General features: G+C 41.1%; 3 protein-coding genes and 1 long non-coding RNA gene across 8 annotated transcripts; 1 reads left to right on the plus strand and 3 right to left on the minus strand.

Moving 5' to 3' along the window:
- Nucleotides 1-663: 663 nt before the first annotated feature.
- On the minus strand, nucleotides 664-17,361 carry LOC124253384 (galactose-1-phosphate uridylyltransferase-like). Its single transcript, XM_046687136.1, has 10 exons — nucleotides 17,264-17,361; nucleotides 13,863-14,032; nucleotides 12,738-12,813; nucleotides 11,094-11,272; nucleotides 9,997-10,053; nucleotides 8,120-8,242; nucleotides 7,286-7,418; nucleotides 5,784-5,867; nucleotides 4,951-5,105; nucleotides 664-1,763 (listed from the first exon to the last, which is right to left on the minus strand). Exons 1-10 carry the CDS (start codon nucleotides 17,283-17,285, stop codon nucleotides 1,704-1,706), a joined length of 1,059 nt encoding a protein of 352 aa, XP_046543092.1. The 5' UTR covers nucleotides 17,286-17,361; the 3' UTR covers nucleotides 664-1,703.
- LOC124253385 lies at nucleotides 8,249-9,990 on the minus strand. The gene is made up of 3 exons (XR_006892198.1): nucleotides 9,028-9,990; nucleotides 8,853-8,977; nucleotides 8,249-8,667 (listed from the first exon to the last, which is right to left on the minus strand). It is a non-coding gene; the product is annotated as an uncharacterized LOC124253385 (long non-coding RNA).
- A 74-nt stretch (nucleotides 17,362-17,435) lies between the features above and the next one.
- Nucleotides 17,436-80,807, plus strand: LOC124253423 (leucine-rich repeat-containing protein 49-like). Of its 3 annotated transcripts, XM_046687188.1 has the most exons (19): nucleotides 17,436-17,826; nucleotides 22,952-22,975; nucleotides 24,196-24,273; nucleotides 25,447-25,570; nucleotides 39,214-39,390; nucleotides 40,346-40,451; nucleotides 40,992-41,195; nucleotides 41,844-41,910; nucleotides 42,439-42,582; nucleotides 46,375-46,436; nucleotides 69,508-69,655; nucleotides 70,342-70,425; nucleotides 71,428-71,615; nucleotides 71,901-72,047; nucleotides 76,353-76,569; nucleotides 77,121-77,306; nucleotides 78,893-78,987; nucleotides 79,114-79,243; nucleotides 79,384-80,807. In XM_046687188.1, exons 4-19 carry the CDS (start codon nucleotides 25,522-25,524, stop codon nucleotides 79,579-79,581), a joined length of 2,202 nt encoding a protein of 733 aa, XP_046543144.1. In that variant the 5' UTR covers nucleotides 17,436-17,826; nucleotides 22,952-22,975; nucleotides 24,196-24,273; nucleotides 25,447-25,521; the 3' UTR covers nucleotides 79,582-80,807. The 3 variants fall into 3 exon arrangements, with proteins under 3 accessions (XP_046543144.1, XP_046543143.1, XP_046543142.1); XM_046687187.1 differs by lacking the exon at nucleotides 24,196-24,273; XM_046687186.1 differs by lacking the exon at nucleotides 22,952-22,975.
- Nucleotides 80,808-83,959: 3,152 nt separating this feature from the next.
- LOC124253424 (receptor expression-enhancing protein 5-like) lies at nucleotides 83,960-104,889 on the minus strand. Of its 3 annotated transcripts, none has more exons than XM_046687191.1 (6): nucleotides 104,711-104,889; nucleotides 93,807-93,900; nucleotides 92,812-92,950; nucleotides 91,046-91,190; nucleotides 89,239-89,271; nucleotides 83,960-86,141 (listed from the first exon to the last, which is right to left on the minus strand). In XM_046687191.1, exons 1-5 carry the CDS (start codon nucleotides 104,844-104,846, stop codon nucleotides 89,240-89,242), a joined length of 546 nt encoding a protein of 181 aa, XP_046543147.1. In that variant the 5' UTR covers nucleotides 104,847-104,889; the 3' UTR covers nucleotides 83,960-86,141; nucleotide 89,239. The 3 variants fall into 3 exon arrangements, with proteins under 3 accessions (XP_046543147.1, XP_046543145.1, XP_046543146.1); XM_046687189.1 differs by lacking the exon at nucleotides 89,239-89,271 and adding an exon at nucleotides 89,414-89,446; XM_046687190.1 differs by lacking the exon at nucleotides 89,239-89,271 and having other exon boundaries at nucleotides 104,711-104,888.
- Between the last annotated feature and the right edge of the window lie 23,250 nt (nucleotides 104,890-128,139).

Genomic DNA, 128,139 nt, shown 5'->3' on the forward strand with positions numbered 1-128,139 from the left:
CTGGTGATCCTATAAAACTGGAACTTTGATTCGTCTGTAAAATTCACATTTGAAAAGCCTTTACCCTGCATGTCTGTGCACCATTGGAGCTTTTCCTCCATATGCGCTGCTGTCATTAATGTGATTTGGGGGCCTGGCAAACCAGCTGTGTCAGCAGTATTCATGCTAAATCATGTGGACTGTAAATATACAGATTTGGGCCTGGCAAACCAGTTGTGTCAGCAGTATTTATGCTAAATCATGTGGACTGTAAATATACAGATTTGGGCCTGGCAATCCAGTTGTGTCAGCAGTATTTATACTAAATCACATGGACTGTCAATATACAGATTTGGGCCTGGCAATCCAGCTGTGTCAGCAGTATTTATGCCATATCACGTGGACTGTAAATATACAGATTTGGGGGCCTGGCAAACCAGCTGTGTCAGCAGTACTTATGCTAAATGACGTGGACTGTAAATATGCAGATTTGGGCCTGGCAAGCCAGCTGTGTCAGCAGGAGCAAGGATTCATGCAGTCAAGTAGGGAAGCCACACAAGGTCACACACTGTGACCATTCTCAGAGTAAGTCATCTTCCCTTACAAGCATGGGGTGTTGGGCATCTATTCGTACCACACACCCAGACACTCCTTCAAACCTTGTACTGAATAACAAACCAGCCATCAGCTAATATATTCTTTATTGTGTGTAGAGAATGTAAAATACATAAATCGGTCTTGATAAATATTTTGGCATGAATATTTCCCTGACTGAGTTAGTCAATAAGGACATGAATGTTATAGACAACAATCTCGTAAACCCATCCCTCTTGTTCTCAAGTTATCGCTCTGTGAGATTACACTGTCAAGCTTTCTGCAAGGAGATTCAAATCTCAGAGTATGATATACAAAACACACATCTCAGAGTATATGAGTAACTATATATACAGCTATATATATATAATGAATATTAAAGCTTTGAAAACAGATCTTCATTCCGTGAATGAGACGTTGTCACAATGCGAGCGAACAAAGTAAGTAACTTGGGGTCTGTACTGCTTTGAACAATATTTCAGTTGTAAGGTTGTCTTAAATGTTTACCCCTTTTGTGAAACCCATCTGCTGGTATAGCACTGACAATCCTTGGAATATGATCAGAGCAATTCTGAGATTCAAAGCATGATACTTGTTTTCTGGCATTCAAGAGATCAGTACAACTGTTATTAATATTAAACACATCCTTCAGCAATATCTCCTGTCTCATTACAATCGTGATCTTTGTGCTCACTACACATAGCATGAAGACACCTATGACAGGTCAGAACCACCTTTCATGCAATAAGCAGGCAGTGAAAGTAACAGTCTGAGTGTAATTTAAAATCATGCAACCTCAAAATGGTTAACAAGAAGGTTGGAGACTTTCACAGTCATCGACCTTCCCTCAGGTAAACAAAGGTTAATCTCAGTATTACACTAAAGTTTGATTGCCACCTGATACCTGACTTGCTAATTACTACACACATTAGCATAGATCCACTTTCATAAAACATAACAATAACACTTCACGCCAGACAAAAGTGTATGATTAGTGAGGCCAATATTAACATCCCTTGGCAGTGTTTTCAGGACTGTAACACAAACAATGGGTTCACACCACTACAAGACATCTACACAAGGCACAGCACCTTCCTCCTACAGTCAGCAACAACCTACACACTGCGTCATCATGACTGTTCTGTCAGCTTATAGTGAACTTCAGATAATGCCCGTAGTTTCTCAGCAGCCTGTGAATGAAACATTGTACATACTAAAGTTTGAACATTTACGATATGAGGCTTGATGACATTCTGTAGCTCATAGGGCTGTAACGATGCATCGAAATATTGATGGATTGCAATTGTTGAGTCTCCGATAGCAATTAATCGATTGTAGAAACGAATTGACTTCCATTGATAAATGCACAGCGCAAAATTGTTATCAAATATTTATGTTGTTTTGTATTTTTTTATTGTTTGGTTGCAGACTTGCAGCTACATTGAGTTTATGTTTTAACTGTTTACTTGATCTGGGTTTTAAGTTTCTTGTCAGTTATCAAAAGAGACTGAAACTACTTCATTTTGTTTATATTACATATAAACTATACATTCATTTGGGAAATGACTTCGAATGAAACAATTCAAAGAGAAAAAACCTATTGCAATAGTTGGTCGCAATAGACTATCACTATCGCAATAGTACGCTACTATATTCTATCGCTATCGCAATAGTACGCTACTATAGACTATCGCTATCGCAATAGTACGCTACTATAGACTATCGCTATCGCAATAGTACGCTACTATAGACTATCACTATCGCAATAGTACGCTACTATAGACTATCACTATCGCAATAGTACGCTACTATAGACTATCACTATCGCAATAGTACGCTACTATAGACTATCACTATCGCAATAGTATAGCTACTATAGACTACTATAGACTATCACTATCGCAATAGTACACTACTATACTATCACTACTATAGTACACTATCTATCACAATCGCAATAGTACACTACTATAGACTATCACTATCGCAATAGTACGCTACTATAGACTATCACTATCGCAATAGTACGCTACTATAGACTATCACTATCGCAATAGTACGCTACTATAGACTATCACTATCGCAATAGTTGTTTCCCCTCAATAGTCACCCATGTAGCTCACCTCCATTATTACAACATTATAGATCAAGTCCTGATATTTTGCAAATCTAAATAATACATGAATACACAATTCCTTTTAGAAAATGGTCAAATGGTAACACGTTCTATATGGGATTACACTTTCTCAGTAAAGTAAAGATTTTAAAGTCACATCTGGACTTCGAGGGTGTTATCACAAGTACCACATGTTTCTGTCCACAAGTACACAAGAGACACTTTATGCCACAGAACACAGTTAATGGATGAGTCTTAAAAATGATAGCAATATCTAAAATCAACCCACCTGTTCTGCTGTAAGATTCCCAACTACAGTTTAACCCACCTGTTCTGCTGTAAGATTCCCAACTACAGTTTAACTCACCTGTTCTGCTGTAAGATTCCCAACTACAGTCAAACTCACCTGTTCTGCTGTAAGATTCCCAACTACAGTTTAACCCACCTGTTCTGCTGTAAGATTCCCAACTACAGTTTAACCCACCTGTTCTGCTGTGAGATTCCCAACTACAGTTTAACTCACCTGTTCTGCTGTAAGATTCCCAACTACAGTCCAACTCACCTGTTCTGCTGTAAGATTCCCAACTACAGTCCAACTCACCTGTTCTGCTGTAAGATTCCCAAATACAGTTTAACTCCACCTGTTCTGCTGTAAGATTCCCAACTACAGTCCAACTCACCTGTTCTGATGTAAGATTCCCAACTACAGTCCAACTCACCTGTTCTGCTGTAAGATTCCCAACTACAGTTTAACTCACCTGTTCTGCTGTAAGATTCCCAACTACAGTCCAACTCACCTGTTCTGCTGTAAGATTCCCAACTACAGTCCAACTCACCTGTTCTGCTGTAAGATTCCCAACTACAGTCCAACCCACCTGTTCTGCTGTAAGATTCCCAACTACAGTTTAACCCACCTGTTCTGCTGTAAGATTCCCAACTACAGTCCAACTCACCTGTTCTGCTGTAAGATTCCCAACTACAGTTTAACTCACCTGTTCTGCTGTAAGATTCCCAACTACAGTCCAACTCACCTGTTCTGCTGTAAGATTCCCAACTACAGTCCAACTCACCTGTTCTGCTGTAAGATTCCCAACTACAGTCCAACCCACCTGTTCTGCTGTAAGATTCCCAACTACAGTTTAACTCACCTGTTCTGCTGTAAGATTCCCAACTACAGTTTAACCCACCTGTTCTGCTGTAAGATTCCCAACTACAGTCCAACTCACCTGTTCTGCTGTAAGATTCCCAACTACAGTCCAACTCACCTGTTCTGCTGTAAGATTCCAACTAACTACAGTTTAACCCACCTGTTCACCTGTTCTTGCTGTAAGATTCCCAACTACAGTCCAACTCACCTGTTCTGCTGTAAGATTCCCAACTACAGTCCAACTCACCTGTTCTGCTGTAAGATTCCCAACTACAGTTTAACCCATCTGTTCTGCTGTGAGATTCCCAACTACAGTTTAACCCACCTGTTCTGCTGTAAGATTCCCAACTACAGTCCAACCCACCTGTTCTGCTGTAAGATTCCCAACTCACAGTTCCTGTAAGAACTCACCTGTTCTGCTGTGAGATTCCCAACTACAGTTTAACCCATCTGTTCTGCTGTAAGATTCCCAACTACAGTCCAACCCACCTGTTCTGCTGTAAGATTCCCAACTACAGTCCAACTCACCTGTTCTGCTGTAAGATTCCCAACTACAGTTCAACTCACCTGTTCTGCTGTAAGATTCCCAACTACAGTTTAACCCACCTGTTTCTGCTGTAAGATTCCCAACTACAGTCCAACCCACCTGTTCTGCTGTAAGATTCCCAACTACAGTCCAACTCACCTGTTCTGCTGTGAGATTCCCAACTACAGTTTAACCCATCTGTTCTGCTGTGAGATTCCCAACTACAGTCCAACCCACCTGTTCTGCTGTAAGATTCCCAACTACAGTCCAACTCACCTGTTCTGATGTAAGATTCCCAACTACAGTTCAACCCACCTGTTCTGCTGTAAGATTCCCAACTACAGTCAAACTCACCTGTTCTGCTGTAAGATTCCCAACTACAGTCCAACCCACCTGTTCTGCTGTAAGATTCCCAACTACAGTTTAACCCACCTGTTCTGCTGTGAGATTCCCAACTACAGTTCAACTCACCTGTTCTGCTGTAAGATTTCCAACTACAGTTCAACTCACCTGTTCTGCTGCAAGATTCCCAACTACAGTTCAACCCACCTGTTCTGCTGTAAGATTCCCAACTTCAGTCCAACTCACCTGTTCTGCTGTAATATCTCTCTGTGACTGGGCCAGCATCTCATACCCAACCATGAACTTTTTCACTGTTGCTGACCTCAACAAGGGTGGATAATACAGTGCATGAAGTTGCCAGTGCTGGTTGTCTCCCTTTAGACGCTCTCCAGTGGGTGCACCTGAGACGAAACATGAAATTTGTGGAATCATTATCAAGCAATCAGTAGTGACAGGATCAGATGCAGGCAGCCTAAACCTTCTTGTCCAGTGAGAAACAGGCTGTCTGCTTATAACACTGAAATATCCTAAACATAGATTCCATTCAATATCAGCAATATCCATGTTTCCAGTATTCTAACCAGTGTATGAAATAAGCCAAAAACACAGCCAGACATCCAGGCTGGTAACTTCAAAATGTTACCAGCAATGGTAACTTCAAAATGTTACCAGCCCAAAATGGATTTAAACAGACCAGGCAATACAAAGATAATAATAATTTTTAGTTACAATGAATAATTTACTTAATTTAAGACATATATTTACTCCGCGCATCGATAGGTGTCTCTGTTTGACTTTGAGTATGTCAACACAGTGCTTTGAGCTTGCGATACAATAGTTCAATGTTCAAACAGTAATTGTCAAGTCTAAATGTAACGCTCAGTTTCAAAAATAGATTTTAAGATATGGTGAATTTACTCAGATGTATGAAACATGTTATCTAAATTTTTTACCACACCATCGCGCTGGCTAGCTGTATATTTAGACCGTCCGTCAGCAATTCTAGCACATCTTGGGAGGTCGGACAGGCCTTATTTCATACACTGTTATAACGCCTGACAATGTCTGGTAATACTCACCATGCCAACCCATGGAGTAGGGAAACGACACATCAAACATGTTGTCGTACTTGGACAGCAGTTTCTTCATGATATCAGCTAACGCTGTAAACCAAGACAGTATACGTGAGTGGACTTATCACAATAGTCCAGCTATGGTGGCCTGGAAATGGTCAAATCTTGATCAGGTAAACAAGTAACTGTTATCTGAATGTGCTACAGCACCTGATGAAACAGAATGAACTATATCACACATTGTGATCAGATGAAACAGAATGAACTATATCACACATTGTGATCAGATGAAACAGAATGAATATATCACACATTGTGATCAGATGAAACAGAATGAACTATATCACACATTGTGATCAGATGAAACAGAATGAACTATATCACACATTGTGATCAGATGAAACACAATGAACTATATCACACACTTGGAATGCGGGGAATCGAACCCGGGTCTTTGGCATGACGAGCGAATGTTTTGACCACTAGGGTACCCTATTGCCCCATATCACACACTGATATTCTATAGGGCAGTCATCACCAACAGCAGACTTACTTAAGGGATCCCTTCTGTCTAGGATTCCCCATGGGGATCAACACACTGGTGATTACACTGTCAGGCTTTTCTCAGGCTATATCTGAACTATACTCAAGAAAATACACAAATAAAGAAAGATTTCAGCTGTCAGTATAAGAAGATTGGTACCTTGTTGCCAATTATACTGTTGCCCATGGTATCAATGCCTGAAAGACTTACACACCAGCCTGTTGTCATAAGGCAACAATTAATGAAACTAACTTTTGTTTCATAGTTATTTCCAGCCGCAGCAATATTCTAGCTATATGATGGCTGCCTGTCGACATATACTGGACCAGTTAAGAAGGTTATGATTATGAGTCTGCTCAACCATGTTGTTTATTCTTGAAACATGTGAGGTGAGCTACTGTACCCTAGTGTCCCTACAGGGTAGTCATATTATAAGTTGTTCACTGGTCTCGAGGGGGCTGATGTACCCTCGATGTTTGTTTATGTTCCCTGAGCCCGAAGGACCACTGAACAACATATTCATCTTACCAAACACCTCAATGGTAATTTTGAACTGTTTGAAGCACGGGTATCGGACCATAGTATGGAGTACCAGACGATAAGACGACAAGAAAAACAAATTTAGATTCATCTCCCTTCCATGGATTTGCATTCGCAAAACCTCGGTAATTGCCGTACATAATACGTGATTCACTGTTATTCGAATTAATAATTACTACTACGAAGTACCAAATGAGTTCGGCATTCACAGCAGGGTACATAGAAAATGTTACTCGCTTGTAAGCAGGGTACATTGAAAATAGTAGAAGAGCGCTCAGCCAATCAGAAAACGACATTTGTGTGAGGCAACATAAATAGAAATGTGCCATTATTGATGTGACTGTACAGCAATATTCTGCTTGGGTATGCTGGTGGATTGGACAATACACTCTGAGGAAAGACACTTTGTTCAGCCACAACTCACAGTCTCTCTCAGTGTCTGTGAGGTCTTCGATTCGCAGGACGTGACGTTTGGGCAGCAGCATTGTCTCATATGGCCAGACAGCCCAGTAAGGGACAAGCCACACCCAGTGGTCATTCTCCAGCACAACACGCTCCTGAAACAATACAAACACTAGAAAACAAAAGTTTGGTTTTCACAGCGGCATCATGCACAACATTAGCAATGAAATAACAGGAAGACTGGAAACAGCATATTGAGCATAAGCTATAACAACATTCTCAAACAGCAATGAGGTAACAGAAATACACACCCTCAAATCAGAACATACCACAGAAACAACATTCTCCAGCACATCATCCATGAGGTTACAGAAATACATGCCATCAAATCACACATGCCTTAAACAACAGAACAACATCACATCACATGTTACAGAAATATACACCCTCCAAATCAACCGCGTCTTAAACAACAGAAACAACATTTCTCCAGCAGAAATACATCATCCATGAGGTCAAGCACAGCATCCATGGGGTAACAGAAATACACACCCTCCAAATCAGAACATACCTTAAACAGAAACAACATTCTCCAGCACAAATACATACCCTCCAAATCAACACATGTCTTAAACAACAGAAACAACAGTCCTAATCTGTCTCTGCAAGAGCCAACCAACAGCAGGTGAGTAGAGTGTTCCACCATACAAGCATAAGCATAGCTCAACCAAAAACTGTCCAAGTCACTCACAGGCCATTTTGTGGATTCTGCCAACTGTTGCTTAGGCACATTGCCTGTCTACAAGTTACAACATAAATCCCAAACACAGTAAGTCGGGCAGAGGTGACCACTTACCTTCTTACTGAGTTCCTTTTCTGTATAATCCACCAGCATGGGTTTGTTGTACTTGTCGTAGAATTCCTTCTGTGTCTTGTCCTTCACAGACAGTTCATTGGGCAGGAAGGAGCTGCACCACACCTGCAACAGGGCTGATTACTGACACCTGCAATAGGGCTGATTACTGACACCTGCAATACAGCTGATTACTGACACCTGCAATACAGCTGATTACTGACACCTGCAACAGGGCTGATTACTGACACCTGCAATAGGGCTGATTACTGACACCTGCAATAGGGCTGATTACCGACACCTGCAATACAGCTGATTACCGACACCTGCAATAGGGCTGATTACTGACACCTGCAATAGGGCTGATTACTGACACCTGCAATACAGCTGATTACCGACACCTGCAATACAGCTGATTACTGACACCTGCAATAGGGCTGATTACTGACACCTGCAATACAGCTGATTACCGACACCTGCAATACAGCTGATTACTGACACCTGCAATAGGGCTGATTACTGACACCTGCAATAGGGCTGATTACTGACACCTGAGGGCTGACCAACACCTGCAATAGGGCTGATAACTGACACCTGCAATAGGGCTGATTACTGACACCTGCAATAGGGCTGATTACTGACACCTGCATACAGCTTATTACTGACACCAATACCTGCAAATAGGGCTGATTACTGACACCTGCAATAGGGCTATTAGACACCTGATTACTGACACCTGCAATACAGCTGATTACTGACACCTGCAATAGGGCTGATTACTGACACCTGCAATAGGGCTGATTACTGACACCTGCAATACAGCTGATTACTGACACCTGCAATAGGGCTGATTACTGACACCTGCAATAGGGCTGATTACTGACACCTGCAATAGGGCTGATTACCGACACCTGCAATACAGCTGATTACTGAACATGCTGCTTGTGCTTGTTGTTTTATACCACACTCACTCCTTTTACAGATATTGAACAATTCACCAAACAATCCAGTGACTCATATCGTTAGCCATGGATGTAAGGATGACACACAATCACCTAGGTGATGTAGCCTGACCACCCCATCCATTTTGTTTCCTCTTGTCATCAGTATTCCTAACAAGGCAGTGGTGAGCTGCATCAGGTTTCACCCTATAACTATACATCATCCTAATGGAGGCCCAAACTAATGAAGATCACAGATGTTTAACATATAGTCGGCACTGGAACGATGCTAACAGACCAGGGCCCGTTCCTCAAAGCGATCGTAGCGCTATGCCAATCATAACACTATGTTAAAGTATGGGGGTTACGATCGTCTTAGCAATACGCTCGCTTTGAGGAATGGGGCCTAGGAATCATAAATTTGGATAGAAACCCATGCAGATCCTGATGCAGATTAGGGATGTAACTCTACACAGAGTGATGCAGTGCCTCAGACCACTGTGCCACCCTGCTCCCTACCTGTGACAAGGAGTCTTGGATTTCCCCAGATATGTAAGTTCACAAGATATACAGTCCAAATCAGAACATAGATCATGAATTACCCGCCAAACAAAAATGACAGTGCATTTGCTTCATTCTTTTTAAGTAACACAGTGAAGATATCAGGTCATGCAATACACTAATTTAGTCCCTCCAAAGCAGCTCTGTATGCTTACACATTAGTCACCTGTTGCAGGGAGTTTAAGCATTTGGCATAACTATAATACTACCATAATCCATAAACAACTGGGTAAAGATATGCTTATAATGTATGACACAAATTTCTTCAAACTTTATCATTAATATTAAACACTTGTTAATCATGACAGGAATCAATGATCTCTTGAACCACGGCCTATGTCATTCTGTTCCCTGGTAACCTCAGGTTACTATGGTTACCTGGCAGTGAGGGTGAGGGTTGGAACATCCCATCATTGCTCCCTTGTTCTCAAACAACTGAAAACCAAATGATATCAGTTAGTGTAGGTTCGTAAAGCCCCTTCCCACTTTGTGTTATGCAGGTGAGAGAATGCTGTTTGATGGCACTCATCATGCAACATGCATAGAATCCACATCGGACAACATCAGCAATCTAGAAATAACTTTAAAATGCTAAACAGTGGCAATGTAAAAGGCCCTGATCATTTTTTCCACTATACCGGGCCAGCTTATTTATTTTTAAATAACAGCATTATTAAACTGGAAAATCAACTGGGGATACATGATATACAAATTTGCTGCCCGACAGAAAAAGCACTGGACACGGGCAATGGGTTATTTCCACCTCTGTGACTGGGGATGTTAGGATGCTGGGAAGCCACCAAGCTTGACGCTACCATCTGTCACTCCCCTGGCTTCATCACCACTATCGGGGCGGTGGGGTAGCCTAGTGGTTAAAGCGTTGGCTTGTCACGACGAAGACCCGGGTTCGATTCCCCACATGGGCACAATGTGTGAAGCCCATTTCTGGTGTACCCCGCCGTGATATTGCTGGAATATTGCTAAAAGCAGCGTAAAACCATACTCACTCACTCACTCATCACCACTATCAGTGGGGACAAGGACAGTGCTATTATAAGAATCATGGAAACATGACCTCAAACCCAGAATAGCATGGCATGTTATAAAACTGTCTATGGGAATACCATTACTGTAAATACTCGAATTCATTACTACTGATTCACTATTCTTTTTATTTCCAAGACAAATTAAGTCTTGCTTGTTTCATCTGATAGGGTCTTGACTACATATGGAATAGCACCACACTTTCTCCATACATTCTACCTATACAAAGTACAAGGGAGAGTATTAGAGAAGGGTCTTGACAGGTATCACAGTCATCACTTGTAGACAGAATGGTCAATCAGTTGCATCATGCATGGTTGTAAAGCTTCAAGCAGAGTGTTGAGCTGTAAGGAGCTTGCTATCCTGTCCTGGAGACAACGTCTATGACAGAGTACCCTGCAACTAATTTAGTGGTATGTAGATGTTGTCACCTGCACCCACAGGAACTTCTTGCCCAGGTCCACATTCAGCTCCGCCCAGGCGTCGATGACCTTGCGCACCTCGGTGTGAGACATGATGGGGAGGGTGAGATCAGACCAGGGGTGGAAACACATCACCTTGCAGGTGCCATACGCTGGTGCAGCCTGGAACAGTGGGTCATCACTCGGGGCTGTGGACAAAATACAGAACATACTTCTCAAGTGATAACCTTTAACAACTGGTATGGACAGACAATATTAGTTAACACAGTTACCATTGGGATCGGTAGAAACAAAATATTGCAATGTCTGGCCAGGGTCTTACTGATGAAGGTGATAAAGGACAATAGTTAATGAGTGTTTCTTGATTCGTGAAACTGCATCGAGTTTGTTAAACTATTAATTCTGATAAACATGCAACATTTCCTACCCCATAAGGGAAAACAACCTAAATACATATGACATATTCAAGATATAGCACACTCTTGAACTTGTGACCAGTATAAAATCTTTACCTTGAGTGGAGCAAGGGAGACAACCCAACTTAGCATTTCAAAGTGAAATTGGGTGCCTATGGGCCACCTGTTGGCCAGCACATGAACAATAACACCACAACCACCATGGAACTGAAGCACTGTCATTGTTAAATGTTGTAAGTAATTAATTCCCACAAATCCCTCTTTCTTCCTTGTCAGTTGAGAGAAGAAACACACTTTATGTTGATTGATGTTGTAAACATCACTGGAAGTATAAGAAGTTGTGTGGGTGAAAAGTACTTAAAATTTTTAGATTTAGTTCAAATAACAAATAACAGTATTAATAATAATATTTAAGTGTCTGGGACCCCCATTTTGTTGTCCAGGACCCCTGAAAATTAAGAGTATGAGTCCCAGGGACCCTCCAATACAGGACTCCATGTAAATCCCTGTGTTACTTCCCTTGATCAAACATCACAACTGTTACAATTGTTTTGTCATTCATGAGATTCTGCCCATATATGTATGGTCTTACAATGATTTGATAGAATTTGTAGCAATTTAAAGAACTACCTTGCTCAACTCGATCTACTGATTAACTGATAACCAGACTGATCTAGGTATCACAGCCGGGAGTTATAGTGTTCATAGCAAGCAAGGATACTCAAGGCTTACCCTACAGCCTTTGAAGCTAGACACCCTAAGGCCAAAAACAAAGTTGCGGTTCCGATTACACCTCTTTAAAATTTAGGGTAGGTAGGTAGGTAGGAAGGAATATTTGTTTTTACATTTATTTTTAGAAGTAAAGTATGAACTAATAACACATTTATCAATGTGTAATTGTTTATTCAATCAAGCTTGCGGCCATCATGTCGACATGCTCTATCAGAATGACCGATGTCCACTGGTGCTGGGAAAACAAAGGTATCTGAATGCTTATTTTATTCATACCTCGTAAAACAAACTAGGGTCGGCACCAGAATTGAGGGTCGGTCAGGTAATCAGAATAACAACACTTTTTTTTAGGCCTAAATATTACATGGCAAATGGCACCACTGTGTCATCCATGTCCTAAAACCTTGAAGAATCTTCTGGTTCCTGTTAATTATATGTGCAGCTGATATGGTAAAAATAAGAGCTTGTATAATCAATCTTAAATAAACTAAATAAGTGAACTTACGAGGAGCAGGACCCTCTTCAAGCATGGCTGGGAAGTCATTCTTAAACACGTAGGTACTTTCATAATCTGCGTTCACCTAGAATAAAGAGACAGAGAGACCAGGTGCTGATTAAAATATCAGTGTGAACAATGTAATGTAATGGTGTGTAATGATATACATCACTGTTCCTCAGAGTACTGACTGACTGAGTTTGGTTTTACGCTGCTTTTAGCAATATTCTAGCAACATCACGGCGGGGAACACCAGAAATGGGCATCACAAATTGTACCCTTGTGGGGATTCAAACCCGGGTCTTCGGCGTGACGAGCTAACGCTTTAACCACTAGGCTACCCCACCGCCCCGTTCCTCAGGGTAACAGGTGATGGAGATAGTAGTAGTAGTACCATGTGAATCACACAGAACAAAACTGATTGTACCACATCTGTGAGATGTTTAGTTTTACGCCACACTCAGCAATATTCCAGCTATATGGTAAATCAGTCACAGAACAATCCAGTGAAACAGCATGAGCATTCTGCTTAAACCCGATGACATGTGTCAACCAAGTCAGCGAGCCTGACCACCCGATCCCATTAGTCGCCTCTTACGACAAGCATGGGTTACTGAAGATCAATATTCTAACCCGGACCTTCACGGGTATCATCTGGATCAGTGAAGGGAGGATTACAGGAAGTGGTGGCACGCAGGAGTAGGGCTACTGGGCCACTGATGCTGAAAATAGCTATAACCATGAAGACTAATAATCAGTACATGAAGGAGAAAGATTTCTTATCTGTGACTGAATAGTATGTGCTGAGCAGGACATATTGTGACGTATCAGTCGTTGTTTGATCAGGAATCTTAAACTTGGGGAGTAAATAATGCAGTATACAATTTCATGGATAACAACTTCTTTAATGCATAGAGTGACATTTCAATGTAGAATCCTATTCTGTTATCAAGCTACAAGTGTTATCCATAAAGCCATATACTTCGTTATGTATCAGTCATGACTTTCTGACAACCTGGGCACAAGCCATTTACCTGCTATCCTAGAAACAGTGACATGAATTATCATTACATACTAACGAAAGGCATGAAAGACACATGCCCTTATGAATTCTATACAGTGTAGATAACCTACCTCTCCATTAGACCGAGTTGCCCCTGGGCACAGTGGGTTCTTTGGGTCATGTCTTGGCACCTTCTCCGCTTCCAGTTTTTCAACCTGTCCTTTCCATGGTCGCTTGGCGCGATGTGGGGACACCAGTACCCAGTCTCCACGGAGAGGGTTGAACCGTATATGCTGATGTTCTGAAAGAAGAGCATTGAGTTTTAAGTTAGTAGACTCAAAAATGATGTAATATCATTGTCCAGACAAAACATATCAATGTATATCAAATGTGTAAGATCGCTGTGAGGTTAAATCCAGGAAAACATCATATAATTATTACTGTCATCAAAAATATACTTGACAGACACTTAAGAAAGATGCTAGAATAGAAGAGATCTGTATTCATCTCCAGTAGAAATCACATCACACTAAGCACTGAGAATAGTCTTCTGTAAACATGGTAAAAGTACATGTTATGTAATGTATATAATTAATTTCTTTCAGGGGCCGTGAGGTAGCTTAATGGTTGAGCATCCACTCGTCATGCTGAAGACCTGGGTTCGATTCCACACATGGGTACAATGTGTGAAGCCCATTTCTGGTGTTCGTCGTGGTGATATTGCTGGAATATTGCTAAAAGCGTCGTAAAACCAAACTCACCCACTCACTTTTTTTCAGACTTGGCATGTAGATGCATATGCACCTACCCATGTCTTTAGTAATGGTATCTCAGCGATTGGGGATAATGGAACATGAAATGTTTGTATCTTTGATATGTGTGAGTGAGTGAGTGAGTTTAGTTTTACGCAGCACTCAGCAATATTCCAGCTCTATGGCGTCGGTCTGTAAATAATCGAATCTGGACCAGATAATCCAGTGATCAACTCTTTGATATGTAGCATGTGTATGACGTCCATCATGTGTATTCACTATGTAGTAATGCCATTGTATTTTGTGATAATAATGCTGGGTACATGTACCCATACATTTATTATTTATATTAAAATAACGATTCACGTTTATTCATAATACCTTGGTTGAGTTGATGTGCATAACTACTGCTGTCAGGGAACCAAAATTCGCACTTTGCAGATTATAGACTATCATCTTGACTAGTGTGACCTGAGTTTGGCACCATTCTCACTCCGTTGTGTGAAGTGACACCTATCAGGTGATTGAAGAATAAGGAATAATAATACAAGTTTAAACAATAACAAGCTGCAAGAAGTGTTTATATTGTTAGTTAATGCATTGGTGTTGCATTGGTGAACATCATATCACAGCAAACACATTATAACCCTTCAGAGAATTCTGGAGAAGGAATGGGTGATAACATATTTAGTCAATAAAATGTGAAGCTAGAGATACATCATTACTAGACAAGATGATTTACCTTTGAAATCGCAAGTTAACATTTGTCCTTTGAACAAAGTACATGATTTTTACAGAGGAATCTTCATGTCAAGATGTGGGTGTATTCTGTCTGCTTTAGTAAACCTACATAACGAGACTTACTTTTGACAACTATACTAATTGTCAGTTAATCCTTTGATCTATGCTTTTGCCTACTTCTCTTTCTACGCTTCATGTGCACTTTACATAACATGTAATTCATTCACCCCTCAATCTTAAATTGAATAATTATGACCAGACACAAGAGTGGAGTGAGTGGGTTTAGTTTTACGCTGCACTCAGCAATATTCCAGCTATATGGCGGCGGTCTGTAAACAATCGAGCCTGGACCAGACAATCCAGGGATCAACATCATGAACATCGATCTACGCATTTTGGACACGATGACGTGTCAACCCAGTCAGAAAGCCTGACCACCCCATCCCGTTAGTCGCCTTTTACGAGAAGCATGGGTTACTGAAGATCAATTCGAACGCAGACCTTCACGGGAGACAGTACCATGAATGAGTGCAATATTTCAGCCATATCATGACAACATTACACTACCATGACACCCTCAGGGACAGGGTTGAACATTATTCAAGTGAATGACAACAATTACACAGAGGTAAGGTTTACTGAAGAGAGTAGTACCGTTGCTGTATGAAATTTGCTTGCAAAACTGTTTGTTGCTGATTTGAGTACATAAACTGAATTTCATTATTACAACAATGAAAGAAATTAGGTTCACGTCTATGTTGTATTCTAAACTACATAACTGCATATACACATTTACACAAACAAATTTGCAAAGTTTTCATAAAGCTTCGTCAAGTCCTGTATACATGACATTTTTTATGGATAACAACTTTTTCTATTCTTTTATCCCAACATATTAGAGCTACTTCTGACTCCTTCATCAGGTGAATGCTGAGTAAGTGCAAAGAGTTCATGTATAATATATAAATGACAACACATGGTGGGATTAATGTACAAAGATAACAAAAAAATTATTATTATTTGCAAGTTAGTTACCGTAACAATTAATGTGAGGATTATGATACACAATACAGTAACAGTATTAATAATAATATTTAAGTGTCAGGGACCCCAAATGTGTTGCCCAGGACCCCTGAAAATTAAGAGCATGAGTCCCAGGGACCCTCAAATACATGACTCCATGTAAATCCCTGCAGGATTAATGTACAAGGCTATCAATATAATAACAAAAAAGATTATCAGGAGGGGGTTCAATTAAGTGTGCTGATATAGTGATGACGAGGAGTTGGCTTGTGACACAACCAATACGGCAATCAACAAGTGCATTGTGGTAGACGACATGATTATAGCACAGTGGAGTACACACTGCATAGGTAGATGCCTTGGTCTCTGTTGATGTGGTTAGCATCTTACTTCAGATTTCATTGCTCTCTTGATGTTTCCTCTTTTATCAATGATAGATGTCATCCAATCAAATGTGAAGAGATAAGGGGATTTCCCCTTTTGTCAACAAGGCCATCCTCTACTAGTTTGAAGCCCAGTCTTCTTGGGTCGTTGGAGCTAATTAGCATCATGGGATAATTAAAAAGCACCAGTGAGAAAATTGAAAGTTGGGTGTTGTTTTCCCTTAAGGAAATTATTAATCTTTCCCATAAGTCAATCCAATAAATTCGGTTTCCGTCACCTAGATGCAGCTCAGATATCAGAATGATGTATACTAGCCTTCAAAACTATGAAGGCAATCACACCATCTCACTATGTGATTGAATAACGGTAATTCATAACACTGCAAAAGCAAACATTATGCTGCCAAAATGAAACAGATTACAATAAATCTCATGCCCAGGTGGCATCAGATTATTATCATCTGGACTTGACTGATGACGAATACTACGTGAACATCGGTGGCATAACACGATGACGTTTGACTTACTTCTATTCAATCATGTTTCATCATCTCAATATTGACATATAAGTAAATACACGCTATGCTTCATTCACTGGGAGGCGCAAATCAGTTTTGTAATTATTAAACTAACCTATTGGATCAAAAGCAGACATTGTCTACCAGTATATTAAAATACACAGAATATGTCTTCGGGTGTGAATGCGAGAGAAGAGCCGGTGAGACTTCAAGGTCGGGTCAAAGGTAAATGTCGCGCACCTGTTCCGCTTCCTTTGCGCATGCTCTCTCAGAAAGCTTCCTAAGTTTCAAGATGGCGGCAATGTTTGTGGAATGTGTTTGATAGCATGGGTATCTAACGCGTTGGTGCGCAGCCATGGGATGAAACAACACAGGCAAACGTTTCTTCTGTTTTCCTTGAAATGAACAGAAAGGCATGTTTTGAAAAATGAAAATCACTCCCAGTGCATGATGTTTGATTACACACACGAGTGTTGAACTGCAAACAGTTGTTGAGTGCGACAGATCAGTTGCTCTGATTGACAGGAGATTATCCGAGATAATGAAAACATGCATATCATGTTGTGTGACATTAGGCAGCCTTTTACTCGTAGTGTCAACTTTGGTAGCATAGTGCAGATTCACTGAAGTATGTACAACTACAGTAAACCGAGAAGCAGATTTACAGTTGCAAAAGAGGTATGCGAATAATAAATGTCATGTCATATAATTTTAATGTTTCAATTCGAAGTATGTCTTGATTTGTGTTGTTGAGTTATCAGTTTCAATTTCTGACAGTGTACAAATGACTGTAATTAATAATAATAGATAATTGTCATTTCACAAATAACACGCCACATTTATATAAATGAATTGAAAGATAATCCCAAATACCAATATAACGGAAGCTGTAGGCTGTTATGACAACAAATGCTTGTGAGATGTAAATCATCATTATTGCAAATGTCTCATGTAGTTTCATCTTCTGATGTGTAAATATATATATATATTTTTAGGAGGCATGTGTTAGGATTGTTTAATTTGTAATTCACAAGAACCTTTTATCTCATGAAAATGAAATATCTGTGAATATACTATTATCATTTTTTTAAATTAGTGTGATTCTCATAAATCTTTAAGTTTGACAATCACTGATAGTCTTTAAATACCTATATCTATAGCAAAATGAGTGGAAATATTCATATTTTTAAATTTTTCTAGTCCTACATCATATTAATAATATTTCATTTCTCTTTTTTAATGTACCAGTACTATTTATACAGGAAATTATTTCACCAAATCAAAAGGTAAAAATATTTATCATCACATATTTAGAGTGACATGGCAAAAATCATCCATCTAACCCTGTACACTGACTTCACACCTGCATGGAGGCATTGTGGGAACGTCATGGCTTCAACACTGGCTTGGTTACACAATTATTGGCCAGTCAGTTCAAATAATGATAATGGCAATGAATATCATTGTTTTTATATGATTGTGTAGTTCTGCAAAATGTCAAAATTCTTTACCAAGTGCCAGCATGCCACTAAGGAGGTATGTTTCCCCACTAAGTGGTTGTCACAAAAAGCAGTATAAAATTAGGTCTTCACACTCTTATTATAGAGTCTTAATCACCCTAAACCTTTAACACTGTTTTTCAAAATATTATCCGTAATTAGTCCACTGTCATATGACTTTATCAATTCTGACACTAAGGTATGGTAAAGTCCACAATATGCACACAGTGCCCTGACAAGCTGGAAATCAACAAACAATATACACTTAAGGTTTCAAATTATAATCTTCAGCTTCAGCATACACACTGGAGTTATGAAATATTATTGACAATTTGTAAGAGCAGTCTCTTCAGTGTAAGACTGCCAAGTTTCAGATCCATGTAGTGCCTAACAATGTCTTAATTCATCATTTTTGAAACAACCTTCTGCTGAAAATGTAAGCATTTCTAGCTATTGAGCAATGTTGCTGACCAGCTAACTGACAGCATTTAACTGAGGTCACATCAACTAAATGTCTAATAATATCACATTGATCACAAGACTGCTGTTGTTCCCCTTCTCAAGTTTCACCTGATGCAGTAATACTCAGTAAATCATGTAAATACCATTGCCTGTGTTTTAGAATGTCACATAATCTTTAACTCTAAACAGTACATATTCCATTCAAGGAATAGGATAGTGCCCATTGCTTCACAAAATAATTCATGCTCTGAAATTCTCTGTAAAAATGATATACATGTATCTCAGCATTACAGGCTGACTGGAAGTCCTGACTATGCAGGTAGTGCACACAGATTGAGGTGAAAAAAAACCTAACAGAATTAATTTTCTTTGCAGTGACTTATTTTCAGTACTCATAATCAATTTAAGTTTATTTCTCAAAGTAAACAGTCTCTAACTAGTCTTTACCAGTGGTAAATAAGGTTTGAAGAATTGATCAACTGTTAAGCAAATCAAATAGGAAGAACTTCCATTGTATACTTAACAAACATTACCAGTCATTAAGGATTTGCCGCAATAGCTTTTGATAGCCCTGAACAATATTTAGCTGTCTTGGGCTACCTGACTATTGTAAATGTCAAGAATGTGTTAAGTAATGAAAGAATGTTATTTAAGACTTTTTTAAAAATGCAATCATTCACATAGCAACAGACATATGTAATGCCTGATATGGTTGCATAAAGCACAGTCATTAATGTTATGATCACAAAATAAGTATTGAGAACTGCTGTAAAAGTATATCATATTAACCCTTTTTATGATGTTGAGTATATACATGCCTTTTACATAGCCTGCTGTGTCCATGACTATAATGATAGCATCTCAGTTTATGGCAGATAATGGAACATGGATCTGTATTATGTGTATCTTGTACAAGATGTACAACTTATGTATTTTCAATATGTAGCAGGGCTCAATTTAAGAGATGTTCACCTACTTGCACCAGGTGCAACCTGAGATGAAAACCTAGTTGCACCGACCAAATTCCAATTGCACGGCTTTTATTGTGATATGTAATGAAAGAAATATGCTATTGAATTATCTAGATGTTTTATTCAGAGGTTTACCCACTCAAAAATTGGCTTGCACCTGGTGCCAGTTAGACTAATAACTAGTTTGCACTTTGCAATATTGGATTGCACCAGTGCAAGTAACAAAGCACTAAATCGAGCCCTGTGTAGGGATGTCATCGTTCATCGTGATATGAACGTATCGCTACACTTTTACTGTCAATATTTTATCAGTACAAATTAAGGAGTATCAGTACTAAATCAACTTAACTCACTGCCAGTGAAAAGTTTACTCATGTCAAAATAACCATGTTGAAGATAGACAGTGAGAAGGCTGAAAAGTTTAGACATTTTAGTGGAATCAGCATAGTTAGTATCATTTACATTAAATAGTGTAGAGGCAGATCTTCTTGTAAATTTGTATTTTTATCTGTACACATTGCAGAATAGCTAATTTAGTATTAATCAGTATACTAATATTTCTTGATGTATTTTTGTTTTGCTGATAATGTTGAAGTGGATGTATAAATGCTAAAATTCACAATCAATGAATCCCCAAGGTAAAGAATATTGGGCATTTGATAAATGTGGATATTAAACAGGTTAGTGGTGTGACTTTATGTGGTTGAAATAGCACAAGCATGCAAGTTTGATCTGATTGTTTCTTAAATCACACTAGAGTTCAAGTATGATCTATTTGCCATATAATCCTGATGATGAAAGGGGTTTAGGTATGATTTCAGTCCTTTTCGAGCTGGTGTTAAACATAAAATTCTTTTCATACATTTAAGTTGTGTCAGTATTGAGGCTTGTACAAAGTCCAGCTGTATTTCTACAATGCTTTGAACAATTATAAGTCAATTTAGAGTAGTGCCAAGTATTTATTTGAGGTAAATATTGACAGTATTATAGCATATGTTTGCTGTAATTCAATAGCATGAGATTGACAGAATGTTATGTTTTCATCTTACTGTACCAAGTATTTTCAGTTAAGGATTTTCAATTCCAGTCCATAGAAATAACTTGTTTGGATTAAGTTCTGCTTGAAATGACAGAACCCACTTCTTTGACAGGGTAATAAATAATGTAAGCACCTGCTAGACATGGGGGCATGTAAGCTGATATGACAGTTATAGTGTCACCAGCACACAGGACCATACACCACCTACTGGGGCAGACTGTAATCAGGCTCAGCCCAGATTGACAGCAGTTGGATTAGGACCTTACCTCAGTGTTAGGATCTAGTTATGTATAGAATAGTTACAGTAACTGAAAATGTCATGAATATGTTAATACCCAGATATCAAAAGTATAAACCTAAATTCTACAAGACATTTTTTTCTAATATCATTTATTTGTGGCATACAATCCCCTACTGTCAAAGACTCCAAGCATGTTGAGGGAGGTAATAACTGATACAGATATTAATAATAATAATAATAATAATTGGCTTGTATAGCGCGCCTAGTTTCCATCATAGATGCTCAACGGCGCTGCATACATCGTTAAAAACACAAAAAGTGTGAAAAGAGTCCTTTGTAAGGACTAGGAAACTTCAAATCACTCTGCAGAGTTACTATCCTGTGCTTTACAAGGATTTGCTTTACATGGGTTCAGATGAAATTCAAATCATGGTGGCTCGTCAGCTTCCATCCCAGTGATTGTTTGAAAGCATGGTAACAGTAACACCATTTATGTTTTTTCCAAAGCTAACCAGCAGTGCTCTCTTCCAGGCCTGATATCTGGAATACTGGTCAAAGCAACATGATAAGGAAAATGATTTCTAAGTATACATCAGAAGCTCTGTTAGCCTTGCTGTAATGAGTTTACCATTGGCATACCTTCATGTCTAAAACAGAATTGTCTTATGTAAGGCTGGGACAGGTTCAGATTTTCTAACCCCCACCTTCTATTACCCAACCCTACCCTGATACCCGTTATGTTAATTCCTGACATCAAGTTTGTTAGAAATGGCAATATATTCCTCAGCTCTGAGGCTAAAATTTCAAGTTTTTCAATATCTTAGCTATGTATTATATTCAAAACAGTTGACTGTAAATTATGTCTAAATCTTGACAGACATGATACAACCTTTTAATCATGATTGAGTGAGTGAGTTTAGTTTTACGCCGCACTCAGCAATATTCCAGCTATATGGCAGCGGTCTGTAAATAATTCAAGTGAAAGACAACGTTACAATGTTTAATCTGTTAGTCATATGATGGTAACGGGTCCGGGTACTGAGACGGACATCCGGGTCCAACTCATTATCCGGGTTACCCGTCCCAGCCCTAGATTTTTATGTCTAGATAATCGAGTTTGGGTGAACAAGGTTCCATGTCTACCCAAACTTCTAGTTTGACAAGAACGTTGCTGATGTGTATTTCGACCTGATTAAAGATGCCATCAGTGACGTGGTTATTTCTTGTGACCAAGAGTGGTCAATGATCCGATCCCTGGCTGCATTATCCCAACAGAAACATGGTACTTGATGTTACCTTGCCTGGCGCTCAGCATTAAGGGGATGATATAAAGACTTGTTCTCTTCTACATCTGTATCAAGTACTGAGTGTGGTAGCCATGTTATACTGTGACATGGTATCTCTATGGCAGAAGATACAACGTCCATACAAGTACAAGCAGGCACACATACATACTTGTACATGTACAATAATCTCAAATGTGGTATTAACCCCTATTTCACCTTTATCCTCATCAACTTTGGAATTTGTATTGTTATTATTATTGTCAATTTTAGGAGGTTTATTTGATTTGTATTTGTTTGTGTTTCAGTGATTACATCTGTGAAAGTGTCAGGTTAATGTGAATCTTTACTTTGTTCTCTACCTTGTTATACATTTCCATATTTCTATTATGCATGCATTCATTATCATGAGTATGCTTTGCCAGCTATGTTACATCTTTGTACGCCATTTTCACACACCTTAGACCTTACTGCTTTCCTCTCTCAGTGACAAATAATTACTGAGTCAGTCAGTTGCAGATCCTGAAAGACTGTTTACATGTTTGGCCTTTTCATCAATATTTACTTTTTACGTCTTTCTGTCCTCAGTCATGCCCATTGATCAAATAGTGGGAGTTGTTTCTATCATATATATATATATATATAGTTAACTTCAAACATGTGAAAGCGTTAATGTCAAATTATTAAAATTATGATACCATAGTGATTATCATTTTATTAAATAACTATTAAAATCAATATTCAACCTTTTTAGCTCAACAGAAAAAAAATTATTTATGTGTTCAACTGTTGAAAGGTAATGATGAAAATACCAATTATATTTCAATAAAACTGCCACTAAGTAATCAGAGCTTGTCTGTGCATTATACTTGTAGTTTCTACACTCAGACTAACTGGACACTGCTTGTACTTGATGCAGTTACATTGGCAGGAGACAGTCAATGGTTGACCCTGGAATATTGATTTGGTATATACCTATGTGCTATGTAGAGTATCGATAACTGATATTATCAAATACAAGAATGTGATGTGAAGAATGAAGTAGGAATCGTATGTCCTTGATGAACACTTATAGCAGGCAGATGCTGTCTGTAATAATATGAATGTGGTTGTATGGAGTTAAAAGGAGTAGTATAGTCACTTTTATATGTTTTTGAATCATTTTCTTGCAGTCTTTGAATTTGGATTTTGAAAAGACCAACTCATGTGTTGGATGTTTGTTGAAATGAATGTTAAACATTACTTTTTAGGAAATTATCTCAAATAATCTTTCACAACATTTTATATTTTGCTTGCTGCCTAGGCTTAGTGTTAGTAGAAACAGAAATGCAGGGCACTGACCAATTTTAGATTTGGCTATATTTTAGTTTTCTTTCTAGACCAAAATCTAGAATCCTGAATCCCTGTGTCTCTTTGATATATATATTCTTTACTGTCAAAGGCTGCTGTTTTAGGGTCAACACCTGTCTCTCCTCCTCCTCCTGCTCCGCTCTATTAACCCCACCCTGCTGTCTGTGCAGTACTAACTGTGTATAACATGCATGTGTTACAGACCCAGGTAATATCCTCTACTCTCTCACTCCAAGTACTCCCTACTAGCACCTCTTTCACCAGAGAACCCCGCCTCCAGGTGAGTGACACACCTGCATTAATTACCTCACTCACCTGCACAAAGACTTTCTTTCCAGGGACTGTGACATATAGACAAGATGTAACTTGTTAATGGTGTCTTCTCAATTCTTTTGAAACCTCGTTTTAAAAAACTTATTTTGCTGTATTTTCAGCTCTCCTGTGATGAAATTTGTGAGCTTAAGTCATGGCCTCATGTAAATATCTTCTTTTGAGGATCCACCTGAAGATGAAAACTTCAGATGCTTGTTCCCACTAATGATAACACCTGACTAAATTTGTCAAAATATTCCAGTATGATTTTCAAAATGGCCACTGTGGCTACCATGTTGAAAAATCTATTAATAGACACTATTCTTTTCTTTCTAAATGTAAGGAAATTGGCATGGTATGTAGTTAAAAGTTTGGTACAAGCATGTTATATATTTCATGATGGTTTAAATCTTGACCTTGATTTGATATTTTCAAATTGGTCACCACTGCATTCTTAAAGCTGTTTATAGCCACTCTTCAGCTATTATAGCTAAGCTGCTCAGCATTCGCTCTCGATCTCGCCAAAGGCCCGAGTTTGATCCCCAAATGGGTTAATAAAACTAAACTCACTCACCATAGCTGCTCTGATGTACTGTTATTCTCTGAAGTACTGTTATTCTCTGAAGTACTGTTATTCTCTGAAGTACTGTTATTCTCTGAAGTACTGTTATTCTCTGAAGTACTGTTATCCACCAAACAAACATGATAGTGATTCATTTTGGAAACTGCTCTGTAACTAAACAAATCAATTAGAACAATTTATATTTTGAAGGCTGTAGACTTCTATCCTCTAATTATCCAGGGATCATGGTAGAAATAACCTGAAGTTTTCTCCTTGGGATTAAGAATAGTTTCTTAGATTTGTAGACTGTTGATACTGATAATACTATCTGTAGGAGAGAAACAGACAATATTTCAGCAGTGGAGTACTGATTAATTTTAGACTCAAACATGTAACTGTAATGAAGTAATAGCATCATCTGTCTGTAGTAAATGTAGTAAAACTTTCCTGATCATTTTGATTTTGAGGTAGTTAGCTCAGAATGTTCTTGTGGTCAAAGTCATTTACATTGCTGTATGAAGATGAGCAGGTGGTGTGTTTCTGGGAGATGCTGCTTCACTGTCCCTGTGTTTGTTTCAGCACCTCGCCGGTCCCGGGGGTCACCCCGACCCCACCACAGTTGTGTTCCGACAGACCCACTCCAACGACATTGCGATGAGACGCTACAACCAGCCAGCTGACTTCACCCTCAATAACTTTGCAGGTGAGACATACTGCCAGCTACTTGCCGAGTCCTTGAGGCCATAAGGAATTGGGAGATTGGTATAGAATTCTGTCTTGTCAGCAAAAGTGGGGGTGGCATGTTGCTGTTTGAAAACATTTGTTTCTTTTTAAAAGAAGATGCTGAACAAGACTGGATTATTGGTTGAGTGGTTTGAAATTTGTCCTCCCTCAAGAACTTGTTGCTTTAACGAGTTCAAGAAGAGGTGATACTTGTATTTATACTGTGTTAGCAGGCCATGGCCCAACATGTAACCCTTAGATCCCTGTCATCAGTACTGACGAGGTAAACTAACTATCAGTATTATGATACCAAGGGTTGGATATAGGTATGATATTAACATTTAGGGTGGAAACATGCCATTAGGACACAAAATGAATGAATTACTAGATTATATTTATTTTTATTTTTAAAATGTGAGGCGGGAAGTATACAAACTGGTCAACGTGTGTTCAAGATGTGTGTGTCATCAGATGTGATTCACATGAAACATGAATGTTGTTTCTCATCAGGTAACCATGGTAATGAAACATGAATGTTGTTTCTCATCAGGTAACCATGGTAATGAAACATGAATGTTGTTTCTCATCAGGTAACCATGGTAATGAAACATGAATGTTGTTTCTCATCAGGTAACCATGGTAATGAAACATGGTGACACACATATTGATTCTATTTGTACGTGTAGGGGGACAATACTGTGAATGAATGAGTGAGTGAGTTGGGTTTGATGCTGATTTGAACAGTATTTCAGTTCTACACGGCATGTCAGCTTGAAGAGTGTGGAAGGTCCAAAGTGATGCGTGTTTTCAGCTCGACCATCCACCCATGAATACTTATAAACCTTAAAACATAGGTTTGTTCTAGTAGTGAAGTAGGTGAGAATTAACATGTTATAATCAGTTATATAATGATATTACACCTCTGTTCATCTGATTGTCAGTGCTGTAGACAGTGTTCATAACAATTCTTCGAACACGGGAGTTAACCATTACCTATTCTTCAATATCTGTGATCGTTATAAACTTTACCTCTTACATGTGTGAACACAAGAGTGTACTAGACAGTCTAGTTTGTTTTCTGAAAATGTAAAATGTGTTCCAGAAAATCAGAGAAATGATGCTAATTCATTATCAAAGATGAAACGTAAGTATATTTGAGTGACACACGCATCCTCACGTCTCTTGTGTGGTTCCTGGTTATTAAACACAAAAACCAATACAATTTATGACAGCTGTGACACCATTTATCAGTTACAGGTAGATATGTCCTGACAACAACTTTTGACAGGATTTGTAGCATTGGTAGTTGATGTCTGGTTGAGACAAGGCAGCATATCAGTTTTCAAACTTAGGGCAGTCTTGGGTTCTTGCAGATTGCTCTTATAATATTTGTATCTAGGACCCCCTGAAATCTCTAAATGATAATGTTAGAGTTATGACAAGGACCCTTTCAAACACTGTCTGTAAATAACGGTGATTCTCATCACCAATATAACAATGCTGGAGGACAGATGCAACATCTCTTGTTGACATGAATTAGTGTTGTTAAGTATTGTACACATGGTATATATGCTATAATGTTTTCAGACAAAATCCTGGCTGCTAATAGCTTCAGTGTTTGCAAATAATAATAAAAAATTCACTCACTCACCCTGGTTGGCGTGATCACTAGTTGGTGAATATTGCCGTAATTCTGGATTAGGCAACATATGTGCATGAACAACCCCTCAGATATGAGGTGTTAGTTGATGGCCTTATATTTTTTTGTATTATCATATAGCCATTGCTTTTGATAATAAAACTGACATGAGCTTCATGGTGTTTACATTCTGCTTCAGCCGTATACCTGCATGTTGTAGTGGTGTTGTATAACTATATGACTGTATACACCACTACCATGACTACCTGTAATTAAACATTACCTGAAGTATATAGATGTTGTTTCTCTTTTATCACATACTTATATTTGTTACACTAATATTTGACACATGTAATAACATCAATATAATATATATAATATAATGTCACAGCCAAATATACAGCAGGTGATTGGCTCCTGATAAGTTTTTTAAAAAACATAGGTGTCATGCAATGCATATACATGGGACTTGTGATGTGACAACATTCAACAACAGATGTAATGATGATGATCACATCAGTGTTGAGTACATTGAGGACAGACTACCCCACTGTAGACGGTTCAAGCCCGGGAAGTCGACAAATGAAGATTTACCACCCAAAATTAGTGTCGACTCTGCGGGCATCGCGGACTATTGTTGCGCTTGGCTGGTTTCACCAACTCAACTGAGGAGCATTACCGATGGCGTCTACCCAAACGTCTTCAACTTTGTCCTCGGGCACGAGGGGAAGTGCAGCCACTCGTCTCACAAGCTTGGTTACATCCTCAACGTGTTTGTATTCAGTTGCTAGTCCGATATTTTGGACTAGCTTCTTCTTATCCATTGTGAAGTGACTTCTGGATATGTGATCTATACCATTCAGGTGGAACCTGTGTCGCCCAGTGCTGTGAGAGATTACCAGCCTGCCACAAAATTTCATTTGTCGACTTCCCGGGCGGACACCCTGTAGACAATATACCCCCATCCCTTAGAGCTTCCTGCCACAGAGGGATTGGTAGCATTAACACTGACATGGTTTTGAATGTATTGTTGAGGTGTGGATTTGTTACATGGCTGAATCTCAGCAAGTGTGTAGTGACATTTAGTGAGTATGTTTGCACATGTTGTTGTTTGAATGCACCCACATGCATGTGTTCTATACTCAAGGTTGAGCATGTCAAACAACTGACCCTCAATACACCCAAACCACTCCTTAATACCCTCAAACCTACCCTTAGTACACTCGGTCCGACTCGTAATACACACAATTCTACCCTAATACACACCGTCCTGCCATTGATACACACAGTCCTGCCATTGATACACACAGTCCTGCCATTGATACACACCGTCCTGCCATTGATACACACAGTCCTACCATTGATACACACAGTCCTGCCATTGATACACAGTCCTGCCATTGATACACACCGTCCTGCCATTGATACACACCATCCTGCCATTGATACACACCGTCCTGCCATTGATACACACCGTCCTACCATTGATACACACCATCCTGCCATTGATACACACAGTACTGCCATTGATACACACCGTCCTACCATTGATACACACTGTCCTGCCATTGATACACAGTCCTGCCATTGATACACCCAGTACTGCCATTGATACACACCGTCCTGCCATTGATACACACTGTCCTGCCATTGATACACACTGTCCTGCCATTGATACACAGTCCTGCCATTGATACACCAAGTACGGCCATTGATACACACCGTCCTGCCATTGTTACACACCGTCCTACCATTGACACACAGTCCTGCCATTGATATCCACACCGTCCTGCCATTGATACACAGTCCTGCCATTGATACACACAGTCCTGCCATTGATACACACCGTCCTGCCATTGATACACACAGTCCTGCCATTGATACACACTGTCCTGCCATTGATACACACCGTCCTGCCATTGATACACACCGTCCTGCCATTGATACACACCATCCTGCCATTGATACACACCGTCCTGCCATTGATACACCCAGTCCTCCCATTGATACACACCATCCTGCCATTGATACACACCGTCCTACCATTGACACACCGTCCTACCATTGATGCACACAGTCCTGCCATTGATACAAACAGTCCTGCCATTGATACACACAGTCCTGCCATTGATACACACAGTCCTGCCATTGATACACACCGTCCTACCATTGATACACACTGTCCTGCCATTGATACACAGTCCTGCCATTGATACACCCAGTACTGCCATTGATACACACCGTCCTGCCATTGATACACACTGTGCTGCCATTGATACACAGTCCTGCCATTGATACACCAAGTACGGCCATTGATACACACCGTCCTGCCATTGTTACACACCGTCCTACCATTGACACACAGTCCTGCCATTGATGCACACAGTCCTGCCATTGATACAAACAGTCCTGCCATTGATACACACCGTCCTGCCATTGGTACACACAGTCCTGCCATTGATACACCGTCCTGCCATTGATACACACAGTCCTGCCATTGATACACACCGTCCTGCCATTGATACACACAGTCCTGCCATTGATACACACTGTCCTGCCATTGATACACACAGTCCTGCCATTGATATACACCGTCCTGCCATTGATACACACCATCCTGCCATTGATACACACCGTCCTGCCATTGATACACCCAGTCCTCCCATTGATACACACCATCCTGCCATTGATACACACCGTCCTACCATTGACACACCATCCTACCATTGATGCACACAGTCCTGCCATTGATACAAACAGTCCTGCCATTGATACACACCGTCCTGCCATTGGTGCACACAGTCCTGCCATTGATACACACCATCCTGCCATTGATACACACCGGCCTGCCATTGATACACACCGTCCTGTCATTATCCGTCCTGCCATTGATACACACAGTCCTGCTATTGATACACACAGTCCTACCATTGATACACACCGTCCTGCCATTGATACACACCGTCCTGCCATTGATACACACCGTCCTGCCATTGATACACACCATCCTGCCATCGATACCCACCGTACTGCCACTGATACACACAGTCCTCCCATTGATACACACCATCCTGCCATTGATACACACCGTCCTGCCATTGATACATACCTTCCTGCCATTGATACACACCATCCTGCCATTGATACACAGTCCTGCCATTGATGCACACCGTCCTGCCATTGATACACACCGTCCTGCCATTGATACGCACCATCCTGCCATCGATACCCACCGTACTGCCACTGATACACACAGTCCTCCCATTGATACACACCATCCTGCCATTGATACATACCTTCCTGCCATTGATACACACCATCCTGCCATTGATACACAGTCCTGCCATTGATACACACCGGCCTGCCATTGATACACACCGTCCTGTCATTATCCGTCCTGCCATTGATACACACAGTCCTGCTATTGATACACACAGTCCTGCCATTGATACACACCATCCTGCCATTGATACACACCGTCCTGCCATTGATACACACCATCCTGCCATTGATACACACCATCCTGCCATTGATACACACAGTCCTGCCATTGATACACACCGTCCTGCCATTGATACACACCGTCCTGCCATTGATACGCACCGTCCTGCCATTATCCGTCCTGCCATTGATACACACAGTCCTGCCATTGATACACACCGTCCTGCCATTGATACACACCATCCTGCCATTGATACACACCATCCTGCCATTGATACACACAGTCCTGCTATTGATACACACTGTCCTGCCATTGATACACACCGTCCTGCCATGAAACAAGGAAATCTGCCACAAGTACCTCAAAACCTGCAGGGATTTGGAAAGGCAGGAACCATTGGCCATTTTGCACTTTAGAATAAAAAATGGCCCATTAAAATTGTGAAGTTTACTATTGATACAAGGGCAGTGGCCCATTCTAAATTCAGAAAATGGTTAATAATCCTTAAAATGTCAAAGTTCTCTATCCCAGTCCCTGAACCTGCCACAAATACACCAAAACCTATCCTTAGTACACCCAAAACTACCAAAAATACACCCAGTCCAAACGCAAACTCAAAACTGTTCTCATGAATATCACTGGTTGTACTTGCCATTGAATGAAACTATTGTTTCTGTAGGCACTAAAACTTCAGCTGAAGATTGCAGGCTGAAGTTTCGTTTAAGTGTTTCAAGCATCCAATGTTATACAATCGAAGACAAGAATTGAGACTTTTTGATCATGGATGATGGGACTGGAACCCCATCCTCATGATTTATAGTCAGGCACTTACCATTTGACCTGAGGACTGGTTCATAGTAGATGGGTCCTGGGATGTTGCCATGTTTAGCATATATTTCCCAGCCAGATATATTTAACAAGTGTTTCTTTAGACTGTCATAATGTACTTTTACACATAAAATTCAAAAGATGTTAGTAAATGTTGTTTCAGCAGTAAATATGTCTGTAGACAACAGCAACTTGGCATGGTCATGAGGGAAACATATTACAGTTGAAGCTCTCAAAACCGTCAGCCCTCCAATCTGGCATGGTCTCAATATCGGCACTAGAATTCACGGCAGAAGGTAGATAATTGATCATTCACACGCCCTCTAATCGGCACAACAAAGAACGCCCAATTGACTGTTTGTATATTAATTAACGCTCTCTAAACCAGCATCCGGTATCTCTGCTCTCCTGTTGATTGGCTGATTGGCTGAACGTGTATTAACAACACAGTGGATTACCATCAGCATTGAGCTCATTGATGTTGCCTGAGTGAATGACACATGTCACTTGTATTATAAATTAATTGTCGTGTCAATTGCTCACCGTGTAACAACCGTGCTGTTCAGTCGTATTTTACGGCACACGGAAGATCATTCTCAGGTTGAAAAGGGAAAATTTCTCTAAACGCACGCCCTCTATTTTTTGCCAGTCCCAACGAATGCCGGTTTAGAGGGCTTCCACTGTACATGTTTATGTTAGGTAAGATGTTTGGAACTGAGTTTGATAGTAAAACATGTGGTTGGTAGGTATGAAACACTTATATTGTTCTGTACAGATTTTTTAATCATTTTAAAGTTTTATATGAATAGGAAAGGTGAGAAATAAATTGATGATTAATTTGGAAAAAGACCCGTGAAGTTCCGGGGTAGAATAGATCTTCAGCAACCCATGCTTGCCACAAAAGGCGACAATGCTTGTCGTAAGAGGCGGGTCAAGGATCGGGCGGTAAAGCTCTCTGACTTGGTTGACACATGTCATCGGTTCCCAATTGCACAGATCGATGCTTATGCTGTTGATCACTGGATTGTCTGGTCCAGACTCAACTATTTACAGACCGCCGCCATATAGTTGGAATATTGCTGACTGCGGCCTAAAACTAAACTCACTCACTCACTCACTAATTTGGAAAAAAGTCTGTTTCCGTATATCATGTATATCGTCATGTCATTCTGTTTGTTTTTTCTCAATTTACAGAATTGTCCAAATACACTCATGGTAAAAAGAAACTATACCAAATCAGTATTATTTCGAAATTTAAATCCAATTTCTTTTTAAATTGTAATTTACAGATTTAGTTTATTTTTAATTTGAAAGTGACACTTCATCTAATTCATCTAAGGAAGTAAAAACAAAGCTGACATAATCCAATAACCCCAGCTTCTCCATGTTAGATCACTGACCTCAGACTGATGCCAGTACATGAAGACATGCTAGATAGAGCTTACTTGACACATAATTCAAGTGTTGATAAATCATAAATATTACAGTTTATTGGCACTAATATGGTTGTAATATGGTTGTGCAGTATGTACATAGACTGGTTTCTATTTGCTGTAGTTACAAGCTGGCCATACAGTCGGGCTCAATGTGTTGACTTTAGTAATGAGCATGAACAAGCCAAGGTGTAGATTCTCCACTCATCCACGCCTTGCACTGAGTGCATACATACATTTCTCTGGAGATATCACGTGTCGGGTTACTCAACCGGGTTACTGACTGGCAACAAGTTGTAATCATGCATCCTTCCAACTGCTACTGGTTTCAAGGAGTATTTAGAATGAAGCGGACGAAGCCTCCGAATGTTAAGAGGGCCAAGATAGTTGCCAAGCTGATCCAGCTGTTAGATGCTCAGGGTGAGTGGTTACAGGCGCAGCTGCTGCCAAGCAAGTGAGAGTCTTGGCTCTTGGCATCTTGAAGATTTAGGATCATTATTGTGACTAAGTTTAGATGAATTTTCTGGACTTAAAAGTTACTAGACTCGGGTTTCACTGGTCCATGGGTAAGCCGAGTAGTGATGTTGTGGATGATGTCTTTCACAGAGTGTTCAAAATATACTCTAGGTGTATGAACGAAGGGGACAATTGATGGTCTAGTAGTTCATGTGGTTTCCAGTCATGTACTTCACCTGGGTTTGAATCCCTAATGGAGATAAAATGTACTTTACTGATGTGCTGATAATAATCAATGACTGATTGAAGACCCAATAGAAATGATTGGTTGTGTTGGCTATAATGGTGAAATGTATGTAGGAATTTTTGAGAGAGAGAATGCATGGAAATTCAAAGTAGATTTGAGTTGATTCAGTTGGTTCTTTGTCTTGTTGATGCTTATCTTTCATTAGTTTACAGTATTCATGTTTGTTCTTTTTGTTACGGTATCTCATTATCCCTATTGGTTTCATTGTCATTTCAAAAAGTTTAAATAAAAAGAAGATGTAACCCAGAAAAAATCTCTATGTTCATCAAATATCATCTTCTAAAATGCCAATCAAGCATCTAAGTTTAAACATGGCTGACTGTTTCTCGTGGGTATAGCAGACTGCAGGACTTGACATTTGACATCCCACTGGCCCAGGTCTAGTAAAATGTTGACTGGACCAGTGCAACTTTTGCTTTTCCAACGGTCTAGTAGATATGTAAGGCTGTCAATAAGAGTCCCTTAGCAGGACCAGTAAGAATCTGTAAGGACCAGTGATTTTTAAAAGTTACTGGTCCTGTGGTCTTGTTCGGGAATTTGGGTGAATGTCAAGCCCTAAGACTGTGATCTCAGTGAGCCTTATCGCTGGGTAGAGTCAGTATCTGTGAAGCTGATGAACACAATCTGAACTGTTGTAATCATGATACCTAAACATGGCATGACTTAGAGAGTCTGTGAGGTGTGACGTGTGGGAGACACAGATTGTGTGTCACTTGTCCTCTTACCTCCATTGTGTGTATGCACCCACTGCCAGCTAATGCTGTGCGTCGTGGCAGGTTGGTAATCTCTCACAGCACTGGGCGACACAGGTTCCACCTGAATGGTATAGACCACATATCCAGAAGTCACTTCACAATGGATAAGAAGAAGATGTGTAAAGAATGCTATGTGCATGGAAAGTTACACACATTTTTGCAAGCTATACTGAGTGTGAAAGAACATCAGGAACATGGTAAGTAATACACCCTGGTTCTACATCTGTGTTCAGGGGGTGGTGGGGTAGCCTAATGGTTAAAGCGTCGGCTCGTCACGCTGACGACCCGGGTTCGAATCCCCACATGGGCACAATGTGTGAAGCCCATTTATGGTGTCTCCCATTTATGGTGTCCCCCGTGATATTGCTGGAATATTGCTAAAAACGGCATAAAACCCAACTCACTCACTCACTCTGTGTTCAGTGTTAGATGCGGAAGCACCAGGTTGGACATGGTGAGTGGAAACTACCAAGAATGTTATAGTTAACAACCACCAAGGAATAACAACAATTGGTATTTTGGAGAAACTTACAATATGGTATGTAGGAGCCAGTTTGGATGAGATATTTGGGTCTGCCTACAAGCTGACATTTAGAAGTAACTTAGAATATGGTATTTAAGAGACTCATAGGATATGGTATTAGGAGCCACCATCAATGAGGTATTTTGAGGCCACCTTTTATAGTGAGTTTTTGAAAAGCCACTTTTCGTGACTGGAATAAGGTATTTTGGAACCACCAGGGACATTGAATTAAAAGGAGCCACCTAGGCTATTGAACCCAAAGGAACCACCTAGGCTATTAAATCCAAAGGAACCACAAAGGGCATTGAACCTAACGGAGCCAGCTAGGCTATTAAATCCAAAGGCACTGCCAGGGATATTGAAACTAAAGGAGCCAGCTAGGCTATTGAATCCAAAGGAGCCACCTAGGCTATTAAACCCAAAGGAACCATCAAGGGCATTGAACCTAAAGGAGCCAGCTAGGCTATTGAACCTAAAGGAACTACCGAGGCTACTGATCCCAAAGGAGCCATCTAGGCTATGGAACCCAAAGAAGCCACCTAGGCTATGGATCCCAGATTGAACCCAAAGGAGCCACCAGGGACATTTGAACCTTAAGGAGCCAGCTAGGCTATTGAACCCAAAGGAGCTTCCAAGGCAACTGATCCCAAAGGAGCCACGAGGCTACTGATCCCAAAAGGACCTAGGCTATCTAGGCTGTGGAACCCAAAGGAGCTTCCAAGGACAGCTGAACCCAAAGGAGCCAGCTAGGCTATTGAACCCAAAGGAGCTTCCAAGGCTACTGATTCCAAAGGAGCCATCTAGGCTGTGGAACCCAAAGGAACCACCAAGACATTAGTACCTGATGGAACCACCTTGGATACAGTATTCAAGAACCACCAAGGATATATCGTAGTCAGGAGTAATATAGGATATGATATTTGGAAGCCACATAGGATAGGATATTTAAGAGCCACATATTCAGAAAACTCATAGGATATGGTTTTTAGGAGCCACTTAATGAGTGGTGTTTAGGAACTATCTAGAGTATAATGTTTAGGACCAACTTTGAAAACGACTTAACAACTGAATTGGCAACCATTGTAAACCCTGCTGTTAAGTAGATGTTACAGCCAGAAGTATTCTGTAATGATTCGTGGTGACATGTTGAAAAGTGTCAGTTCCTAACACATCAGCAATGAATAATATTGAAACAATTGCATTTGTGATGACATGTTGATCACTTTTGTGTTGTAGCTTTGAAGTCTGTGATCCTTGCCTTGAATTGACTTATAGAAGGACCTTTGAATTTAGTGGCTAAAGTGTGCACCATGGTGCAGTTGTAACTAAAATAGTGCAGGTTTTCTGGGACATTGTTTTGTAGGGGGACCAAAACAAATGAATTTTATCACTGTCTAAACTGACTCACCTCCTGGAAAATTCCCTCACTCAGCCATTCACTTAACTCGGGTTGTATCTGTTGCTGGGGTAGTCCTCATGACTGCTGGAAGGATTGTGATCGATGAAATTCTGGGTTTGAACCCATTCCCTGCTGACCCTTGGCTATGGGACACTGTACCACACAGCAAACTGATGGATATTGGTCATGTTGTCGAGGGAGGAGCTCTTACTGACATGCTGTAGTGTGGCTACCAGACTGTCAGCAGATCTACTTCTCTCAGGAGTTGTTTCAATGATTTGGTAATGAAATATATCAATGATTGATTACTATTTGATTGAGATTGTTTCTTTCATATCAAAATCTGTGTGTATCTTGTAACATGTTCATGAATTCCTTTCTCTCTAAAGGATTTATGGAGATAAGTTTGAATCGTACCAAATTTGACGTTGATTCAAGTTGTCAGGTATCTGATTACTTTCTGTATAAATGTCCACCCCACAGGAACACTATCAGCTTAGCATTCTCATGTCAATGACATCTTATCCCGAATCAGTTCAATGCTTACATTATCAGGCAGGTATCAGAGCTCTAGGAGACTTAATCTCACGGTTGATATTACAACCCTGCAGGGCTAGGGAGCAGCAAGGCTGAGGACCAGCTAGAGACCAGCTAGAGACCAACTCCACACACATTGCTATGTTGTAGTAGATACTGTTGACATTCCTGTGGGGAGTGGATGTTTATGTGGATGTCAAGCTGTGGGAAGTCTGTAGTGGGTGATGATTCCTGATGGAGATTCTGTATTGATACATGGGAATGTGGACATGCCATCTACCCAGTGGAAGAATCATGTACTCAATGGAAGCAGTGGACATGGAACTCGTTTATCACTCATGGTGCTCAAGGACTCAAACTGTGTATCACAAGACATTTGAAGCAGATGCTTACAGATGTTAATTGGGAGCTAACCTCGGACATACTGGCAGTCCTTGTCTATATCTCAGATACACTGTGGTTGTGGGGGTGTACTATTACTAGTTTTGTTCCTGGAAATGTATAACAGCAGGCATTTGATGGCACAGGTTTTATTGAACACAAGTTAGGGTTTCCTACAAGCTGTTCAATCACAAATTGCTTGTCTGGTATCTCAAATGTTGTAATGTATATCAGTATAGCAGCTCTTGGTTACTCTGTTTACATCTGGACATTGCCTCAATTTCACACAAGGCATAAACTAGAATGCACAGACATTGGAAATATATGGGCACCAGACCATGAAGACATCGCCGTTCTTTCAACATTAATGTGATCAAGCTGTTAGCGCACAATGACATTTATGGACTTGACAGCCTGGTGTATATATCTAGCTCACAATGGAATGTTCTGTACCGTGAACTGAGGCAAATCTGAGACATGTTTCTGCTGAAGGGTGTGTCACCATCTACTCTGAGTGGGGGTAAGACTTGGGTGTAGGGGTGTCACCATCAACTGTGAGTAGGGGTAAGACTTGGGGGTAGGGGTGTCACCATCAACTCTGAGTAGTCTGAGTTTGGGTAAGACTTGGGGTAGGGGTGTCACCATCAAATCTAAGTGGGGTAAGACTTGGGAAGAGGGGTGTCACCATCAACAGTGAGTGGGGTAAGACTTGGGGTAGGGGTGTCACCACCATCAACTCTGAGACTGGGGGGTAAGGGGTAAGACTTGTTGGGGGTAGGGTGGGTGTGACCATCAACTCTGAGTCTGAGTGGGGGTAAGACTTGGGGGTAGGGGTGTCACCATCAACTCTGAAGGGTGGGGGTAAGACTTGGGGGTAGGGGGTGTCAACCATCAACTCTGAGTGAGTGGGGTAAGACTTGGGGGTAGGGGGTGTCAACCATCAACTCTGAGTGGGGGTGGGTATGACTTGAATGGGGGTAGAGGTGTCACCATCAACTCTGAGTGGGGGTAAGACTTCAGGATAAGGGTGTCACCATCAACTCTGAATGGGGGTAAGACTTGGGGGTAGGTGTGTCACCATCAACTCTGATGGGGTAAGTGGGGGTAAGACTTGGGGACAGGTGGTGTCACCATCAACTCTAGACTTTGGGGGTAAGACTTCAGGATAAGGGTGTCACCATCAACTCTATTTGGGGTAAGTCAGGATAAGGGGTAAGACTCTTGGGGTACTTGGGGGTAGGGATGCTACCATCAACTCTGAATGGGGGTAAGACTTGGGGATAGGGGTGTCACCATCAACTCTATTTGGGGTAAGACTTCAGGATAAGGGTGCCACCATCAACTCTGAGTGGGGTAAGACTTGGAGTAGAGGTAAGGGCATTTTCTCAAGCGAGGGAATATTTGTTACAATACTGTCTGCATGCTGTGTGTATGACAAAATTGTGATGGAGAAAGTTTGCTGTGGAATTGATTGCACAGATATGTTAAGATTACTTTGAACTGAAAACACTGTTATCTTTTTCACCTCAATTTATTCACCTGTTCTGTTTGTTTTACGTTTGCACAACTACATATAAGTTAGAATTGATGAGCAGGTGATACAATGTTTTGATATTTGGTATTTGAAATTAAGCATATTAGTCTAGGGGTGCAAGTATCTCAGACTTGAGGAGCCACTTATTGTTCCATCAGCATGGAAGATGTATGTCAGCAGGAACAACATCATCATCAACAGGATTAATCTTGGCTATCAGCACAGACATGTTAGTTAATCCAAGACAACTGGAAGTCTCTCCCCAAATCTGGTTATTTGGCAAAAAAGCCTCTAGTCTTGATGGTGTTGACCCCTGATGGACATGTGGTGGGTGATGTTGTTGTCTGTGATGCTGTAGTTGCTGTTGCAGTGGCTGTTGGCTGTTTCAGAGAAGATCCCGATCCACTACCGTGGCAGCAAGAGGCCGATAGTTCCAGCTGCAGCATGTGCACATGACCTGAGTCGGCCAGATGTGGTCAGTCCGGATGATGATGAAAGTGTTGGTTCACACCCACACAGTGCGCAGTTTGCCCCTAAAGCTCAGAGAGCAGCTGCATTCCTACCAGGTACACTACTTTGTTTATGCCGAGAATTGTATTTTGATGTGAGAACCTGACAAATAAACTTAACATAAATCTGAAAAAAATCTTCTAGGTTACCCAGCAGGAAGTGTTTTCAATAAACTCGAACATAGATTCTTGATCTATGAACTATTGCCTAAAGTTTGCAATATAGTTAAGATTGGGGTTCTCATGTGTGAGTATTTCTGAAAACATAAATAAAAGCATTGTTGATTTGTTGTATTTTGGAAATGATAAATGATTCTTGTTGCATACAAGTGTACAATTAGTAGACTACAAATTGCAAATTACAGGTAATTGCAGGACATGGTTCTCAATCTTACTCATGTTCCCAGAGTCACAGGAAGAATATAAAGTTTTGATGATCCAGTAAGAAATGGTATTTAAGGAACCGTAATCACTCATTATGTGACTTCAGTGAAACTAGGATCTACTAAATTATATACTCTTGTGTTTGGAAGACAGGGTTTATGCATAGAATGGAATTACTGAATACATAGAGAATCTCACCTGAGTGTCTTTTGATATCAAATATGTCACCACAAGTTGATAAAGTTGCAAATATCCCAGGATATTTTCACTTTTATCAACGAGTGTTGATATATTTGATATCAAAAGACACGAGGGTGAGATTCTATTTATCATCAAAAATCATTCTTCTTTCAATAAAAAAATGCACATCTCTGAACACAGTACAGTCATCAGCCACTAGATCTTCGCGTTTGATTCCCAGGACAGAATAGGTCCCCAGCAGCCCATGCTTGAAGGCAGGATTGGATGGCTGCATGGCCTCACACCCCAACATGTAGGGCTCATAATGTCAATCACTGGCTCATCCGGTCTAGACCTGATTAGTTTTGGACCACTCCATATATCTGGAATATTGATGAGTGCATCATTACACATTTACTGAATCATTGCATAACTATGTCTTTCACAGGTGACCGTGTCATATTTGCTGAGAGTCCATCGGCACCTGGCATCCCAGTTGTTTACAGGGCCCCAGAGGAACGGGCATCCAACCCAGACAGACTCAACTTGGACAGGTGAGATCTCAGGCTAATAGGGCAGCATATGGTGATCAGGTTAAAGGGCATTGTTTATAGGCCATGTCAAATATAGTATCATATAGCTGGAATATTGCTGAGTGTAGCGTACAACTAAACTCACTCACTCACTCATTAAAAGAAAATTTGCAATAAAAACCCTGGTTATATAATTTACCTAAGCCATAGCACCCTAACATGGTTACAGAGTACTGTGTGTTTCTGTTGTTTTTCTCATTGCTGTACATAACTGAAAACACTGAAATCTTTCCACATGAGGACTTTCATGTCAAAGAAGTGGTTTGGTCTCTGTAGAAGTGGCATGCATTGTGGCACTTCTTCTGTGTAATAATGTCTGTATATGGAAGCATGGGAGGCATATTGATTTGGAGATGGAGGCCAATGCCTGGAGAAGGATGAATTAAGTATGTAAGACTTATCTCCCTTTGTGTCTGTGTGTCTTGATGTTTGTGGCCTGGCATTGTGGAGAGTGTGTCTGACGTTCAGAAAGATCATGGATGTTTTCTTCCCTACTTCAAGACGGAAACTCACAGTATGTCCGATCCTGGAGGGCGAAGAACAGCTCCGGCTCCTCAACTACCAACACAACTTCATCACCAAGATTCAACACCTCAGCTCACTCAAACGCCTCATATTTCTAGATCTCTATGACAACCAGATAGAAGAGATAAATGGACTGAGTGCACTCAAGTCCCTCAGGGTGCTCATGCTGGGGAAAAACAAGTAAGTGCACACTGAGTCCTTGTTATTACGTTTTGGATCAAGATGGATGAGACCCACGGTGAAATCATGCCCCCTAAACCCTCATCCACAGAGCAGACGTAGCCCTACAGCTGTCCAAGTCTAGGATGAAGTATTGGAGCTGTGATCACATCAGTGCTAAGATCCTTAACTGGAGCAGGGCCCTTGACTATAATGGTTTGTTTCTGTAACATATATCAGGGCTCGATTTAGTGCTTTGTTACTTGCACTGATGCTAGCCAATATTACAAAGTGCAACGTAGTTATTAGTCTAACTTGCACCAGGTGCAGGTCAATTTTTGAGTGGGTAAACTTCTGAATAAAACATATAAATAATTCAATAGCATATTCCATTCATTACATATTACCATAAAAGCAGTGCAACTGGAATTTGGCTTGTGCAACTAGGTTTTTATCTCAGGTTGCACCTGGTGCAAGTAGGTTAACATATCTTAAATCGAGCCCTGTATATTGTAACTTGTTCATACATACCAATGCTATACTCCAGAACGGTCTTAATCCTATATGATGTTATTGGAACTGTCTGGATCCACAGAATAAGATGGATATATGGTGTGTTGAAAACCTGTTTACTGACATCATTCATATTGATCTCACTTTCATTTGCAGGCTTAAGAAAATAGAAAATCTTGAGAATCTGGTCAAACTGGATGTTTTGGACTTGCATGGCAATCAAGTATGTCCCTCTGGGTTGTTTTAGTTATGGTGGTCTGGATTGTACTCTGCTGTTGAGTTTTCGGCTATAAGTTATAATAGCGCCCTACCCATGGGGATTGTGGGTTGGAATTGATCTCCAGAAATATATGTATTTATTTAATTGGGTGGTCAGTGACTTGTTGGATGATGTGTCAGCACACCCTAAGGTTGTGGGTTGTTGCTGACACAGTCACTGGATTGTCTGGTCCAGACTCAGATATTTACAGGTCTCCTTAATGGTGACATGGTTCAGAATGATTGACAGCGTGCCTTAGGAAGTAGTGTTTTCTATTGTCATATTCAGAAAGTGTGTCGGATTCATATAGTGTGCCATGTGTGGATTCAAATAGACCCAGTCACATTTATTTAACTTTGGCTTGATTACTATGTTGTTAAGATGATGCTAGATTTACTTCAATAAAGATTCATACACTTTAGAAACTGAGTTGATTTGCAATGCAAGAATGAAATGGTTACATCTTCTGCACATGTCATTGTCCGCCTGCAGATCAAAGTCATAGAGAACCTGAGCCACCTGGGAGAGCTGAGGGTCCTCAATCTGGCCGGCAACCAGATCCGACACGTGGACAACTTGATGGGGATGGATGCATTAGCGGAACTCAACCTACGGAGGAACAGGATACGGACTATAGTGAGTTTGAAAATGTTTTGGTCAATTCTACTGTTTCATCCATTGTCAGAAATTGTAGACCATGTGCCCTGTTCCACTGGCAGGATAGGCCACATGAACTACAATCAACATCCACTGACAGTGAATGGCGGTCATATAAAGAGATCCCTGCTGTAGGTGTGACCGGCATATTGCAGGTTGTCAAAGTGGATCATAGGGTCACTATCAACACTTTGTCACAGTGAGTCACAGGGCACTGTTAACAGGCTGACACAGTAAGCCAAGAGTCACTGTTAACAGGTTGACACAGTAAGCCAAGAGTCACTGTTAACAGGCTGACACAGTAAGCCAAGGGTCACTGTTAACAGGCTGACACACTAAGCCAAGAGTCACTGTTAACAGGTTGACACAGTAAGCCAAGGGTCACTGTTAACAGGTTGACACAGTAAGCCAAGAGTCACTGTTAACAGGTTGACACAGTAAGCCAAGGGTCACTGTTAACAGGTTGACACAGTAAGCCAAGAGTCACTGTTAACAGGTTGACACAGTAAGCCAAGGGTCACTGTTAACAGGTTGTCACAGTAAGCCAAGGGTCACTGTTAACAGGTTGACACAGTGAGTTACAGGTCACTGTTAACAGGTTGACACAGTGAGTTACAGGTCACTGTTAACAGGTTGACACAGTAATCCAAGAGTCACTGTTAACAGGTTGACACAGTTAGCCAAGGGTCACTGTTAACAGGTTAACAGAGTTAGCCAAAGGGTCACTGTTAACAGGTTGACACAGTAAGCCAAGGGTCACTGTTAACAGGTTGACACAGTAAGCCAAGAGTCGCTGTTAACTGGTTGTCACAGTAAGCCAGAGTCACTGTTAACAGGTTGTCACAGTAGAAGCCAAAGGGTCACTGTTAACAGGTTGTCACAGTAAGCCAAGGGTCACTGTTAACAGGTTGTCACAGTAAGCCAAGGGTCACTGTTAACAGGATGACACAGTAAGCCAAGGGTCACTGTTAACAGGTTAACACAGTTAGCCAAGGGTCACTGTTGACATGTTGACACAGTTATCCAAGAGTCACTGTTAACAGGTTGACACAGTAAGCCAAGAATCACTGTTAACAGGTTGACACAGTTAGCCAAGGGTCACTGTTAACAGGTTGACACAGTAAGCCAAGAGTCACTGTTAACAGTTTGACACAACAGGAGTCACAGTAAGTTACTGTTAACTGGTTGACACAGTTAGCCAAGGGTCACTGTTAACAGGTTGACACAGTAAGCCAAGGGTCACTGTTAACAGGTTGACACAGTAAGCCAAGGGTCACTGTTAACAGGTTGACACAGTAAGCCAAGAATCACTGTTAACATGTTGACACAGTAAGCCAAGGGTCACTGTTAACAGGTTGACACAGTAATCCAAGAATCACTGTTAACAGGTTGACACAGTTAGCCAAGGGTCACTGTTAACAGGTTGACACAGTTAGCCAAGGGTCACTGTTAACAGGTTGACACAGTAATCCAAGAGTCACTGTTAACAGGTTGACACAGTTAAGCCAAGGGTCACTGTTAACAGGTTGACACAGTAAGCCAAGAGTCACTGTTAACAGGTTGACACAGTGAGTCACAGGTCACTGTTAACAGGTTGACACAGTAAGCCAAGGGTCACTGTTAACAGGTTGACACAGTAAGCCAAGGGTCACTGTTAACAGGTTGACACAGTAAGCCAAGGGTCACTGTTAACAGGTTGACACAGTAAGCCAAGGGTCACTGTTAACAGGTTGACACAGTAAGCCAAGGGTCACTGTTAACAGGTTGACACAGTAAGCCAAGGGTCACTGTTAACAGGTTGACACAGTAAGCCAAGGGTCACTGTTAACAGGTTGACACAGTAAGCCAAGGGTCACTGTTAACAGGTTGACACAGTAAGCCAAGGGTCACTGTTAACAGGTTGACACAGTAAGCCAAGAATCACTGTTAACAGGTTGACACAGTAAGCCAAGGGTCACTGTTAACAGGTTGACACAGTAAGCCACAGAGTCACTGTTAACAGTTTGACACAGTGAGTCACAGGTCACTGTTAACTGGTTGACACAGTTAGCCAAGGGTCACTGTTAACAGGTTGACACAGTAAGTCACTGTTAAAGGGTCACTGTTAACAGGTTGACACAGTAAGCCAAGGGTCACTGTTAACAGGTTGACACAGTAAAGCCAAGGGTCACTGTTAACAGGTTGACACAGTAAGCCAAGAGTCACTGTTAACAGGTTGACACAGTAACAGAATCACTGTTAACAGGTTGACACAGTAAGCCAAGGGTCACTGTTAACAGGTTGACACATGATGAAGCCAAGAGTCACTGTTAACAGGTTGACACAGTTAGCCAAGGGTCACTGTTAACAGGTTGACACAGTAATCAAGAATCACTGTTAACAGGTTGACACAGTTAGCCAAGGGTCACTGTTAACAGGTTGACACAGAATCACTGTTAACAGGTTGACACAGTTATCCAAGAATCACTGTTAACCACAGTTAAAGCCAGTCACTGTTAACAGGTTGACACAGTAAGCCAAGAAGTTCACTGTTACAGGTTGACAGGTTGACACAGTTACAAGGGTCACTGTTAACAGGTTGACACAAGTGTAAAGAGTCACTGTTAACAGGTTGACACAGTAAATAAGGGTCACTGTTAACAGGTTGACACAGTAAGCCAAGAATCACTGTTAACAGGGTTGTAATCCAAGAATCACACAGTAAGTTAGAATCACTGTTAACAGGTTGACACAGCCAAGCCAAGGGTCACTGTTTAACAGGTTGACTGTTAACAGTAAAGTCAAGAATCACTGTTAACAGGTTGACACAGTTAGCCAGGGTCACTGTTAACAGGTTGACACAGTAAGAATCACTGTTAACAGGTTGACACAGTTAGCCAAGAGTCACTGTTAACAGGTTGACAGTGAGTTACAGGTCACTGTTAACAGGCCCTAACACAGTAAGTCAAGGGTCACTGTTAACAGGTTGACACAGTAAGCCAAGAATCACTGTTAACAGGTTGACACAGTTAGCCAAGGGTCACTGTTAACAGGTTGACACAGTAATGCCAAAGAGTCACTGTTAACAGGTTGACACAGTAAGCCAAAGGTCACTGTTAACAGGATGACACAGTAAAGTCAAGAGTCACTGTTAACAGGCTGACACAATAAGTCAGGGGTCACTGTTAACAGGCTGACACACTAAGCCAAGAGTCACTGTTAACAGGTTGTCACAGTAAGTCACACGGTTACTGTTACCATTTTGACACACAGAAACTATTAACCCTGCAGTCACTTTGAACACAGAGGGTCAATATTAACAGGTCTACACAAGGAGACGTCATAGGACCACCTTAATAGGCTATCATATTGAGACATACAGTCACTATCAACAGGCTTTGACATTGAGAGTCACACAGTCACTATTAATGCTGTCACATTGAGGACATACAGTCACTATTAATGCTGTCAAAGTGAATCTGCGTCACTATCAACTGGCTTTCACAGTGAATCACAGGGTCACTATTAACAGGTTGTTACAGTGAGTTACACTGCTACTATTAACGATGTCAACACAGTCAGACAGGACCACTATAACAAACTGTCACATTGAGTCACAGTCCCTTAGGGCCACTTTAATGCTGTCACTGTGAGTCACAAAGTCACTATTGAAGCCTGTCACAGTGAGTCACACAGTCACTATTAACCCTGTCACAGTGAGTCACACAGTCACTATTAACCCTATCATAGTGAATCACAGGGTCACTATAACAGATACTGTTCCTCTCCCAGGTGGATGTAGACAGTCTCCCCAACCTGCAGCGACTCTTCCTCAGCTTCAATGACATCTGCAGGTAAGAAGCTGTCAGTAGTGTAGACTTTTTTAGTAGTGTACAGTGTTACTCCGTGTAGACAATCAACTCTGGCTTCTGCCTACGTTCCAACTCCAGGAACTGCAGGAAACTGTTACAGGATTTGGTAACAAACATGACTGAGATTATTTCTAAAAAATGATTCAAATATGCCCTATTATCCATACAATTCTATCATCTGTACAATGCGTCATAAAGCCAGCTGGTTTCAGTAAGGTTGTCAAGGCTTCTGTCCATGTTTGTGACACCCAGTCCAGTGTTCGGTGGCAAGTCCTAACATTGGTGATATTTGAATGGCAGCATACAGTGATCGAAATAATTTTCAAGCTGAACCAGACCATTGGACAGGTGATCAATAAATGTTGCCTGCCCATCTTGAAAGTTGCCTGCCCGCACTTTTGACTCATAAATTGCATTTTTTTACAAAAACAAACAAGTATCATTGTTTCAAATGTGAATTAACTCAGCAAATTAAAAACAACAAGCATGAAATACTCACAGTCACCTCCCCAGCCTGTGACACTTGAAAAGAACCTGTTAAACTTGCAATTCCCCTTATCGGTTTACATCATCAAAATGATATATTGCGAAAATTTAGAGCGATACAACCTCAAATATATCTTCTCGCATGTTATACATACAAAGCTTCCAAAGGGAGGTATTTAAAATATCAATAAATATAATATCAGTCAGACAATCGGGCTGGTGGAGATTTTTTCAGGCAGCCCGACATGAAAGTTGCCCGCTTCAGTCAGGCGGGCAGGCCGTTATTTCAATCACTGGCGGCATATAGTCTGTGCACAGATCATAGTTGGATGGCAAACTGGCCATGTCGACTCGTGAGAGTTTCGGTCCTGCCCCACACTGACGCCCATGTAGCACATGTGGTGTCTTCTTGAACAAGTGTCTTTGCCTTTGTTCACCCGGAATTGTGATGGGTACCTGGTAGGATGAGATGATAATGTGACTGATTCATTCACCAAATGATAGTGCTTTCAGTATGCATAAAGTGTCTACAGGCAAGCACAATATAAATACACACTTTAGTAGTAGTATTATAATATTTTCATCACTCACTTATTATCCCCTGCGCTCGTTTATTACAACAGAAGGCGGGGGATATAGTATTAGGCTCCGTCTGTCCGTGCGTCACAATTGAAATATCTTAAGAACCGTTGACTGGATTCTTTTCATATTTGGTACCTAGGTTCATCACAGTAAAAGAAAGGTCCCAGTCAGGTTTGGTGACCTTGACCTTCATTTCAAGGTCACAAGGGGACTTTAACGTTTTACCCTTGTCAGCGAGATATCTCATGAACCGTTCACTGGATTTTCTTCATATTCAACACCAAGCTTTATCTAGGGAAGGCGCAGGGCCCAGTCAATTTTGGTGACCTTCACCTAATTTTCAAGGTCATGGTGACACTTTAAAGATTTCAGCCTGTTAACCTGCATGTAAAGATTGTCAGCGAGATATCTCAAGAACCATTCACTGGACTTTCTTCATATTTGACACCAAGCTTCATCTGGGAAGGTGCAAGGCCCAGTCGATTTTGGTGACCTTCACATAATTTTCAAGGTCACGGCGACACTTTGAAGACTTCAGCATGTTAACCTGCATGTTAAGATTGTCAGCGAGATATCTCAAGAACCATAAACTGGACTTTCTTCATATTTGACACCAAGCTTCATCTGGGGAAGGTGCAAGGCCCAGTCGATTTTGGTGAGCTTCACATAATTTTCAAGGTCACGGCGACACTTTGAAGATTTCAGCATGTTAACCTGCATGTAAAGATTGTCAGCAAGATATCTCATAGAACAGTTCACTTGATTTTCTTCATAGACTTTCAAGACTTCCCTTGAATGTTTTTCAATAAGCAATTTCTTTATTACTATTTTTGCATATTTCATACACTAAGACATTCATGTCAAGGTCAAAGTGAGTCTTGAAAATATTTGTGCGTTTGAACAACTACAGAGCAAGATATCAAGAGAGGTTGACTGGTCATGTTTTTGTTGACATTTAACTTCATCTTAAATTACGACCTTCACTTTCATTACTTTTTAAGTTTGATTTGATAATTTACAGGCGGGGATTATGTCACCTTAGTGACAATGCTTGTTTGTACAAATATACCTGTGTATCAATCATGTATCCTGATGTAACCTGTGTTTATCAAATACTGTCATTTCTGACTGGCAAAGGGATGTGTGCATGCTCGGTAGGAGTGATTCTTCCCAACACTCACCTAAAACACATTCCTTATTGCCATATACCTCACAATACACACACATCGCCTCCGTGGTGTAGTGGTAGAAGCGTCCGCCCAGAGGCGGAAGGTCGCGGAGTTGATCCCGACAGCGTCATACCAAAAAGGCGTTAAAATATGCTACTTGTTGGTCCCTGCCTGGCGCTCGGCATTAATGGGTACAACAAGGACTGGTCGGCTCGGAGTCAGTATAATGTGTCTGAGTGGGGTATTCATGCTTCACTGCGGCATGGTATCTCAGTGGGCTAGCACTATAAAACCAGCTTCAGTCCGGGCTAGTACAAGCAGCAGCACATACACATACACACGCATGCACATATGAGCGAAATATTCTCAAGCACGACGTAAAACCCAATTTCACCTCACCTCACCTGAAATCACTGCATCTCTAAGGCCTGTCAGAATCCTATGGAACCTAGATTTGCTCTGATTATGTGCTTCTGTGTTTCATCAGACTGACACAGTGTTCAAAATGGCTTTAAGCCCAACTCACTCACATACACTCAGTGAGCTGATAATGTACATCCAGAGTACACTTGAGTAATGATTTCACATGTGTCAACGCATCGCTAACATACGTGAAACATCATGGACATGATATCAGACCGAGCAGAAACAGACATGCATTTTCTCTTCACTATGTTGTAGATATTATATGTTGTCACTTCAACCATTACATAACTGGGAGTGATCAAGCATACTAGCAACCTAAAGTTGGTCATTCTATCAACCATCTGGAGCTTTGGTAGGGAATCATAGACTAAAACTCAAACTGTCAAATATGTTCAAACACCCTTGCATCAAAGTCTGATGTGTCAAACTTAAAAAAGTAAAAGTTTGGTTCCTTTTCATTCTCTTCTAATCATTTTGTGTCGGGGCGTTGGGGTAGCCTAGTGGTTAAAGCGTTATGGCTAGCGATGGTGGTGGCGAGCTTGAATATTTCCCTCAAGACGGCGTGCATGGTTGTGTAATCCCCTGTAACATGGGCACAAGCTGGTGTGAAGCCCATTTCTGGTGTACCCCCCACATGATGTTGCTGGAATATTGCTAAAAGCAGCGTAAAACCAAAACTCAGTCAGTCAGTCAGTATGTGTCACACCTCACATAACTCGGTAGTCTTTACGTGGGTCCCTTCAACTTGGACACAACTGTGTATGACTATATCTATCATTACAGTACCTGTAACCAATGAGGGAATTAATTCCTACATTGTGTCATATCATATTGTGTATGACAGAGAAGAGTGTTAACTCTTTCCATTGTTGTTGTCTTGTCATTTGGACAGACTGATTATATGATATAGATTTCATCTTCTAAAGAGTGAAATACCACTGGATATCCTTCAGTAATTATTACTGGGACGTGTGTTAATGGTGGTACGATTAATTGAAATAATCAAAGATTGGTTGCAGTGAATAAACGACCAAGCAATCGATCATGTTTTCTCATAATCGAACACAAACAATTCTGGAACTTTTTGCAATAATATTTTTCACAAGGTTGGTTTTGTCTGTTACATTTCATGAGCACTAAAAGCTCGTTCCAAGTCATGACTGAATTTATCTTAAAGACCCCAAGAAATTTATGTCCCTAACATACTAGTCATCCTTTAAAGATGTGCAATTTGCTAAAAAAAACACCAAAGAACTACATGTTTTTTTCTTTATGTTTTTGTGCAAACAAAAATAACCAGGATATTTCATAAATGACACTAACCAATTATTTTCGATGACTGATCGGTTGTAATGAACCATCAATTATGAGATTTTAACCAATTCCCAACACTAACGTGTGTGCCAGTAGATGGAGGCACTAGGTTGATATGTTGACTTGTGACCATGACCCAAGCTTGTCATAGGTTTGAATCCCAGATTAACAATAATCAATGGTCTGTCAGCACCACAATACTGTGAATGCCAGTAATGTTTTATTGTTCCCACATTCAGTGACATCTTCGTACATCAGGCTGACATGTTGTGATGGGACTCAAATGGTGTTCAAAGCTGCCTCAATCCAAACTCACTCACAGACTCTTTGTAAATATGTCTTCAATTAACACATTGCATTCTGTAAGTGAGCATATAAACACCTGAGTGAATCGACAGATTTACAACAGAACAGGCTTGTATTCAAGAAACTTACTGATGCATGAGGCCATTCATTTCACTAAGGGATATACCATTCATCACTGGAGCTTTACACTGTATTGTCAAATCATACAGCTTTGTAGTGGGTTCATAGGGAACCCATTCCTCAGTCTGTTCAAGGCCTCAATAAGATTGACAGTTACTGCCTGATGCAGGCCGCTTGTCAAGGGTTGTCGGTAAGGGTAACTCTGGAGTTGTCGGCAGAAGCGCTAGTTGGATTGTTAGAATGTGGACATCAGTCGACTAAATGGTGAGTGTATTGGTGCTTGTAACAGTGTTTGTGAAATAATGACTGATGTAGGCATTTGTGTGAGCTTTGATATTAATAACAGTGTTTATGATCAGTGAACATCTTATCAAATGAAACTGAAATGGTGATACAACTGAAAAACTGGGTGGTTACAAATGTGACTCCTGTGCAGATTCCAGGTGAGAATTGGTCCTCAGCTGGCACAGAGTTCAGTCATTCTCTGTCTTGTCAAACTGACGGTTATCACAGTTTGCGCAAAGAGCATGCCCTTGAGGTGTGGAGTTACTACTGCGCTCTACAAATGTCCATATTATTATTATTATTATTATTATTATTATTATCATGATGAAGGTTCAGCTTTAGCTGGACAAGCGAATGAGTGAGTTTAGTTTTATGCTGCTTTTAGCAATATTCCAGCAATATCATAGCAGGGAACACCAGAAATGGGCTTCAAACATTGTATTAAAGTGAAGAATCTAACGCGGGTCTTTGGCGTGATGAGGGAACACTTTCACCATTATGCTCTCCCACCACCCCGGACAACAAAGGTTCAAGATGGGTGTTATGCCACTCATTGTCACAATGCTAAAAAACTTTGAGAGATTACAGAATGAGTAATAACTGTGAATAGATCTGTTATTTTAACACATGGATCATTGTGGCTTCCCTCTGAGCTGACACTATTACTCTAACTGTTATTCCTGCTGAGCTCAGACATATTAGCCGCTTTGTACTTAGGAACTGATAGAAGAGTCATAAAATATGCATTTCATTGCTGCAGAGGTTAATGGTCATTAACCTATTATTGGCCTTAACCTGTTATTGGTCTTAACCTATTATTGGCCTTAACCTGTTATTGGCATTAACCTATTATTGGCCTTAACCTGTTATGGGCCTGTGACAAATAAACATGAGACATTCTGTCAGCAGTGTGGATATGCATTGTGTGTGTATAGACTTGACCTGTTGCTTTCCTTCACTGGAACAAATTCTTTTTGTAATCTTTATGGAAAGCTATTTGAGTTTCATGGATTAAGAGATACTATGTTTTAGATTGTACTGGTGAAGCCTAAATCCTATTTTGGTGTCTTTATGTCCCAGATTTGCACTGTTCAGTGAGACGTATTAATATGTCAGTCTCTTACAGACTTGACTGTCTGTAGGCCATTCTGACAGTCTGGTCTTACAAGTACCCTGCTGTATAGATTTACTAGTTGTAACACCAGTACAACACGCCGCTGTTTGTGGCAGTGAATAAACATACAAAGTGCACCTGCATTCTTCCTACTTGGTCCTATTCAGTTGTTTAGAATCAGCAGATACGAACAATGCTGGCATGGACAAGGACTATTCATGGTATGTGCTGCAATATTGACAGCAGGAATTATGCGGTGGTGTAACACAGAAACAACCCTTGGGATTAGCATTACATGTGCTGACTTCCAGCTATTTTCTCCTTTCGTATGTCTGGATAGGTTCGCACATGATCAATATTGGGATCATGGCTGGCATGTAGGGTACTGTCTAACTTTGTGTCCTTTAATGATTGTGTGTTTAAAATCAGGATTCATCTTGATTAGGTATTTAGCTTTGTCAGCACTCTTTCCATGATTTAGTGTTCAGTGCACTATTAGACTAAACTCACTCACTCACTCACTCTCGTAATTCTTGACACAAACTGATGTATCAGTATTGAGATAGTACCTGTGGCTGCTTCTTTCTCTTACAATTTACATGAAGTACTGCTTCTATCTCTTACATGAAGTAAGCTCAGATGAAGAGTCAATGCAAGTTGCAAATCAGAATGTATGCTGTGAACTTATATCACAAACTAAACTGACATCCCATGATATAAATGCGTCCATATCTTCCTGCAGGACTTGAGATTTTATATGTCTAGCAGCATGTAATACCTCTTAGACTGAAGCTGGTTTCAATTTGAAAAGTCAGACACAAACTTATATACACTTTCCCTGCCTTTAAAGGATGTATCTGTATCTAAGAATCACTTTAAAGCTGTATTAGGGTAAATTTAATTGTTTCCATGAAGTAGAAATGTCTTCAAATATGTTGTGTAATTGATTTGAAATAGGTCAACAACATGTTGTTAAAGTTGCTGTATGATATGACAGGTAACACAGATTGAGTGAGTGAGTGAGTTTAGGTTTACACCGCAGTCAGCAATATTCCAGCTATATGGCAGCGATCTGTAAATAGTCATGTCTGGACCATACAATCCAGGGATCAACAGCATGAGCATCGATCTATGCAATTGGGATACGATGACATGTGTCAACCAAGTCAGCGAGCCTGACCACCTGATCTCGTTAGTAACACAGATTGAACAGAAACTCAGTCAATATTACTGAACTGTAATCTATGGGTATTTTCTAAGGTAGGGTTAATGTGACACGTTCAGGATTTAAATCCATTCATTGATCCCAAGTTGACTTTGTACTGTGTGATTAATGACCAACACCTATTTGCAGTGGGAACATTATTGACTGTTTGATGTCAGTTCTTCAAGCAATATATGCATGTAAGTTAATCCCTATTACTAATAATCATATACAGGCATACAGAAGGTTTGTGCTTTCCTTAGTTTTTGCTAAACACACTAACTCATAACCAGATAAGATCCAGGTTAGAATTGGTCTTCAGTAACCCATGCTTGTCATAAGAGGCAACTAATGGGATCAGGTGGTCATGCTCGCTGACTTGGTTGACACATATCATTGTATCCCAACTGTGGAGATCTTTTACAGACGCCGCCATATCACTGGAATATCGCTGAGTGCGGCATCAAACAACAAAGAAACAAACAATCATAACCAGATGTCAGTACATTGAGGGGCCTCTGTTAGAGCCGCACTGTGATGTCAGTACATTGAGGGGCCTCTGTTAGAGCCGCACTGTGATGTCAGTACATTGAGGGGCCTCTGTTAGAGCCGCATTGTGATGTCAGTACATTGAGGGGCCTCTGTTAGAGCTGCACTGTGATGTCAGTACATTGAGGGGCCTCTGTTAGAGCCGCACTGTGATGTCAGTACATTGAGGGGCCTCTGTTAGAGCTGCACTGTGATGTCAGTACATTGAGGGGCCTCTGTTAGAGCCACACTGTGATGTCAGTACATTGAGGGGCCTCTGTTAGAGCCGCACTGTGATGTCAGTACATTGAGGGGCCTCTGTTAGAGCTGCACTGTGATGTCAGTACATTGAGGGGCCTCTGTTAGAGCTGCACTGTGATGTCAGTACATTGAGGGGCCTCTGTTAGAGCTGCACTGTGATGTCAGTACATTGAGGGGCCTCTGTTAGAGCTGCACTGTGATGTCAGTACATTGAGGGGCCTCTGTTAGAGCTGCACTGTGATGTCAGTACATTGAGGGGCCTCTGTTATGTCTGTACTGCACTGCCCCCACTGATGTCAGTACATTGAGGGGCCTCTGTTAGAGCCTGCACTGTGATGTCAGTTACATTGATGTGGGCCTCTGTTAGAGCTGCACTGTGATGTCAGTACATTGAGGGGCCTCTGTTAGAGCTGCACTGTGATGTCAGTACATTGAGGGGCCTCTGTTAGAGCCGCCGCATGTGATGTCAGTACATTGAGGGGCCTCGGTTATAGCCGCACTGTGATGTGCCCCACTGATGTCTGTAGAGCTAAACTGTGCATAGGTGCACCAAGTGATGTCAACAGCGTTGCATTGTGCATAGGTGCCACCTGTGAAGTCTGTAGAGTTGCATTGTACTTATGTGCCCCCACTGATGTCTGTAGAGTTGCATTGTACTTATGTGCCCCCACTGATGTCTGTAGAGTTGCATTGTACTTATGTGCCCCCACTGATGTCTGTAGAGTTGCATTGTACTTATGTGCCCCCACTGATGTCTGTAGAGTTGCATTGTACTTATGTGCCCCCACTGATGTCTGTAGAGTTGCATTGTACTTATGTGCCCCCACTGATGTCTGTAGAGTTGCATTGTACTTATGTGTCCCCACTGATGTCTGTAGAGTTGCATTGTTCTTATGTGCCCCCACTGATGTCTGTAGAGTTGCATTGTACTTATGTGCCCCCACTGATGTCTGTAGAGTTGCATTGTACTTATGTGCCCCCACTGATGTCTGTAGAGTTGCATTGTACTTATGTGCCCCCACTGATGTCTGTAGAGTTGCATTGTACTTATGTGCCCCCACTGATGTCTGTAGAGTTGCATTGTACTTATGTGCCCCCACTGATGTCTGTAGAGTTGCATTGTACTTATGTGCCCCCACTGATGTCTGTAGAGTTGCATTGTTCTTATGTGCCCCCACTGATGTCTGTAGAGTTGCATTGTACTTATGTGCCCAGACTGATGTCTGTAGAGTTGCATTGTACTTATGTGCCCCCACTGATGTCTGTAGATTTGCATTGTACTTATGTGCCCCCACTGATGTCTGTAGAGTTGCATTGTACTTATGTGCCCAGACTGATGTCTGTAGCGTTGCATTGTACTTATGTGCCCCCACTGATGTCTGTAGAGTTGCATTGTACTTATGTGCCCCCACTGATGTCTGTAGAGAGTTGCATTGTACTTATGTGCCAAGACTGATGTCTGTAGCGTTGCATTGTACTTATGTGCCCCCACTGATGTCTGTAGAGTTGCATTGTACTTATGTGCCCAGACTGATGTCTGTAGCGTTGCATTGTACTTATGTGCCCCCACTGATGTCTGTAGAGTTGCATTGTACTTATGTGCCCCCTCTGATGTCTGTAGAGTTTCATTGTACTTATGTGCCCCCACTGATGTCTGTAGAGTTGCATTGTTCTTCTGTGCCCCCACTGATGTCTGTAGAGTTGCATTGTACTTCTGTTCCCAGACTGATGTCTGTAGCGTTGCATTGTACTTATGTGCCCCGACTGATGTCTGTAGAGTTGCATTGTACTTATGTGCCCCCACTGATGTCTGTAGCGTTGCATTGTACTTCTGTTCCCAGACTGATGTCTGTAGCATTTCATTGTACTTATGTGCCACCACTGATGTCTGTAGAGTTGCATTGTACTTATGTGCCCCCACTGATGTCTGTAGAGTTGCATTGTACTTATGTGCCCCCACTGATGTCTGTAGAGTTGCATTGTACTTATGTGCCCCCACTGATGTCTGTAGAGTTGCATTGTACTTATGTGCCCAGACTGATGTCTGTAGAGTTGCATTGTACTTATGTGCCCCCACTGATGTCTGTAGAGTTGCATTGTTCTTATGTGCCCCCCACTGATGTCTGTAGAGTTGCATTGTACTTATGTGCCCCCACTGATGTCTGTAGAGTTGCATTGTACTTATGTGCCCCCACTGATGTCTGTAGAGTTGCATTGTGTACTTATGTGCCCCCACTGATGTCTGTAGAGTTGCATTGTACTTATGTGCCCCCACTGATGTCTGTAGAGTTGCATTGTACTTATGTGCCCCCACTGATGTCTGTAGAGTTGCATTGTACTTATGTGCCCCCACTGATGTCTGTAGAGTTGCATTGTTCTTCTGTGCCCCCACTGATGTCTGTAGAGTTGCATTGTACTTATGTGCCCAGACTGATGTCTGTAGAGTTGCATTGTACTTATGTGCCCCCACTGATGTCTGTAGAGTTGCATTGTACTTATGTGCCCCCACTGATGTCTGTAGAGTTGCATTGTACTTATGTGCCCCCACTGATGTCTGTAGAGTTGCATTGTACTTATGTGCCCCCACTGATGTCTGTAGAGTGTGTATGTAGGTTGACCAAGACATCTCTGTAGAGTAGGATTGTAAGTAGGTGGACTAAGAGATCTCTGTAGAGCAGCATTGTAAGGAGGTGGGCCAAGAGATCTCTGTAGAACAGCATTGTAAGTAGGTGGACCAAAAGAACTCTGTAGAGCAGGAATGTAAGGAGGTGGACCAAGAGATCTCTGTAGAGCAGGATTGTAAGGAGGTGGACCAAGAGATCTCTGTAGAACAGCATTGTATGTAGGTGGACCAAGAGATCTCTGTAGAGCAGGAATGTAAGGAGGTGGACCAAGAGATCTCTGTAGAGCAGCATTGTAAGGAGGTGGACCAAGAGATCTCTGTAGAACAGCATTGTATGTAGGTGGACCGAGAGATCTCTGTAGAGCAGGATTGTAAGGAAGTGGACCAAGAGATCTCTGTAGAACAGCATTGTAAGTAGGTGGACCAAGAGATCTCTGTAGAACAGCATTGTAAGTAGGTGGACCAAGAGATCTCTGTAGAGAAGGATTGTAAGGAAGTGGACCAAGAGATCTCTGTAGAAAAGCACTGTAAGTAGGTGGCCCAAAAGATCTCTGTAGAACAGCATTGTAAGTATTTGAACCAACAGATCTCTATAGAGCAGCACTGTAAGTTGGTGGCCCAAGAGATCTCTGTAGAGCAGCATTGTAAGTATTTGGACCAAGAGATCTGTCTAGAGCAGCACTGTAAGTAGGTGGCCCCAGGAAGGAATATGATTCAAAGACAGGACAAGATTGGACTGCATTTGTCAACAAGTTATTGGTTGTGGAGTAACAGGAGATTAGCATTCCCCAACTGAAAAGAGGTAACAAGCTAAGACCAATGTCCTAATTGCTGTAGACCCTAATGGTGTGTGACAACTGGATTGTCCCTGATTGCTCTGAGAGCTACAAGCAACACAATGTAGCAGCAGATTACCCACAGATACGGCTTCCTGTGTTGTTCCATTGTATGGGGTCTTATGCAGACAAGACTTCAGACAGCATATTACTCTCTTCCCACATATGTGGGGCAACAATGGGCTGCATAATCTTTACCCATGTTGGAATTTAAACCATTAGCGAGTTAAAACTACAAGACTAGGAAATGGAAGAAAGATCTCACAATGTAGAGGGACATTGTGGGCCAATACGTTTTGAAGGCCTAGTTCAGATTGGTGCCATATCAGCCACACACGGGCAGGTCATGACCCAGACCCAGGTAACATGGGAAGGTAATATGGCAACTGAGGAGGGTGCCACTTGACTTTTGACTCTGATCTGTTCCTAAACAAGAGCAATTTGAATGAGCATAGCTGAAGCAAATGGATTTGAAGTGACTGGTTGTATGGAGTTTCAAGTACTTTGTGCACCTGGCAATACTGCGCAACACTGTGTTGATCGCTTACTGCTACAGGACTACTGGCTCTCTGAAATATAGAGCTCACTTACATTCTCTCATGCTGGATGTCTGATCAGAGACCATATACTAGATATATGATGTGGTCTCTGGTCTGATGTAGATTTATTGTGGATGGTTTTATTTTGGCAAATATGGTAGTCAAGATACTGTTATTCCCAGGATGCTACAAGCTGCTCTATATGTCCTTGATCTACCACCGTCACCATGAAGTTGAATAAAACTGACACTACAGATGGGAGAGTTTCCCACTGATTTCACCAACGTGAATTGTTTACATGCATGTATTTTCACAGCCACATTAGACAAAGTGAAATGATTCTGAACACCCTCTGAAAATTATGTACACCATCATTATCAAATATTTACATAAAGGCTGAATATCATGTACACCACCATTATCGGATATTTACTAAAAGTTGCTGAAAAATCATGTATTTCTTATTTATCATAGGTAAATTAGGTGATTGTAGGAAAAAAGAATCAGGAAAAAAAGAATCAGCTCTTAAAAAAACTTACAGTCAGTATATTGTTAAGGTATTAACTGGCTTCCAATCATGTATAATTGGTATATGGTTACATTAGTTTTGATAGTGGTACCAATAGATCTATATAAGAGTAAAGCATGTTAGTTTGAGGTAAGACATTATGGAGGTGATAGAGAGCAACAAGGGTGGCAAGAAGCTTTGCTGGAATGGGTACATGTACACCAGAAACTGTACAAGAAAGAACAAGGTCTGGTGGAAGTGCTCAAAGAAGTCTAGGCTTAACTGCTGTGAACTGATTTTTTTCCTGTTTCTCTTTTTCCTCGCAAAAATTGATGCTTTTTTTCCGATTACCAAATAAGGTTTGGTTGATATGTGGAAGAACAATCCTAGTCACCAAAGAGACATCTAGTAATACTGGCTAGTGTTTATAAGGTTGTTTTATGCTAGCTTTCAGATGCCCATACATCAAATATATAGTCAGTTTGCAATGAAAATGTACCGATGAATTTCACTTTTATTATTGAACCAAAAAAGTAAATCAAATACAGTGAAATTAAGATTGCTAATCCTCATAATTTTACCTTGCCAATTGAACATTTAAATCTCAGAATTGTATTCAACTTAGGATAAACTTGTTTAACAAAGATCATAGTTTCAAATCACTATTATTGGTGTGTATTACAAGGGGGGTAAGCGCAGTAGTTGGAACAGTGAAACAAATGCACGTGTGGTACATGAGAAGTGTTAACTTAGACCAACTCTACTTGTTCTCGGTGTTTCATTTAATGTGCATACACCCTTGTAATACAAACCAATAATAGTTACTTGAAACTATGATCGTTTGTTAAACAACTTTTATCCTAAGTTGAATAAAATTCTGAGATTTAAATGTTCAATTGGCAAGGTAAAATTATGAGGATTCGCTGTCTTAATTTCACTTTATTTGATTTACTTTTTTGTTTAAAGTGAAATTCATTGGTACGTTTTCACTGCAAACAGACTATAGTTCACACTTACCTTACATCCCTGTATTATCTATATCACAAATACACATGGGGTAGGCATTAGCAAGCAATATAAACCTGGTGTGTAAACAAACGCTGTGCTCTGAATTTACATTATGCAGCACTTCACCCTGTTTTGAGAGATCTGTTGATTATTTACATGTGCGGTGTAGCTTTATTTCACAATATGCATGGGAACATTGTTTTAGCAAGAATAGGGAGTTTAATATGTATACATTACAAAGAATATGTTAAGTTATAACATAAACATTCCCTCTGGATTATGGTAGCCTTTATTGAGAAATGTGCTGATTGCATACATGTGCTGTGTAGCTCTATTTCACAATATGCATGGGAACATTGGTTTAGCAAGAATAGGGAGTTAAAAATATATACATTACAAAGAATATGTTTTTGTTGTAAAGGTTCAAAGTTTCAGCATCAATCTGTTGCTGATACAAACTAACACAATGACAAATGTATTTATCTAATCCTTTAGTTAAAACTGAAAATATAAAAATAAAATATGCAGATCATCAGATTGTTTCTGATTGCACACCTGCCCTATGTACAATTCTGAATCAAATTTATCAAGATTATGCCATACACATTTGTGAAACAAATTTACTGCATTCATTATTCATACAAGTAATAGCATGATAAGGTGAAGCAAGCACATAATAACGACACATGCATGTCCAGTCTTTGTATGTTTAGAAATATATTTGTATGTATTTGATTTATTGCAAATTAATGCATAGAGTGCATATCTGTCAATTTAAGATAAACCACTCATTTAATGTTTTCAATATATTTGAGATTGTTTCATGATTACAAAAAAAAGCTAGTAATTTAAAAAAAAGCTCATTTAATTAAAAAAAAGCTAGTAATTTTTAAAAAAAAGTCATTTAATTGTTTCATAAATCAATTTTATTCAGACCATGAATGAAAATCAGGTGTGATATATATTAATGGATGTAGCAATGTCATCCAAGGATTTTCAAAGACATAAAACAAAGCCTTGAAGTTGAACACAAAGGATCTTACTTTCAGTAATTCATTAAGTTTGATGATAAGACAAGTGCTTAGTTAATAATAGGGCACTTACTTCGCACTCCAATTTAATGCCTCAAAAAGGTTAATGTTCTTTCTTGCTCACTCCATTTAAGTTAGACTGGTGAGTTTGTCTCATTTTTATTTTTATGTTTAATGTTACAGATTTTTGTACTTTGTATACATAGATTTAAATAGTGCTGACTGTGTTGTACCATGTCTGGGTTATACTGGGTGTCTTGATCTGATAACGGTAACGTATTAACAAGCTGATATTGATATCCTGTATCTAAAGTAGATCTCAGGATGGTCCTGTCGTTGTTCTGGGAAGATAACCATGCAATGTAACCAAACTTGTGATCTGTCAACATCTGTGATGTGTTTAAGAACACTAAGTTATGTCACGCAACTTGTTCATCAGGATAGTCACAGTTTTATCTGAAAACACAAAAGTTTAGTAAAACTTGTGTTTTGTAACTATTCCAGTAATTGTGTTTTCTAAGAACACTACAAAATGTAATCAAACTTGTTACTTGAAAATCTAGTTTATATCTAGTTTTCTAGGGCAAGATGTCGACTAAACAGAGGGTGTACAGGAGTAGAATATGAAATACACAATGCCATTTTAGAAAGTGGTCAAATGTAACATATGTTATATTTGGGATTACACTTTCTTAGTAAAGTACAGATTCTAGTACTTTTTGGGGTTGAGTCCCATTCAGGATTCGAACCTGCACCCTCAGAGTCAGGCACCTAATTGCCAACACACAAAGTCAGACGCCTAGACCACTCAGCCACCGTGGCTTCCACAAAAATGGAAGTCGGACAACTGGTAGTCTAGACTGCAGACTTTGTGTACCCCTCTGATAAGTGTTAATCAGTACAGCTCCCACGTCCGAAAGCTATGAAATACACAATGCCATTTTAGAAAGTGGTCAAATGTAACATATGTTATATTTGGGATTACACTTTCTTAGTAAAGTACAGATTCTAGTACTTTTTTGGGTTGAGTCCCATCCAGGATTCGAACCCGCACTAGAATCTGTACTTTACTAAGAAAGTGTAATCCCAAATATAACATATGTTACAGTAGAATATGATATATGTTTCTGACAAGTTGCCCACTGACTGATCAAATGGCCTAGCGTATATACGTTATGAAGGAAGACCTGTTACTGGAGGGTTTACGGTAGTTGAGTTAGGTGCGTGTTTCTCACCAGATTAAGTTGCTCACACCTCAGTGATTGTGATTAAGACAGCCTGCTAAATGTCTCCTACACAGACAATCAACACTCAACTCTGTGAGGAGCCTCTCTCATTAATACAATTACATTGTGCCTCAGGTAGAGCGGCCATGTGACTGAGAGAATTGACTACTGGCACCGTGTCAGACTGGGGTTTGCTTGGCAGCGTATCACACAAACATGTGTTAAAACTTCCAATCTTGATATATACAGGGATTACACTGGTGGATTAGGATTTTCTATACCATCAAGGGTCTCCAGCTTTCATAAGCTTCTTGTAATATTATCGATGGCTTGATGAACTTATACATTTCTATTGTACAAGCATAAACATTTATAAGTTCATTTATCAGTTGATCTGATTTTCTTTCTTGTTGAAAAATCCTTGATGTTTTGTGGATTTTAAAAATTATTTCTTGTTTAAGGTCACATAGATAAGAAGCTATTGAGTTTCAAGGTGTGAGTGAGCATTACCTGTTTGTAACCTTTAACATGTTGTGCAAACACATTTTGATTTTGTATTATTGAACATGGTCAAATTGATTCTCTGTCTGTAGGAAACTATGACTCAGTATTTGATCTAGATGTTGAAATGGATTAAAGGGATCAATATTCTTCAATAGCAACTGAGGATAAGAACGGATTTTAATCCATATTATTTGATACAATAAATTTAAACACCTGTAAGTCTTTGTAACTTGTTTAAAACAGAGAGAGGACAGAGAGTTAGGAGATATCTGTTTTAAATATTTACCATTTCAGGAAGTTTATTTTTAAAGGTTAGATGAGGTTTAAAGAATGGGATTTGCTTGATCGTGACCAGAGTATTTTGTCAAGCAGGAGCAGTCTCTACTACTATCACTGCTGTGTTACAAGCTATCTGGAGTTCTATCTTCCATATACATGTCACTTGTATTTGTTGTGGACACTACTGTAGAGTAGGACCACTTAGCAGTCTATGGTTAACGGGTTCAGGTACAGCGGTAGTGTGGGCAGGTGGAGTGTGGAGTTGTTGTCACTGCCGTGTCTTATCACCACAACGTGCTACTGCAGGCACCATTACTACTACAGCCAGTAGTGGACTGGGTGTACCGTGTTTGCTGGTCTGGTTGCGATGAAGAACAGATACTGAGAGGCCTGGATAGGAGCTGTCAAGTATTGTCCATAGTGACTGTGTTGCCTGAACTGCCTGTTCATTGACAAGTCAGGTGGAAGTTATGTCCTGTTCTTTAGAGGATGAATGGCACACCTTGTTGCAGGTGTATGTGGAGAGTGACCTGGAGGCTATTAACTCCGTAGCTTGGTGTTCTGTTCTGTTGGTCATCGGTGATTATTGTTGAATCGGAGCTGGTGGTTGTGTGTTTAACCTGTATCAGATGCTATTCACATGGCTGGGAAGTGTCATACAGTGTGATGAAGTCAGATGTGTAGTATAGCTGTAGGGTTGGACTGTTAACGAACTGTAGGCAACTGGGGATCTATCAGGTAGGCACATGAGGATCTGACAGGTAGGCAACCAAGGATCTGATAGTTAGGCAACTGAGGATCCATCAGATATAAAAGCAAGGATCTGTCAGGTAGGCAAGCAAGGATCTATCAGGTTAACAACTGTAGGTCTGACAGGTAGGCAACTGAGGATCTGACAGGTAGGCAACTGAAGATTTGTCAGGTAGGCAACTGAGGATCTGTCAGATAGGCAAGCAAGCAAGGATCTGTCAGGTTAACATCTGAGGACTGACAGGTAGGCAACTGAGGATCTGACAGGTAGGCAACTGAGGATCTGACAGGTAGGCAACTGGAGATCTGTCAGGTAGGCAACTGATCTGTCAGGGGATCTGTCTGGTAGGCAATGGACAAGTCGGGTGGCAACTAGAGATCTGTCAGGTAGGCAAGCAGGGATCTGTCTGGCAGGCAATCAAAGATCTGTCAGGTTAACAACTAAGGATCTGACAGGTAGGCAACTGAGGATCTGACAGGTAGGCAATTAGAGTACTAGTATACATGAATTCTACATGTCATAGGATGGATATTTGTAGGCAGTCCGTATAGTCTTGTAGTCATTAGAATGTAGATTGTGACATCAGTGGAATGGAGGATTAAGGGTCAGGCCAGGTGTGAGGAGCTGACTGTGTTGGTGGGCTACAATCTGAAACAGCTTATGGAGGGACTGATTTCTGTGTACATTTGTCCAACATGAGGAACTTAGACATTGCAGTGTATGTTGTCATATGCATGTCTCTGGAGTTTTTAGTCAGTTCTTTTTTACATTGTGTTGGCTTTCAAACAACAAAATAATTTGTATCACATTGATATCTCCAAAATGGCTTAAACCATGTAAAATGTGGATTTGATACAAAGTTCATTTCAATTCATTTTAGAATATGAAGTATCTTCTGTTAAAAGGATAGAAGTTTATACTGGCAGTTAAAGGATTCTGCTTTCAATGCATATTTATAGCATTTTATTTGAATTTATAATAATGCATGAAGCACTGAATTATTCCAAAGGGATTTCTGATATCTCTAAACTATGTTGTGTTAGGTCTTAATCAGTGGCTGGAATTACACAAGGAGAAGTCACAATGGAGGGTTAGAGACATGTCTAAATCATCCCTACAGCTTACTGATCAGCAATCTTTTTCTGAAATATATTAAATATGGTCTGCTGTTACTTGAGGCTGAGGGTTTATTAATCATTGTTGTTGACAAAAAGTAGACATATAGCTACACTGACAAGATCTGGTAGCCTGGGCCCCGGTTCACAAAGCTCTCGTAGGCCTAAGATCTCGTAACTTTTCTCGTAGCATTCGTACTCCCTATGTTACAGTATAGGAGGTACGAATGCTACGGGAAAAGTTACGAGAACTTAGGCCTACGAGAGCTTTGTGAAACGGGGCCCTGGTGTTTGCCGTAGACTTGATGGGGACATGTCACCTTGGGGCGATATTGATTGTAGGGATCCTAGGTATTGATTATCTCTTGATGGGATTAGTAGGGGCTTGGACTTTCAATCAAATGTTGCTCATTTTGGCCTCCTTAAGGAGTTGTGAGAGCAGCAGGATTCCACAGGATATGATTGATTGGTCGGGCAGTGTCTCAATGGGTAAGATGTGGCATTAGCTCTTGTTTATTGATGTAACAGGAGCTAATGGTTTAATCATTATTTCAGCTTCAAGTTGGGAATTGTATGGAATGTTTAGTTCCAGTGTGGGGAAACTTGAGTTGCGGAGTGGAGAATGGATGATGTAGTGCCCAGGTCAACCAGTATATTGGAGGTGACATTTCTGAACGTGGTCCCCACGTGTGTACAGTTGCTGCAACTTTGGTTTGCTGATGCAATCGATGATGTGATTGAGAAGGAAATTTATGATGCATTCAGCCCAGTGCTGGAGAACATCTTTAGGATTAACGGAACTTTAGTGACAGACAATATGAATATCCAGGATCACTGTCCTTAGTGGACACGTGGAGACAGTGCGTGTGTCCGGGGAGCAGTCCTGTATCCGTGGCTGAGAGTGGTCATTGCCATAAGAGAATTTCAGTCCGGGTGTCCAGGGGTGGGCCCTGTACTTCTGGGAGAGCTTGTAAAATGAACAGTGCCTGCGTGTGTATTGAGGATTACAGTGCATGTGTACGTGGGTCGCAATGACAATCATGTGGAGGTACAAGCAACAAAGAGTGTGGAAGCGTGTGACCAGCCTCCCCTCCAGACAGCCACAATCATCCAAACAGTAAGTCAGACAGGGAACAACACTCTGTCACAGTGGCCACAACATCTGGTACATAACCTAGGCAGACAGTGATTTATACACAATACAGACTACGGTTAGCTGAAGGCTAGTACAACTTCAGTGTTTGTAGGCAGGGATGATGATTAGGCCGCTGTAATGATGCATCAAACTATCGATGGATTGCAATTGTTGAGTTTCCGATAGCAATGAATCGATGGTAACAACGAAAAACTGTCGATGTATCGATAGTATGTTTGACTATCGATAGTTTAGTAATTGACTTCTGTTGATAAATGCGCAGCACAAAATACAGGAAGGACCAGATTCCTTCACTTTGATTTAGAGTTACCTGCCCCTGTTACCTCTTAAACAAACTTGATCTGGGTTTCAAGTTTCTTGTCAGTTATTAAAAGAGACTGAAACTACTTTAGCTTGTTTTCATTTCATATAAACTATACATTCATTTGGGAAATGACTTCAAATGAGACAATTCAAGGAGAGAAAAACTATTGCAATATTATTGCAATATTATTGCAATAGTTGGTCGCAATAGACTATCGCTATCACAATAGTATGATGCAATCGACTATCGCTATCACAATAGTTGTTTCCCCACTCAATAGTCACCCCTAATGATGATACTGATACCATTGTTTGGTTCAGTAAATGTTTCTGTGTCAGTTGCGCCTACAGTAGTCCCTGTCATTGTCCTATAATATGTAAGGTTTAAGGGGTCACGAGAAACAAATACTGCGGTAGAAAATTCAAGGGCCCTTCAATCAAATGACCCCTCTACTTTCCAAAACTGGGTAAAAGAGTTCTTCCACAACAATTTCGAAGCCTTTATGTTGATTAATCAGTCATGGGTATCAAATCTATGTGAGACCATGAGACATTATGTTGAACAAAAAGATTTATTGAGAAGCATTTCTGTTTGCAACCCTGTCAGTTTCAAATGTAGGTTTTCATTCATTATAATTGCTAAATAACATATTGCATGCATGATTAACATTGTGGAAGAAAACTAGACAAGCATATATAAAGAATTGTATAAGGTAACTTAGTGATGTCAAAATAATGGAGCTTAATTTTGAACATAAAATTGCAAAGGTTGCACTAACACTTGAATTTTAACACAGTAACATTGCTTTACGTCAAAATTTCTTAGATAATGATATATTTGAAACTTTTACCCAGATTTGTGACTGGTGTAACTCTGTATACAATGACAACTGGTGCAACTCTGTATACAATGACAACTGGTGCAACTCTGTATACAATGACAACTGGTGGACCTCTCTAACAATGACAACTGGTGTAACTCTGTATACAATGACAACTGGTGCAACTCTGTATACAATGACAACTGGTGTAACTCTGTATACAATGACAACTGGTGCAACTCTGTATACAGTGACAACTGGTGTAACTCTGTATACAATGACAACTGGTGTAACTCTGTATACAATGACAACTGGTGCAACTCTGTATACAATGACAACTGGTGTAACTCTGTATACAATGACAACTCTGACAACAACTGGTGTAACTCTGTATACAATGACAACTGGTGCAACTGTATACAATGATAACTGGTGCAACTCTGTATACAATGACAACTGGTGTAACTCTGTATACAATGACAACTGGTGTAACTGTATACAATGACAACTGGTGCAACTCTGTATACACTGACAACTGGTGCAACTCTGTATACACTGACAACTGGTGTAACTCTGTATACAATGACAACTGGTGCAACTCTGTATACAATGACAACTGATGTAACTCTGTATACAATGACAATTGGTGTAACTCTGTATACAATGACAACTGGTGCAACTCTGTATACAATGACAACTGGTGCAACTCTGTATACAATGACAACTGGTGTAACTCTGTATACAATGACAACTGGTGCAACTCTGTATACAATGACAACTGGTGCAACTCTGTATACAATGACAACTGGTGTAACTCTGTATACAATGACAACTGGTGCAACTCTGTATACAATGACAACTGGTGCAACTCTGTATACAATGACAACTGGTGTAACTCTGTATACAATGACAACTGGTGCAACTCTGTATACAATGACAACTGGTGTAACTCTGTATACAATGACAACTGGTGTAACTCTGTATACAATGACAACTGGTGTAACTCTGTATACAATGACAACTGGTGCAACTCTGTATACAATGACAACTGGTGCAAAACTGTATACAATGACAACTGGTGCAACTCTGTATACAATGACAACTGGTGTAACTCTGTATACAGTGACAACTGGTATAACTCTGTATACAATGACAACTGGTGCAACTCTGTATACAATGACAACTGGTGTAACTCTGTATACAATGACAACTGGTGCAACTCTGTATACAATGACAACTGGTGTAACTCTGTATACAATGACAACTGGTGCAACTCAAATGAAATTAAAGTATTCTGTATACAATGACAACTGGTGCAAAACTTTATACACTGACAACTGGTGTAACTCTGTATACAATGACAACTGGTGCAACTCTGTATACAATGACAACTGGTGCAACTCTGTATACAATGACAACTGGTGCAACTCTGTATACAGTCCCAGGCCTACCTAATGAGAGCAAGGCTACATTTTCATTACCTGTTCTGAAATATTGAAGAGGTGTGATGAGTGGTAAAGGACAGACCACTTGCATATTTCAAGACAGGTAATTAGCCTCTGTCCTAATTTCCCAGTCTGCTGAATGTCTTGTGATGCTGGCAAACTGGAACTTAGACTTACACTATAAGTTGTATGCTTCTCCTTCGGGTAATACGGCCTGATGTATCACTCTTTGTAGCAGTGTCACCCTAAGCGGTACCGATGGCTGTTGATCAGGATCACACTGCTACAAAAAGGCTCACTCACTCACTCATTCACTCACTCCTACTTCAGAGACTTCATGAGTCCCACATGACACAAGATGTGTCCTGTATTTGAGTGAGTGAGTGAGTTTAGTTTACGCCGCACTCAGCAATATTCCAGCTATATGGTGGCGGTCTGTAAATAATCAAGTCTGGACCAGACAATCCAGTGATCAACAGCATGAGCATCGATCTGCGTTAGTGGGAACCGATGACATGTGTCAGCCAAGCCATTAGTCGCCTCTTACGACAAGCATGGGTTACTGAAGGTACATTCTAACCCGGACCTTCACAGGTTCCTGTATTTGAGACTGGATGAGTGTTTTTATATGCCACAAGATGAGTTCCCTCAGTCTATGGATCCACCATAGATATTATACATCCTGCATTATTCACTGTATCGCATTATCTTTCAAGGGTAATGTTCAAACCACTACATTATCATTACCCATGTCAGTAGCTTGGTGTGTCTAACTTTTCATTCTCAGCTCCATGGGGAGTATACAATCCATGCTGAAAGACACATTACCATCCCGTCCACTGCTGGGTGAATAAAACAAGCTCATATGTGTTTCAGTGTTACATTTGTCAAGACTGCCTGACTGAGTTTGGTTTTACGCCGCATTTAGCAATATTCCAGCAACATCACGGCTGGGGACACCAGAAATGGGGATCACACATTGGACCCATGTGGGGATTCGAACCCGGGTCTTCGGCATGGCGAGCCAACGCTTTAACCATTAGGCTATCCACCCCCCCCATTTGACAAGATGTTTATTGAACTGTACTGTATGGGAAGTGGTGTGTGTTTCAGCTTTGAGGACATATCATGTCTGGGGGAGTCCACCAGCCTGTCCGAGATCTCCCTGGATGGAAACCCCATTGCCCAGGAGCAGTACTACAAGCAGGCCGTCCTCCGACACATGCAGCAGATCAAACAGCTGGACATGAAGAGAGTCAGTGTAAGTAAAGACCAGCTGGACACACAGAGTTTGTATCAAATGTCTCAGTATAGCACATGTCCCAGTATTACACATTATCCCATATAGAATATAGAATGATGATAAGTTTATGGATATACAACTTCTTTTATTCTGTGAAAGGGGACGTTTAGACTAGTGGTGGTGCGATTGATTGAAATAATCGAAGATTGGTCACTGTGACTAAACGACCAAGCAATCGATCTTGTTTTCTCATAATCGAACACAAACCATTTTGGAACACTTGTTTGCATGAACAATAATTTTCACAAGGTTGCATTGGTCTGTGTCATTGAATATACATTTCAAAAGCAATACAAGCCTGTTCCAAGTCATGATTGAATTTATCTTAAAGACTCCAGGAAATTTATGTTCCTAACATACTAGTAATCCTTTAAAGATGTGAAACTTGCCAATGCATTTTGTGTAATTTGCAAAAAAAACAAAACAAATACTTTTGTGAATTAACAACATAACTGGAAAATCTGATAAATAACACTAACCAATTATTTTCAATGATTGATCGGTTGTAATGATCCGATCATAAATTATGAGATTTTAACCAATTCCCAACACTAGTTTCGACACAGATTCTAATGTCGTTATGAAGCAAGTGATACGTAAGAACAAATTTGCTAATTATTACATATATATCCCTGTACCCCCAGGAGGAAGAGCGGCGGATCGCCCTGGTGATGGCGAGGAAGGAGGAGGAGAAGAAGAGGGAGGTCAACAAGATATCAGTGATGAAGGTGAGGCAGTCGTCAACTTACTAGGAGCTGTACATAGTGTGTCTTCAACCTGGATAGTATTTGTTTGTCACAGTGTTCCAGCTACATGAGGGGCGGTGGGGTAGCCTAGTGGTTAAAGCATTGGCTCGTCACACCGAAGACCCGGGTTCGAATCCCCACATGGGTACAATGTGTGAAGCCCATTTCTGGTGTCCCCCGCCGTGATGTTGCTGGAATATTGCTGAAAGCGGCGTAAGACCAAACTCAGTCAGTCAGTGAGTCCAGCTACATGACGACAGTCTGTAAATATCCCAGACCGGAAAATCATGTGATTGATATTTTGCTCAAGATCCACGCAGTCAGGTTATTCTGACACGCCAGCAACCAAGTCACTACCAAGTAACAATCAAGCATAGGTGTCTGGGTACCAGTTGGAACTGTGAATCTCCTTGTTTCACTTCATCAAGAATATAAATAAACTTTACTGGAGAGACTGACTTCAAGTCTCCGAATTACCCCAAATCCCATGGAGATTCCTGGCAGAACAGCGTTTTCCATCTTAGGTTCTAAAAGCCAGCTGTACTGTGTATCCAGTGGTTACAATGGGCTTTGAGTAGGAGTGATACAATGTGAAGACTGTCAGCCATAACCACAGTAGTAATATGGTGGCAACACACCCCAACTCATAATAATTATCATACAATTCTTGGTCCAGTTTTAAAAAAATGTCGGACATTCATCTGTGATATTCCAGGGGTGAAACACTACAGATATTCAGTATTCAGTATGATTCTAGTCTGTCGTACAGACCCTGAAGCAAATATATCCAAGAAAGTCCGCACAAGTCTAGAAAATGTGGCATGTCTAGATTTCCTCAGCTTCTGAAAATGAAGAAAGTCTCAGGGGCTCCTTTATATTATATTTTATTGTTTTTTACTATGAACTTATTTCAGTAAAATATGTTCATTTCAGAGACTAGTTGTTAGTCTAGTATGATTCCAGTTCACTTGCTATGTTGTGTAGGAGAAGAGGCGGATTGCCATCAACAATGCCAAGCGCCAGTGGGAGACAATGCAGGGGTCATTAATGTCACGGACGGGGAGGCTAGTGTCGGGACAGCCAGAACTCTACGCCAACCACATCGGCACCATCAACAACTCCGACTTCATGTCTCAAAGTCCTGATGGAGATGACAATGACTCCATTACAAGGTGAGCAAGACTGACAAATGGAATGATTCTACATACAGCGTCAGATATGCGGAGAGTTATATCAAGGGTATGTATGTATGGTTAACATTGCTAACAAATTTCACTTGCTGGCTTGATGAGATCTATCCATAGCAGGAAATCCCAAACGAGGTACATTCAAATGTTCTCAGACAACAACAACAACTATCATTGTTCCACAAATGTAAGTGGGCAATCTTACCTATACATCACTGGTGTTGCTGCTACAAGGAGCTTCACAAATGGCATCTCATTTGTTGTTGTCAGTGACAAGAGGTTGACAAGTCGGCCGGGCAGTGCACGAAGTAACACCACCACAGAGTTCTCCGGGGACGGGTCACGTGATCGGCCTCGTACCGGCAGCAGAAGGGGAGAGAAGACACAGGGAGTTCATAAGGAAACCATGCTGTTCGGGTGGGTGGAGTATTCTTTGAAGTAGACGCAACAGATCCAGGGGTCAAGGCTGCCTCATGGCTATGCAAAGTTGTGTCAGTTAGCCATTACAAGATTGTATTTGGGATTTGCATCGCTGAATTATCCAGATTTTTCTCCCTGGCTTTTTTGTTTTGTGGGGATTGGTGGGGGGGCCATGTTTTTATTCACTTCAGTAAGATGTTACATTTCTACATGTTCAGGCACAGTTGTTTTCATGTACGTTGTCAGGAAGAGTATGTACAAGGCAGATTGAAATAGAAGACCTTTTCAAGACCATTTAGTTGCTTGGTGTAGGAATATACAGTACAACCAGAAATTATTGAGAATTTAAAGATTGTACATTTTTTTCACTCATTACTCACGTATTAAATGTGAATATTAGCAGAACATAACTCCAGATTCAAAGACAGGTGAATAGTTAGTATTTTGTCAAGTCACCATGGGCAGCAATGCAGGCTTCAATGCGGCGGGGCATACTACTGATGCTGTCCCAATATCGGACCACCTCTTCTTTCATTTCAGCAATATGTCAGATTTTTCTTATTGACACTTTCCTTCATAAGTCCCCAAACATTTTCTGTTGGATTTAAGTCAGGGCTACAGCTTGGCCAATCTAATAATGTCATATTTTGGGTCCGAAACCAGGCCTGTGAATGCTTCGAACGATGTTTTGGGTCGTTGGCCTGCTGGAAAATCAAAACTTTCCATAGAACATGTGAGCAGATGGTAGTAAATGTCCCTTGAGAATATCTGTGTACCGCTCACTGTTCATATTCCCTTCAAATACACAGAGGGGCGTTGCCCCTAACACAGATATGCCACCCTACACGTTAAATTTCAGACTGTACTTTGGGCGCTGATACAAAGTTTTTCAGTTTGTTTGGTCCAGAATTTCAGTGTATTAGGAAACAGCCACACAGAACTTTCATCTGAGAAAATCACATTGTCCCAGTTAAAATTTCTATGCTGTAAGCACCAGTTCAACCTTCGCTCCTTTTGTTCAGGTTTCATGATCGGTGATGCAACCCATTGCAGACTTAAGTTTTCTAAACTCCTTCGTTTGTTTCTAGAAACAAGAATACCAAGCCGCCTCCTGTCACCGACAGTCAATTTTCTGGGCCTACCTGCGCCTCCCTGGTGCTCAATGCCATATCCATTTGCAATATTTTTTAAAACACAATAAACAGTGGACAAAGGGCTGCCTGTTCTACTTGAAATCATTTTAGCTGATCTGATGTCCTTGTTATAATACTCTAAAATTAACTTCCTCTTCTCTAAATGATCCATACTGAGGATCACTGAAAATGTCGTCTGCTAGCAAGTAAACAAAGGGGGATAACTTTTCACAAACTAATGAAAAAGGATTAACGGAGTTGTCTCTCTTGAATGAAACCAAGCACTTGATAGCTGGTCATGGTTGTTTAAACTAGAAATCCAATTAAACATATTCCTAAAATACTCAATAATTTCTGGTCACACTATAATACACCAACGATTTAGTTGCTTGGTGTATATAATTATATATATGCACCAAGCAACTAAATGGTCTTGAAAAGGTCTTCTATTTCAATCTGCCATGTAAAGTGCCTTGAATTTCTCAATCATTGTTAAGTGTGCTGATAAAATAGATCAACTACAAATATATTTCTGTCTGTGTATTTGGATGTTGAGCTATTCTGATATTTTAATAAAGTAAGAATATTCTGAGAAATCTGTTTGAAAGCATGCTTGGGTCTTACCTTTTTAGTCTTTAACCCTTATCCCACCAAGTGGGTCATTTAAGGCCCGAAGTGCACTTTGATGGTATGCCAAAACTTCATTTCTTTATATAAATGTTCAGTATTCAATGTATTCCTGAAAATCCCAATACTGATTGCTGTGAAAAAGTTTCAGTTTAAGTATTTTGAAATAATTACCATTAATTTTAAAAAGCAAATATTATTGCATTAACTGCTTTGCCGGGCCTCTGAGGCCCGGTCACCCTCAGCTTCCAGTCAACACCACTTGATAAAGCTTCCTTATGAATACATTGCATAGTAACTGCCAGTCAAAGATGAATCGTCGAACAAGTTTGAGAAGAGGAACACTTTTTATGAATAGACAAATTCTTTACTACAGTGGATGCGACGTTTCTGCGTAGATCCTAACACTGTTATCAAGCAAATGATACACAACATAAGCACAAGGAGAAATACTTGAAGGGTATTTGGGTTTATATGTACGAGTCTCCATATTTGCATTGAATGTAGCAGACAACACCTGAAGGGTCTTCTTTGTTGCTTGTAGCTGGTTTACTGTTGGCTTGTAGGATATGCTGAATTGATGTTCCTCTCTGGAATGCAGCATCTATGTTGGCTTGCTTCTTTAGTAATCTGCGGATATGGTGGCTGGTTGTATCGACATATGGTATACTGGTGATGAACGGGGATGATTGTTGACGTGGTGGTTTGTCTTTTGGGTTGAGGGTGGTCTTGATGGTTCTGTTGACTAGATTAGCTGGGTACTGATTAAGGCTTATGAAGACATGGCGAAGGTGTTCTAACTCGACTTCAAGGCCTTGGGTTGTGGAGCTGATGTTCTTTGCTCTTCTGGCTAGGGTGGCGATTATACCTCTCTTGACTTGCAGTGGGTGATTAGATGAGAAGTGAAGATATTGGTCTGTGTGGGTTGGTTTCCTGTAGACAGTTGTTTGGAGTTTGTTGTTGTCTTTTTCTACTTGGACGTCGAATTTCATGCGTGGGTGTTGGGCATTAAGGTGTTTGAGAAGGCAGATGGGATCATCGGTGGGGTTGATTATGATAAAAGTGTCGTCTTCTTTCCGGAACCAGCATATTGGTGTGGCGGGTAAGGTGAGGAGGGTCTTGTCTTCGGGTTCTGTCATGTAGATCTTGGTGATGATGGGGGAGAGAGGTGATCACATAGGTAGACCATGGGTTTGTTGGTAGATTTTATCAGACCGGGTGAAGTATGTTGAACTTATACAGGAATGGATGAGGCGGATGATGCTTTCTACTGTGAGATGGGTGTTTAGGTTTAGCGCGGATGTCTTCAACTTTTCTTCTAATGATGGCTAGGGCTTCGTCTCTTGGTACATTGGTGAATAGATCAATCACATCATAACTCATTATTTTGCCTGGCTGGGTGATGGTGCTGATCTTGTTGCAGAATTCGTTGGAGTCCGAGATAAAGGATTTAGGTAATTTACCTGGAGGGGCGAGAAGGCGGTCGAGATGCTTGGTGGTATTGTAATGGACTGTGTTTCTGGAACAGACTAGGAGACGGGCTTTGATGGGGTCTTTGTGGACCTCGGGCGTAGGGTAGTCTAGGATGGGGAACTGTGAGCTGCTTGTGTAGAGTCAGACCTATGTCGTTTTGTCCCTAAGTCCTTACAGAAGGGTTTTGTGGTCTCGTGGAAGCAAGGTGGTGGGGTCTTTCTGTGTCATCTACTTTCCAGAAACAGCATACTGGTGTGACGGGTGAGGTGAGGAGGGCCTTGTCTTCTAGTTCTGTCATGTAGATCTCGCTGATGATTGGGGAGAGATGTGATCCCATAGGTAGGCCATGGGATAAGAGAACTCTTAGAGGCAATCAACATCAAACGGCTCAACCCGACAATCAACAGAGATCAATGTTATTACATCCCTACAGCTTACAATCAACTAATCAAGAATAACCCACCCTTTGTCTACTGGCGTCAATCATTTATTATCACAACAAGTCTCATGTCAACACACATCAACCTCTTCTATTGTATAAACCCAAATACCCTTCATGTATATATTTCTCCTTGTGCAGATGCTGTGTATCATTTGCTAGATAACGGTGCTAGGATCTACACTGAAACGTCGCATCCACTGCAATAAAGAAGTTGTCTATCCATAAAAAGTGTTCCTCTTCATCATACCAGCTTCTAAATGCCACTTAAGGAAGTTTGAGAAGCAATATTCGCGATGTTTTGCTCCAACCTGCTGCTGCAGATGATGATGGTAGTGGTGCTGATGCAGTACCTTCTGACAGTGGATCAGATTCTGAGTTCGAACCTCCCTTTGAAGAAAGTGTTAGTGACAGCAGTGACTGTTCTAATAGTGAAGAAGAACGTAATATCCTGTCAGGTCCTTTGATATAAATCAAAGGGGTGACCGGGCCTCACAGGCCCACTTGACGGTAATGGATATGAAGAAATCTTGGTGGGATAAGGGTTAAGAGTGTGATCATTAACTCAATAAGAACTGTCTGAAGGTTTGAAACATGCAGGCTACAGTTTGCGTGGGGTGTATGTTTCAGGAAGTCAAACACAACCAATGGCAAGGAGCTGAGTAACCTGGCTGACCTTGAGGGCGACACTCTCACCTTGTACGGTCCGCAGTCTCTGGAGGCACTCGACAAGAACTGGGGCATCCAGGCGGCCGGCACTGTCATGTGCATGGTGTTTAAGTTTGTTGACTTTGAGGAAATTGCCAAGCACCTGCACAAAGTTCGGACACGGTTTCCAAGCACACAGGTAATCTGTAGGAGTGACTGGGGCACTTCAGTTTGATGACAGTTAGTCCATTTAGGTTGGAATAGTAATTCAACTACAGAAATGATAGTCACAATACCAGTACACAGACATCCTGGCTTTTGTTGATGTCTCAGCAGGTCCTCTGCTTGATAGATTCAGGGGCAGTGGAGTAGCCTAATGGTTAAAGTAGTGGCTCATCACACCAGGTTCCAAGTTTCCCCGGGAGTAAATTATTCAAAGCCCCAATTTTGGTGTCCCTTGTCATGATATTGCTCAAGTATTGCTCAAAGCAGCATAAATTCTCATTCACCCACTCATGGATTCAGTGAATTGTCGTCATAAAGATTTTGGATGAATCATTCATTGTGGGGTACTGGTGTCCATTTTTTCTAATTGTATTCTTGTTTGGTATCAATGTCAGTTATTGATATTTAAAATTGCATTACATTGATAGTTGGATGATTTATGACATCTTGAGTTGATAGAGGATATATATGTAGGCACATACATATCAGGCATGTAGATGTAACCCCCTCACCTGCCCTTCACAGACCCTAGTCTTCAGCTCCACCAACATCAACAGCCTGCAGCAGATCAACGCCCTCGCCAACATCCGCCGCATTGACAACCTCACCATTGACCTTGACGGCAACCCAGTCACCAAGTTCACGCTATGGAGGATGTACACCATCTTCCGTCTGGCTCACTTCTCCCTGAAGAAGATCAACGACATTGAGGTAGTGTTTCCTGTCTTTATCAGCTGTTACAGATCACTGGTGAGAGTGTACACAGGTGATGAAGGTGATAAATTGTGATATATTGAATGGAGGGTTTCTGCCCAAGTGCGTAAATCATAAATTCATAATGACTCTCTGTGTGCGACATCATCTTCTTAGTTGCTGTTACACCATACTTTCAGGGTCCCAGTCCCCATTGTCTATGGGTGTATGCCATGTTTATACCCTATAGAATCATTTTACACGTGAATTGGATGCAAATACTGCTTGAATATTGCTACTTTTTGGCGATTGATATTGCTATGTTTAAACAGAAAATGGAAAAATGTTTCTTTGCAAGCAAAAATGTTAACAAAGATAATATTAGTTTTTTTCACAATATCAAAGACACGTTTTACTTGTTTTCACTAATGCATATCAGCAGAAAATGTTTTAAAAGACTGAAATCATAGGCATGATTCTTTTACAATTTACACACTCTACAACAGTTGTTTCTTGTTTAAATAGTTGAAAAATGGTGACTTTAAATGGTTTATCTTCACTCAAAGCAGAATTTTAATTCAGCCATACTTTTGTCACCCGTTTTGTCCTGCGGAGCTGTGGGGGGGAGTACACACCTACTTTGGGGGGGAGAGAGCAAGTTTGTATACAGCAATATGTTTAAAATTATGCTAAGAAATTATGTGAAGGGGATGGTGGGGTCATTGACTTTGTACATGACATGTAGGGGGTGTCACTTATTTTGTACATAAATTTTAGGAGAGGGGTTGGGGGTCATTCACATTGTACATGCTTCTCCATAAAAATCATCATCACCCCCCCAAGCCATAAATTATGAACAGCCCCTTAATTTCTTCAAAATGTCACATATGAAACCATTCAAACCCACAAAACGTAAAGCATTTGGTAGAATATTTGGCACTTTTGGAGCCACTTATAAAGATACTCCCACTTGTAAACTTTTACAAGAAACCAACAGAAATAAAAGTATATTTGGCACTTTTAGAGCAGATTTTTTTGCTTTGGAAACCAGGGGCAGATAATGCAAAGGGAGCTAACTCTGGATGACCCAATATATTGTAGAATCTGAACCATATCGCGATAATCGTCATCGCGGGATACTGTACCGGTATATACCGGTTTACCGGTAATATTGCACAGCCCTAGTCTACAGTAACTAGCAAAATAAAATGAGGCAAGTACTTATTCATGGACAACAGAACAAATGTACCAGTGGCAGTGTATGAAATAAGCCAAAAATCCAGCCAGACATCAGGGCAGGTAACTTCAAAATGTTACCAGCCCAAAATGGATTTAACTAGACCAAATATGGTGAATTTACTCAGATGTATGAAACATCTAAAATTGTTACCAGACCATCGGGCAGGCTAGCTGTAAATTTAGACCGTCCATCAGAAATCTAGACCGTCTCGGGCGGTCAGACGGGCCTTACTTCATACACTGCTAGTGGAATGGTGTTCCAATTGAGAAAAAGACGTGTCTGTTACAGGAAACCTGTATACTTGAAGGACATTCATGAAGGTGGGTAGCTGCTGTTGTATTGGTTACCTCGCATGTGTTTTCAGGTCTCACCAACAGACATAGTAAATGCAGAGAAGCTGTTTGGTCCACTGTCCTTTATCATCGGCTACAAGACTCCCCAGCTGAGGTCAGAACTAAGGTGAGAAAATGATACTTAACATCAATGGGTGGATGGGCTGATGGTCAAACAGCGAGTTATGGTGGGGGACAAACAGTCTAAATTTGTGATCTTTATTTGCCTGAAAGTTCTTGTTTTCATGCTTAGGAAAAAGGGGAGTATGTCCTTTGAAGACAAGCCTCGCAAGTCTGGAGACAGCAAGCAGGCTCAGATAGAGCTGGAGGGACGATCTCGCCTCGTGTACCTGGTACCTGGAGAGGCGGCAACAGCCAATAAGGTAGGACACTGGAATGTTTTCAAGTAGTCTTGATGTACACACAATCTTAGGTGTGACACCAACACTACAGGTGACTTAAAGTGAAAAGTGTCTCATGAGCTTACCATGTTATTAAACTGTGTATTGTTTTGTATTTTCAGGATAGTTCCAAGATACAGTTTGCCCGGAGTTATATTAATGAACTTACAAAAGAAGCAATTTTTGCGGATAAGAAACGGGCTGAGTTGCAGCGTCTGTGGCCCCAGATGTTCTATGAGATGGTCCAGAGCACGCTGTCTGACATGCAGGACATGAAGGCCTACATGAAGAAGTGTACTGAAGACCTGGACAGGTCCTAACACAGCCATGTGCACGGTCTGCTGTCACCTGGATCACGGTCTTTCGCTAACAGAGGCATGGTCTGCTGTCACCTGGAGATCTGTCTCTCTGGACCAGGGGATGGTCTGTCCCCACGAGCACGGTCTTTCGCTACCAGAGGCATGGTCTGCTGTCACCTGGAGATCTGTCTCACTGGACCAGAGGATGGTCTGTCCCCATGAGCACGGTCTTTCGCTACCAGAGGCATGGTCTGCTGTCACCTGGAGATCTGTCTCTCTGGACTAGGGTATGGTCTGTCTCCACGAGCACAGTCTTTCGCTACCAGAGGCATGGTCTGCTGTCACCTGGAGATCTGTCTCACTGGACCAGGGGATGGTCTGTCCCCATGAGCACAGTCTTTCGCTACCAGAGGCATGGTCTGCTGTCACCTGGAGATCTGTCTCACTGGACCAGGGTATGGTCTGTCCCCATGAGCATGGTCTTTCGCTACCAGAGGCTTGGTCTGCTGTCACCTGGAGATCTGTCTCTCTGGACCAGGGGATGGTCTGTCTCCATGAGCATGGTCTTTCGCCACCAGAGGCATGGTCTGCTGTCACCTGGATCACGATCTTTCGCTACCGGAGGAATACTCTTCTGTCTGGAGATCTGTCTGGACCAGGGGATGGTCTGTCTCCACGAGCACAGTCTTTCCCAACACCGGTGTATATCTTTCACCTTCCAGGGGCATCTTCTGTTGCCATTCCTGGGCATGGTCTAAAACCACCTAGGGGGCACATTATTATAACAGTAAAAGGCAGGAAAACTTTAACATAAGAAGAAATGACAGTGAAACAAACCCCACACCTCCCTGATGGTCTACCCTACTGTACTGCACCCAACCACCCCTTCCCTCTCCATATAGCCCTCTTGCTATTTCACTGCTTTACTCAAGCCTGTACCATGCCTAACCCTATTCCACTGTGTCCTACCCTATCTCTCCTAGACTGTCTCCCTCTTGTAAAGTCCCCTTACATACAATCCACCCCACCTCCCCTCCTACCAATCTCCTAGATTGTCTCCCTCTTGTAAAGTCCCCTTACATACAATCCACCACCACCCCCCACACACACACTCCCCCTCCTACCAATCTCCTAGACTGTCTCCCCTCTTGTAAAGTCACCCTTACATACAATCCACCCTCCTCCTCCCCCTCCTACCAATCTCCTGGGCTTTGAAGTCACCTGCCCCTTCCCTACTGCTCCCCATCCCTCTTAGACTGTCTCCCTTCTTGTAAAGTCCCCTTTACCTAACAATCCCCCTCCTGCATCCCCCTCCAGGTAAGAGCATCTCCCTCTGCTCCCTGTAGTCATATTTTGATCTCATCACCACATCTGTATACACAACTCTATGTACATAGTCATGTCACCTTGTGAAACTGACGGAAAGAACTGTGTGCTTGTTTCTCAGGTAATCTATGCTACTGTATGTTTGAATTAAACTTAAGTCTTTCTCCTTGTCCAAGGCAAGATATGTAAATGGAAGTGTGTGTGTGTGTATATTGTTCACATATTGTTATATTTCATGACAGAAGACTTGTATTCATTTGTTTGTTTACATAAACATGAACTAAACTATGACGAGCATCAGTTTATCTGTAGAGTTCAAAATGTAGATATACATTCCTACAGTGCAACTGATAGAAGTAACAGTGCCAAAATACCAGTTTAACATGGTTTTAACAGTTGTGTTAGTCAGCCAGTTGCAAAAGGTCTTGTTACTGTTATAGCCCTTGTGATACGCTTCATCTCAGTTACCCGGGCATGTGGAAGGAGCGTTGGTTGATCTGGCAGAAAGTCAAACTTTCATGTCCTCCCGATTGGTTCCAGACCCATGTTTGCCTCCAATGGGGACTTCTGGGTAGAGTTGATCCCCAGAACCCAGTCCCCCAAAACAGATTAAGGGGTAAAGTAGGTCCCAGGATTCTGAGTCAGCAAATTTGGAGATGAAGCAGTGAGGCCTGGAAATGATTGTTGGTATGGATGACTGGCCCTGACAAGAAGCACATGTTAAACACAATCACTCACTGTGATGTGTGGACCTCAGTCAACATAAGCGAGTCATGAGCCAGGGCTAACAAAGATTGATAAAAAACAGCAATCTGCAGAGATCATTTACCCACCATCTTCAGCCTTCTGTGACCAACATTATGTGTCTAGTCCAGGTAATCAGTCACACATATGTACGTCCTCATTAAACAGATAGACTGATGGACCTGTCCCCTTTAACTTAACGTTGTCCTATTGTGAATAATTGGCCAGTGTATGCAGTCCAAGGCCACTGGGGCGGTTGTCTCGATGTATCACTACACCATGTGAATATGTATTATTTTACAAAATGGCTGTATAATTTGTGAATATTATAGCTATGTAAATACAAGGAATTTATTATTTATTTAAAATGAACATTTTATGTTCCTTGTGTATGTGTATGATAAGTCATGAAAATACTGTTACTGATTGTATGAAAAATTCACAAGATTGTTTTGTATTTTTAAGGTTCACCTTTAAGAGCATTATCTGTTATTCCTTGCATCATGCTTTGATGGGACCTTTTTCTGTGCCCTGCATGATTCCAACACCACATAATGTTGAATATGTCAATGTTGAGATAAATCTCGGGACTGATCTTTCTGCTGTGTCAGCATGCTGTCAACAGTCCAAATTAAAGACCTACTGTCTTACAACTGAATGATATATTTCCTTTCATTTCTGTACAGATCATTCAAATTACCTTGTAGGAAATTAACTTATACAACCATTGACAGATTCAAACCAACTCTGGTTCAGGTGTACTGGTTATGTCACTGTCAAAACAAGGATTTGGTTAATACATTCTGGAGAATTGGTGGTGTTAGTATATTGGAGACTACCATTACTAATTTCGTTTTCATGTGATTCTTGTTAAAAATCAAAACAACATTTTCAATGCATTTGTTTGTTAAGCTTGTAGACAACATATAGTGCTCAAAAGAAGTTAAAGAATTTTTTCATATGTACATCATGTTCTTTCACTTCTTTTGAGTAGTATATGTGGCACATAAAACTTTGACTAGGCCAGACCAATTTCATTTTTTGTATTACGGATTCGCCGGTTGTATTTTTTCAAGAATAAGAAAAAATAATTAATTTTCCCCGCTCAAAAAATAAAATCCTCATGTTTTTATTGGCCCAAAATGTAAACTTACAAAAACAATTTTTGGGGATTGTTTTTTGCCCCATATAAATAAATATAATATAAATATAAATTGCCAAAAATAAAATATGTTTAGTATTTAAAAGGAAAATTATTTTGACTAGTGATTTTTATTTTTTCTCTCCTGCCTTGTTTTCTGAGGACAAAAATGTGTCAAACAAGAAATAAAATTGGTCTGGCCTAATAACTTAAGAAAATATATTTCCCAAGGGAGCAAACAACCCCACTTCATCCCTCACATAAGAGTTTAAATTTGGTTTCATGTTTTGCTGATGCATTTGTTCTCTGTACCACTTAACACTTTCATCACCCTTCTTTGTACTGCTGAAGATATGAAGTAATATTCGACTGACAAATAAAACATTTCTCACATTAACATATTGTTTCACAGCTTAAATGTGTAAGAGGATATCATGTGATGAATGTCACTGTCAGTTAACTGTGAGGAGCGAGACAAGTATCACTGAAAATATATACCCTGATACACTGATGAGGGCCAAGAATCAGTCTTGCTGTACCTGTGTTGGTGACCCTAGTTACAAGAGCGCATTGGCAACTAAAGGAACAGCGCGAAAAGTGAGATGCACGTGCGTTAACGGGTTCTCAACAAACTTTTGAGCTGGCGAGATGACACGAACCCCAGCTGCACAGATAGTGCGCTGTATGTACTTAGTAATTGCATACTTGGGTCACTCCATCATTTTCATCCTTGAAAAAAATCATAGACTTTGTAAATCAGCAGTAATCACGTCACTAATGCACGTGCATCTCGCGCTGTTCCTTTAGTTGCCAATGCGCCCTTGTAACAAACTGGGAAAACGCACAAATAAATGATGACAGTTTCTTAAACAACTTTTTTATTTTTGTGACACAAATTATGCAAAAAAATTCTAGAGTTGGTCTGTTTTTAGTGTAGTCCGCGTTGGTTTGATTCTTTTATGTTTATTTGTTTTTGTGTTAGATTGCAATTCATCGGTATCACTTTGTCTCAAACGGACTGTAGTAGATTCTGGCTGCCAGGGGACATAACTCTCCACACCTTACACCAAACAAGGGATCTGGCGTTGAGGAATAATGGTCTCAGCTTTTGATGAATATCTATCTTCATGAGCACTCTGTCAGCACCACCATGAACTAGAATAGCCAAAAAAATATACTACACTGCTATCTCAGATCAAAATTTATTCGGAAGATCAAAAATCTATTACAGCCCTTTTTTCCAAAACATGATGAAAAAACATCCATACAGACAAATGACGATGTTAGTATTTACAGACTTTCTAATGCAACACCGACCCGAGGCAGCTGAAAGCTCCACTCGGCCATTGAGGAGGCACACAGGACAGAAATTGTACAACTTAAGAGTATTTCACAAATAGTGAAAATATATAAATACAGTATCAAGAATATGATCCAACTTGTTCAAATGTCAGGACACAAGTCACTAAAGCAATTAATATAATTTACAATAGATTTATTACTAACTGATAAAAGGTTCTAGAAGAAACTTAAACTGTTTTATTGAAAATCTTTTGAAGCATTATTTACTTTTACGATTGAAAGCTTGAGAGAAGTCCCTACACGTTAGTACTAAGTTATTCTGGTACATGATCTACCTACATAACAGTATAAGAATAGAATATGGAGGAGCATAAACAACACTGACCAGATAACAAGGAGCTGATCCCAGTGACGGAGGAGGGAAAGCATCATGTACCCAATGAATGGTTATACAACATGTACAATAAATAACAGTCCATGGTCTGCCCTACTAAAACATTACCAAGGCAATAACACTGGGAAAGCTTTCTCACGCCACAATATACTTGTACATATTCAGGGTTTGAAATTAACATAATTCGACTCGTGTTAGACTAGTTCAGGACATAAGCCTGGCATGTCATTTGTTCCGGACAAGTAAAACCAAATTAATTTCTGACCCTGCTATTTTGATGTTTAACAATGTACAGTATCTTGTAAGTTAAGATTCTTTGAATTACATCTCATTATGATCATTTCTGAAAATCTTTTCCAACTGTTCATCTGCAATGAGCACTGAAACACCATCCAAATTCTTCAATTCAAGTACTCGACATATATGTCTGGATGAATATCCTACTATCCCTCACAGACATAGACAATGTCATTTAATCAAAAATATGAACAGTGTCACATCATTTTTACCAGATACCATGTCATGATAGTTGATCTTCCACATCACGGCCAATTCATTCCAAACTGTTAATCAGGATATGCAAGTATCACACTTCACAATTGTGCTGTTACCACGGTTACCTAACATTGCAGCGAGTACACAGCAATTGCACAAACATCCCTGACAAATAATCGACTACAGCAACTACATGACTACGACTACACATGTCAAGCATATCAATGTTACTTCAAATGTTGATATAAATTACAATGCAGGAAAGTTGGAAACAGTAAGTTTGTTATTGATCAAAATGTTCTAATTATGCATGCAATAGTAAATATGGATAAGATATGACTGGTAAATGTTCCAAAATAATAAATTTGGCTCAACAAAAAATAAATAGAAATATAACTTTACAAGAACTGCCAATAAAATCCAGAAAATACTGAATTAAAGTCGACAAGCAATGGGTTTGCAAAATCAACATAGAGGAATTTACTTGAAGTATAGATTTACCAATGTTACATAAACAACCTCATGAAAAAATTAAAAATGTCTTGAAAATATGAAATGTATAGAAATGACTTTCTTGCAACAAAATACTACCAACATCAACGTGACGTCTTTGTACCACTGAAACTGAAAATAGGGTTACTACAATGCCGACCATACGAAATCCTCAACCAACCAGCTGCTGCGGTTAGCAACATCCCTACCAGCTGCTGCGGCTAGCAACATCCCCTACCAGCTACTGCTTATTCTCAACATCTGTTATTCACTGCACACTCTACTACACTTCAAACTTAGAGAACAACAGTTGCAAAAACCTCAGTTTGAAACTTCTATTTAGTTAACATGATTAAAAAGACGTTTATCTACTTGACTTCATTTCCAAATGTTCAGTTTTCAGTCGAATAAAGAAATCAGTTTTGTACAAATACTTTACAGATCAATACAACAGGTTCTGCCCAATAGGGAGACAAGAACAGAGTGTTGAGCAAACAAAAACGTTGGTCCGGAACTCAGGGTACAACAACATGGTGGCAGCAGCAGCGGCGACGGCAGCAGCAGCAGCATGAAGACTCTCCCGACATGGTGTTGGGCGTGTCATGGAGGATCATTAGTCCAGCTTTGCTGAGTCGACAACACGGCGGACAGCTTCATCCTGAAGTGCATCTTCAGCCACGTCCTTTGCTGGAAGAGAGAATGGGGATTAAATAGATGGCACAAGACACACACTGGATTCACTAGGGTTAAGATTCATTCTCCTGGTAAGTTGAAAACTGAACTGGATGAACTTAATGACAATCAGTGCTCATAGCAGTTAGGATTCTTTCAAGTATTTCTGAACCTTTGACTCAAATTCATTAAAAGAACTGAAATACCAGATGACCAGATGATCCATTACTATACTTACAACAAACAGGTTACTTTGTGGGGGTGGTGTGGGGTTGTAACTAGTTGATTGGTTACTTTACATATAACAAACAGGTTACTTTGTGGGTGTGGGGTTGTAACTAGTTGATTGGTTACTTTATTTATAACAAACAGGTTACTTTGTGGGGGTTGGGTGGGGTGGGGGTTGTGACCAGGGTTACTTTACTTACAACAAACAGGTTACTTTGAGGGGGTTGGGTGGGGTGGGGGTTGTGACCAGGGTTACTTTACTTGCAACAAGCGGGTCACTTTGTGGGTGGGATTGGGGAAAAAGAAAGGGAGGGGAGAGAAAGAAGGGGTGACTAGTTACTAGGGGATCAGTTACTACACTTACAACAACCAGGTTACTTAAAGGTCACATGCAACCAAAAAATCAAACATAATTAAAACACAATTATCACTTATTCATGATTTTACAAGAACTAAACCTCCCTCAAAATATATCTTATGTGAGACGGCTGGTTCATTAAGTGATTTTGACATTTTTGTTGTGTCGTTCAAGTATCACAGTCTGTGTAATTACATAATGTGACAGAGAGGAGCCGAACTCGGGCCATAAATCAAAAATGTTGTTTGATCAGTGATCAGAAGTCTGGCACAAAGACACAGGTGGAATTTACATTCTTTTCACGCTGATTTTCCCCAGAAAAAACTTGAATTTGCATTTTGGCGGCTTTGTTTCGTAAGTCCATACCGAAAGGTATCAGAATCTGGAAAGTTGGTGTTTTTGCATGTAACCTTTAAGATTTACAAGAACTAATATATCTTATGTGAGACAGTGAACACTTGAAAATGTTGTTTGATCTCAGAGGCACAAAGAGGAATTTACATTCTTTTCTGAAACTATTCAGTTCCGTCAAATGGTGTATTTAATGAGGTTCTTTGATTGTTGAAGTAACAGAAGCAGACCTCTTGAAAACCATTATCACCAACATGTTTCCCTAGGTTCTTTTCAAAAATACCAAGCAAATTAGTGAAACACCATATCAAAAGTTTCCCTCCTCGCTGAAAGCTACCAGACAAAGTTTGAAAACACTCAAATGATTGAGTTTGAAAACACTCAAAATGTTGGCCCAATAAAAAACAATTGTTTTTCAACAACAGTTTGTCAAACTTGACCCCCCCAAATACCTGTATTGATAATATTCATGCTTGTAAACAAAAAGAAGAATACTGTTGAGTGAATTTAAATTAAGGACCTCCCAACCTGACTTCACCTGACCTGTCCTGACCGAAGATTGGTAGTCATTTTATTTCATTCTCATAAGGACCTTTCTACCAATGTTAAATATTACCATATAGTCACACTTAATACGGCTCACAGCCAGATGCAAAATAATGTTGGAGGTGGCAGCTCTGACACAACCCTACAAACAATGGGCCACTCATTCCTTGGGTCAGAATGCAGGCCTCAACAAATCTTGTGTATGTACCATTAAACATGGCAAGTCGGATAAATTTATACAAATAGCTGTCTCTACAAACCTACACCATTTTATTTAATGACATCATAAACAAATTACTTGACATATATATGCTATGTTTGATGTTACTCTTTACTCTGAAGACAGTAAGCCCTCCTGTATATATATGTTGATTTAGTAAAATCATAAAACAAATCAAACGAGAAAAAAAGAAAAAGCAAAAGTGTGCAAATAAGTGAAACACGGCAAGCTTGTGAAAAACAAAAAAAATACTGTAACATCATGAAAACAGAATGCTCCTGTAACAAACTTCCACTGTCATGCAGACTCCATAGTATTCCTCATTCAGTGCTATATACATTTATGAAAGACAGGTGAGTTTATTGATGTATCTTAAAATCTGCAGAGGTACCATATTACATGAGCATATTCCAGTTACAGCATGAGTTCCTCCACTGTATGCAACCCACCATGGATACTGCAAACACCCCTACCATGAATCTCACTGCTGCATGAAAGGCAGACAAGCAAGAGAGTTTCACAGACAAAGTCAAGCTCATATCAGAGTTCATTGTGAAGAACACCAACCATGGCTTCACAGATGGTGTTTAGTGAAAGAAACATAGTCATCTGTGCAATGAGTGAATTCACTGAGTTGCCCAGAAAAGCAAGACAGTATGTCATATGAAGGACATAACACATCAGGGGTGGAAATAACCCATTGCCCGACGCCCGAGTCCAGTGTTTTTATCTGTTGGGCAAGCAAATTTGTATATCACACTGTACCGGTATCCAGTTGACTTTCCAATATTAATTTGTTTATTTCCACCCCTGCACATGTCAGCAAGGAACATTCTGCTACAGTAACCCCCCCAACACACCTCCCAGCCACCCTGTGGATGTTGCACTGTCAACATCATCCCCCATAATATTGCACCAACATGAACAATAAATTCTGTTCAATGTTGCTGCTCATTAACCTTCCATATATTGAAGCTAAAATTTAGCTTGAAAACACAGTGTAAGTATCTACTCCAAAATGTAACTCTATGCAATAAACAAGAAGTTGTTATCCATAAAGTCATAATTATTATGCTATAATATTGGCTCACCAACATCTAGATCAATTACCTTTCAAATACTTAGTTAGTATGGCAACATTATTAGAAACTCAAAAATAAAAATGTCTTCACAATAGAAACAGGAAACAATGGAAACAATACTGGATGAAAATTATTAATCCAAACTGTCAAATCTACAAAAGTTACTTCACCATTACATCAGCTGGTAATCTATTGCTCTGGCAATTATTTCCAAGAAGATATTAAAAGTAAACTTAGTTTTTAACACAATTATTAGTAAACAAATCTTTTCTAACTGAACTAAACATCTGTGACAGAATCAAAGTGCCTTAACTGAAACTCACTTACGTTAGTTTATTTTCTTGTAGCCAAACCTAGAGACTGTAACATCACATGGGTTCAGATATAGAATGGGAGATAATGATGGTGATAAAGAACACAAGATATTTGGGGGTGAACCTGATCCTGCCACCAGCTGGGACCCTACACCATCAGGATGCCGGGGGGTCATTAGGCAACTTACCTCTCTTAGCAGACTCTTTGGCAAGTCCAAACACTAGTGTTAATGAAACAAGTTATGTTAAAGTGACACCATCAACCTCAAGCTTTAGTGTTATTAAAGCCAGGACAAGCAAATCATCCCATTGTCATGGTAACATCACACACACCGGGTAATAATGATCCTACAGTCTCCTCCCTGAGCTCCAGATAAACTGAGAATCTGCATAAACATGTGGTAAAACACCCAGAATAAACCACAATTGCCCAAATAATTTGAATTGCCTGCAAACAAACACTCATCAAACGATTAAAAAACAGCAGTGAGCAGTTACCCAATGCTGATGTTTGAGCTTGAATACCTGCATATCTTTCAGCAGGTTTTAAGCAGAAACATATTCAGAACAACGGAACCTAGAGGGTAACGCTATTGAATGTCCAAAGTGAATACTATGTGAAGCATTACTCAGTAGATTAAAAACCCATCTGGAGTCTTGTCCTGTAGGACAAACACATGCACACCACACACATCCACAATCTGGTCAACTTTCCTCGGTTACTCCCACAGTATGAAGAATGCTACTCGTCTAGGGTTATCCTGAACTTGTGGGAACACTGGCCAAGAGATATTTCCTGTCCAAATTTAGCAATTTTGTTATTATACTATTACAGACGACAAAAATTTAAAAAGTTATTCATTTGTATTGTGCTTATATCCAATGTAGCACTGCACAAAAAGTGCTGTTGTCCATGAGTTGTAGTGGGCACAAAACAAATGAGTCTTTAGTTTTGATTTGACGACATCAAGTGTCTGACTTGTTCTGATCTCTTTTGGCAAATTGTTCCACAGCAATGGTCCAGCAAGTGTAAAAGATTTGTCACCATAACTCTTCGTTCTGGATTTGTGCACTTTAAGCAGATGTTGAGTGGTAGTATGTATGCATTAATGTCATTATTTCTACCCCTGAGTCCCCCTGTAGTGACTTCTATAAGAACTTACAAACAATGCATACGTATCAACACATGGATGGTGCACATGCATGCACATGATACAAGTCATCCAACTACACATGGATGAGTGCATGCATACATGGGACCTTCACATGCATGTGTGTACATGACCTACATCAGTACAGGTAGGTCCTTACCTAGGTCTGTACATCTACACTGGTGTAGGTTTTACACACTGACAAATTTACTTCTGTACAAACAAGGGAGAAACACAAGGAATTGCACTCGCCCAAATATTGTTGACATGAAGACAAACAATCAAAAAGGACATTTCACTGGCCTGAAATGAAACCAATAACAGCACAGACTGCTTCAACCATTGGGCAACATGCTGGCTGACTCTGCAGATCTGACTGTAGTACTTCATCCAAACTCACTGCACAACATCTCACACTCATTCGGATGACTTAGATACTTGTTCAGAAAAACTAACCAAAAAACATGTTTCTCCCATTTTACCAAAATAACTCTTTTTTATCTTGTAATTGTTGAATTTATGTATATATTTAGGAAATGGGAATATCCGGTCCAAAACTAGTGAAATCTATCAGAAACAATGACAAAGAGGAGAAAAGAACAGGTCCACATATACACTGATACTGAATACAAGATTGAAGATAAGGCAGGGCAGGCCAACACCACCCACCTTCGTTGAGAGTGTCCTTGGCATCAGCGAGAGCTGTATCTATCCTGTCCTGATGGCGCAGAATGAATGGTCTGATGAACTTGTAGTACAGCATGGTGGAGCCATTACACTGAGCCGGGATGAAGCACCAGACCAGGAAGATGCACTGGAACAAACACAAGCACATGAGACATCTTCAACAGCTGGATGTTAAATAACAGGCATATCAATAGACAGTTTCAGCTGTGATAACAATAGCAATATTCCAGCTGTACCATGTCATGTACTGTACTTCACTTAGTTGTTTGATACTGTACCCTTCAATATTCCAGCTCTATCATGTCATGTACTACTTTACTTCAGATACTGTTGTTTGATACTGTACCCAGCAATATTCCAGCTGTATCATGTCATGTACTATACTTCAGATACTGTTGTTTGATACTGTACCCAGCTGTACCCAGATGTACTATCACTTCAGATACTGTTGTTTGATACTGTATGTCCAGCTGTATCATGTTATGTACTATACTTCAGATACTGTTGTTTGATACTGTACCCAGCAATATTCAGCTGTATCAGCTGATACTGTTGCTGTATCATGTTATGTACTATACTTCAGATACTGTTGTTTGATACTGTACCCAGCAATATTCCAGCTGTATCATGTTATGTACTATACTTCAGATACTGTTGTTTGATACTGTACCCAGCAATATTCCAGCTGTATCATGTTATGTACTATACTTCAGATACTGTTGTTTGATACTGTACCCAGCAATATTCCAGCTGTATCATGTTATGTACCATACTTCAGATATGTACTAGCTGTACTTCAGCTGTCAATATCAGCTGTATCATGTCATGTACTATACTTCAGATACTGTACCCAGCAATATTCCAGCTGTATCGTGTCATGTACTGTACTATCAGATACTGTTGTCTGATACTGTACCCAGCAATATTCCAGCCACATCAAACAGACAATCACATGATTTACATGACAACTTTGATGTGTCATATTGGGAAATGGCAACATGTGTTCCACAAATCCACCGAGCCTTACATCCCACTTCATTTAGTCAACTTCTACGACAAGCACATGTATGGGCTGCACCCACAGTAACCATGGGTGAGTGAGTTTAGTTTACACCGCACTCAGCAATTTTCCAGCTATATGGCAGCAGTCTGTAAACAAGACAATCCAGTGATCAACAGCATGAGCATCGATCTGCGTAACTGGGAGCAATGACATGTGTCAACCAAGCCAGCGACCCTGACCACCCGATCCCGTTAGTCGCCTCTTACAACAAGCATGGGCTACTGAAGGTTCATTTTAACCCGGACCTTCACGGGTCAGTAACCATGGCACTTGTGTCAGTGACATCAACCCCTACACATTGGACTACACATTGGACTGCACCACCTACAATACCTACACTAATACACCAGAAACACTGCCACAGTCTTAACAGGCTTTGACACATAAACTGAATTTGATTCAGAGCCTTGTTCCCCAAAGGTAACATAACACTACAACAACCGTAAACCTGATAAAATATGGGGTCACAAGTACTCTCGACATCATTTTGTGCAAGAGGGAGCAGACCAGCTTCTACACTAAGCTTCTATACTAAGTGGTATTATGTTTAAGGCTGCTGACATCACCCACTGTTAAAGCATCATTGTTTATAGTTAATGTTGCATCTCGCATATATCAACTCAACCAACACATGCTCAATACACAAATGGCTGCGACACAGTCTCCACTTCACTAGATGTCTCACCTTCAGCAGCCAGTAGAATGGGATCCAGAAGAGAAAGATGTCTGCGAAAAACTCCACGAGACTGAAGACACTGTACACCACCCAGTATGTCAGCCACTTGGTGTCGTCGTCCTTCTCACGACTCTCGATCGCCTTGATCCTGCAGTCATACACAGGACAGATTACTATTGCTGCATTGTCAAATAATTTTACATTTACAGCTTACAGCTGCAAAAATCATGCATGTGTTCTAGGACTGATTCCCTGTAGTATATTTTGGGTCACTAAATAAATCATTAAATTAAAGAATTCAGTTACTTTATCCATTACTATGTATTTCACTACAAATGATTCAATAATAATACAGTAAATATACAAACAAATACAGTACTAAATTATCTATTATATCAACATAATACTCAGGTGTTGTCGACCGCCTCCGTGGGGTAGTGGTTAGAGCATCCACCCGGAGAGCGGAAGGTCGCGGGTTCGATCCCCGACCGCGTAATACCAAAAGACGTTAAAATATGGTACTTGTTGGTCCCTGCCTGGTGCTCGGCATTAATGGGTACAACAAGGACTGGTCGGCTCGGAGTCAGTATACTGTGTCTGAGTGGGTTATTGATGCTTAACTGCGGCATGGTATCTCAGTGAGCTAGCACTATAAAACCAGCTTCAGTCTGGGCTAGTACAAGCAGCCGCACATACACATACACACGCATGCACGTCGTCATATGAGCGAAATATTCTCAAGCACGACGTTAAACCCAATTTCACCTCACCTCACGTGTTGTCAGAACTGTCTTGATGGTCATGGAACACTGAAGACTGTTACGCCAACCATCAAGTCACAATATAGCATGAAGCCAATACTTTTTATGGATTCTTATTAACTTGATCATATTTATAATAAACAATATCAGCCTTACATACTTTAATGTAGAAATAGAGAGCGTCTTTGAACTAGACTTAAAAATTATATCAGCATGTTACATCGGAGTCCTGACAATACTTACGAGGCATAAGCAGGATAGAGAAATCCAATGAAGTTACACAGGAACTGCGCTCCATAACCAACCATCAAGTAGAGGGCTAGCAAGGCCACAACACCTGCAAAGACAAACACACACTCAATCATTACTACACAGATACGGGTTCAATGTTCAACCAGCCTAACAGTGACAAACATGGTTCAGTGTTCACACCTACAGGTAATACCTTAGGCTTGGACTTGATGACAGGTGTCTCGTTCTGCTGAACAGATACATCCAGCATCAGGAACCTGAGCCATATTCATCACAAACATCTATAATGTGACACATGCTGGGTTTTATAGGTAATATTCAACAACTAGTGGCTCTGTTTAACACATACTATTCCCTATGTAGATTGATATGAGGCATTTCAATCACTGAGTCTCCAGCTTCCTTTGTTGTAAGAAGTAAACAAATTGATTGGGAGGTCACTTTCAGTGCATTATTACAAGTCATCAGATGTTAACTCATTGGATCATTCTTCATGACATTTATCACTGGCATTAAGGGCTGGTCTTGATCATTACCAAACCAGTGTCACGTAGGTGCAATATTACTGAATACAGGGTTAAAGATATAAAAAGTATAACTACAGGCAGAGGCCCAGATAAGCTACGTATCCGGGTAAAATACACATAGAAAATTTCCAATTACGCATTGAAAATAATTGTTGCGTACCAATTACGCATTTAAAATGTTAGATACGCATAAAGTTTAAAACAAATGTGTGCGGAATATATTAATAAAAATCACATGCCTTATGAAAAAGACATCGATTGCTATCAATGTTGTACTGTTGGTATAGGACTAGTGTTGTACTGTCAGTATAGGATAAGTGATTTTTTTATGAAATCATTTCCATTATATTTAAGTTGGTTTTGATTAGGTATGATATAAGGCAGGACATACCTGCTTAGTAAACTTACTCAATGACATAATACTTAGGTGAGTAAAATGACTGAAATACACACGTTTGAAAGCAGTGGGTAACGGAAAATGAAATACCCACTCAACATTCATAATACCCACTCCAAAAAAATACAGTGGGTACAGTACCCACGAGCTAAATGGTATCTGGAGCTCTGAACAGGGTATTTTATCCTGCTGGACAACTTTAACCATGTGAACTGCAATATCAATATATCATAATAATTCTTATATCAAGTATACTGTTTTCAGAAACATGTATTATATCTCGGCTGCAACAAGAGCCTACACATTAGTTTCGATTAGGGATTGGCTACATCTGGCCTCACAATCATTTAATGAGGATCACCTCCTGCTGACAGAACAAACGTCAGAGTATCTTACTTCCTGTTATTCAGTCAGAGTCCAATAACATCCTAACAACACTGAGCTACCGCCCCACGTAACACAAGTATGAAGGACTTTGGACTACAGCCACCCAAATAATACCAAACAACACACTGTCTCAACATGTTGTGTCATGTGGACAAATCAACAATATGTCATTGTCACTATGTCAGTCACTCACGCTCTGTCTCAACAGAGGTACAGATAAGCTGCGTATCTGCGTAAATTATGCAAAATATTTATGTGAAAACTCAATTTCTATTCAGTCTATTACGTACAAGTACTCTTTAATTTTTGTAAATACTCAATAAATGTGATCTTACATGCGTACACACAAAAATGTCAATCTTAGCTTGGGTACCGGTGGATAGATAAAATAACTGAGGTATACTGAGAGGTTCTATTTCAGGACATGAACTTGACAACTTGCAGTCTTTCTTATCGTTTCTCATATTACAGATCAAATATAAATAACAAACATTAACATTTAAACTTTACTATATTTTCAAATTTAATGGAAAATGGCAAAATACCCAATTGAGTTTGAGTGAGGTGAGTACAATTTATTTGGTTACTCAAAGGAAAATTAGGATACCCAACTGAGATGAACACAAGTGAGTACATAACTCAATGACCCAAAAGGTTATCTGTAGCTCTGTCTCAATCAACCTTAGCAGCCTTTCACATCGTATAGATTTGCATAACCTGAAATGGGAGCAACCTGGGTCCAAGAACTCAGAAGGATTTTGCACTCGGCATCAGGACACATTCATGACATAATAAACTTCCAAAGGGACATTCCTTTCTTACCTTCACCAAATTAGAAAAATATTCTAAGTACAAAATATAATGGCAACCAGTGAATGCCCTAGAAAATGAACCAATCAGAAGTTGTCAGGATGTACCTCAGAAAACTAGGAAAAATGTCTAATAACACATCATCAAAAATGCCATAATTATCAAATCAAATTTGAAAAGAAATGACTCAGTGGTACAGTTGGTAAACTGAGGTAAAAATGTGTCATAAAAAGTACAACTGTACCATTAACACTGCATACAACTTCAGTACTAGATGCTACCTGTCACAGACAGTAACCTTGTTGTACACCATAACAGTGAGTGAGTGAGTATGGTTTTACGCTGCTTTTAGCAATATTCCAGCAATATCATGGCGGGCAACACCAGAAATAGGCTTCACACATTGTACCCATGTGCAGAATCGAAACCGGGCCTTCGGAGTGATGAGCGAACGCTTTAACTACACTAGGCTACCCCCTCCCCTCCACCATAACAGGGTCTGTTAAATTTCCCTGTGAACAGAGATATTACCCATAATGACAACACCTGTTACATGATAAATACACAGGCTGTATGAGGGCATCGATAGTTCCTGTATCCTTGTAATGACTAATGTAGCATCTAACCAGGCTAACAGCTGTATCCAACCACATGATGAATCAAACGTAAATCAATTCACTCATGTACTCTGCATACAGATGGATCCCAAGGTAACACCCAACATATCTCATACAAGTGCCTGCTGTCATAATCTCACTATGGTAAAAACAGAGGGCTGAACTACGGATAAAAAGTGCCTGCTGATCAATTAGAAAACGTAGCAAAATGCGCACCACAAATGGTCTTGGAATCATTTATGGTAAAACAGTATTGGGCTCCAGATAAGGGTACATATATGAAACTAAACACAAGATTACTGATACCCCAATAATTTCCTTCAGATGTACTCCTACAGTTTTCCAGTACTCCTATATTGTAGCAAGGAGTGTACTCCTGATGTTGAAAAAATATCTGGAGCCCTGGTAAAAAATGTCAGCTACAGTATTTTCAAACTGAACATAGAATAATGATATAAATTTAGCAAAACCTGTGGAGGTTTCCAATTCTTTGAAGAGAATCGTCCTTGGGGTACATATATGCATTTTCTGCGGCTGAAAATGTCATGTGACAGTTGTATCAATGTTTTAATAAAAATATTGTACAATAAATAAAAATATTTTTTATCAATTATACAGCCCCCACCACGTGGAGTTACCTCCCTGCTACGCATGCGCAGCCAACCAGGTAAGCACCTAGGCCCATATCACCATTCCTTCGACCAAAACGTGCACGATCACGTAAATGTGTATCGAGCTGATAGTGCCTGATAAAAGTGCTAGGCCTGCTCCAAATAGCGGCAGAGCATATCTCTTCAATGGGCAGTGCCGATGCAAAGCCTTTGACGTGGCCACTGCCCTGACCGAGTGAGCCTTCAACCCCTCAGGGGGAGGCTTGCCCTTAGCCTGATATGCAGCACAAATGACCGATACAAGCCAGCGTGATAGGGTCTGTTTGCTAGCCAGCATGCCAGCCTTCCCGCCACCGTAACAGCAGAACAGATGGGTACCCGTATGGATCCCTTGTGTTCGTTTGATATCCAACGGGTGAGTGCTCGCTGCAGAGGTCCCCGATGTGGAAGGCTGGGTAAGAGTAGGAAGTTCGATAGGAGCTGTCACATGGAAAGCGTGATAGATCTTTGGACGGTAAGTATCCGGGAGGCGAATACTGACACGATCTGGATGGAACACAGTCAGCGCTGGGTCTGCGGACATAGCATGTAAGTCACCGACCCTTCACCCAGATGTTACCGCCACCAGAAATACGGCCTTCCATGTTAACAGCTGAATGGAAATAGCCGATAGACGTGAGAACGTAGGACCGGACAGCCAATCTAGCACGATTGACAAATCCCAAGGTGGGCTGGTTCACCTGACAGCAGGTCGAACCCGATCCACGCCAGCTAAAAAGCGCTGCATAAGAGGGTGCTGCCCCAGAAGACCACCATCGACAGGGGTGTGGAAAGTGGAAATAGCTGTGGAGTAGCCACGAATGGTCGAAGCCGCCAAGCCTTCTTCCAAACGAGCTTGCAAAAACTCCAATACTCGGACTAAATGTGCAGAAATGGGATCTGCAATCCCCCTATCTGAACACCAGCGCGCATAGCGGGACCACCTATCCTCATATCCTATTGAACTTTTGTCGAAACCAGAATTGTGTCTGCAACTGCTGCAGGAATTCTGTGTGCTTCGAGGCTAGACCTGACAAAGGCCAAGCCACGCACTGACTCCTTGGATTTGGGTGTGGCGTGCCGTTCTGAGTGAGAATGTCCGGTCGCAAAGGTAATAGAACAGGAGGCTGAGCCAGAAACCTGAGAATTACCGAAACCAGCTGTGTGACGGCCATAGCAGTGCCAGTAGCACAAGTAGCCGAGCTGGCTGGGTGGACAGCTGGGAGAGGACCCGGGGAATGAGTGGTAGAGGCGGAAACGCCCACAACACCTTGCCCGTCCAATCCAGCAGGAAGGCGTCGGAAGCCAACGCCCTCTGGTACTCCGGTACTCGAAAGCAGAACACGGGTATCTGATTTGTCCCGCCGGACGCAAACAGATCCACCTGGAACGATCCGTACAACTGGGAGATAACTCCGAATATCTGCCGGTCGAGCATCCACTCGTGCGGGGCCAGGATCCGGCGAGAGAGAGCGTCTGCTCGCATGTTCTACAGCCCCGGGAGATAAACAGGAAGCACCAGAGGAGAAATTCCCACGTCTCCCGAAGGAGCGCTAGGGACACCGTGCCGCTTTGCTTCAGGATGTATGTCATGGCTGTACGGTTGTCCAACTGAAGATGAACCACCTGGCCCTGAACATGCTCCCGGAAATGCTCGAAACCAACCGGACAGCTCTCAGTTCTAATACGTTGATGTGAAGGCGGGCTCCGGCTTTGGACCAGAGTCCAGACACCGACAGACTGCCCAGAACACCCCCCAGCCCATGAGGGATGCATCGGTTTGAACAGTAAGAGCTGGAATCGGGATTTCCAAAGGGATCTCCTTGGAGAGATTCCCGACATTGGTACACCACTGAAGGTGAGGAGACAACCGCCCGGGACCCTGAGACACTGCTCCAGATCCTCCGAGTGAGCCCACAGACTCGCCAAAGCTTGCTGTATAGGGCGCATCCTCAACCGCGCCCGCCACACTACAGAGAAAGTTGCCGCCATATGACCCAGTAGACGGAGCCAAGTTCTCACTGGTGCCTGGGGCTGGGAGAGGAACAAAGACACCATCTCCCGTACTCTGGTGACGCGGTCGGGTGACAAAGAGACAAGACCCTTGTGACCCAAGAAAAACCAAATCCTGGATGGGTACCAGATTGGATTTCTTGAGGTTGATGATCCACCCCAGACGAACTAGAATGTCTATCACCATGTGGGTAGAATCTAGGCTCGCTGGCTGAGTTAGAGTGCTGAGCAACCAGTCGTCTAGGTAAGGGTAACAAGCCTTCCTTACGACCTTGCGAGGGCAGCCGGCACTAACATGAGCTTTGTGAACACCCTGGGGGTAGTGGATATGCCGAAGGGGAGCACCGTGAATTGGTAATACATCCCGTCGTAAGAGAACCGGAGGTACTGCTTGAACGATGGATGAATTGGCACATGTAGATACGCATCCTTTAGGTCGATCGACGTAAGCCAATCGCCGACTGAACAGAGGAGATCACCGAGCGAAGTGTCTCCATCTTGAAGGATGGAACCTCTAGCATGCGATTCAACCCTTTGAGGTTGAGAATGGGACGGAACAAGCCGTCCTTCTTCAGAATGAGGAAGTACGTAGAATAAAACCCTGCCTGTTCCCCGCCCGGTGGTATGCGCTCTATTGCGGACTTGTCCAGCAAAGTCTGAACTTCGTCTCACAGTATATCCGCCTTGACTGGACATGACAGCACCGGAGTGCGACGTATGCCTTGAACTCTGGCGGGCCTCGCTTCCACAGTGGTAGATGGCCGACACTGACGGTGGATAGCACCCAAGTGTTGCTGGTAGCCTTCTCCCACTCCGGCAGGAATAGAGAGAGGCAGCCCCCCACTGGGAGGTGTGGTAAGCTTGAGTGGTCCCCTGCAGATGAACTGACTGGGATGGACCCACGGCGACAGCCTGCTGGTTTAACGGGAGGTCGGGGCAGACCCCCCGCGACCACGAAAAGGCTGCTGGGAGCCAGACGAAGAGGACTGCTCCTTGCCCTTACCTTTGGCGGGACGGCTCCTCCTCCTACCTCTGCCAAGCGGCCGAAGCCAGCCGGCAGACTCGGGCGTAGGCTGTGCCCCGGAGGAAGAACCCGCTACGGGAGCGAGAAGCCCGCGGTTGCTCCAACAGAGCCTTAGAGTCCTGCTGCAGCAGCCTCCCGAATGACCTGCTGTGCCCCCGGAATCGTCGCTCCCAGCCGAAACGGAACGGCCAGCAAGGTCTGCTGTGTCGCTGCCGAATAACGGGATGTAGACAGCCACAGCTTGCGCATCCCCATGACTGCGCACATCACCGTAGACGCGGCAGACCGCAACGAGTCTTGCGTCAGGTGGACCTGCACTTTGGATAATTGGCGAAGCAGAAAAACATTCGGGGAAACGTCCCCAGTGCTCCCTTCCGCCTCCAGAGCAGACCTTTGGATAGGGGAAAGGTAAGCCTCGTGGACCAGCAGCCGCACCTGTTGCATGGCATTCCGGTAGACTTCCTCGTAAGTCTGGTATGCCTGCTGCAGCAGCTGTAGGTCGCCATACACAAACAATGGTGATTAGGAGATTCACCACAAACATATATTATCTGTGTGTACATGGTGAATGTACTCGGAATGAAAGGCCTAGATACATTCCTAAATCAACACATTATCAATATTATCCCTCCCCCTTCGGGGTAGCCAAGGCACCTGGACCCGAAGCCAAAGGCAAAGGATCAACAGTCGCCTCCAGGCTAAGGGATCGAGCCGGGCTCGGCGATCCCATCCCCTGTTCAGAGTGGGCGAGGAACTCCTGGCGGAGACCTCCTACGGACTCATGAACAAGGGACTTCACGGAGTCCATGTGCTGCTGAAACAATTGAGTGATTATTGACATATCAAAACCACTAGATTGGGATTGAGATTGGGAATGCGATTTATGCGAAGACTTAGGTTTAGCTGGTTTAGCCTTTTTGGCTTTGGACGGGGAGACCTTCTGGGTCAGTTCCCCTCCCGCCTCTCGCAATTCCTTATAAAAAAGGACATCAGCGGCCCGTCTCTTCTGGGCCCGGGGGGAAAAGGTCAGACACAGTTCGCAGATTTCAGAGTTATGCCCTGCTTTCTCTAACAGCACAAGCATTTGTCATGCCTATCAGCTCTCGGGATATTCTGCCCGCAGACAGTACACCCAGTAAACGTCTAAAAGCAAACACGCAAGCATGTAGCTAACGGCTGAACACAGCAGCATAAATATACACGTACAAAACATTGAAAATTACGTGAATGCGACCACGCGACATGAAATACTTGGTAAATACTGCAATATTTCAACCACGTGGCACGCTAAACTTCCTTTGGGTCATTGGCTCAACTGGGTACCCTCATTTTCCTTTCAGTAACCAAATAAATTGTACTCACCTCACTCAAACTCAATTGGGCATTTTGCCATTTGCCATTAATTTTAAAAATATAATAAACTTCATCCGACATGATCCCAGCGAGTGTGATTAAAGCATCCTATAAAATCACCCATGCAACATGGTTATCGCCAGTCGTAAATATACACTGACAGGTTTCTCAATCACAGATTAAGCAGTTTTGACATTTGCTCTAAGGTGAGTGAGTTTAGTTTTATGCCGCACTCAGCAACATTCCAGCTATATGGCAGCGGTCTGTAAATAATTAAGTCTGGATCAGGACAATCCAGTGATCAACAGCATGAGCATCGATCTGCGCAAATGGGAACCGATGTCATGTGTCAACCAAGCCAGCAAGCCTGACCACCCGATCCCGTTAGTCGCCTCTTACGACAAGCATGTTTGCTCTAAGGAGATTAAGAAGGATGAACTTCTATTCAGCAAGACATAAAGTTAATGCCTTAATTTTGTCTAACAATATATTTACTCGATTGATCTTATATCAGACAAATATAGAAAACCATCCTCTAGTATAACACCAGCCCTCAATATCAACTGACAACAGAAATATAATCACAAACAGATGTTGAGAGAACAGTACTCCATTCATGGCATGACAGTTTTAATGCAAGACAAAAGCTAAAGTGGTGCAGGTCTAAGCTGTTTACCACTTTGGAAAAAGCTGTAAAACGGAGATTTGAACTGAACCTGCAAATCACAGATTTCTGGCATGTCTAAGTTATGCAAATCCACAAAGTAAAGACAAAACAGACACTCAAGAAAACAGACATACAGACAAACCCCCTACAAACACTGGTCAGACCATTTGATTACACCCATTATGTACACAGGAACCATGGCAACTACTCCATTAGAAGTTACTGTAACTTGAAATATGTTGGTCAGTTACAGCTCTCCCCAATCACATAAGACAACTGAAACCAACTGTTTTGATGATTCAGTTGAACCTGTCACATAAAATAAGCACACAATATGATGAATACGAAGTAGCTGTGGCCTACATGTGTTGTTCTATATGCTCCAATTTTCGGATGTCAATAACCAATAATGACTCAGCTAACAATGAAGAGAAACAACAGTCACATCAGCTTCAAGTGCCTTCACAAGCAGCGATTCCATATAACACCACCTGTTGCAGCCAGCCAAGTGTGTCCAGTCTTCATTATAACAGTAATCATATTTTACCAAAAGTTCATTATCACTGTGTTGCTCCGGACACCATCTATCCTGGCACATGTCAGATGCAGCAATGAATGACAATTTTAGTCGGTGTTAGAATGAGTGAATCACTGAATGATGTCATGCTACCTTGACATGCTGCAGTAGATGAGTGATCATACAGGGTGTTATGGACTAAATCAAAACTAGTTTGAATGCCTCTTCTAGGTTAGAAAACTGAAATCTGTGTTTGTCATTAGGGGTGATTAAATATCTGATAATTTGGTCATCTAGTTCCTATGTCCTGACACAGGTTACAATATTAATCACAGGGTCTGTCTGGTCTTTCTCTCTGAGAAATGATTATATATGGGCCAACATGTAAAGGTTTTGATGAGGTGTCACAAGTCTGTAGACAAGATAATTTTGGGCCGTACTCAGGAGTCTACGTTTCAGGCTTAGTGAAAACAAGCATTCAATTAACAAGACCAGCTGTGAAGATGAATCTAAATTGCAAAACCATCATGTGGATGCTGATCGTTGTTTGCAGGGAAATATTGAGCAGCTTTTTCTGCTTAGGATTCATTTACTGCAATTACTGGATGGTTTTCTTGTGACGGAAAGTTCTAGTTATATATACAAGTTATCTATTAGAGTTAAGACAACGAAGATAAACAATAATTTAAGAAGTTTTTCTGGTCATTTTACGCAATAGTTGGTTAAAATAATATGACATCAGAGCTCCAGATAAGATTAGCTCATGTGGGTACCGTACCCACTGTATTGTTTTGGAGTGGGTATTATGAATGTTGAGTGGGTATTTCATTTTCCGTTACCCACTGCTTTCAAATATATAAATATAAATATAATGGAAATGATTTCATAAAAAATCACTCATCCTATACTGGCAGTCCAACACTAGACATATACTAACAGTACATTGAACATGTTGAATGGTGAATTGCTGTATTACAACAAACAGCATGCCCTGATCACGACCCTTGAACGTAGGCTGCCTGTGGTATGAGGTCATGTGTCTACAGGTGACAGTATCGGATTATATGCAATTTGCATTATTCACAAGATGTGTGGATGATATACATTAAAGTTATATTTAGTTGGTGTTTTTCAAATGAAACACTGTTTACCAGGACACTGTTAATTGGGCTTTACATCCTGGTTTTCTTTTTTTTAAATGATGAAAACAACTAGTTCCAATATTTAGAAACAAATTGGTTGCGGACTCATTTCTGGAAACATAAAATTATTTGTACAAATATTTCGAAAAACATTACAAGAAAGTTTTCCAATAAACGCCTTAAACAAATGCTTTGAGAAAACATTACCATAATATTTCTGAACCACACCAATTAGGATGAATAAAATCTTTATAAAAATCTGCTGGATATTTCATGAAATGAATTAGGCTAGTTTTTATAACATGTCTGTGTCAGCATGGGGTAATCCCAATGGCTTTGGCAGCATGATGAACAAAATGTTAACTTAGGACATGCAAAAAAGACATAGAAAATATATTGGTGCATTTATCTCAAACCCCTTCCATATTACATGAAAATTGGAAATATATTAAATATTAGGAGCCTGCATGGTTAGGATGCTTGCATGACCATTTTTGGATTGAGCCTTCCTATGATGTGTGCTTTCATCAACTGGGGATCCAATCAACAGCTGTGCAATGTTGCAGTTTTAATTTCCGTCTCGTGCTAATCATCTAGCCGTCTAAACCATGCTACAACCACAACCAACCACAAATACAACATCGGACTCATGTATCGTAATTAGCGTGCATATACGGAATATTTAAAGTATTATCGTATGAAGGCGTGCTAGGAGGATTTAGTTTCCAGTTTAGGGATGTGTTTCTGACATTGTCAACAACTGGCCTTTAATAACGAAAAGCATCACACACCTAGAGCGATGTAAAGTCGCCGGACGCCCGTCTTCACTTCAATCTTCTCCAAAAGGTCTGTGAAGCCATTCTTCTCGTGTAGAACCTTGTCTAGTCTGGCTTTCCACGTCTCAACGTTCTGCTTTACAGCCGCCATTTCGGTTTCAGTGAATTCCGCACTTCCGCTAAACTGTCAGAGTGTCGGGCAGGTGGCGCTGTTATCAAAGAATGACGGCGACAAGTGCGCGCGCGTTTTAAATTGACATTTCCGCGGTGTTTTTCTAACAAAGACGGGAGTTACCACTAAATATTGCTTGACTTGCGTACCACGCACCAGAGACTACAACAGCAGCTGTCGGTCGCCATACACAAACAATGGTGATCAGGAGATTCACCACAAAGATATATTATCTGTGTGTACATGGTGAATGTACTCGGAATGAAAGGCCTAGATACATTCCTAAATCAACACATTATCAATATTATCTCTTACGTTTAAGATTGTATAGTTTATTTGCTTTGTCACAGTTTGTTTGATATGTATTTTATTTAACACATACATTAGTGATTGATAAAAGATATAGATATTCAGTTTATATATAGTCTTTGCGTGGACTTTTAATCCACCAAGATCTGTTTTACACAATGTCAATGTGTAAATCGGTCAGTGTGTAAAATGACTAAAATTGCCACAAAGGCAGTCAATTTGTAAAAAGCCTTAGTATTTATTCATTTTACAAACTGACTGAAAACATCTGCCCCATTATTTTTATATGATAGCAAATTCAAAACTTTTAAAAATATAGATGTTCTCACCCATGCAGTGACTGAAGACGAGTAAAAAAACTAAATCAATATATATTATTTCATTATTCTGTAATCCCTTTAAACTTTGCATGATTAATCCATGGTGATGTATTCAGCCAGTTTTAACATAAAAACATTTTTACTTAATCTGTCAATAAATCGGCAGATGTTTCAGTTAGTTTGTATAAAATGACTTCGACATTTGTGCATTTTGTAAATTCTTCATTTACACATTGATTCTAACAACATACATTAGCCTATTACTGATATCTTTAGCATGGAAGTAAATAAGTTAGATCTAACATGACTTTGCGCGTTTTCCCTCAATGGAGCAGGTATCACAGCGTTTAAAGGGAGGCTATACAGGCTTGATCTTTAGGTGCAATATGCAGTGTGAATAAATGATGGAATATTGCTACAAGTGGCGTAAAATCCAACTCATTCACTGAGGTAGTATTACATACAAAGATTAATTTGTCAGCTAAGTCCAGTTTTAGGTTGTTTATATGTATCCCTCTGCGTTTAATGGTGACCCTGACCTAACATGACCGTGTGGCATGACACGACACTAGAATACATGTAGACAGAGACTGTAGACTGGCATCAAGCAACACGGCTGGTTCCCCACGTACTGCCACCCCTGCCCCAACTGGTATAGTGACTATCACGAGTTTGGACATGATGGGCATTTGAAAACAAAAGCCCCGCAATTTTAAAGTGGGTTAATTGTTTGGTGTGAGTATAAAAAAATATTTAGTATCAATATGTAAATATGTAAAGTCGAATTAGTTGTAGCAATATTTTCATGTCGTGACATCAATATGGAATCAATAGTAAAACGACGCCAACTGCCAACTGCCTACATGTGTGGATGGAAGAACGATGAAAGACACAGTATCAACACCTTTCGCTAAAGTTAATAACCAAAACTCGTGTATTAGACAAGCACAAGCCATCACACAATTTCGGTTTCATGTTCAGTTTAGTTGCTCGAAACTGCAGGTAACATCTCCTGGGTGTATTTTTGTGGATTGTTTCTATTTATTTTAATTTATTTAAATTTATTTATTAAGATATATTTTTTGACATGTCATCCGGTGAGTCACTTACCGGTATGGTAATGTATATGAATACATGTTTACTGTCATGACTATATTGTATCAAGAGATGCATTAGATACATGTTCTTGTTGACCCCATGGCTAACCTAAGCCTGATATTGTGATTGTGCATGACCGAGAATACTGTACAAAACACGTTTACGTGTGTGTTAATATATAGAGCCAGTCAAGCTTTAATCAAACACCTGTACACCAGCTGACATCTGCCGTAGCTCATTCATAAACCAGCGCACGAAATGCTCCTGTAGAAATGTATGTCATCGATTCATACTTTCCATATATCATTTTATCATCTTCAGTATATCGGGGTAAAGCTGCCCCACACTTGCTGTGCATCAGTCTGTTAACAGCTGCACTGCAGTTTGTGTATGGTGAAAAGTGCTATACAGACAGGCTGTATGCTCATGTATTGTTTTAACATATTTGCTGGATCAGTAAATGTAATGTCAAGTAGGGGTCTGAAGCCTGTGCAAAGACTTCATGTGTCTGTGTTTGCTCAACTTGAGATATTCCAGCTATATGAGGTAAATAATCCAGTCTGGACCACACAAACCGGTGATCACTGACTTGTGAGGAACGTCCGACCCGTCTGGGTAAAATGTTCACGTGACCAAGTCAGTGAGCCTGATCACCCGATCCACTAAGTCGCATAGGCCTATCTTCGATCAGTGTATGATGGTGAGGGCTGTTCCACCCAGAATCCCCACAGCATAAGAGGCCCATGCACTCAGTGTGGTTGTATATATTTATGCATGCAAGTGTTTCATTAATGCATGATAAACTCACGGAGAAAAGGAAGCAGAAACTTTAGATTTGAATTTGACCCAAACATTATAAAACGTTGCAGTAGGTTGAAAACCGTCTCCGGGAACAAGTATCACAGAAGTATTTCCAGTAAGCAGAACACATTATAATACATTATTCACCTGATAGCACAGCTGTGTCAATAGTCTGTCTCACAGTCCCTGAACCATATTATTTTCCCCAATGCTTAGCCCTCCCTAAAGCTCTAAATGAAGCAAGTCTAGATTTCCTCAGGTTGAATATCTGGTCTCACTTGGGCTCCTTTTCAATTTAAATGGGTTTATTTGCTACTATCACAATTATATGTATTCAGGGACTAAACGTTAGTCTACTGTGTCAAGTACACTCGTCGTCATCGCTTGGCATTTATTGACAGAAGCTCACGTACAATGCCTTCTATACACGCCATTCAGACAATGCAGATTGATGTTTGTTTGTTAAAGCACAACACTGAGATAGTTATATTTCTAAAAAACTAACAAATGGTTTGGTTTGGTTGTTTGACGCCGTCATCAGCAATATTCCATCTGTATGGCGGCGGTCTGTAATCGAGTCTGGACCAGACAATCCTGTTATAAACAGCATGAACACTGATCTACGCAAATGGGTAACACGACACACTTGATATGGATGTGCAGATTCTTTATTATTTACACAAACGTCGTGTGTAAATAATAAAGAAGTTGCACATCCATATCAAGTGTGTTGTATTACCCTACCAACTTCTAAATGCCTATCAAACATCTGATACGCAAATGGGATCTGATGACATATGTCAACTAAGTCAGCGAGCCTGACCGCCCGATCCCGTTAATCGCCTCTTACTACATGCATGGGTTACTGAAGACCAATTCTAACCCGGATCTTCACGTGTTAAACAATGCAGATTGAACTGTTGCTCGCAGTGATCTGCTTAGCCTGAAGCGCACCCTATATCACAACTCTGCGGCCAAAGGATCGGTGTGCTGTCGATATAATTCTTTGGTGACTGTATACACCCCAACCTGCCCATGAAGCGCTGGACGGTTTACTGTCACATTACATATGATCCCACCGGGTACCCATTCACAGATGGGCGAACAGAGACACATTTCGACCACAGCCTAAGAAACGCCATTTGTTTGGGGCAGGAACACAGAAACCACCGGGTGGCGAACAGGGTTATCTAAAATGCCCATCAAAGAAGTATATCAGGGAGAATAGAACACGTGCTGTAGATTATCCCTGCCTATATCCAGCCACTCTTCGTCACCAGTGTTGTTCAGCCTTGCCTTATTTGTGTAATCAATCAATCGTCCATTCAGTAGTATGGCCACATGGCATAGAGTACAGTTATTTGAGAGTATATATATAATCACGTGATAGATCTTAAACGATAAACATGTTTCAGGAATATTGCAACGGATTTAAGGGTATTTACAATTATTTAGTTTAACAGGTTTGTCATTGTACGTACATATTCTTGATTTGATATGGACATGGCAACTTCATTCGTAAATTGGAATAGTTTGGACAAGCGAACAAGACATGAAATTCATCCTCGATGCTGTGAGTGTGATCATTACAATTTGTACAAATAATATTAACATTGTCAACATTTTTACTCCTCCTTGCAATATTTCCTTTAAAATCGTAAGGACATATTACAAATTTGCATAGTATTCGTCGGAGGTTTTTATCTTCAACATGATTTATATAGAATTCTGGCTGTAGAGGGGATATATCCAAAGTCTTGAAATGAGCTAGATATGTTGTGTTTGAAATTTCATCATGCCATGTTTGACAGTTAACTGTTGCTTCAGTTGATGAATATAATTATTTCATTTCCGACGTCCTGGCAAAACCATACATGTGAGAATCCACAAGAAAATAGCAGACTCCTTATTTCCTATGTTGCCTTATGTGGCCCTTCGTGCTGTAATGCAAGGTCCACACACCGCTACGACAGGCCAGTTGTTTCGGAAACCAGAAAGCTATGGTTGTAGGTTTTATCAATGTGATGAACCTTTAAGACAGATTTTTCACCTACATCATTCTGACGCGCTGAGTGCACATCAAGAGTTGCCTCATTTTGATCCGCTGCAAGGTGGCATTGAGGGACACTGCTTATTCCGGAAACTCTTCTGGCGCGAGGAACATCCACAAATGCCACAATAAAACCCGTGTGTTAATCTGAACACGTGTTAACCCGGACGATATCACTCGGATTAACGGAGTATGACCAGCTTGTAGATACAGAGTTATACCACACGGCACTGACTGGTGTCTATATAGATGACCAGCTTGTAGATACAGAGTTATACCACACGGCACTGACTGGTGGTATATAGATGACTCACCATCAGTGTTGCATCAATTACTCTAGGGACTCGGGCAGACGTGACCACATGTATTGAACATTGCTGATGCTTGTCAACCTCTGTGTGTAGCTGTATCCCGGATCCATGACCAGCTTGTAGATACAGAGTTATACCACACGGCACTGACTGGAGTCCAGCTTGTAGATACAGAGTTATACCACACGGCACTGAATGGTGTCTATATAGATGACCAGCTTGTAGATACAGAGTTTACTTACTCGGGCAGATAGTGACCACATGTATTGAACATGGTGTCTGATGCTTGTCAACAGAGTTATACCACACGGCACTGACTGGTGTCTATAGATGATACAGAGTTATGCTTGTAGATACAGAGTTATACCACACGGCACTGACTGGTGTCTATATAGATGACCAGCTTGTAGATACAGAGTTATACCACACGGCACTGACTGGTGTCCATATAGATGACCAGCTTGTAGATACAGAGTTATACCACACGGCACTGACTGGTGTCCATATATATGACCAGCTTGTACATACAGAGTTATACCACACGGCACTGACTGGTGTCCATATAGATGACCAGCTTGTACATACAGAGTTATACCACACGGCACTGACTGGTGTCCATATAGATGACCAGCTTGTAGATACAGAGTTATACCACACGGCACTGACTGGTGTCTATATAGATGACCAGCTTGTACATACAGAGTTATACCACACGGCACTGACTATATGATGACTGGCTTGTCATACAGATACCACACGGCACTGACTGGTGTCTATATAGATGACCAGCGGATACAGCACTGACTGGTGTCCATATAGATGACCAGCTTGTACATACAGAGTTATACCACACGGCACTGACTGGTGTCTATATAGATGACCAGCTTGTAGATACAGAGTTATACCACACGGCACTGACTGGTGTCTATATAGATGTAGATACAGAGTTATACCAGCTTGACTGGTGTCTATATAGATGAGCTTATACCACACAGGCACACGGCACTGACTGGTGTCTATATAGATGACCAGCTTGTAGATACAGAGTTATACCACACGGCACTGACTGGTGTCCTATATAGATGACCAGCTTGTACATACAGAGTTATACCACACGGCACTGACTGGTGTCCATATAGATGACCAGCTTGTACATACAGAGTTATACCACACGGCACTGACTGGAGTCCAGCTTGTAGATACAGAGTTATACCACACGGCACTGACTGGTGTCTATATAGATGACCAGCTTGTAGATACAGAGTTATACCACACGGCACTGACTGGTGTCCATATAGATGACCAGCTTGTACATACAGAGTTATACCACACGGCACTGACTGGTGTCTATATAGATGACCAGCTTGTAGATACAGAGTTATACCACACGGCACTGACTGGTGTCCATATAGATGACCAGCTTGTACATACAGAGTTATACCACACGGCACTGACTGGTGTCCATATAGATGACCAGCTTGTACATACAGAGTTATACCACACGGCACTGACTGTATTGGAACAAGCCCCCGATCAAGTGGAACACAGTACCTCCACGTCAAATTCCACGTCTGAATCAGTAAATGAGGAGGAGGGTCAGGGATGTTTACACCGGGTACTGACATTGTGTTGGGTTATTGATACTTGGGTGATTTCTTGAGGATTGTATGCCAAAATCTTGAAAGTGACCGCAATTGTTAACTTCATACGACTACTATTATCAGCACGACGAAAAGAGTCAATTTTTTGCCATGTTTGCCATTCCATGTATGGATATGCGACGGTTTCTTTATGCGTTTAGATTAGCCTTTCAGTTATTCCGTGAGGGTCAATTTGGTGCAGATAGTAACTTGAGGTCTACGTTCCTTTGCGATGGTTAATGGTAGCATGCTGATACTATGAAAAATATGATGTGTTGTGATACTTTTTCCCATGTGTATAGATTCAGATTCCTGATCAGCTTGGACCTGCTACTATAAGTAGTAAAAACTGTATTATAGTAAGTTTGAAACAAACAGTCCGAAAGGAAACCGATTTGGCCATGAATACTCAGTTTCAGATTGAACACTACCTGAGGCAGCTACCACAAGGTGGAATTGTTCCAGTACGAAGCAAACCTATCTCGGATCGATACGCGCGCGGACATAACTCTACGTTAGGAAGACGGTTTTGTTAGATGTACACCTGGGGACGTGAGCTGATCTTTTTCTATTAATCAAACGTGTAGCTGCCTGTGGGTAATATGTGTTTGCAGACACTCAGGGCATGTAATGACGTTGTACTCTGGTTGCGTTGCTGCAACTCGTCCCGTCTGCATACCACGGAATCAGTGTCCGGCCGTGTGTGTCACTGGGCAACAGGCGCCCAAGTACAGCAATTATGTCTGCAGAGAGGACCCTGAAGGACAACAATCACCGCCGCTGTTGGTTAATCGTGGACAACAAATACCTAAGCATGCTCATGTTGTTATTCACCCTCCAAAATAGCAACCCTAGATAACAACTGGCGATGTGCTCACCTCCCTCGCAAGCGCTCTCATGTAACCCGCGTGGGTTAACTAAGTACTTATACACGGTGCTTCGTGCACGAGTTTTAAAAATATTGTTGTCGCGATCTCCAAGCAATGACAGTGATTGAGTTCAGCCTTGATGTTGGTGAATAACGAACCACAGTGCCATCTGTCACAGACAGCCAAAGGTCGTGGAGAAACCAATCCATGATCGAAGTGTAATAAACATACATCATTGTAATTTTATCCTCATTCCATCAGTTGCAATTTTATTGATCAATATATAAATGTTTTATCCAGGTATATATAACATTGGGATATATCAATAAGCGTCGATAAATTATGAACCTGGATGTTCATTAAAGTCGATTGTTTCTTTAGGTAGCTTCATTGTCAGCCCCCGTACCATGTGTAGCTAATGGATGAAGTCAGTGTGAACACACATTGACATATAGCTTGGCAGAACCATTCAGATATACACAGGACCGGAGTCCTAACAATACTGACAGCTGTGTGGACTGACCAATTCGGCGGCCAGTCATGTCTTTGGGTCATCTATGCAGAGTCCAATCTGTCCGCCTCCGTCCCTCATACAGGTAACGTTGACCATGTTTGACCAATACCCGCTTCATCCTCGATTATCAAATGTATTTGATCACCATTTTATATGGATAATTACCCTGGACCCTTTACAACCACAGCTTCGGGTTGAGCCCGATTCCAATGACACGTCGGCACAAAGTGCCACCCAGTTAAATTGTCCACATAGAAGAGATGAATTGTGCAATAAGTTTGTGATACCAGCAATGGGATTGTGCCACGACTGGTTCTATGATTTTAACCAGCACAGTCCTTACATCGACCGACAAGGTCAAACCTACTGATAGTTTGACACAGATGCCGGTGTAACTACCTGTGTGAACACTGTGCTCCTCAGTACCCTGTGCTAGATCTACAAGCGCCTCCCGTGCAAACGCATATCGCGAGGTCTGTATCAGGATATGAACTTCAACCTCAGCTAAATCTTGCATTACGTAATCTCATGTCTAACTGTACCCGAAGTCAGGGTTGCTGATTGCTGGATGGTGGTGTCGTGTTTGTTGTGGTCCATTATGTCGTCAAAGTCTGATTTCATAGACCTGAGGACGAATATAGAATACATCCCTATTGTAATGGGGAGTTGAAACTTACCTCCAGTTAGTTTCCGTGTTCCCATTCCGTGTGTACATAAAGAGTGACATATTGAGTTAATTGCTGTACTATCTATTGTCAAGAAGAATACAGCGTCTCATACAGCTACTGATGCTGGCAACAGACGGCAGCAGACGTTTCATCAGACGTTTTCACTGGGCATGTTGTAGATGGTAGCCACCTGTGGGACTCGCTTATATTTGACTAAAATCTGGTATTAACACTATTTGATATTGATTCATTAACAACTGCTTATGATATACGCGGAAACGAACAGTTCAGCTGGCATTACGTATAGTTAAGGAAATATTTTCTCACTTGTATTGTGACATATGGCTGTATGCACAGAAAACAGTCCTCGCTTTTTGTGTTTCGAGTGTTTGTTTGTGAAAGAAAACAGTCCTCGCAATATTTTGTGTTTCTCAGTGAGTGTTTGTTTGTGAACGTAGGCTACCCACCGAGAGAGAGAGAGAGAGAGAGAGAGAAATTGTTTATTGTATTTTCACCCAACACATATATATAAACAATATATATATATATATAAACAATGCTGCCTTAGTAAAATGCATTGGCCACCATAGAAAGGTTATGAGAGAATTTTAAAACATAGAAGGCCATATTAAAATATCATATAAAACATTTTTACACTTTTACCCCATAAGTAATATTTTTGTTTCAATCATTCAAATACTTTCATCCGGTTAATATAAAGATATAACTTATTTTTTAGCCTAATCAAACGTTCCATCGTAAAAGCATCTTGCGTAAGTGTATTCTTTTTTTCTTTCTTTTTCTTGGCAGTATATGATTTTCCGGCGTGAAGAGTTAATGCTTTAAGGACAGCCTTGAAAGAAGGAATCATCTTATAACCTATGTAGAAAGACAGAAAACAGACAGAGAAAGGGGCCAAAGTAAAATTTACGTATTTGTTAAATTCATTTTAGGAAAATATTAAACCAGGCTTAGTGACACGGTAATTACGGGAAACCAAATAATGTATTCGCGGGAAAACAAATACTACATTTGACAAAGAGTTTCTGCCCCTAGGTATAATGACACCCACTGTTCAACACTCGGAAGTCAGGATCTAGTGGGATGCGTGGGATGAGGCGACATGTATATCTTAACCCTGGTCAGTGGAAGATCTTATCTCACGTTATTTACATGATAGGTTATGGGGTTCGTGTATGTCCGTGTGCCTTTGTAGACTATAAGGTTCAAGGTAAATACTGACAGATGACTGACATCTAGTCTCTGAAATGAAAATATATTACAGAAAAAAAACTCGTACATTATATTCATAGAGTATAGTCAAAAAGGATACTTTCTCCATTTTCAGCACGAAACTTCGGTAATCTATACTTGCCACGTATTCTGGACTTGCATGGAAGTGGGTGAGTTTAGTTTTACGCCGCACTCAGCAATATTCCAGCTATATGGCGGCGGTCTGTAAATAATCGAGTCTGGACTAGACAAGTTAGTGATCAACAGCATGAGCATCGATCTGCGCTATTGGGAACCGATGACGTGTCAACCAAGTCAGCGAGCCTGACCACCCGATCCCGTTAGTCGCCTTTTACGACAAGCATGGGTTCCTGAAGATCAATATTCTAACCCGGACCTTCACTTGCATGGGCTGTCTTGGGTATATTTGTTTCTGGGTCTTCACGTGATTTTCCAGTAACTAATTAGAATGTTTATTATACGTATATTCCATCAATCTATGCAGCGACTCAACTGTTTCTAAGTTTAGTAATGATCAGTGATGGGGTAGCTTAGTTGTTAAACCGTTCGCTCGTCACGCCAAAGACCCGGGTTCGATTCCCCATATGGGTACACAAGTGGGGTGTCCCCCGCCGTGATATTGCTGTAATATTGCTAAAACCGGCGTACAACCAAACTCACTCGCTCACACTTTAACATATTTGTTAGTGGCCAGATGCCATAGTTATGCTATACAATAAATGACTATACATGTATATTATCAGGCGTTCATCCTGTGGCCGTGGGATGGCGTGTTCCAGTGTTCGGTCCCAGCCGTCTACAGTATCGCGGTAGTTATTGCTCTGGTTCAATTTATACCTAGAGGAACGCCTATGTCCACTATGTATTGTTCCAGCTGTAGAAACAGAATTACATTTTGTGCTACAGTGCCCATTTTATAACGAATTAAGACAATCACCATTACCAAGATATCATTGACAGTTTCCATCAGAACATAAGGCATATTTACTTTTAACAGCAGATAATGTATGTGTCATTGAATGTCTAGGGAAGTATGTATGTAAATCGTTTCTGTCACCAACTCAACCATGATTTTTATACCACCTGCCGACTGTCCGGCACTCCATCAATATGTGCATCTATTGTTCAATACACTGTATAATGGGCATGTGGCCCCTCTACTGCAATAAAGTCATTCATTCATTCATACCTAGGTAATATCTCCCCCGCGCAATGGAGAAACAATGTCACTCGTGTCTGGGTTTTATTACACTCGTGCCTGTCCTGTACATGCCGGTCTGTTTCGTGTATTAAAGCAGGAAGCGTGGTTCCCCGGGTCGGTGTAGGGATTCCTGTATGTTACACAAAGTGCGACCCATTCCCTCCTGTATCGAGAAGCGGAAGGACCTGGTGACCATTCCCAGTATTACATGATATATACCATCTGCATCATACACGTGCCAGGGTTCATGTATAAACGTGGTTAGGGGGTAGTTCTCAAGTGTAGAGGTCTTAATGGGTAAACTGGCGTTGTAAGCGAGCATTGGCTACATTGACTGTTTCCACATCCAAGATAAAGCATAAAAGGCCAGCCTCCTTGGAGAGTTAATGTTGTATACTGTAGTACGATTCCGATTGTTTCGTATGGCTGCGTTTATGAAACACTATCGAACAATGATGGTACCAGATGTTCGCAGGTGATACGGGGTGTAACTGACAGAGAGGGACATGTTTTAAACCTAGCTTAACTCTTACCATGTAGGACCCCTCCCACTACTGAACGTCTGTATAGTCTTCCACATGTGTGAACTAATTCTTATGGTTCATTTCGTGTGGTAATAAAATAGACAACACATTTTACAAAATATAAGAAAATCTATGCTTAAAACAGCAATAATTTACATATACATGTATATAGTAACCTTTCATACACCAAAAATCTTAATTAAACACAACGATTACATTCTACACATAAGAAAACGTAATATTTCAAATGTGAAAACCTGCATGTCATATTGATATCATGTCACATGGGAGAACCTGCACATGACACCTAGCTACCATGTGACATGGGAGAACCTATATGACATCTAGTTAACCATGTCACGTGTGAGAACCTGCATGACATCTAGTTATCATGTCTTATGTGAGAACCTACATGACATCTAGTTATGATGTCACATGGGAGAACATGCATGACATCTAGTTATGTCTTATGGGAGAACCTGCATGACATCTAGTTATCATGTCTTATGTGAGAACCTACATGACATCTAGTTATGATGTCACATGGGAGAACATGCATGACATCTAGTTATCATGTCACATGGGAGAACATGCATGACATCTAGTTATCATGTCACATGGGAGAACATGCATGACATCTAGTTATCATGTCTTATGGGAGAACCTACATGACATCTAGTTATCATGTCTTATGTGAGAACATGCATGACATCTAGTTATCATGTCTTATGGGAGAACCTGCATGACATCTAGTTATCATGTCTTATGTGAGAACCTACATGACATCTAGTTATCATGTCTTACATGAGAACCATGACATCTATGACATCTGGGAGAACATGCATCATGTCATGTCTTATGGGAGAACATGACATCATGACATCTTATGGGAGATTGATGCATTATCATGTTATCATGTCTTATGGGAGAACCTACATGACATCTAGTTATCATGTCACATGGGAGAACCTGCATGACATCTAGTTATCATGTCTTATGAGAACCTGAGAACCTACATGACATCTAGTTCATAATGTCATCTAGTTATCATGTCACCTGTTGGAGATGTCACATGAGAACCTGCATGACATCTAGTTATCATGTCACGTGTGAGAACCTACATGACATCTAGTTATCATGTCACATGGGAGAACCTGCATGACATCTAGTTATCATGTCACGTGTGAGAACCTACATGACATCTAGTTATCATGTCACATGGGAGAACCTGTATGACATCTAGTTATCATGTCACATGGGAGAACCTGCATGACATCTAGTTATCATGTCACGTGTGAGAACCTACATGACATATAGTTGTCATGTCATGTGGGAGAACCTGCATGACATCTAGTTATCATGTCACGTGGAAGACCATGCATGACATCTAGTTATCATGTCTTATGTTAGAACCTGCTTGACATCTAATTGTCATGTCACGTGGGAGAACCTGCATGACATGTAGTTATCATGTCACGTGGGAGAATCTGTATGACATCTAGTTATCATGTCACATGTGAAAACCTGTATGACATAAAGTTATCATGTCACATGGGGTAACCTGCACGACATCTAGTTACCATGTTTCATGCGAGAACCTGCATGACATTTAGTTATCATGTCACATATGGGAGAACCTGTATGACATTTAGTTATCATGTCACATATGGGAGAACCTGTATGACATCTAGTTATCATGTGTCATGTGAGAACCTGCATGGCATCTAGTTTTCATGTCTCATAGGAGAAGACCGCCTCCGTGGGGTAGTGGTTAGAGCGTCCACCCGGAGAGCGGAAGGTCGCGGGTTCGATCCCCGACTGCGTCATACCAAAAGACGTTAAAATATGGTACTTGTTGGTCCCTGCCTGGCGCTCGGCATTAATGGGTACAACAAGGACTGGTCGGCTCGGAGTCAGTATAATGTGTCTGAGTGGGGTATTCATGCTTCACTGCGGCATGGTATCTCAGTGGGCTAGTAATATAAAGCCAGCTTAAGTCTGGGCTAGTACAAGCAGCCGCACATACACATACACACGCATGCACGTCGTCATATGAGCGAAATATTCTCAAGCATGACGTTAAACCCAATTTCACTTCACTTCACTTCTTATAGGAGAACATGCATGACATATAGTTATCATTTCACATCTCTTTTATTCAAGGGCTGAAACAGTTGACATGTACAAGTGTAGGTTGTCCTCGCCATGCTCTACTATCTGATACTATACATCGTTGAATATCCGTGGCCATGTTCTCCAGCTTGTCATTTGATCTTTGTGTAAGAGACAGTATCACCTACAGAGGTACATACGACCTACATTCCCCGCCTCCAGACGTTCAGTAGAGGGAGTGGGCCATTACATCAGGAGAGTCACGTTGGGTCTAAAATAGGTGTTTCTCTGTCGGTAAATACTTGTTCTTGGTTAAAGACATCCTCGTGTAAATGTTAACATTTCCGGATAAGGTCAGGAGGAGCCTGTCTGGGCTAACGACTACACACACCGTCCCTACATGCTTAATAGCATCTCTGGACCCCGGGTCTCTCGGCGACGTCGTTTCTAATATGTCTTCCATGGACTGTTCTGACTAATATCTGTGAAATATGAAGAGAACATCAAAGCGACGCTGATAACCTCAACGTCACGGGCCGTACAGATCGAACTGACCAATCTGTCATATTGCATGTATCGATCAACTAGTGGGAGGTAACGCGTGAATAGCAAGAGCTCAGGGGCGGATCCGACTTTTTTTTAATTTATTTATTTATTTATTTATTTATTTATTTATTTATATTTATTTATTTTTTATTTATGGGGGTGGGGTGGAGTGGGTGGGGGTGGAGGGTGGAGACAGTCGCTCCTTCTCCTCGAAAGAATATTCCTGAGGAACATTTCCCTAACCTTTGGACTTCATAATTAATGTGCACCCCTCTTCTCCAAAATCCTTGATCCGCTCCTGGGCCCAGATTTTCGAAGCTCCCTTAGCGCTAAGATAGTCGTAAGTTAATGTTAATGTATGGCACTTACGACTATCTTAGCGCTAAGAGAGCTTCGAAAATCTGGGCCCTGGAACTGACTCTTCTGATCAACATTTTCAGAAAGTCGCAAGTATCATGAATTGTGTTGGGTGTATGTTACAAAACGCTTAGACAATGGCCACATTGAGTTAGATGTACTTTGATGATGAACACATTCAATTGTCATGCATGGGAATACCATACAGTTAACATTAACGTGAACACCACACGTGCCCTTAACATACACGTGCACGTCACACGTGCCCTTAACATACACGTGCACGTCACACGTGTCCTTAACATAAACGACATCACATGTGCTCTTAATATAACCGTGAGCATCACACGTGCTCTTAACATTACCGTGAACATCGTTAACTGACTCGCTATGATATAGCTGACTATATGTCCCTCTAGATGTCCTCTCACAGTTAACTGACTCGCTATGATATAGCTGACTATATGTCCCTCTAGATGTCTTCTCACAGTTAACTGACTCGCAATGATATAGCTGACGACATGTCCCTCTAGATGTCCTCTCACAGTTAACTGACTCGCTATGATATAGCTGACGATATGCCCCTCTAGATGTCCTCTCACAGTTAACTGACTCGCTATGATATAGCTGACGACATGCCCCTCTAGATGTCCACTCACAGTTAACTGACTCGCTATGTTATAGCTGACGATGTGTCCCTCTAGATGTCTTCTCACAGTTAACCGATTCGCTATGATATAGCTGACTATATGTCCCTCTAGATGTCCTCTCACAGTTAACTGACTCGCTATGATATAGCTGACTATATGTCCCTCTAGATGTCCTCTCACAGTTAACTGACTCGCTATGATATAGCTGACGATATGTCCCTCTAGATGTCCTCTCACAGTTAACTGACTCGCTATGATATAGCTGACTATATGACCCTCTAGATGTCCTGTCACAGTTAACTGACTCGCTATGATATAGCTGACTATATGTCCCTCTAGATGTCCTCTCACAGTTAACTGACTCGCTATGATATAGCTGACTATATGTCCCTCTAGATGTCCTCTCACAGTTAACTGACTCGCTATGATATAGCTGACTATATGTCCCTCTAGATGTCCTCTCACAGTTAACTGACTCGCTATGATATAGCAGACGACATGCCCCTCTAGATGTCCACTTACAGTTAACTGACTCGCTATGTTATAGCTGACGAAAACCGTTCTAAGCGGCATTAAAACCAACTCACTGATTCACACAGCGAACGCTGAAGCAATGCAGTCAGCATCTCCCATGCACTCACTCCCCTCATCACAAACAAGCGCTTACAGCACCACTTCCCCACAATTACATTTGCATTTCAGAAGTGACTTTAGGTGTTGGTGAAAGAGCTATTCACACACGATGAGGATGGGGCGCCTAAGCGGGGCAAATTATCATTAGTAATATCTAGACCCCCAAGTACAGTTATTGATCCATGCTAACAAGTTGTGAACGAAATAATAACGGACAGGACTTCAGTTTCTCGGGGCAGTAGCGGTCGGGGGATTTGGCCTCTTTTCTCGCAGTTGATTGCCAAATATTGCGTCCAATCCAATGAATTTATGTGAGTTGTTACCAAGGGCAATGTGACGAACTATTGTGGACCGAGCCAATTGATAGTAGACTTGCTCGGAGCGCTTGTTCCTGGATTCTAAACTCACAGAGAACTATCTCGTCGTTATGCGTATAGCGATATTCATTATGAATGTGAATGCAGACATATTGTAGTGGAACATTAGAGCCTAATAGCTACTCCACAACGTCAGAAACAGATGGCTTTATTTACATTACTACTCGAATCACATAGGGTAATTTATCATTCCCATTGATAGACACCCGGGCTGTGATGTGGCAGGAAGATGTGCTCAGCTTTCAGTATCGTGTTGGTTTGTTATGTTTCCATGTTTCATGGCAATACACACGGTCTGCATCGTATTACGTGTAGTTACTGATACAGTGTCACGTTCCTGGATCAACGGTAACACGCAGGATCCATGTAGGTAACAAACATGCGTGACATGTGTCAGAGAGCCTGACCACACGGTCTACACGCGTCTTAAAACATGCATGGCCTGCTGAAGATCAATGCAAACTCGGATCTTCAGGTATTACCAACAGCAATATACCTGTCCACGGGTGGACGTTATAGGTATTACCAACAGCAATATACCTGTCCACGGGTGGACGTTATAGGTATTACCAACAGCAATATACCTCTCCACGGGTGGACGTTATAGGTACTACCAACAGCAATATACCTGTCCACGGGTGGACGTTATAGGTATTACCAACAGCAATATACCTGTCCACGGGTGGACGTTATTATACTGCTCCACGGGTGGACGTTATAGGTATACCAACAGACAATATACCTCTTCACGGGTGGACGTTATAGGTATCACCAACAGCAATATACCTCTCCACGGGTGGACGTTATAGGTATTACCAACAGCAATATACCTCTTCACGGGTGGACGTTATAGGTATTACCAACAGCAATACTCTCCACGGGTGGACGTTATAGGTATCCAGCAATATACTGCTCCACGGGTGGACGTTATAGGTATTACCAACAACATTATACTGCTCCACGGGTGGACGTTATAGGTATTACCAACAACATTATACTGCTCCACGGGTGGACGTTATAGGTATTACCAACAGCAATATACCTCTCCACGGGTGGACGTTATAGGTATTACCAACAGCAATATACCTCTCAACGGGTGGACGTTATAGGTACTACCAACAGCAATATACCTCTCCACGGGTGGACGTTATAGGTACTGCCAACACGTAATGATGTTTAAGCTGACCTGGCATCAAAGTGATTCACTGTACATAATGCATAGGCAAATAGGACGTACATTATCTAACTCAATATTGCAACCCTTCAGGGTACTAAGTGCTTCGTTTAGGGCCATTGAAGTTTGTTTCATTATATTAATTACAATATGTCCTTCAAGTATCCAGGTTTATTTTTACATATTTTTCTAAATCTTCATGTTTGCGGTATCACCACGTGACATCGCTGATCTGGAGGACTTCAGGACAGTCTTGGTGGTCAGATATCACAAGCAATCCTCTTAGTTAAATATCACATAGTCTTCGTCTTGACTTTGGGAATTGCTGTTAGGACGCCCAACTACCTATCTGCTTACGATACTTCCTGTAGACACACATGAATGTCGGCTTGCATCTCGAATACATACGATTCCCTTAGCTATAATAAACCTTTGATGTCTGTATCCGACCTCCATTTGTCATTCTGATTGAGTTTATTACTTCAGACTAATGATACACGGGGCGTTTCGAGAAAACGAACGGATTTGGCAAACCGGAATGGTCATGATACCCAATGCACGATCCGGAATTGGTGTTGTGTTCAGCAAGTCATGAATACCATTAGGTGGTATGCCGAGTTGATTATTCCGTGATGTTCTGGATTATATGAGAATAGCATCCGTCAGTGATTCCCAAGATCCGTGTGCATCGATCAAGGGATCTGTGAGTGATATTGGGGATCTGTCCGTGGCAATCACGTGGACTCCTTCCAGCCGCTCGCTGTCGGTAAACGAGGAAAATAGCAAGACGGTTTAAGCTACCCATTCCTTGAGCTCTCATTTCATTTCATGAATAGCTATTATCGATGATCATTTTTTAACGGGTTACATAACATGTTAGTTTGAATGACATTATCTATGGTCTGTCAATCAAACGTGCAATTAACGACCATTGCTACGACGTGAGAAGTGGAGCGATCACGTGGTCAATTTGTTGCGTGATTCTTGAACGAGATATGATCTCAAAACTTCCGGAAAGTCCCCATCAAGCGTGGACGACATCTCGTAAAACTTTTGTAGAGAAAAAAACCACACAACAAAACCCCCACAAACGTACCGATAATTACATACTGATACTTGCGATATAATTTGTAATCACGAACGAATGCTCCACAACGATATCTTATGAACTTTCGTAAGACGCGGGTTAAAGCATGAGTACAATCATTGCAGCGTTACCACCGTCTTGCGCAAATTGGCCAGTTGATCTTCATTCCACGCTATAACTTGGACATACGACAGTCGGAACGTTACGATTGCTCTTACTGGAAGGAGGACTTGCATCTCGCAACGCGTCCAACAATAACACGTGCTTGACCCCCGGTATGAGAAGTAAACTTATTAGCAAACATGCACTCGTAGTTACATCACATATATACTGGACAAGAATAGTTAGGGATATATGTACATTTTGAAATTATGAATAATGATCAATTTATTAATTGACACACTGATTTATTTTCCCTAACATATTTTATCCAGTATAGTGTAGCTAGCCTACTGCAGGCAGCGTCGTATAATATGTAATCTGAAATACCTTGTTGTTTTACAATCTCCGTCAGCAAAGTTGTACTTGACGACGACCTGTATATAATCGAGTCTGGAATGGACAAGTCAGTGATTGATATTATGAGCATCGATCTATTAAGTCACCTCGTATATGCCTATCAGGTAGCTGAAGGCCGACTGATACCTGGAATCCCCATGGTCTTTCACGCACCATCACGCTACTTGCTTGTAATCAATTATCCTCATCAGTGTGAAGCTCACTCGTTCAGTCAAATATGCATCTATTTGAAGACAGTACGGTTAATCCCGTGAGAGGATTAGTGATAGTGGCACCAGGATAAATGGTTCTGTCAGCAGGTGCTTGGTGGACGGCGCGTGACCTTGCCTGCCTTCAAGGAAGACATACCGGCGTCGAGTCACAAATTACCTTAATCGAACTGCTTCACGTATTTGTCACAGAATAGGTAAGATAGTTTCAAATAAATCGATAACCAACAAGCGATGATTTCAAGAATGTGCATTCTCTGTAACGTTGCCACTTTCTCTAGATGATTGGCTTCATCTGCACTTGGAAAATAGCTAATTACCTTTTTACAGAAGCGTAGACACTTGAAAATTGGATTTCATCAGAAAACTGCCAGTCATCAAAACTTTACCTCCAAAACCCAGGTATATAGGACACCCCTATCAAATACACCTCACGGAATAACCACGTGGTGCTTGCTTCACTTTTAGCCTCCATCAAACATGGGCTTATACGTTCTTTTGCTCGGTGGTATATATTGTTCCTTAACATTCTCATTTGTTTAGATCGATGCTCATGCTGTTGATCACTGGATTGTCTGGTTCAGACTCGATTATTTACAGACTGGAATATTGCTGAGTGCGGCGTTGAACAACAACCACACCAAACCATTTGTTAGTTTTTAGAAATAACAATCTCTTACATGATATAATCACCTATTTTATAAGTGCCCTGGAAATAAATTCTACTTCCCTCACAACAACTTACAAATACATATACGATGTAATGCTTGCGATCATATGGGACAACATAATCGTCTCATAACGAGGAGATTTTCGTCACTATATAGTTCATCGCAGTTATTCAATACGTTGTATACTCTCTAATAAACAACGCTTAAAGTATCACAATAGCAGCATAATGATTGGGTCTACGAGTCCCAGGCGACGATGAAATGCATTGACCTACGCTGGCAGGAGTGTCGTCTACCGACTTTCTACTCCGATTAATGAGATATGACGTCCGTGGAAAGATAAAGACGCCAGTGGGAGACGAAATGGTGAGTGAGTGAGCAGGCGGGATGCCACCACAAGCATCATCACATCGGGGAACACTAGAAATGAACTTAAAGAAACAGTTTGTGCATACATGTTGGGAAAGAAACAGATGCCAGTGGGGGAAAGAAAGGGATGAGTGAGTTGTTTTTTCCGCCGCTTTCAGCAAAATTCCAGCAATATCACGGCGGAGAAAACCAGAACGGGTTTCACAAATTGCACCCAATGTGGGGTATCGAACACTGACCTTCGGCTTGAAGAGCGAACCCTTCAACCACTTGGCTACCCCCATCCCCCTTGACGTCATTTAGATAATAATAAGACTTACATCACTGAAGAAATGACAAGCCATGCAAATGGTAAGATTTGAAGCGAATGAAAAAGGGATTAGGGAACAAATAGACACCATGACGGCGCGGAAGCAAAAGAAGAGAGACTAATATGGAAGAGACTGAGAGAAGGGTTTCCGCTGGGAGCAAGATTCCAGACCGCCAGTTGGACCAGAAAGACTTAAGACACCAATGGATAGGCATAAAGCACTGCTTTAAAAAAGTCAGTGGAAGAGGGAACAGACGTTAGTGGAAGGGGGAATAGAAGCCAGTGGGAGTGGAAATAGAAGCCAGAGGAAGGGGATAGAAGCCAGTGGAAGGGGGATAGAAGCCAGTGGGAGTGGGATAGAAGCCAGAGGAAGGGGGATAGAAGCCAGAGGAAGGGGAATAGAAGCCAGTGGGAGTGGGATAGAAGCCAGAGGAAGGGGGATAGAAGCCAGAGGAAGGGGGATAGAAGCCAGAGGAAGGGGAATAGAAGCCAGTGGGAGTGGGATAGAAGCCAGAGGAAGGGGGGTAGAAGCCAGTGGAAGAGGGAATAGAAGCCAGTGGAAGAGGACGTCGGGAATACTATTAGACATTCAATCTCTTTCAGTACCATCGCTGGAGACATAGTTCTTCATCTGTTGCACATCGTAATTACTCTCTTCCATCGACTTTAGATTAGATCATTTAACCCTAATATGGAGACTAAAATCTTACATAGCAAGATCGGAGGTAGACTAAGGCTTAGTCTCTGAATATATATAATTTTGATAGTAACAAACAAGCCCATTTATATTGAAAAGGAGCCCTAGGGAGACCAGAGATTCAGAGGGAGCAGATGTTAGCGAGACAGCACTTTGTGCCAGAGAATAATGGGTTACAAAAAGTCAAGTTTCTTACTTGTCCCAAGATCAGATGTTCGTTGGTTCGAATCCCAGATTGATCAAGATTTTAATACTTGCTATGTCTGAGTCATCAGCATAACGATCCTATAGTGGAAGGAAAGGGGTGGGGTTCACTCAAGAGCTCACGTCTTAGTGTTATATGAATATAATATAACATGTCAACGCCAGACGATAATCAGACTCGATTATCCGTCATTCCACTCCACTGGGCGTAAATGGCAAAATAGTTGTGAACATTTTATTAATGGATAACTGACAATTATGATGATAGTTGGTGTTCGTCACTCACACAGTTAGCAAAAAACATTTTAGATGTGTTTTACATAACTCCGCAGAGCAGTGCTGCTGTCATACGGCCTGCAAACGATCGAATCGAGATAAACAAAGCATTCATTCAACCGAAAGACGTTTAATGCAAGGGTTACACAATGTTCCCGGCGTCGGGGAACTGAATGAGCAAACGTGACAGTCCGTGATTGCCGTACCAGATTTGTAAACTGTTCAAAACTTTTCCAGTCACGGTACTAATGAGAAACCTAGTAGGCCGTAGTAAAACGGGGAGAACGCAACAAAACGTGTTAGCACGTAATAGGCCGTAACAAAACTTGTTGACAGTCCGTATAGTGGGACGGGAGGCATGTGTATTCCCCGGCATCTCAGGATCCTTTCAAGTTTTGTTACGTTCGCCCATGTTTATTTGGCGTCTTGTCACGGTTGTTTCACCCTTGCTGCCCGTTTTGTCCCGGTTCTCACGGCAAGCTAGGTTGTATGGTAGCCGATTTGTCCCGTTCTATCACGACGCATCCAGGCGTGTGACGGTTTACAGGGCCGGCGAGATACGGCACAACGAACTGCGTTCTGGCATTTCCTCTCTGCAGCTGATGCTGAGGCCTTCTTGCTGACGCAAGGATTCGATGTATGCCCCCATCAAACATACAAACACAAAATCTTCTTCATCTTGGGTTTTTTATGCTGCTCTTGTGTCTCAGGGTACAGTGGCTGCTATTGCTTGGGAGGCCTTACTTTTATACCGTGGGCACAAACGTGGTCCAAAGCTAGCCGGCGTCCACGTTTCATCCTAGAAGGTCTTGACAGAACGCGCAAAACGTGTCAAAACCTTGATCGAAACGTGAGAAACGTGAGGGAACGCGACAGGCCGGGAGGAAACGTAATGGCATCCGTAGTGGACTGCGGCCGAACCGTAGTGCGCCTTTGAGCTTCCGGGACTCAACAGCCCGTTTATCCCAACGGCCCATCACTGATACCCTGATAGACCGTGAGTAAGCTTAGCAGGACCTAACAAAACTTGACTATGGAGGAAAAAAATGGCAAAAGTCCTACGGCGAACTACGTTTCGGGGAGACGAGGCTGCCGTGGCCGCCGGGAACATAGTGTAACCCTAGCATTACCTCCCTTTCCGTTAACGTTAGATCTACAAGAAAGCCGGACTGTACTTTGATCTAGAATCGATTTGAATAATGTTTTTGTATCCATCAAATAACACGTAATCACTGTGATCGTAGTGTATCATACATTTAATTGTATATACGTCTAGACTTACATTGAAATACACACCTACAATATGAATCCTGTACATTCAAGACGTATTCAGATATCTTCCGGGAATGATAATATTAAATTACAGTTACGAGGAAGTCTTGTACATTATATCGTGACCTATGATATCAACATGATGTCTAATTAAATCGATCCTTTTCCAGTCGGTACAGAAAAGGAAATTTTAATTGATATTTGTACAAAATGATACCCTGAGCGGTTCACTTCGTGTATTTGCAGAGAC

Source organism: Haliotis rubra, unplaced genomic scaffold (assembly GCF_003918875.1).
Source record: "Haliotis rubra isolate DU_JTF1 unplaced genomic scaffold, ASM391887v1 Scf54, whole genome shotgun sequence".
Lineage (NCBI taxonomy): Eukaryota > Metazoa > Mollusca > Gastropoda > Lepetellida > Haliotidae > Haliotis > Haliotis rubra.

Coding starts and splice junctions, on each gene's coding strand:
- LOC124253384 (XM_046687136.1), bottom strand. CDS start 17,285: ATGTCTGCTTTTGATCCAATAG. Junction 11,273..12,737: donor TGAAGAGGGTCCTGCTCCTC/GTAAGTTCACTT, acceptor TTTTGTCCACAG/CCCCGAGTGATGACCCACTG. Junction 7,419..8,119: donor AAAAGGAACTCAGTAAGAAG/GTAAGTGGTCAC, acceptor GTATTGTTTCAG/GAGCGTGTTGTGCTGGAGAA.
- LOC124253423 (XM_046687186.1), top strand. CDS start 17,779: ATGTACAACTACAGTAAACCGAGAAGCAGATTTACAGTTGCAAAAGAG. Junction 41,196..41,843: donor CTCATGCTGGGGAAAAACAA/GTAAGTGCACAC, acceptor TTTCATTTGCAG/GCTTAAGAAAATAGAAAATC. Junction 79,244..79,383: donor AGGCGGCAACAGCCAATAAG/GTAGGACACTGG, acceptor TTGTATTTTCAG/GATAGTTCCAAGATACAGTT.
- LOC124253424 (XM_046687189.1), bottom strand. CDS start 104,846: ATGGCGGCTGTAAAGCAGAACGTTGAGACGTGGAAAGCCAGACTAGAC. Junction 89,447..91,045: donor CAAGGACACTCTCAACGAAG/GTGGGTGGTGTT, acceptor CATTAACACTAG/TGTTTGGACTTGCCAAAGAG. Junction 86,142..89,413: donor CAAAGAGTCTGCTAAGAGAG/GTAAGTTGCCTA, acceptor TCTCTCTTCCAG/CAAAGGACGTGGCTGAAGAT.